At 34.2% G+C, this 144,179-nt stretch overlaps 9 protein-coding genes, 1 long non-coding RNA gene and 5 pseudogenes across 24 annotated transcripts; 7 read left to right on the top strand and 8 right to left on the bottom strand.

Annotated features, from left to right (window-relative positions):
• The first annotated feature begins 11,437 nt into the window (after nt 1-11,437).
• On the top strand, nt 11,438-17,413 carry LOC116146620 (probable disease resistance protein At1g15890). Its single transcript, XM_031432030.1, is given in 9 exon segments — nt 11,438-13,087; nt 13,361-14,854; nt 15,183-15,248; nt 15,451-15,540; nt 15,804-15,875; nt 16,008-16,066; nt 16,068-16,290; nt 16,912-16,987; nt 17,118-17,413. Coding segments are annotated over 9 exon segments (3,876 nt in total). The 3' UTR covers nt 17,264-17,413.
• Nucleotides 17,414-18,847: 1,434 nt separating this feature from the next.
• LOC116146619 lies at nt 18,848-20,177 on the top strand (annotated as a pseudogene).
• Nucleotides 20,178-21,628: 1,451 nt separating this feature from the next.
• Nucleotides 21,629-23,194, top strand: LOC116146634. 2 transcript variants are annotated; one of them, XR_004130535.1, is made up of 3 exons: nt 21,629-21,955; nt 22,408-22,476; nt 22,937-23,194. It is a non-coding gene; the product is annotated as an uncharacterized LOC116146634 (long non-coding RNA). The 2 variants fall into 2 exon arrangements; XR_004130534.1 differs by having other exon boundaries at nt 22,934-23,194.
• A 152-nt stretch (nt 23,195-23,346) lies between these two features.
• LOC116146618 (ferrochelatase-2, chloroplastic-like) lies at nt 23,347-25,058 on the top strand (the record flags this gene model as incomplete). The annotated part of the gene is given in 5 exon segments (XM_031432029.1): nt 23,347-23,481; nt 23,631-23,681; nt 23,683-23,784; nt 23,991-24,091; nt 24,188-25,058. Coding segments are annotated over 5 exon segments (705 nt in total), but the record flags the coding sequence as incomplete, so codon positions are not given.
• Nucleotides 25,059-38,203: 13,145 nt separating this feature from the next.
• LOC116146635 lies at nt 38,204-54,920 on the top strand. 13 transcript variants are annotated; one of them, XM_031432048.1, is made up of 9 exons: nt 40,274-40,809; nt 42,390-42,616; nt 42,739-43,891; nt 44,261-44,373; nt 48,728-48,770; nt 51,541-51,717; nt 53,360-53,523; nt 54,170-54,422; nt 54,581-54,920. In XM_031432048.1, exons 6-9 carry the CDS (start codon nt 51,543-51,545, stop codon nt 54,781-54,783), a joined length of 795 nt encoding a protein of 264 aa, XP_031287908.1. In that variant the 5' UTR covers nt 40,274-40,809; nt 42,390-42,616; nt 42,739-43,891; nt 44,261-44,373; nt 48,728-48,770; nt 51,541-51,542; the 3' UTR covers nt 54,784-54,920. The 13 variants fall into 13 exon arrangements, with proteins under 13 accessions (XP_031287901.1, XP_031287910.1, XP_031287900.1 ...); XM_031432049.1 differs by having other exon boundaries at nt 42,390-42,985; nt 43,107-43,891; XM_031432047.1 differs by having other exon boundaries at nt 42,390-43,157; nt 43,324-43,891.
• Nucleotides 40,361-43,517, top strand: LOC116146617. Its single transcript, XM_031432028.1, has 3 exons — nt 40,361-40,427; nt 42,739-42,825; nt 43,084-43,517. The coding sequence occupies exons 1-3, from the start codon at nt 40,361-40,363 to the stop codon at nt 43,515-43,517; spliced, it is 588 nt and encodes a 195-aa protein (XP_031287888.1).
• On the bottom strand, nt 49,088-51,196 carry LOC116146616 (annotated as a pseudogene).
• A 10,294-nt stretch (nt 54,921-65,214) lies between the features above and the next one.
• Nucleotides 65,215-66,612, bottom strand: LOC116146615 (aspartic proteinase nepenthesin-1-like). The gene has a single exon (XM_031432027.1). It carries the CDS (start codon nt 66,610-66,612, stop codon nt 65,215-65,217), a length of 1,398 nt encoding a protein of 465 aa, XP_031287887.1.
• A 3,001-nt stretch (nt 66,613-69,613) lies between these two features.
• LOC116146627 lies at nt 69,614-71,124 on the bottom strand (annotated as a pseudogene).
• Nucleotides 71,125-74,101: 2,977 nt separating this feature from the next.
• LOC116146633 (pentatricopeptide repeat-containing protein At4g14170-like) lies at nt 74,102-77,272 on the bottom strand. The gene has a single exon (XM_031432038.1). It carries the CDS (start codon nt 77,062-77,064, stop codon nt 74,596-74,598), a length of 2,469 nt encoding a protein of 822 aa, XP_031287898.1. The 5' UTR covers nt 77,065-77,272; the 3' UTR covers nt 74,102-74,595.
• Nucleotides 77,273-79,272: 2,000 nt separating this feature from the next.
• Nucleotides 79,273-82,935, bottom strand: LOC116146602 (pentatricopeptide repeat-containing protein At5g27110-like). The gene is made up of 2 exons (XM_031432018.1): nt 82,624-82,935; nt 79,273-82,520 (listed from the first exon to the last, which is right to left on the bottom strand). The coding sequence occupies exon 2, from the start codon at nt 82,198-82,200 to the stop codon at nt 79,741-79,743; it is 2,460 nt and encodes an 819-aa protein (XP_031287878.1). The 5' UTR covers nt 82,201-82,520; nt 82,624-82,935; the 3' UTR covers nt 79,273-79,740.
• A 631-nt stretch (nt 82,936-83,566) lies between these two features.
• LOC116146603 (ribosomal RNA small subunit methyltransferase H-like) lies at nt 83,567-87,303 on the bottom strand. Of its 2 annotated transcripts, none has more exons than XM_031432019.1 (8): nt 87,271-87,303; nt 86,942-87,076; nt 86,727-86,828; nt 85,897-86,233; nt 85,567-85,803; nt 85,288-85,356; nt 84,366-84,558; nt 83,567-84,134 (listed from the first exon to the last, which is right to left on the bottom strand). In XM_031432019.1, the coding sequence occupies exons 2-8, from the start codon at nt 87,052-87,054 to the stop codon at nt 83,710-83,712; spliced, it is 1,476 nt and encodes a 491-aa protein (XP_031287879.1). In that variant the 5' UTR covers nt 87,055-87,076; nt 87,271-87,303; the 3' UTR covers nt 83,567-83,709. The 2 variants fall into 2 exon arrangements, with proteins under 2 accessions (XP_031287879.1, XP_031287880.1); XM_031432020.1 differs by having other exon boundaries at nt 85,897-86,230.
• Nucleotides 87,304-92,949: 5,646 nt separating this feature from the next.
• LOC116146614 lies at nt 92,950-95,953 on the bottom strand (annotated as a pseudogene).
• A 1,409-nt stretch (nt 95,954-97,362) lies between these two features.
• On the bottom strand, nt 97,363-99,745 carry LOC116146630 (60S ribosomal protein L13-1). The gene is made up of 5 exons (XM_031432035.1): nt 99,659-99,745; nt 99,433-99,559; nt 99,204-99,337; nt 97,904-98,062; nt 97,363-97,817 (listed from the first exon to the last, which is right to left on the bottom strand). Exons 2-5 carry the CDS (start codon nt 99,539-99,541, stop codon nt 97,596-97,598), a joined length of 624 nt encoding a protein of 207 aa, XP_031287895.1. The 5' UTR covers nt 99,542-99,559; nt 99,659-99,745; the 3' UTR covers nt 97,363-97,595.
• An 11,024-nt stretch (nt 99,746-110,769) lies between these two features.
• LOC116146613 lies at nt 110,770-122,621 on the top strand (annotated as a pseudogene).
• Nucleotides 122,622-144,179: the final 21,558 nt, after the last annotated feature.

Below are 144,179 nucleotides of genomic sequence, written 5' to 3'. Positions count from 1 at the left end.
ATGAAGGGATGATGGTGACCGGAGCAAGGGGAAGCCGAAACATCGCCGGAAATGAAGATGAAAGGTCGCCGGAGCTTGATCGGAGAAGGTGAAGAGTTTTGGTGGGCGGCAGCCACGTTTCTGTAAACTTGAACTGGAGTTTTATACAAAATTTGGCAAATTCCCATTTGGTCCCTGCATGATTGAAACATGACAAAATCAGCCCCTTAAAACATGACATTTTACCCCCAAAACAGCATAAATGAGACAAAATCACCCTTAATCCATAAACCACAACCTTATATCAACTTATATATTTTCCAAAATCATTCCAAACACGTTAAATTCATAAGAAAAATATTAGGAAGCGATTTTCGTGAATAAATTCATAAATTCTTTAATTGTCTCAATATACTTCAATTTAATCACAAATGGGGTATTTTTATCACCAAAATAGAGTCACTTTCATGACTCTAACAAAACTCCATTTTAATCAATTCAGCATTAGTTTTTGGACACTGGGCTTTACTCAACATGAAGTGGCTGGCTAAAGGCATAGAGACCAACTTTGACCCAGTAATCCCAAATTTATCAACCAATTTCTTCAAATATGAATGCTGATGTATTTTTAATGCAAAGTTCCTTCTATTTCTATTTATAACCATATCCAAAATTTTCTTAGCAGCCCCTAAGTCTTTCATGCTAAATTCAGAACTAAGTTTACCCTTTAGTTCAAGTATTTTATCCTTAGACTTACTTATTAATAACATATCATCTACATAGAGCAGAAAATAAATGGGCATGTTATCACTCAAAGAGAAATAAAATCAGCTATCATAATTGCTTCTAGTAAACCCTATGCTTACAACAAATGAGTCAAATCTCTTGTACCATTGCCTAGGGGACTGTTTAAAGCCATACAAGGACTTGTGTAGGTGGCATACATGGTTAGACATTCTGGGATTCACAAAACTAGAAGGCTGACTCATTAATATCTCTTCCTCTAGATTTCCATGTAAGAAGGCTATGGTTACATCTAGTTGCTCCAGTTCTAAATTGTGGTGAGCAACTATAGAGAGCATCATCCTAATGTTCTTATACTTTACTACTAGGGAAAAGACTTCATTGAAGTCTATACCCTCATTTTGGGTGTAACCTTTGGCTACTAATCTAGCTTTATACCTAGGGGGGTCCTTGTAAGAGATGCCATCCTTTATTTTAAACAACCACTTGCATTGAATTATCCTTTTATTTTCAGGTTTAGGAACAAGGGACCAAGTCCCATTTACCTCCAATGAATGCATTTCCTCCTTCATTCCTGCCCACCATTTGCCTTTATCCTTTTAATTTGCAGCTTCTTCAAAGGATTCAGGTTCTATCCTTTGCACTTTAGTACCTGCAAGTGAGGCAGTGTAAATTAAATCAGCATAAGAATACCTTAATGGGGGTCTTACCTCTCTCCTAACTCTGTCTCTTGCAAGTTGATATTGTTGCAAGTCTTGCTGTGCCTCTGAGGGCTTTTTTGGTTCAGCAACTTCTTCTTGGACATGACCATTTAGACCTGTTTCAGCTTCAATTTCAGCTTTAGTTTCTAGCTGGGGTGATTCAGGAGGTTGGACAGTAGGCTCCACCTCAATTTGGGTAATTTCAGTTGAGGTTATGGGAGTATTAGAGGTGTTTGGGACTGCTTCACCATGATTGGTGCTATTACAAGGGAATACAACTTCATTGAACACTACATCCCTACTGACTATGATTTTGATCCCTGGAGATTCTTTATCCCACAATCTATAGCCCTTTGTTCCCTCTTGATACCCTAGGAAGACACACTTGGTAGATGTAGGTTCTAATTTTCCTCCTACAGTGTGTGCATAGGCTGCACACCCAAAAATCCTCAAATGACTCAGATCAAGCCTCCTACCCGACCATTTTTCTTCTGGACAGTATAGATCTATAGTTGTGGAAGGGCTCCTATTCACTAAATAGGCTACTGTGGTTAGTGCTGCCCCCTAGAAAGTATTAGGCAGGCCAGAGGTAAAGAGGAGACACCTAGCCTTCTCCAATAAAGTCTTGTTCATCCTTTCAGCAACCCTATTTTGCTGAGGGGTTTTTCTAACAGTCCTATGCCTTAGGATAACATTCTCTCTACAAAAATTATCAAATTCAATATTGCAGAATTCTAGACCATTGTCTGTCCTCAATGCTTTGACTCTATGATCAACCTGATTCTCTACTAGAAGTTTCCACTCTTTGAACTTAACTAGGGCCTGGTCTTTAGACTTAAGAAGAAAAACCCAGACTTTTCTACTATAATCATCAACAATAGAGAGGAAATAACTATTTCCTCCATGGGACCTAACTTTTTCAGGTCCCCATAAGTCTGAATGAAGGTACTCTAAGCACTTAGTAGCAAGGTGAGTTCCCCTTTTGAAACTCAACTTGAGTTGTTTTCCCAACACACAATTTTCACAAAAGTCTAAAGTAGAAATAGTATCCTTACCAAACATCCCTTGGCTATTGAGGACATTCATCCCTCTTTGGCTCATGTGGCCCAATCTTAGGTGTCATTTTTCTGTTACAGAAATATTAGTAGAGACAAGAGCAGAATTATGCAGTTTAGAGTTATAACTACCATAGAGAATGTACAAGCCATTTTTCTTTTCTCCTTTAAGGACAAGATTCTCATTTTTGTACACAAAAAACATCCATTTTCAGCTCTATAACTACAACCAGATTCATCTAGAGTCCCTAAAGATATTAAGTTTCTTTTTAGTTCAAGGATAAATCTAACTTTAGTCAATTTAACCAGTATCCCACCAGTTAGCCTTAGTGTGATATTCCCTATTCCCTTAACCCCACATGCATTATTATTACCCATAAAAACAGTTTCATGCTCATACGGTTCAAAATCCTCGAACCAATTTTTGTTTGGGCTCATGTGAAAGGAACAACCAGAGTCCAAAACCCATTCATGCACACAATCAGTTTTTGACAGAGTAAGGACTTCAGACTCTTCTATGTGGGATGTGGGTTTTAGTAGAAGCTATATTACTCCCAGTATTTCCCTGTTTCTATTTTTTAATCCACTCAAAGCAATTCTTCTTTAGGTGACCTGTTTTATTGCAATAAAAGCATTTTCTGTTTTCTCCTTTAGGCCTATTGTTTCCTTTACCCTTTTTCTTGTTCCTAGGACCATTGTTATACTGGTTTCCTTTACTAGATTGACTAGTTTCACCTTTACTCTTTACAAACAAATTGCTTCCATTCCTTCTTTGGGTTTTTAGTTCAAGTTCCCTAACTTTTAAGCCGGCTACAATTAAGTCTAGACTCGGTACAGTCCCTGAGTATTGCAGTGCATTCTTTACAACCAAATAATCACCAGTTAAAGAATTCAGTAAAATCATAGCAAGTCTGGTATCTCCTAGTTCCTGATCAGTCCCCTTAAGAATTAAGGTCATTTTTAGAAACTCATCTAGGTTGTCTTCTATAGACTTAGAACCATCCATCTTATAAGAAAACAATGTGCCCTTTAAAAATGAAAGATTAGGTGCAGATTGTAAAGCGTAAAGTGTTTCGAGTTTACCCCAGAAGTCCAAAAGAGTCTCTAGGTCATCTACCTTCCACAGGACATTGTCCGCCAAGTTCATGATGATTAGGTTGTATGCGTCTTCATCAATTTCTGCCTTTTTCTTCAACTTATCCTCAGGCCACTTCTCAAGATTCTTCTCTAGAGCCAGAGCCAGAGCCACCTTGTTATGGGAGAGCAGTGCCTTCATCTTTTTCTTCCAACTACTGAAGTCGATTTTCCCATCATATTGGGTAATCTCCATTCTAGTAGTTGTAGCATTGTGTATGAATTAAAGAAACTTCAAGATTCACTCTGATTTAAACCCTAAAGGTTCAATTCTGATTTCTGACTTAATATCCCCAACGAAACCCTAGACTTCCAAGAACAGATCAAATCAACGAATTTCACCTTCGATTTTATGATTTGGGAATCCTAGAGTGCTAAAGAGATGCCTAGACACAAAAGCCCCAATATTGTTCACAAACCCTAGGTTTCCTTAAACTTTCAATTGAACAAATTTGTCACTCAGAAATCAAACAAGATCCTATCTCCAATGCTCTGATACCACTGTTATGATGAATCTTCCTAATCCTTTAACACACAATCAAGAATAAAACAACCACATCAATACACACACAGAGATTTACCATGGTTCACCTATCCAAGATTGGGTAGGTTACATCCACGTTGAGCTCCGGAATTAGAGGAGCTCGCTGCACTAATCAATTACAATCAAGAGTTTATACCACATATCAAAGATCAACCACTCAAGAATACAACTCAACCTTTCCCGTAATCCTACCTAGAGAACACAATCAGATTCCCTAAGAACTTGAGAGTAAAACCCCTCTCACTTGAATGAAAAACAAACATTCACTCACCAAGATTACACAGATTGAATGTAAAAAGAGAAAAACCTTAAGCAATTGTTCTATCAACCACACAAAGAAGAAGTTGTAACTTTTTCCCAATATTTGTTCCTTTATATAGTGTTGAACAAGTGTTAATTTTCAGCCATTAGATCTGAAGTTAATCAACAGCCAGGATTCATTTCAGCAGCTACCAAAACGACGTCACACCACTTATGGCCAAAACAGCACCGTTTCATGTCTTCAACTCAAAAATAACTATATTCAATCTTAACATATTTTAATAGGTAAATTGATTAATTATTTAATTTTATGGAGGCTTAGGCTTAGCTAACCCTATTAATTAATTAATTTTTCATAAAAAAATAATATAACTATATTCATTCTTAACATAGTTTACTAGGTAGATTGATTAATTATTCAATTATATACAAGCTTAGGCTTAGTTAGCCTTGTTAATTAATTGATTTTTTATAGAATTAATATAACTATATTCAATCCTAACTTAATTTACTAGATAAATAAATTAATTAATTCATAAAGCACTATCTCCACTACAACTAGTAAAATTAGTCTATTTGTGAAAGGGACAAATCTCATTATCCTAAGTTCTCAACATTGATTAAGTTTAACATCATAATTAATTGATCAATTAATTAATTAAAAGGGTAATTGAATTTGTGTAATTTGTAAGTCGTTAACGTTAAATAATTGTGTAAATTATAATCTAATCTAATTTATTTTTGGGGCATGTATTATTATTTTCACAAAATAATAATACATATATTTAATTATTAGACTTCTTTGTTTAAATTATTTTTTCTATAAATTTAATACAGCTATTAGAAAGTATTATAAAAGTAAATATCATAAATTTAGATATATTACTTAAAACCATGATTTTTAAATCATGAGACCCTAACTTTATATACAAAACATAAAATTCTTAATAAAAGAACAATATGTGGGGCGGGGCATGGTTGCATGGAGTGGATCCCCACGAGGGCAGGATTGACAGGGTGGGTCGGGGGAAACACCCATCCCTACCAACACTTCTAATTTATATTTCTATGGTGGATCTTGGAAGGGATTTTTTTATCTTTCTTCAAGCATTTTTTATTTATTTATTAAGATTTCTTATTGAATGTTATTTGATTTTAAAAATTAAAATTTTAAAAATTCAATAAGAATATAAAAATAAGATCCTAGCCCAATGCACATTTGCCATTAATATTATAATTATATTTGTAACAACATATAATTGTATCGAAAATCAGTTCCTGAATCTAAGATGCAATCATTTGAATTAATTTTTTTGAAAAAAAAAATGTAATTTTATAGAAAGCTAGTATTAATTAATATTTTATAACTTAATTCAATACAACCCGTAAATCATTATAAATTTTTTTTTACAAAAAAAAAACTTAACTTTTTTTTAATGAATATATAAATATATCTTTTGTGAAAATAATATTTTAATGTTGTTAATAATTTTATTTTAGGTTTTGAGTATAAGGATAAAGATTTGGAAAAAAAGAAAAATATGAAAAGAAGAATGGGGGGATAAGTATTTATGGGTTGGTTTTTTCTGTTTATAAATTTTGTGAATTAGTTTTCTTTTGGAAAACATTAAAAGTTAAAACTAATTGAAACATGCAAAAAGATTTGGTCGGAAATGGCCAGATCTACAACCAAAATTGGTCGTTGACAGCCATAATCTAACCATTTGGCCGGTAACGGCCACAATATATCTAGCCGTTTCTAACCGAATCTAGCCAGTCGTGTGCCTTTTCGACGTTGGAGACTGACAATGGTGGCCAAATTCGGCCATCGACCTTGGGTAATTTTTTTAAATTTCAAGGATATTTATGTCCTAAAACTTTTGTATATCAGGATAAAATAGTCCATTAGTATTTTTGTAAATTGTTTTTAAAACAAGGGATTATTATAAGGGGTAAAATTTTAACAAAGTTAAGATTACCTAGTAATCTTAAAATACCTAAGAAAATTGAGGTATTTAGATTATCTCCTATATTACCAACAATTACTATTGGTTTTGAAAGATTACTGGAATCTTATATGTCTTGATAATCAAACGTGGTAATCAAGTAATATAAGATGACATTATCTTAATAATCCCCCATTACACCCAACCAAAGACACCCTAACTATACATGAGAAAATATGCATATCTTACAATTAATTGTATTTTTTAGTTCTTGATTAATTTTTCCTATGCATGACAACAAACAACCACCTAAAATCCATTAATATAATGGTACAGAAAAATAATAAAATTGGATTTTTTTTTTTTTTTCAGAAATGGACAAGATTAAGAAATCGATATGTTAAATTGGATTGCATCATTATAGTTGTTAATCTTTTCTAGATATGAATCTAACCATTAATATAATATTGGCAATTTTCAATTAAGCATTAATATAATGTTGGAGAATTAGTTTACTTTCTAGTAAATTGATAACCTTAAAAAGTTAAATTTTCAATTATTATTGATAACTGAAGTTTGTTTATGCTATCTAGATGAAGGCTGCTGACATCGAGAAATTATAATGAGCAAAGCGCAAAAGGGAGTTGTGTTGAATTTCTTCATTTCTTAGCTATGCAAGAGCTTGGAATGTTTATTGTTATGCTCCACCAGTCAAGACTCACCAGACTTCTCCACCAATTAGGATTCACCAAGCACTTGAAGACAAAACTATATTAGCTGACTTATCCTCAAACCGACTCAGAAGGATATTTTGCGCATACAACTGCTGTAATTTCATTAAATTTAAGGATACAGATGAAAGCTCTCAGCGAATTAGAATGACGGAAGATCTTCACCAAATCGGGATAACTTGTAAAAGCACTCATTACAATAAGCTGTGTACTGTTGTGGCTTATGATTTGCCACGGTGGAAGTCAACACTTATTATGAAGAGTCAAAGGAGCAATGTGGTGTCATTTTGTCCTAGACTAAGTTGTATATTGTGTCCTTCAATCCTTGACTCTTGCTAAGTCTCTCATCTCTCTCTTCTCCTCTCAAAAAGCATGGCTAAAGAATATTTTGGATTGTTGCCCATCTCACAGTTATGAGAGATCAAAGACAGGTGGAGGCTGATTCAGAGAAGGATGTTTGTGTATTTAAGTGTGATTGCTGTAGAAGAGGAGTCAAATATAAATTGCGAAACTTAGGGTTTTCAATTTTGGTGTGTTCCTTTCTTTGTATTCTCCTTTGTTCTTTGTTCATCCATTATACTTTTCTGGTAATTAATTAATGGAAATACCCTACTGTGAGCCTTGGAGAGTGAATGTAGACTGCAAAGCCAAACCATTATAATCTACCATGTTTTGTGTTCTTCTTTGCTTGCTTATCTCTTTACTTTTGATTAATCAATTCAACTATTGATTGTGTTATTAGGGCTGGCAATGTTAATTAGTAAACCCTAGAATCCTAACAAGCTAAAAAAAGTATAAATAGACAGCTCTACACCTCAAAACGGGGATTATTCACACACTTATTTTACAGCAAAAACAATAAAAACACACTACTAGAAAGAGACTGATTTGTCATTCTCTTAGAACATTTCAAGTATTGTAACCTTGAGAGATCACTCTCTTTGTATTCTTCAGCAATGATCACAGAGAAAAATATAAATACAATCACAGTGGACGTAGGACTTGTTCATAGCACTTGAACCACTCTAACAATCTCTCTTGTCAACTTGTTATTTGCGTACTAACAAACAAATATCATTACTACACCATAAACACTCCCCATAATCACCTCATGTGTAATCTCTTAGCACTTTGCACTTTGCACGTGCATAGTCGTTGGTGTCAAATTCACACATCAACATTTATATAAGAACTCAATTCAATTGTAGTCGTATAAAGAGTTCGAGTGTTGTAAATATTTGTATATACAAATTTTTCTTTCTTCAATGATTTGATGCATGATCATTTTATTAGGATCCTTACCATAATCACAACATAGTTTGTTTAGATTTATATCAAGAAATTGTAAAGGAAAATTTTGGGGAAACATAGAGCATGGAATTGTAGCACAAAGAGATCAAATGCATTTTTCATAAAAGCAGACACTGAAGAGGTTTGAGATATCATTTCTAATTTATATCCTCTGTTGAATTTTGATTCATTAAAATTTTCCAAGAAGTAGCCTGAATATATATATACTAACTATATACTTTTTGCTAAAATATCGAATTATTTAAATTTCTTATTGAAAATTTAATTATTATTTATCATCAAGTTCATAAACTGGTAGCAAACTCAGGGACACTTAGCAACTGAGACACATGTTATACGCTCATGTAATTAGGGTATGAAATTCCCTAGTCTTGCTGATCTAGATTTAAGGCCTATTTAATTTGTGATACTGATACAACTCTTTGGGTTTTAACAACCTCCTCGCCCATGACTTCAGGCCAATGATCAGTTCCTTTTTTTTTTTTTTTTTTTGCAATTCATATTGTCTCTTGAATTTTGATTAATTAAAATTTTCCAAGAAATATCCTGAATATATACACCAACATTGATTATATGTATCATCACTATCACAAACAAGTTGATATTTTGGTTTGCAAGGTGGCAGGCCGATGGACAGTTAGCAGAAAGACACATGTTGTAGGCGCATTTTGTTAAGAAAAACATTTTTGGTTGAGAATTTTCAGCAATGATTTACTATTGAATATATATGACCTTTTTATTTACGTATTTAGCTCCAGAATATACCCATATTGGACTCATAACAGAGAAAGCTGATGTATTTGCATATTGTCTCCCAACAGCATTGTTGTTTTCTAAAATAAGAGTTTGAAAACTTGAAAATATTTATTGGAAGAAATTTGCATGCAAAATTGTGATGGAATCTCAGTTTCTGTAATTTATAAAAGGATCTTTTTATCATGATCCTTCACTATGTTCACAAAATAAATTTTGAAAATTTTGTAGAACGTCCTCCTCTACTCTTAGTGAATTGGTTAAATCTAATTAAAGATACATATTATATAACAAAACAAATATCAACACTTTTGATAATTCAATTAAAGATGAGGTAAAAATATCAACGCCATTTAACTTTACAAACTCAATGGACTCATTTTAAACACAAAAAAATGAATTATACAATTTCTAGGGGCATTTTCGACCAATAAAACTGGCTCTTATTCTTGTGGCCAACTAGACACCATGGTATACAATAAAAATTAACTCACAACTCAATTTTATAAACTTTCTGTTATAACCTTAACGTAACAGCTCATGATTAGACAAGTATGATTTATATCGAACATACGAGACCTATTTGTGAATTGATTAATTACAAACTACGACGTCGAGATTGTAAAAAAAATTTGTGAGATTAAGTTGTAAATATAATATTATTCTGGATAGTATCTCTACTTTTTTCGAGTTTGTATTGTTGTTTTCCCATGCATGAATGAAGATGGAAACGGATAGACATCACAAACTCAATGAAGATACTTTCTTTTTAACACCGGCTTACTTTTTCATCTCACCCAACCCTCTACCACTACAGTCCAAAATCAAAGATCCAACCGTTCCATGTACGCAACATGGATGGAATGATTTAACCATGTAGCAAAGGTTGAGTGGCTACACGTCACATTGCAGCGTCCCACATCATCCTGATTGGTCCACGACTCAAAGCAAAGTGACACACATTAATGACTAAACATATTACTAAATGAATAGAAATCGAATCTCCATGTCCTGAAAGACACATTAGACACTTGGCGAACCAAGCCCTAACACGCGAAGAAGAAGAATCTTTTTAAGGTACAATTCAGATGATTGACGTGTAATTCACCTTTCATTTAAAAAAATAATTATCGCATTATGCTTTTGATAAAGTTATAAATCATGCACCCATCTCTTCTTCTTTTTCTTTTACTGGTAGACAACTTTTAGAGATTCCTTACAGATAAATTTGAAGAATATGGGTATATTTAATTACCTAAATCTTGTCATTAATAATGCAATAAAAATTAAGGGAAACAAAATTAGTTAATAATATTACAATCGCGATAGAATGATGCATAATTTTTAAACCACATCTAAATTTATTCATTCAAATTTGTTGATAAAATCCGATGTGATATTATGTGATTCAAAGAATGAAAGTTAAAAACGAGTTATAATAATTGATATGATAATTATATAAAAAATCACACACACACACACACATATATATATATATATATATATATATAAAAGGTAAAGGAATCAGATGCCATAAGGAGTGAAAGAGAGATCGAGTCTTAGATCCCAGGATTCGAAGTAGATCTTTTCGAACTCAACAGCAACTGAGCTGAAGCAAGATAGCTATCATTTCAACTAAATATGCAATTGAAAGTAAAGAGTTCATTAGAAACATTCTATCATGTAGGCGAAAGAAGGAGATAGAATCAAAGATGAAACTACCACTAATGAGGGTACGAAGGAATATATATATAGGGAATCAGATGCCATAAGAAGTGAAAGAGAGATCGAGTCATAGATCCCTGGATTCGGAGTAGCTCTTTTCGAACTCAAAAGCAACTGAGCTGAAGCAAGATTAGCTATCATTTCAACTAGAGATGCCATTGAGAGTAAAGAGTTCATTAGAAACATTCTATCACATAGACGAAAGAAGGAGATAGAATCAAAGATGGAACTACCACTAATGAGGGTGCGAACGAATATATATATATATATATATATATATATATATATATCTCTGTGTGTGTGTGTGTGTGTATGAGCTGTATAGATATATGAATTGATTTATTCCTTTATTGATTATCCCTTATTTTATTTTGTGAAACTGTAGATTAATTATCAAAAGTAAAGAATACAATTCACTTAAGACGACTTATAAATTGAGTCGTTCATGCATACTCTTGTTACATACAATTCACTTCTCCTTCCTACATTCTATCCATCATTAATCACCCTCAAATCAATTTCTCAACAATCAGAAACACCCAAAATCAGTAACATGGAAATTTTTACTTCAACTATTGGTTCGATTACCGAGAACATTTCCAACTGCCTGTTTGATGTAGCAGGCCGTCAAATTGGGTACCTACTTAACTACAACGACAACATTGAAGCATTAAGAAAGGACGCTCAGAGACTCGAGGCTACCAGAGGCAGCATACAACTGAAAATTGATGCTGCTAAAAGAAACAGAGAAATTATCTTACCTCATGTCCAAAATTGGATAGCAGAAGTTGATGATGTCTCCGCAGAAGTTGACAAGTTTTTGGAAGATGAAGTCAAAGCGAACAAAAGGTGCTTCAAAGGGTGGTGCATCGACCTCAGATCGCGTTATCGGTTCAGCAAGGCGGCAAAGCAGAAGATAGCGGTGATCACTCAGCTCCAAGAAGATGGAAAATTCCAAAACCCGTCTGAGCCTGCTCCTCCTCCTCCTCCGGGCATTATCTATCCGGCTGTGGGATTTTCTAGAATTTTCGATTCCGGAGAATCAATCAAGAATGAAGTTATGGAGGCCCTGAAAGATGATCAGGTTAGCATAATCGGAATATGTGGGATGGCGGGTGTGGGTAAGACAACACTAGTGAAAAAAATTGGCAAACAAGCCAAAGAAGAAAAATTGTATGATTCGGTTGTAAAGGTGGTTGTGTCCCAAACCCCGAGTATCGTGAATATTCAAATAGAAATTGCTTGCATGTTAGGATTGAGGTCATTATCTGATTATCCTGAATCAACAAGAGCAAATTTGCTATGGGGAAGAATTAAACAGGATAAGCAAATCCTCATAATATTGGATGACGTGTGGGCAAGAATTCAATTGGAGGAGATCGGTATTCCTTTCGGGAAAGACCATGGAGGCTGTAAGATTGTGCTTACCTGTCGAAGCAAAAATGTGTGCGATCAAATGGACTGTAACAGGACATTTGTTGTTGGAACTTTGTCGAAACAAGAGTCTTGGGAACTATTCAAGGAGCTTGTTGGAATGGATGTTGAAAATTCTACATTATGCTCAATGGCAAGAGAGATAGCAACTGAATGTGATGGCCTGCCGATTGCAATTGTTACCATAGCAAGAGCATTGAAGAACAAAGACAAGCATGTGTGGATCGATGTGGCACGACAACTCAAAACGTCTATCCCAACAGACATCCCAGGGTTGCAGGGAAGTGTGATTTCATCTTTGGAGTTGAGTATCAAATATCTAGAGAGTGAAGATGCAAAATCATTGTTCTTCTTCTGTAGCTTATTTCCAGAGGATTTCAAAATCTCAGTTACAGTTTTAGTAAGATATGGAGCTGGTTTGAGGTGGTTCAAAAATGTTGAGACAATGGAGGATGTTAGACACAGAGTACACGCTATTGTAAGTTTCCTTATCTCTTCTTTTCTCTTGATTCATGAAGAAGATGATTTTGATGGTGAGAAGTATGTTAAAATGCATGATGTTGTACTTAATGTTGCACGTATAATAGCACCTAAGTACAACCGAATATTCTTGGTGAAAGATGACGTTCGTTTGGAAGAGTGGCCAAAAAGAGATACATTGAAAAGTCTCACATGTATCTCATTGATTTCAAATAATATTAAAGCTGCACCTAATGGAATGGAATGCCCAAAGTTGCAGTCTTTGCTATTGCAAATGAATCCCAAATTGGTTCTCCCTAACAATTTCTTTCAAGGCATGAAAGATCTTAGAGTTCTAGACTTGAGTGAAACTCAACTATTGCCACTGCCCTAGTCACTTTCTTTGCTTGCAAATCTTAGAACATTATATCTTAATCGTTGCAAGTTGGGTAACTTATCTATCATTGGGCATCTAAGAAGCCTAGAAATTCTTAGTCTTCGTGATTCTAATATTACGGAGATACCCATCTCTTTTAGCCAATTAATTCATCTGAGGCTATTAGATTTGAACAAATGTCGATAGCTAACACAAATAGCACATGGCGTCATATCCGCTCTTTGTAAGTTAGAGGAGTTGTACATTTTAGAAAGTTTTAGTCTTTGGGATCTTGATGGAGATGGGAGGGATGGGAGAAGCAATGCCAAGCTTGCTGAATTACAATACTTGTCTAGACTAACTAGCTTGCAAATTCTTATCCCAAACCAGGATCTTTTGCCTGATAATGACATGCTGTTCAAAAAGTTATCAAACTTTACAATAATAATAGGTGCTCCAGAAATTAGCGACACAGAGTGGTTTTTGCATATTACAAGAAACTATTCACGGAAATTGATGATCTCATCTAATGAGGTTATGATTTCACGATTGCTTGATTGTCTTAAGAATTTGATAACTAAAAAAACAGAGTGTCTATATATCAACGGTTTACAAAACTTCTTTCTTGATCTTTTAGATAGAGGTCTCAATGAGTTGAAATGGTTAAAAATAGCTGATCAGACAGTATCATATCTCCTAAATACATTGGAAGGGGAATCAAACTTGACATTCCAAAACTTGGAGGAACTACTAATTTGGGACCATCCCAACTTGGTAGAAATATGTCATGGTGAACCCCCACTCCAGTCCTTCGAGAAGCTCAATTCTTTAAGTGTGGGTAAGTGCAATAGGTTGTCAAACATATTTCCCAGTTATTTGTTACATAGGTTTCAAAATCTAGAATCCGTTGAAGTATCTGAATGTGAATCGGTGGTATATATATTCGATTGTGAAGAGCTTAAGGTTGCAAATGGAGAAACAAAGCTACTCTCGTCATTAAAGGATCTGGAATTGAAAGTTTTGCCAGAGATGACGCATATATGGAAGGGTGACACTCGATACATAAACCTCTGCAACTTGAAGAGAATAAGTCTGCAAATATGCCCAAACTTAATTGAACTTTTTTCACCAGCTTCATTACATAGCCTTATTTGTTTGGAAGAAATAACGACATGGTCTTGTGACAATTTAGAGGAGATCTTCATCTTCAGGACGAAAGAAGAAGAGGAATATGAGGAAAATGGTATAGTACCATGGAGGAAAGATCACACCACAACCTCTCAAAGTTTGGGAAACTTGACTTCAATATGTATAGAGGATTGCTCTAAATTGAAAAACCTCTTCGCCCCATCCATAGTCAAGAACCTGGTGAAGCTTAGAAGACTTGAAATAGATAGATGCTCAACACTACATGAAATAATCACAAATGAGGAAGCATCAGCAGTACAAAGGATTGTGTTTCCTAATTTGTCCTCCTTGAGGCTTGTAAGTCTAGATAACATTGCTTGTTTTAGCTCGGGCTCATATTCCATTGAATTCCCAGCTTTGGAGTCACTTTGGTTTTGGGGATGTCCAAATATGAAGATCTTTGGTTATGGAGAGCAACTAACACCAAAGCTCAACAAAGTTTGGACAAATTATATTGATGGACGATGGATGGGTGACCTTAACTCTACAGTGCAACAATTGTTCATAGAAGAGGTATGTGAATTGATTAATTGTTCATAGTTAACAATTGAAAGTATTTTTACTATTTTGATAAAAAAATAAAATGAAACTTTAAATGCAAAATATTATTTTTCTTTTATCTGTGGATGATTGATGAATAATTTGGAAAACAGAGCATTAAATGGTTCTGAAAACATAAATCTAAATTGCCACTCAAAACTTCAAATTGTGTTTTAATCATTGAAAATGATTTGGTATCATAGTGCATAAGTTATGTTCAATTGCACAAATACTTAATAAGTTAAATCATGTTTAGTTGCTCAGATACATAAATTATCTAAAAATTTGATTTTTTTTGCAGGAGGAAACAAGGCAACTGGAGGAAAGATGGCAACAGTTACTCAACAATCTAAATGGTATTAATCATGTTTCACTAATTCAATAACTTTTCTAAGTAAAATGATTTTTCAAGTATAATATAAATATTAAGCATTCTCATTGGAATTTGAAATCTGTTCTTTTATTTTATGGGTAAGAAAGTCTACTACTTAATCTTTCTTATGAATAGTTTAATTGAGTATCACCATTTGTGTTTTCATTGCATTCAGTTTTCTGTTTTGCTTTTGCAGCTTTTTTCACTGGTAGATCATGATGATCTGGTTCTGAAAAATGAAGCAACAAAAATGATATTGCTGTTAACAAGAGGACAAAGCTTTCAAGTAAAATTGTTTTTTTTTTTTTTTCTTTTTTTTCTTTTTTTAAATAAAAGCAACTAAAAGGAGATTTTTGGCAAAGCACATACTGAGTGATTTTTGATAAAACTCTTTAACTGCATTTCTAACAAAATAAGTGCAACAATTGTTTTTTCTAACAAAATACGATGGATGGGCGGTTTTAACTCCAAAGTGCAACAAGTCTTACTATGACACACTAATATATAATATTTTATTTTATTTATTTATTTTTATGTTTTTTTTTGCAGGAAGAGGTTGCTGGTGATTATCTAGAGGAGGCAGAGGTTGCTGATGAGTTTGATAGTGACTTTGATGAAGAGGTGAGTGTGTTCTGTTTTATTGAGACATTCATCTGTTTTTCGGTGTTGTGCTTTTCGCAGATTTTGTATTTTTTGTCCTACACTATTAGAGTATCTTTATTATCTGATTTGACTCACACTTGTTGGTGTTAGGAACCTGAGCCAGATGAAGGAGGAGAAAATGATGCAGAAGAGAGGTATAGCCCCTCTTTGCAGCAGTAAATGATCTAAAATTCATTTTTTTTAACCATTTTCAAATGTTGAGTTTTCTCCTGAGGAATCAAAAATACCTTAACAGTCTACCACCCCTGAAAATCAAGACGTCCCTGATGATGCAGAAGGTGAGAGAGCTGTCAGAAAATCTACAAGAACTGCTGTGATCGTTAGGCAAGCTGAGAGAGATCCAATACGTGCAGATTTGCAAGCAACAATGAAGGTCAGTTTGGGGTGTTGAGGCTTATTGCTTTTAGATGGTATAAATTCACTTGCTTTAACACATTGCTGTTGGAAATGTTCTGGGAAAATTAAGTTGGCTTATTGTAGGATCATATATTTCGATTAGGCATGGGCTGTAAACCAAGGGAATTGCTACCCTGAAGGCCCCAAATCCTGGAATATTTCCTAGGTGTCTAGATGATTTCTTTTTCTTTTTCGTTGATACCAAAAAATTCTTTGAATTTTCCTAGTTGTTCAGTAAGTTCTACACTAGGGGTTACTCGTGTAACCTAAAATCTTGATAGCCAAGTAACTTGTTTATTGTCCCAAAAGGTTGCCCCATGAACCCTTGACCTCTTGGTTGAAACTAAGGGCTTATGCCACTCAGTTCAATCCATGGGGTTAGGTTTCTAGTTGCTTACATTAAGGTATCTTGTATAGTTACATTATTGGGCCCTTGATTTCTTTAGTGTTTCTACGATTATGGTTCTAGTGCCACGTTTGTCTATCTACAATACCAGGAAGAGACTCTCTGTACACAATGTTGTCACAGTGTGCAATTTGTGATCCTATAAGTTGAGATGAATGTTTATCCAGTCTTTTATATCTTTTCTATCTTTAGCCAATAAAAAGGAAAAAGGAAGGAGAGGAGAAGAGGATGGCCCAAGAAGAGATGCTTCTGGAAGCAGCTCAGACAGGTTAGGCTATAGCATTACATGGTATATAATATCATCTCATGAATTTCTGCAAAGTTATTAATATACATGAAGTTATGGACGATTTCCTTATATGAGCTCAACTTTAATGGTGTGAACTGTAATTTTATAGAGATTATGAACTTGAGGAACTTAGAACGTGTTTTAGCGAGGGAGGAAGAGGATAAGAAAAGAGCAATAGTGCACAAAGCTGTCCATAGTGACCCACAGATGCGGTATTTGTCAAAGGATGGGCAGCATTCTCCGATTTGTTATTGATCTGAGTTCTTCACTTGAAAAGTGATCTCCAACTATAGATTGTACACCGTTGTCAGTATTGAAAGCGTTTTATACTTATTTATAAATTTCTCGCACAGGTTATTCATATCTGGAATTCAGTAAAGGCGCATCCTTTCAGTCACACATCTGTTCCTTGTAAGTTCATCGTATCTAAAGTGGTTGCAAGCTAAATTTTGGTAAAAATGTGGTGTGGCATCCACTGAAAATGTTAACTGTCCGTGATCCAATTTTCTTCTAGTATGCTTTTTTCAATTATTCAATTATGTGGCCTTCTGAAGTTGCTATAAATATACAGACCCCGCATGAATTAATGTTTCCCTCCAAAGGGTTGCAGCTTCCTAGGATGCGCTGTAGGATATAATCATTGCAGATTTTAAGTGGATAGAAAATGCAATAGCATGTAAAGTGCCAATTTATTATTTTAAAAGAAACATGTGTAAAATCTGATTTTATAATATTCACCTATTTTTCAGGATCTCTTTGTGTACACTGAATTACTTTACCAAAAATAAAATTAAAATTCCATTCTTTGCTACATTATTTTTATTCATGGAAACCAAATGCATAGATTTCTGAAGTTACCGTTAATGTTCCATGATCAACACATAGTTTGCAAAAGAAGAGCTTGGAATGGCTGACCTGAATTTTTATTCTTTTATTTTCCAATTTGGTTTTGTGAAATGTATTTGCCATAATTTGTATTTTGTAGGCCTGATGTTCTTTGGTGCAGTGATGATTTGCTTGATTGCTTAGTAAGTGATGCTCTGATTTTGTTCTTTGATATCTCTTTCGATCCAGGAAGGTGTCTGTGCAGTGACCAGATTGCCTGCCAAGTGAGTTATTATGGCATTTGTCTAAAACCTTGCTGGCAACTTAGAAATGCATGTTTTGGAATTAACTCATGTTTTAAGCAGTTCCGGTTTGTGGTGTACAGTTTTTTGTTTGATTCTCGGCTTATGGAATTCTTATTGTAGTTATCTATGTGATGTTACATGTAATGAAAGCTGTGCCAGTATGCCTGCTGTTAGAGGTAAAATTCACAAGTTATGATTGTATGATGTAATACTTGAGTGGTAATTGGAGAGACTAAAATAATGATTTTGCAGGTGACTAATTTGTCGATGATGAAATTGAAGAGGATGAGCTGTTTTGGAATCAGGATGCTCTTAAGGGGTAGTAGCTTATGCATTATTAAACTATTCTCATTCGAATTTGAAATTCTTTTAATTTTGGATAAGAATCTTTCTACGAGTAGTTTAATTGAGTATCACCATTTGTATTTTCTTTGCATTCAGTTTTCTGTTGTGCTTTTGCAACTTTTTTCATTGGTAGGTCATGATGATTGGTTCTGAAAATTAAGCAACAAAATTGACTTTGTTGTTAACAAGTGGGTTGCTTATAAGAACTGGTTGGAGTGTGTTTGGGAATGCTTCTCGAAGAAGCTTCACGTTGAATTTTTTTTTTTTTTTTCGATAAAAGCAGCTAAAAAGAGATTTTTGGCAAAACACTTACCAAGAGATTTTTGATAAAATTCTTTAACTGCATTTCTAACAAATACTATGGATGGGTGACCTTAACTCCACAGTGCAACAATTGTTCATGAATAGGTGTGTGAATTTTGATTAATTGTGCAAAACATTATTTTTTTTCTTTTATCAGTGTATGATTGATGCATAATTTGGAAAATTTCGGGAAAACGAGCATTGGTCAGAGTTTGTTTTTAGACTATATAAATCAGAATTGCGTTTCAAAACTTGAAATTTTGTATATCTAAACCATTTTTGAGTGAGAAAATATGTCAGGGAAGATGCATATCTATCAAGGATGCTGGTTCCAATACGGTCCTGGTATCAACGAGAGTTACATTAAGTTATGGCTGACTTGATTCAGAAAGAGTTGGAGAAATTCTCAAACCCTGAGGAGGTGCATTTATTAGAGTCTCTTCTTGTATGGTTTTTGAAGCAAAATCAGGTATATATTAAAATTACTTGCGGGTTATGGTCATTTACGAGATAACTCTACAACTTGTCTTGACTTCTATATGTGGAAACTAGGTAATGATTTCTCAGGGCCAGCATACAGTCAGTTATGTTGAGAATGCCGTGATCCATACAACGATCAGATGGAGGAGTGCATCTACCTAATCATGCAGAGCTTGAAGAACAGAGAGTTGGCAAGGATCATACTCTGGCATACCAGGTTCGACTGTGAAACAATTTCATAAATTTTAGCTTCCATCTTTCTTGTCTTCTTAATTTGAGGACTGTTGGAGCTGCTTCTCCAACTTCTCCATCACCGTTTTTGTTTCCCCCTTATCATTAGGTTGGGCACTATAATGGTTGGTTGTAAATTGTTGGAATTTTCATTTCTTTCCTTCTTTCTTTTGTAGAGTCGAGTTGGGCGGTACAATGGCTGAAGCCCTACACTGATGAGTTGTTGAGCTAGGCCAGGAGGTGTTAAGAGTCTCCTGGTGATTCCCGTCAGGTACAGACCAGTTACTAAAATAGCAATTTGTGTGATGATAGAGACTAAATTGTAATCTACAGGTAATTAATTGTAGTCTTTATGCTGCAGCTTTTTGAGTGAACATAGAAACTCTTGAAGAGATTGACATGGAGTACAGGGAGTTGGCTCTTGAATCGGCATTCAAAATTGGAGACGTATACCTGCCCTGAACTGAACCTCTTCCTTCATCAAGATTCGGCAGATGCAGTATAGAAGCCTTACCTGCAGCAACGCCATATCTTCCTCAAGGAAGATCTCTGATGAAGACGACAATGACTTCATAGATATGCTATCAAAATGTTCTCGGTTCTCTTTAGCATTCGTTTTGCTGTTGTCACCAAAAATGATTATTGCATTCAAGAATAATCCTTCAAAGGCGGTAGAGTAAAACATCTAATGGAGCTGTTTCAAATATTGAACACATGTATTCCAGCATAACAAGGACAGTGAGACATGGTGGTATTATGCTAGAAAATGACATATCTCGAGACCGGCATAAGAGGAGCTATGTCAGTGAAGCCTCAAGATGTGAACATATAGGAACTAAATTTGTGCCGGTTATAATGTTGGTGGATTAGTCCAAAGTGTATATGAGGAAGATTGAAGTTCAGTATTGAAGCTTGAAGATCTGAACAGAGTTATGGGTTATTGTCTATGAAGTTCTGCTGTGTTGTTGTATGTTGTTACTGCTGCTGCTTATTCAAGGAGCTGTTGCACTAGTCTAAGGATTGCTTGATCTTGTGATTTGCTGATACTGGGTTCGTCAGCATTTCAGTAGATGTTAGCATTTTGTGTACAGTCAATTGTATCAGCAAATCTTTTCTTGATAAAATTTTATTTGTTTATATTCTCCTATGCGCATACCTTGATTAAATTAACAGATGGGACCACTCGGGGAAGCAAAGAAGAAGGATTACCTGAAAATACTTCAACTGAGACTTGGTTGTGCAGTACTTATTGGTATGAATTATGTTCACCAATATTTATCCAAATTTTCTATGATTAAAATGAAAATATATTATTGCCAATTGGAGTTTATTGATATTGTGGTGTAGAGGAAGGAGAAAGTATAACGAGCAAAGCGCAAAAGGAGATGATGTTTAATTAATTTCTTCACGTCTAAGTTATGCAAGAGCTTGGGGATGTCTATATAACAACTCATTTCAATTGTAGATAAATGAAGGAAGTTTGATTGTTGTAAATAGTTATACTCTTTGAACAATATTTGGATGTAAAAAAAAAATACTTTTTCCTTCTTTAGTTGTTTGATTGATGATCGTTTTATTTGGATCCCTTACCATGATCACAACATATACAGTGTGTTTAGATTCATGTCAGAAAATTGTAACAGAAAATTCAGGGGAAATACAAAGCACGGAATGGTTGAACAAAGAGATCAAATCCATTGTTCGGAAAAGTAGACAAGCTGAAGAGGAAATGAGATTTTCTGAAAGGTATATACATACCAACTTTATACTTTTTGGTCTAATACTAGATTATTTATTTCTCATCAATATCACATTGATTAATCTGATTAATTTTGCGGGTTGAAGAGCGAATAACTCATTTCTAAATATCTGATTAGTTTTGCAGGCAGGATGGCAAGGAATAAATGGAGAGGTTTAAGGTATTAATCATGTTTTAATAATTCATTCTCACCCTGATTTAACTAAAACATTCTTCTTCAATTTTTTGTGCTTATAATTAAAATACATATTTTAGTTAACAAAACATAGGGGTAAAATTGATGGTAACGACAAACTTATGGGGACAGATATATCTTTAAAACCTAAAGGGTGAATACGAAAGTAGTTAGATTCCGGGGTCTTTAATATTTTCCCGAACAAACCTCTTGCAAAATCTCCACTGTTTCTCAGTAACCAAACAGCTTCTCTTTTCCCTCTCGCTCTCCTTTCTCGATCTTTCTTCTTCCTCATTTGATCTACGATTCGTTAGTTTCCGCCGTAATTCGTTGAAGATTCGACTAGAACACCTATAAATTTTCATCTGCAAGCGACAATCGAGGCGCTTAATATTTATTTCCCGAAAGAACTGAAAAAGAATTTCTGTAGAAGCCGCAGCGGAGGCAATGGAAGAAACCTCTAACAAAGAAGATGCTCCTGTCGCTTTTCTCGACCGCGCCTCTCGAGCAACAAGAGGAAAAAGGTTAGTTTCTTGTAATTTCTTCTTCGTTGTTTATGTTATGGTAATGCGAAACGACGACGCTGTAACGGTAGTGTTACCGGAATCCGAGGGTTGGAAATTTTGTTTTTTAAAAGATAAGTTACTGTACTGGAATGAGACAGTTTGGGACGGTGGCTTGTTGGACTTGTAATGAAAGTATTACTATGTGATAAGAAATAAAATCTGATAATCTAAATGAAAGTACAGTTTTATTTCTTTGAACAAATAGTTTTATATCACTTTTAATTTGTAACATTTACGCGTAGTTTAAACATTTAACAAAGTCAATCATGTCTCGGATTGTGTAATGTATGTGATGTTACATGTGATGAAAGCTGTGCCAGTACTATGTAGTGGTAAAATTCACAAGTTATGATTGTATTGATGTAATAGTTGAGTGGGAATTGGAGAGACTAAAATGAATTATTTTGCAGGATGACTAAGTTGCACGATGATGAAATTGAAGAGGATGAGCTGTTATGGAATCAGGATGCTCTTAAGAGGTAGTATATTATGCATTATTCAAAGTATTCTCATTCGAATTTGAAATCTGTTCTTTTATTTTGTGGATAAAAAAGTCACCACTTAATCTTTCTTATGAATAGTTTAATTGAGTGTCACCATTTGTATTTTCCTTGCATTTATTTTTCTGTTGTGCTTTTGCAACTTTTTTCATTGGTAGATCATGATGATATGGTTCTGAAAATTAAGCAACAAAAATGATATTGCTGTTAACAAGTGGATTGCTTATATTGAATGTGGTTGGAGTGTGTTTGGGAGTGCTTCTCTAGAAGAAGCTTTCAAGTAAAATTGTTTTTGGATAAAATTCTTTAATTGTTTTGGGATTTCTTCTTCTTCTTTTTCTAAATTTTTTATTAGAAAATCTGTGCTCTGTTTTTCTTTTTTTGTCCCTCAATTTTTTCTGCAATATTGTGTACTTGTATTTTGAAAAACTTGTAGCAGGCACATGCACTTAAAATGGTTCTGGAAGCAAAGAACTTACCTGTCAATGTCTATGTTGGAATGAGGTACTGGTACCCGTTCACAGAAGAGGCAGTGCAGCAGGTAGGTTTTAAACTTTTCACTTTAGTAACATGGGGTACTTTTTGCCTCACGTTGAACTGCCATGGGATCTATGAGCTCTTTTCCTTTTCTTTTGTTAAATGTGGACTTATTGACACAATAAGAGAGACAGAATTACAAGGCTCGTTGTGTTGCCGCTTTATCCACAGTTCTCTATCTCTACAACCAGGTCAAGCATCCGTGTTCTCGAGAGAATATTTAGGTGCTGCTTTTTTTTCAGTATATTCCCTAATTTCTTGCCCGTAGTAAATCAATTTTGTATATCATAAACCATTTTTGAGTGAGAATAATATGTCAGGGAAGCTGCATATCTATCAAGGATGCCTGTTTCTATCATACGGTCCTGGTATCAACGAGAAGGTTATATTAAGTCTATGGCTGACTTGATTCAGAAAGAGTTGGAGAAATTCTCAAACCCTGAGGAGGTGCATTTAATTAGAGTCTCTTCTTCTATATGGTTCTTTTGAAGCATAAAATCAGGATATATATTAAAATTTGACTTGCCTGGGTTATGGTCATTTGACGAGATTAGCTCTCTACAACTTGTCTTTGACTTCTATATGTGGAACTACAGGTAATGATATTCTTCAGTGCCCACGGGGTACCAGTCAGTTATGTTGAGAATGAGGGGTGATCCATACAAAGATCAGATGGAGGAGTGCATCTACCTAATCATGCAGAACTTGAAGAACAGAGGAGTTGGCAATGATCATACTCTGGCATACCAGGTTCGACTGTGAAACCCGATTTCATAAATTTTAGCTTCCATCTTTCTTGTCTTCCCTTAATTATGAGGACTGTCTGGAGCTGCTGTCTACCAACTTTCTCCATCACCGATTTTTGTTTCCCCCTTATCATTAGGTTGGGCACTATAATGTTTTGGTTGGTTAAACTGTTAGAATTTTCATTTCTTTCCCCTTCTTTTCTTTTGTAGAGCCGAGTTGGACCGGTACAGTGGCTGAAGCCCTACACTGATGAAGTTCTTGTTGAGCTAGGCCAGAGAGGTGTTAAGAGTCTCCTGGTGATTCCCGTCAGGTACTTGACCAGTTACTAATATAGCAAATTTGTGTGTATATGAGCACTAAATATGTAATCTACAGAGTTAAATTAATTGTAGTCTTTACGCTGCAGCTTTGTGAGTGAACACATAGAAACTCTTGAAGAGATTGACATGGAGTACAGGGAGTTGGCTCTTGAATCTGGCATTCAAAATTGGAGACGTGTACCTGCCCTGAACTGAACCTCTTCCTTCATCACGGATCTGGCAGATGCAGTACTAGAAGCCTTACCTGCAGCAACTGCCATATCTTCCTCAAGGAAGATCTCCGATGAAGACGACAATGACTTAATGAGAAATGATATCAAAATGTTCTTCGGTTCTATCTTAGCATTCGTTTTGCTGTTGTCACCAAAAATGATTCTTGCATTCAAGAATAATCTCCTTTAAAGGCGATTAAGAGTAAAACATGTAATGGAGCTGTTTCAAATATTGAACACATGTATGCCAGGATAATGAGGATATGTGAAACTAGTGGTATTATGCTAGCATAATAAGGACGTATCTCAGGACTTGCATAACGAAGAGCTATGTCGATGAAGCCTCAAGATGCTGAACATATAGGAACTACAAATTTCTTGCCGGATATAATATTGGTGGATTAGTCCAAAGTGTATATTGAGGAGATTGAAGTTGAGTATTGAAGCTTGAAGATCTGAAGAGAGTTATTTGGTTTATTGTCTATTGAAGTTCCGCTGCTGCTGAATTGCTGGTGCTGAAACTGTAAGCACAGTTTAGCTTGAGGGGGGCTGTTAAGGAATGTTGCATTCAGCATCTGTTTTATGTTTGCAACTCAAAACGCTGCCGCTTTACTGTTGAAGATGCTGCTTGAATCAAGTCAAAAACGACATCATTTTGATTTCTTTGAGTTTGTCATAAAAACAGTTATTGTTCATTGACTGTGGTTGATTGATTCTGTTGACGTTAATAAAAATTCTTGCTCAATTCTTCTCTCAAAACTCTCTCAATCCCTAAAGTTCACAATATATATTTAAACACCTAAAAAAGTTGTAAGAGTGAATATTTGAAATCACAAACGAAAATGAATTAAACTTTTGAGAGGGAACTCAGAGACTAAGTATATACCTAAAATAATAGTTCACTGAAAAGGTATTTTGAAAATCAATTTGATACTCAAAGTTTGAAAACCATGTACTGTATTATGCCCGAGCCACCTGGATTGAAAACAAAAAAATTGGAGAACTTAAAAACTAACAATATGGTTGCACATTCATGGTAAATTATTAAGACAATAGAAGGTGTGGAATTGTATTTACATATGTTGATGCATGATGTATTTACCTATGGTGGCAGTACTGAACCATTGCTTTACAACAAGAGAACCACGAGGAAGAAGAGAAAAGAGTCGTTATTTTGTGTTATATCTATTTTTTAGTGCTCTTCGACAAGTTCACATCATTAATATTAGACAATTTGTGGCATATGATAGTCCAAGCAGATGGTTTAAGAGTGATGACACGTAATAATCAATGTTGGCATATATATTCAGGATATTTCTTGGAAAAATTAAATGGATCAAAATTCAAGAGACAATACTTTATTGAAGAAACTACTTGTTTGAAGAAATTTGCTCATGTAGAACTGTGATGAATCTCAGTTTCTGTAATTGATATAATGATCTTTTTATCAGGATCCTTCACCATGTTCACAAAATGGGACGCCTTTTTATCAGGATCTTTCTTCAGTTGTTTGATTCATGATAGTTTTATTAGGATCCTTACCATAATCACAACATAAATAGTTTGGTTAGATTCATGTCAGAAAATTGTAATGGAAGATTCATGGGAAAACATAGCATGTAATGGTAGAACAAAGAGATCGAATGCAATATTCGGAAAAAGCAAACAGGCTGAAGGGGAAATGAGATTTTCTTAGAAAGGAATATATACTAACTTTACACTTGTTGGTGCAATATTGGATTATTTAAGATTTCTCATTGCAAATTTTATTATTTATGTCTCATCAATATCAGAAACCGGTGGGAAATTTCAGTCCAACTTGGTGGCAGGCCGCCGTAAGTTAACATAGGAACTCGACACAGTTATTGGCAAATTTGGGTATCGAAATCCCCTCAGACTAATGCCTTTCAATTTGAGATACTTACACAATTATTTGTTTGTTGAACATAAGATATTAAATTGAATATTAAGAAAAAAAATATTTGGTTGATACTTTTCAAATTATACTACTCTTTGGGCACAAGTTAGGTAAAAAATTTAATTCATAAACTACCTATTTAATTTATTTGAATATGGATAGTGCAGGGGCGACCATTACTATAAAATAAAAATGATGAATGAAATGGACTCCAGATTGGATCAATTTTATTACATTCAGAAGGAAGTTGAATGCTTGATGTATGAAGGCAGCTTATGCATTTCTCCTATCCCAGAACAAAGACCTACCATGTCTAAGGTTATTTCCTAATTAGCCCTAAATACTTTTATTTCAATTATTTAAAATATTATTATATATAATTTTCCTGTTTTATTTTGAATGAGTACTTTTGTTGCTCAGGTACCTCAAATATTGGAAGCAGATATAGTCGGTGATCATTATTTTGAGTGTTTGATCCAAAATCCATTACTCTGGTTCAATAAACCTTCTGTTTCTTATTCTATAGATTGCAAGTTCTATTGACCAGAAATTGATATTGCAAAATGACCGAACCACAAATCAATTCCTTTGTCAACATTGTTTTATCCATGTTAGCATTGTGGATTATGGCGACTGTTAAGCTCCATTCATAAAGCTGGTAAATTAAAAAAGCAAAGTTTTCCAACCGTTAATAGAGATTTTTCCATTGGTAACAAAGTAATACTCTTATTAAATCTCTTTTCTCAAAATTTTCAAACTTACAGATTTTGAATTAACCCCTCCAACCTTGTTTTGAATAAGATAATAATAAATGTTGAGATCTTGTCTTACACAATTTTATGAAACCTAAAGCTCTAAAATTAGCTACTGAAATGTCTACCCCATGAATATGCTATTTTCTTTATTATCAATTCTTACAACTAATAAATAGTAGAATTTTTCTGTTAGCTGGTACTGACATATACCATTAAGTACTTGTCTCTAGTTTGCTCACCTGTAATAAAAACATATATAGGAAACAACATGAAGAAAATAAAACATAGCAGTACTCTTCTCGTCTACAATTAATTTTTCACCAATCTAAGTTAAGGTTATCATGGAAACATGAGGAGAAGACTATAATACTTTTTTCGGTGGGTTGAATAATAGCTAAACCATCTTTAACTTGAGGCTTATAAAAAACTTGGTTCATATTTATACACAGTTTTATGTTTCTCATGAATGATATTTATTATCTATGTGATAGTTTTATAGATGTGATGCAATTTTTTTTCTTGATAATTAATAACTAATTACATAATACACATAAGTGATAGCGTTAACTTGAATGATATTTATTATCTATGTGATAATATGTTTAACTTGAAAAAATAAAATAGCATGCCATATTGTTCAAGAACATTGAGAAGGAATAATAATGTAAAAATGTGTTTTCAGTAAACAAAATTGTTCGTAGTGTTAGAAAGCTGCAGATATATATAAGAACTTTCTAGGTCCAGGACTACAGCTATTGGTTTACAATTAAAATTTGCATATGCAAATATTAATAACTTCATATTTTCATATAACTTGTTGCAGTAATATGGGTGAAGAGTCTAAGATTTTAGTGAGTTAGTAATCATAATTTATATACAAATAAGATTTTTCGTTAGTATTGGAAACGGGCTTCTGTCTATCAGGGCTTCATCCAACCTAAAAACACGAATTCATCAGCCATAACAATGGTGTATATCAATGCATGTTTTACCCTTACATGTGTTGACCATTTTCATCTATAACTTGATTTGATGCATTTTTTTCCACCTAAAACTGAAAATCGGTCACGTACCAAAATTTCTTTTTGGAATCTAAAACTCAAAAAGTGTTTTAAGTTTCCTCCAATAACTCACAACAATCTTTAAATGATATCAATAACATCAATGCTTTAAAAATTATACTCTTTCGTTCTAGTATTTGGCATTGGGGATGGTATTAGAACAAATAAATACATGCATAACATGATCTTAGAATGAGATTATATTTTACATGTCATCCTCCCCTTGTGACTCTTAAATTCCATTCAGAAAATTGACATTTTCTGTTTCTAACTACTATTACAGTAACTGAACAAAGTTTTTCAGCCATTTGATGAAGATTTTTCTGTTTAAATCATCCCCAATCTAGGTAGCATGAGGTAAATAATACGCTTATTAAATTTTTTCTGTTTTACATAAAAATTTTCGACTTCAAAATTGTTTAGAATTCAAAGGAATTTTACTAGGGATGGCAATGTGGGTAAAATTATTTTGCATTCCATGAATCTGTTGTTTTATACTCTTTTTTATTATTATTATTATTAATTACCTTGGAATTGTATCATCATTATTTTGTTGTGTTTATAATTTTTTTTTTTTTTTTTTATAATTCTTAAACTTATATTATACAACGAGGTTATTGTTAGTCTCATACCGATTAAACATGTTTAAGCCTACTGATTTATAAGAGGGTTTATCTTCTTATTAAAAAATGTCTTATTAAGTGAGGAGTCAAACTCACCTCAAGTTATCTCATGATATCTGAGCTAAGCCCAATTGAGTTGAGTGTTTAATTAACATGTGAGGGGTTAGAGCCATCAATAGGCATGACCTAACATATAGGCTTATTTAAGCCCATCCCCTCCAATTCAAAAAGACCTTATTAGATGAAGAGTCAGAGCCACCTCAAGTTCTATCAGTTATTTATAAAGTTTCAAATATAATACTAAATATATATACATTTAAGTGAAATTTTGATGAAGTATTTTTACTATGAAAATTAATTAATATTTTTATTTTTATTTAATAAACAAAACATATTTATTTTCGATTTTTGCTTCAGGCCCCAAATATACTTGAGACAGCCCCGCATGATTGGATCATAATTGTTACCGTTGGATTTGTTAAACATATTAATTATGGCATATAAGGCTTAGTTATTTATTTTCCTTTAACCACAAATAGGACTAAAGTGAAAATGAATCAAACTTAGAAAATAAATTATGGTTGGATTGTGTTTCAAATTAATTTTTATGGGATGTGTTTGGAGATATAAAAAATTGTGAATTTAGGTAAGCACTAGATATGTTTTATCGGCAGTCGTTCATGAATTAAATTCAAAGTCATGAGCAATATATCTTCCAAATAGAATAAAGATTTCGAGAATTCATGAGAAAAATATTGAATACAAGACAATACGATTTTGAAATAAAGAAATACAAAATAATTTTGAAAACCATGAAATTTACAGTATAATAAATCTATTTATAACTATTCATTAAAGAAGGAAAATCAATAATATTGAATTTTCTCAATTAAACAATAATTTTCTCTAAAAATAATAAGTAAATAATTTTACAATCTAAATTCCTAAATTGAACTCTTAGTAAAAATACGAAATAAACTTAAAATTTAAAATAAAAAAAGGATTTTTTATAAGTGGTTTCATAATAGCAATGTTGACTTGTAACCATTCAAATATAATAAGGTGGTTGATGATGTAAAGTTTTAATTTTGTGTATTATGGTTTGAAAATGAAAGAGATGAGGAAGAGGGTGTAGATGAATGAAAATTGAAATATATGTGGTTGTTTTGTGAATACTTTAATTTGGGATTATAAAGAATTTGTCAATTTGCTTCTAATATAGATTTTAACACGGTTTTAAAACCCGGCCCGACCACTTCAACTGGTTGAACTGGTAATCAAGCCGAGTCAATTTGACTAAAAAACCGGAATTTGCAATTGACCCAGTTTGAACTGCGATTGAACCGATTTTTTGCTACAAACCGTCGGTCCAACCAGTACGATCAAACGGTTGAATCGCTTTTTCATTATTTTATTATTTTTTCTATGTCATATTAATGTCAGAATGATGTCATCACATTGATGTCAGCGTGATGATATTATGGTTCGATCTAGCAATTGTACCGATTCGACCAGCCAATCTGGTGACCCAGTGACCTGAAGAGGTCGTCCCCTAGGTCTGGTTTTAAAACCTTGGATTTTAAAGAGTAAAAAGATATTTAAATAGTCAAAGCTAGTCATGAGTAGGGCTGCAAATGAACTAAACAATTCGAGAACAACTCGATGTTCGTTCGATAACTGTTCGACACTGTTCGCGAATAGTTCGATGTTCGTTCGATAATATGTTCGATCGAGTTCGAACATGAGTTATTCGTTTGATTATGTTCGTGAATATTATACGTTCGACTGATCCATCCATTCGCGAACAATCTGTTCGATTGTTCGTTCGTTTATGTTCGAAAAACATGATATGCATTATTATAATTTATATTTTTTTTCCTTTTTATATTATATTTGGTTTAGTTTGGATGAATTTTTTTAATGGTAATCAATAATAAAATATTATGATATTTTTATTTTTCTTATATATATAATATGTTTGGATTTTTTTTTTCAAATGTCATCAATAATTAAATATATAAGTATATAGCATTTTAATTAAAAAGTAATAAATTAGTTTGATACATAGCATGACAAATTTAATAACATAATAGATTATATAATCAAGTGATATATAATATAGTAAATCTAATAACATAATTGCTTCATATTTTTCCAAATGTAATCAATAATTAAATATTATAAGATAGCATTTCAATTAATAAATAATAAATATAATATGGTAAATTGATGAATATAACATATTGTATAATCAAGTAATGTATATAATCAAGTGATGTATAGCACTATAGCATAACAAATTTAATAATATAATAGTTTAGTTAAATATAGTATGGTAAATTAATGAACATAACATATTGTATAATTAAGTGATATATAGCATGATAAATTTAATAATATAATAGCTTAATCAAATATAATATGACAAATTTATGAACATAAAATATTGTATAATCAAATGATATATAGCATGATAAATTTAATAACATAATAGTTTAATTAAACCTAAATTAATCACACATTTGTATTGATCATATATTACAATAAACCCTCGTACCACTATGAATTTATAGATGTTGATACAATACATATATGTAGACAGTTATTCGAACGAGTTGGTGTATATTTTTTATTCGAATGAGTTATTTGAACAGGTATTTATAAGTTATCGAACGAGTTATTCGAACAGGTATTTACGAGTTAGTCAAACGAACAGGAACTGACCTTTTGTTAATTGAATGAATACGAATAGTCATCCTGTATTCATTTGAGTTTGAATACGAAATCAAACAATTGAACATGCTTATCAAATAAGTTTTGAATAAGACTATTCGTATGTGTTCGATTCAATTGCAAGCCTAGTCATAAGGGGGAATTCTTGTAGATGAAGACTAATGATGGGTGAAATGTGACCTTTTTCTTAAACCAGGGGTTTGATGATCAAACTTTGATCGATTTCGTCCTTTACTTAATAATATTTTTATATTTTGATGTCCCATCAGTAAACATAACGTTTTGATGTTTTCAAATATATCTTCTTGACTTCGCCAATTGAGTAGGGTCAGGTTTTGTTTGTGGGTTGTGAGTAAAGGTTGGTGCAACGTGTTAAATACGAAACAAAAGAATCAATGTCAAGCTTTTCTTGTAGGGGCCTCACTCGTCATTGAGCGTCACCGGTGGGTTAGATTAATATTAGCCCTTTGCTGTCATGCTAATGCTTTAATGTGGTAGATCAGGTGGTCCTGGTGGAAAGTTTTAGGTAGGTGGGGACCGGTTCAGTAAACAATATAAAAGAATGGAACTGCTTTAGAAGAGGGCCCTACGAGATAACTTTGCGTTTATTCTTTTAACGTTTCCACTTTGTCGTTATCTTTAATTTCTCATTTTTCTCGCATTTTATAAGGAGAAATTGCTATTAATTGTTGTTTTTTTTTAATATTTATAATATTTTAAATAGCTTACATACCAAGTCTAAGGGATGAAAATTTTAATGAATCTCCTTACATTCAAAATTTTGTAATGATGACCACCGCTAGAAGGTCAACCGGTCAATAAAGATTTTTAGGCATATTATTCAAAAAAACTTTCAGTTTAATTCACTTGGATTGCTAATAGAAGTGGATATTAAAGGAATTAGCTCGATTACTAATTTTAAATTCTAAAAGATTAGTTGAGATACGCATAAATTGGTTCGATTACTCCTAATTATCAAAAAAAAAAAAATTGTAATAATAATATTGGGTTTCTTTGTAATATTACTTTTTTTAGGTAACATTTTTTATTTTTTTTTATTTTTTACATTGTGTATTATAAAGCCGATAACCAATATATACTATGGGTCATAATTGTTATACCACACCCTCCATTGGTATATCATTAATGATTAGATTATTTTGTGTCTTACATTATAATATAAGATATATTTTTGCGATCTATAACATTATTAAAAAGAAAATAGTTTCCTTCCTTCACAAATTTTTGTACCTAAAAGATGAAAAATTTCCTTGAAATGAGAATGCATGTTTGGCTTATTATTTCTGCCCATATTCTCAATCCTATTCTCCAAATAATGTTTGGCACATTATTCTAGAAATATTACCCTATTTTTTAATTACTTTTAGACCCCATAAGGTTATTAATTTCATTAAATACCCCCTGAAAAAAAGTTTAAAAATTAGCAAAAACACTGCCGCGACCCATACTTGTCAGATTCCGGCAACCACAGTCGGTGATAGCCGGAATCTATACAACGGCCTACCTGCCGACTAGAAATGGACGGACGTTCACCGATCTGGCATTTTCTGACCAGATCCACCACGGATCTGGCCGAAAAAGGCCAGATCTGACCGTCGTTGACAGAAAACGACAGCCATATCTCTGGCTGGCGGCCAAAGATGGACTTCTTTTGACGTTTTTCGACCGTCGACGATAATATTTAGTCGTAGATCTGGCCTTTTCCGGCCAGATCTGTGGTGGATCTGATCTGAAAAGGCCATAGCGACGCGTTACAACACAGATCCGACCGCTCTGTGTCGTAACAAAATCTTTCGGCCAGATTCTAGCGGTGGTGACCAGAATCTGGCACTGCAGGTGATGGGGGTGTTTTTGTCATTTTATATATTAGGGTGTTTAATTAAATTAACAAACCTATTGGCTTTTTCATAAATTTTTAAATTTTACCTCGTAATACTCCCCTATCCAATTACCCAATATTATTCCCAAAATCCTATCCAAAATAATAAACCAAACGTACCTGGATATTGGTATTTATTACATGTAACAGTATTATTATTATTTTTTCCATTAATCAACATGCTTTTTACACAAAGTTAAAATAAACGTGATTATATACTTGATTTCCTTGAAATCTAATAATCACGCATTTTCATGTTACCTTGCTTTTATTTATATATTCTTACGAGGAAATGCTACAACTTAGGTGTATATTTGTTGGAGTTTATAAATTTCATAGAACTAAACAAGTATTCTTTTTAATAGGTTATTTTATTAATTTATCATAATTTTGGATGACTCCTAATCCAGATTTAATTATTAAAAATAATTATTTTATTATTTTTGGTTAAATAATATCATAAAAATATAACTAATCTATTAGCTGAAATATTCATTTAATAAGTATTTAAATAATTAATTGTAAAAAAATGCTTCTGTTTTACAAGCTCTTATATTAAACTACATTTTAGGTAGGAAAAAAAAAAAAAAAAGATGAATTGTTAATAGTTCTTGTTATTTGTTTGTGGCTATGTTTGTAATTTTCTTTTCAATAATAAACTAAAGTATTTGGTAAATATATGATAGTGGTAATTTCGTAATAATCGGAGTAGTCTCCAGTATATGTTATATATGAAATAACATCAATAACATCACATCAGATGAAGTGACAACTTCTCGCAGTGGTCCTAAGTATATTAGTAAATATATTTGCTTAATATTCGTAGTGGACTCAAATTATGTATGAAAATAAAATAAAGTCAATAACATCATATCATTTTTTTTTTTTTTTTTTTTTTGATCCGGAGTTTTCGGGCCAAACATCATATGGGGTGACAATTTCTCACAGTGGTCCCAAGTATATATTATAGAATAAAAAATGTTGTAGTGGTCCAAAATTCTATATGAAATAACATTAATTACACCATATCAGTCGTATTCACCAAGACAAACGGTGATCCATTACCGTTTTCAAACTTTTTAGGTAGTAAATTGTGTGGAACTTAGGTCATGTGACCATTTCATATTGAGCTAACAACTATTCTTATCCGAGGTTTAACAAAATTTCAAGTTCATACTCTAGTTGTATTTATTCCAAATTTTCACCCTTAAATTAACATTGTTAGTTAATTTTAACTTCTGATTTGTGCTATTACCATATTGTTCTTAATTTTTTATGGGGTCCCCGACCCCGACCCCGACCCTGGCCCCAACCCGCTCTCCGCCCATCTCTAACTAATTAACTAAAAGTATTGTTACTATGAAAATTAATTAATAATTTTAATTTTATTTAATAAACCAAACATGTTTATTTTCCATTTTTGCTTTAGACCCCAAATATACTTTAGACACAGCCCTGCATGATTGGATCATAATTGTTATGGTTGGATTTGTTAAACATATTAATTATGGCATATAAGCCCCCTTTTTTTTTATTTTTTTTTATTTTTTTTTCTTTAACAACAAATAGGACTATAGTGAAAATGAATCAAACTTGAAAATTAATTATGGCTGGATTGTGTTTCAAATTAACTTTTATGGGATGTGTTTGGAGATATTAAGAAATTGTGAATTTAGGTAAGCACTACATATGTTTTATCGACAGTCATTCATGAATGAAATTCAAAGTTGTTGTAGGGTAAATTCGGAAAGGATAATTCTCAATTAGAAAATGATAATTTCAACTTTAGCAAGGAGATATCATGCGATATGGACTCCAGAATCAAAGCCGAAGATCAAGTTGTTTTCCTGTTTAGAGAATTCAATGTTTATTTCTAATTAGAACTTGTAACAAGTGCTATGTAAACCCAACTCTAAAATGTTTCAAAAGGGGACGGCTATATATATATATATATATATATATATATAAGGATGGTTAAGTTGAGAAAAGAGAGAACTTGAGACAACTCTTTATAACTCAAATCGAAAGTACAAGTGAATGTAGGTTTTGCATTATAAGCAGCCAAACTACTTTGAAAATCTCATTTTATTCTTTGTATTTTGTGCTTAATTGTTGTTTATATGTAATCGTTTTGTTCAATCACTGATCCATTAGGATTACGCAAATATTTGATGTTATTCTAACGTTGTCTGTCATGTACCTCTCGTTGTTGCGATTTATTGCATCAACGAAAGTCATGAGCAATATATCTTACAAATATAATTAAGATTTCTTGAATTCATGAGAAAATATTGAATACAAGACAAAACAATTTTGAAATAAACAAATACAAAATAATTTTGAAAACCATGAAATCTGTAGTATAATAAATCTATTTATTAAAGAAGGTAAATCAATAATATTGAATATTCTGAATTAAACAATAACTTCCTCTACAAATCCTGAAGCAAATAATTTTAAAATATAAATTCCAAAATTGAACTCTTAGTAAATATATGAAATAAACTTAAAATTTAAAATAAAAAAGGATTTTTTTTATAAGTGGTTTTATAATAATAATGTTGACTTGTAACCATTCAAATATAATAAGGTGGTTGATGATGTAAAGTTTTAATTTTGTGTACTATGATGTGAAAATGAAAGAGATGAGGAGGAGGGTGTAGATGAATGAAAATTGAAATATACGTGGTTCTTGGTGAATATTGTTAATTTGATCATAAAGAATTTGTCAATTTGTTTCGAATATAGATTTCAATGGGTTAAAGGATTTTTAAATAGTCAAAGCTGGTCAGTAGGGGAATTCTTTCCGGATGAAGACTAATGATGGGTGAAATGATGACATTTTTATTAAACTAGGGGTTTGATGAACTTTGATCTAGATTTCCGCCTTTACTTAAATTTTTTTTTCATATTTTGATGTCCCATCAGTAAACATAACGTTTTGACGTTTTCAAAAATAATTTCTTGACCTCGCAAATTTAGTAGGGTCAGGTTTTGCTTGTGAGCAAAGCAACGTATTAAATACGAAACGAAAGAATCAATGTCAAGCTTTTCTTTTAGAGGCCTCACTCGTCAATGAGCGTCACCGTAGGGCAGATTAGTATTAGCCCTGTGCTGTCATGTTAATCCCTTAATGGTGGTAGACCTAGTGGTCCTGGTAGAAAGTTTTAGGTAGGTGGGGACCGGTTCTTTAAACAAGATAAAACAATGAAATTGCTTTAGGAGAGGGTCCTACAAGTAACTTTGCATTTATTCTTTTCACGTTTCCGCTTCTTCGTTATCTTTAATTTCTCATTTTTCTCGCATTTTATAAAGAGAAATTGCTATTAATTATTGTTTTTATTAGCCTAAAATGAAAATTTTGATGAATCTCCTACGTTCAAAATTTTGTAATAATAACTATCATGGCTAATCTATCAGTTAATTAAAACTCTTGAATATATTATTTAAAAGATCATGATTCAATCCATCAGGATTGTTAATAAGAGTGGTTATTGAGGTGATTTACTCGGTTGTCAACTTCAAAACTCTAAAAGATTAATTAAAATATGTATAAGTTGGTCCAAACACTCAGATCACAAAAAAGAAAGAAAGAAAAAAAAAAAGATTTGTAATAATAATGCTGGCTGCAATATTACTTTTTTTTTAGGTAACATTTTTTTTTTTAACCCATGTGCATTATAAAGCCAATAACCTATATATACTATAGGTCATAATTGTTATACTACACCCTCTATTGGTATATCATTAATAATTAGATTATTTTGTGTCTTACATTATAATATACTTGTATGTGAATTTTGAGATATATTTTGCGATTTATAACATTATTAAAAAGAATATAGTTTCCTTCCTTCACAAATTTTGGTACCTATAAGATAAAAAATTTCCCTTAAATGAGAATTTTGGGTATAATATTTATTACATGTAACATTATTATTATTATTTTTCCATTAATCAACATGCTTTTTATACAAAGTTAAAATGAACGTGATTATATACTTGATTTCCTTGAAATCTAATAATGACATAATTTCATGCTACCTTGCTTTTATTTATATATTCTTACGAGGAAATGCTACAACTTAGGTGTATATTTGTTGGAGTTTATAAATTTCATAGAACTAAACAAGTATTCTTTTTAATAGGTTATTTTATTAATTTATTATAATTGTGGATGACTCCTAATCTAGATTTAATTATTAAAAATAATTATTTAATTATTTTTGGTTAAATAATATCATAAAAATATAACTAATCTATTATCAGAAATATTCATTTAATAAGTATTTAAATAATTAACTGTAAAAAAATGCTTATGTTTTACAAGCTCTTACATTAAACTACATTTTAGGTAAAAAAAAAAGATTGTTAATAGTTCTTGTTATTTGTTTGTGGCTATGTTTGTAATTTTCTTTTAAATAATAAACTAAAGTAATTTGTTAAATATATGATAGTGGTAACTTCGTAATATTCGGAGTGGTCTCAAGTATATGTTATATATGAAATAACATCAATAACACCATATCAGATGAAGACAACTTCTGACGGTGGTCCCAGTACATATTATATAATAGTAAACTAAAATATTTGCTCAATATTCGTAGTGGGCCCAAATTATGTATGAAAATAAAATAACGTCAATAACATCACGTCGGTTGGAGTGACAATTTCTCCTGGTGGTCCCAAGGAGTATTATATACTCCCTCTCTTTCAAAATAAAAATCATTTCGAAGGTAATAACTTTTTTTCAAAATAAATGACCGTCTCTTCATTTCAATGTTGACCCACATCTTCATTCTCCATCATGTCCCTCGTGTCCTCTTTCGACCTTTTTCTTTCCCCATCTTCTCATTTTACCTTTTTTTCTACCCTTCCCCACCCTGCTCTCTATTTATCTCTTTCCCTCGTCTTCTCTCTTTCACAATTTCTCGTATCTTTATTTTAATATTTCACACACGCGTGGGAAAAACGAAATTTTCCTACCTGCAATATGTGGAAAAAATCAATTCTCTGCATAGGATTTCACGCTAACATGGCTTTTGGAGATGCTGTCCTGTATTCATAGTTGTCGGACCATTCTTTTGTTGACGCAAGCGATTTGAAGATAATAGTCAAGGAAACTCGTCATAAGTTTCTCTCCTATTACGTCGCTGTCGGACAAGTTCGCAAGTTCGCATACCTCTAAACTGCCAATGTAAATGTTCTGGGCTGTAGTGCTCCGGTCCGGCTCCACAAGTATCTCTAGTTAAACGAATCGTATTATCTCTCATAAATTCAGTTACTATTATTTTCTTTACTTATTTTATCTTTGTTTTTCAAGTTTCTCTGTTCTTAATTCTGTTCCTTTTTTTTTTTTAAATCTATTTTAGGGGTATCTTTCACTTGAGCCATGAAAATTCGCGTGTTTGAGTTGATAATGCCGAAATCAGCTGCGCATCCTCCCGATCTATCTTCCGCTACTCAGTTTGAGGCTATGCGCTGGATGGATCTCAATCTTAACGGTGGTAACAGTATCCTTTGGGATCTTCGTCAATGATCCATCTATCTGGGGTCTTTCTTCGGACATTCCACCAACACGTTCTTCCCAGGTAGGTGATTGCAGAAAGTGCTTTTTTTTTTTTTTAAAAATTTTTAAATTTAAAATTTAGGAAATACTGCACAAACCATAGTTCCTTTATCAATTAATGGGTTTAAATTAATTTCCGAAAACTTTATACACCACCACCAGTTTGAAATTGAAGGAGTCAAAAACTACAAACCCAACCCCCCAAAAAAAAAAAAAAAAAAAAGGCTTTATCAAATTAGATCTAAAATTTAAATATGGCATTTAAAGTAATATCTAACGATATCTTTTAAAGTTAGAAAGATATGAAAAATAGATAAAGCAGTTTTATAATTTTTTTTTTAAATTGTTTAGAAAATCATTTTTGGATAGAAGATAAATCAATTGCATTTTCTTAAATTTCTTGTATTTTTTGTTATGAAATAAAAAGTTGTATCTAAAATTTTATAAAGAAAATATAAAAAAATTAGAAAAAAGCCGGGACTGCTTACTCAAATTCTCTCTCAAATTAGTCAATAGGATGATTCATTTGGGGTTGGTTGTTTTTACCATTTTTCACTTAAATCTATGTAGTTTAAGTCTTTGATTGTTAGTTTTTATTTTATTTATACAAATTATCACTTATTTTTAATGAATCACTTGATAATATTTTTTTGAAAAATAGTTTTCAGAAAAACATGTCGAATCCTTTTTATTGAAAGGAGTTTTTTGACAACAAAATATAACAAAAATAAAGGCTAAGATTGTTTTGCTTTTGGGAATATTATTGGTATTCTCAAAAAAGTTAAACAATACATTATTATTAAAATATTATTTTATATTTATATTTTTTAATTTAATTAAATTTTTTAATTTTATTTTTAAATTATAAAAATGCCCGATTATCCTCACACGGTGGTGGTTGACTATCGGTGAACTATTTTTAAATTTTATATAGTAATATCTGTCTAATTTAATTTTTTTAAATATTATTTTAAAAATTATCAAAATAATTATCAACCCAAAGTTTCAATTGATCATCGTAATGAGATTGATGTTTAAAAAAAAAAACATGTTTTGTCAGTGACTAAAGCGAAGAAAACAAGCTCGAAATGTGTACCCTAAAGATACAGGGAAAAAAGCTGGTCCAGGCAAAGACAAGACACCTGTGACTAAATGACCATCTTACGCGGGAATCGTAAAATATATCCCAAGTGCATTGAACTTCACGCAAAATTAGGGGAGAATGAATTTCCCAAGGGTAGGCTTAACTGAAGGACAGAATAGTCAATTCAACTTTTTAAAATTTTTTATTAAAATCCCCTAATTAACTTTTTATCTCCTTCTCTCTCTCCCCCTCCCTTCTCCAAGACCTTATCTGGCCGGGTCGCCTCTTGCCCAACACAGACTAAAATCATTTTCTCTCCTATGCTGGCAGGCTCCAACTGATCATCTCGGTGCTCTCTTCTTTTCAAGTCTACTGGGCTTCGTTGTTTGTCCTTCCCAGTTGAAATGGTGACTAATGCTATGGAGAAATTGATGCGTTCCTTTCTGTGGTCAGGGAGTGAGCTGATAAAAGGTAAGGTGAGAGTTGCTTGGAAGGATGTGTGTTAGCCCAAGAATGAGGGGGGACTGGGTATTCGGCCTCTGAGAAGGAGAAATTATTCCCTGATGGCTTATCATCTCAGGAGCATTTTGTTGAGGAGAGAGTCTATGTGGGTTAAGTGGGTTCATACATATAGGCTGCGGGGAAAAAAATTTGGACTGTTCGAGTTGCTTGGGATGCCAGCTGGGGCTGGGCTTAAATTCTCAGTACGAGGGAAGAATTTAGAAAGCACATAAGGGTTAATGCGGGTGCAAAATACATCCTTGTGGTACGACAATTGGCACCCGATGGGCCCTTGGAAATGATCAGTCCTTACAGAATTTTCTTTAACTCGGGTCTAACTCCAGAAGCCAAGGTGAGTGATATTATAAGGAACCAACAATGGACCTGGCCGAATGTGATTAGGTATAATTTCCCTTTGGTAACCAGCCACAGTCTTCCAATTCCAATGTCACAGGAGAGGATGTTATTTTTTGGCAGGATAGGGAAGGAAAAAGAACAAAATTTTATACCAAACAGGTCTGGAAAGATTTAAACCAAGCAACTTTATCCCCCTGGAGCACCTTGATATAGAATGGCACCTGCATTCCTTGCCATTCTTTTATTGCTTGGCTTACTATAAAATGTAAACTCTGTAGATGCAAAAAATCTACCGTCATGAAAATAGGGTGTGATCCCGTGAGGTTGAGGTCACTGACAATCCATTAGACCTACACACATGAAAGGGCAAGTGTGAAGCTTTCGGAAAACACCAAGGTGGTGTTTGCCGTAGGCACTCCGACGCTCAAGTCAGCAAGGCTGAAAGAGATTTAATAAGAATTAAGGAGAAGAAGAATTACCAAGGTCTTGTCGGAGGCTAGGACTACGGCGGAGGCGTCGGGTTCTTGGGAGCAAGAACTTAGGAGCAAATAGATGGTTTTGAGTGGTGTAGATTGACTGTGAGAGATTGCATGCTTAATGAGAGGGCAAACCTTTGTTTTTATAGTGAACCTAAGGGGTTGGAATCCTAGTAGGGCATTGAGTCCTCTTTTGGGAGATAATCCCTATCATAAAAGAGATATGATTTCTTAACCTTATCAGATTAAGTTTAATAGTTTAAATAAGAGTTGGAATCTTAGTAGGACACTAAGTCCTATTTTGGGAGATAATCTCTATCATGAAAGAGATATGATTTCTTAACCTTATCAGATTAAGTTTAATAGTTTAAATAAGAGTTGGAATCTTAGTAGGACACTAAGTCCTATTTTGGGAGATAATCCCTATCATGAAAGAGATATGATTTCTTGACCTTATCAAATCAAGTTTAATAGTTTGAGTGAGATTTGAAATCTTAGTAAAAGAGGAAATAGAATGAGATTCTGATTTCCTATTTATACTCTGTTGCAGGCTAATGGGCTGAAACCCAGTTTAGCTTAACTTATAGGATAGCCCAACTCATAGAGTGGGTAAGTCGCAAGGTGATTTTAAGCATAGGTCCAATCGAGATTGGGTTGAGGCCTTGGGCCGTGATATGTTTATTTCGTTATTGGGCCTCGTCAAACCCAAGACGATTTTTGGCCTTAACAAACTCCTAACACAAGATAGAATGAGAGCCTGGGTTCATTCGGATTAGTTAATTGAATAATATTTACTAACAACTCTCTCTAACAAACTTTCTTTCATAACCTTGACGTGACAGCTCATAATTGGTTAATTCACAACGGGTTCTGCATGAGTTTCACTAAGATATATACTTGTGAATTGTGATGTGTATATATTGTTAGAATATTTTAACTTATTAGCTTTATAAATTTTTATAGTAATTTTGATTTCACTTATCTTAATAATTATTATTGTATACATAGATTATTGTTATCGTTTGGTTTTATTGAGTACATAGCTTATTTTGTTGCATTTTTCTCTATCAAGTAATAATATAATTCTGTTTTGAAATAGGATGGAGAGATATTTCAATAAAAGTCAACAAAGATCTCAACACTTGAACAAGAGGAAAATATTTCTGATTCAAGTAAAAATGTGGATGCTGATTTGTGAGATCTTCCTGCGGATCTAGGCTTAAGACCTCGAATTTCAGATTATAATCCTAATATTGAAGATCAAATTCAAAGAATATATTTGAAAAGGGGTCTTTGTCAACCTAAGGGCCATGAGTTTCCTTCTAGGTATTTTGGTGGATTTTCAAGACGTTTTGTTGTTTCTTGGTTTAGTGAATTTGATCAATGGTTGGAATATAGTGCAGTAAAAGATGCTACGTTCTGTCTTTATTGTTATCTTTTTATGCCAGATGGTGATAAAGGGGGTGGTGATCGCTTTGTTGGTCAAGGGTTTTCAAATTGGAAAAAGAAAGAAAAATTGAATATTCACATTGGAGGTTCTAATAGTACTCATAACTAAGCTCGAAGAATGTGTGAAACATTATTGAATCAAGATCAACATATTCAGAAATTTTTTTATCGACATTCTTTTCAAGCACGAGCAGAGTATCGAACTCGTTTAAATGCTACAGTTGACTATCTTCGTTTTCTTTTAAGGTGAGGACTAACATTTTGTGGTTATGATGAATCCTATCATTCAAGCAACTGAGGGGATTTTCTCGAGTTTCTACAATTTCTTGCTAATCATAATTAAGATTACAATGCTGTTGCTTTCAAGAATGCTCCTGATAATCTCAAATTGACATCACCCGAGATTCAAAAAGACATTGTAAGTGCTGCTTTAAATGAAATCGTAAATGCTATCATTAGAGATTTTATAGATTCATTATTCGCTACAATGATTGATGAATCTCGTGATTTTTCTAGGAAGGAACAAATGATTATTGTCTTACATTATGTTAACAAGAATGAACTTGTTGTGGAGCGTTTTTTAGGTGTTGAACAAGTTACTAGTACCACAACTCTCTCACTCGAGGCAACATTTGATAATTTCTTATCAAGGCATGGGTTGAGTTTTTCTAGATTGCGAGGACAAGGTTATGGTGAAGTTAGTAATATGCAAGGAGAATTTAATAGTTTGAAGACACTAGTTTTGAAAGAGAATAGATGTGCTTATTATATTCATTGATTTACCCATCAGCTTCAATTGACTCTTGTGGCTTTGGCAAAGAACCATGATGATGTTAATGATTTTATTAATATCGTGACGATTGTGGTTAATATCGTCGGTGCTTATTATATTCATTGTTTTGCCCATCGACTCTAATTGGCTCTTATGGCTTTGGCAAAGAACCATGATGATGTTAATGATTTTTTTTAATATCGTGACGATTGTGGTTAATATCGTCGGTGCTTCGTTAAAGCATTGTGATTTTCTTGGAGATAAGCAAGCTTGTAAAGTTATTGAAGCTCTTTCTAGTGGTGAACTTTCAAATGGAAAAGGCCTCAATCAAGAGACTAATCTACAACGTGCCAGTGATACGCGTTGGGGCTTGCATTATGGTACGGTAATTAGCATAACCTTGATGTTTTCATCTATTGTCGATGTTCTTGAAATTATGGCAAAAGATGGGTTACACTCTGAGCAAAGATTTCATGCAAAAAACATATTTAAATTGATGCAATCATTTAACTTTGTGTTTAGTCTATTTTTTATGAAAGATATACTTGGCTTTACAAATGAATTTTCTGAAGCACTACAAAGAAAATATTAAGATATTATAAATGTTATGAATTTGGTTGAAACATGTAAGCAAACTTTACAATTGATGAGGGATAATGGATGTGAGACTTTATTAAGCAAAGTTTGTTCTTTTTGTATCAATCATGACATTGATGTTTCTAATATGGATGATAAGTTTTTTATTCAAGGGTGATCACAACGTAAGGCTCAAGGTATCGCAAACGTGCATCATTACCGCATTGAATTATTTTATAATGTCCTAAATATGCAGCTTCAAGAGTTGAATAATCGTTTCAATGAGGTAAACATTAAATTGCTTATTTGTTGGTATGTTATGTCCAAATGAATCGTTTGTTGCTTTTGATAAACAGAAATTGATACGCCTTGTCGAACTTTATCTAGATGATTTTTCTGACTTAGAACTCATGACACTTGATTCTTAACTTGATGTTTATGTTTTTTATATGTACTCTAATGTCAAATTTATGGGATTGAAAGGAATTAGAGACCTGACAAAAATGATGGTTGAAATTAAGAAGGATATAGTTATTTCATTAGTTTATTTGTTAATAAAATTAGCATTGATTCTACCCGTTACCATTGCTAATATAGAAGATGAGTTCTTGGAACCACATTGTTTAACCTATTTTTATTTTTGTTATATAAAAGTGTTTGATTCAAATGGATGGAGTTGGCTAATGACAATTTTGTGTTGTTTCTCTTATGGAAAAGATGGGTTCTTCATTATTGGCACTACATTGTTTTACTCATTTTTATATTTGTTATAAAAAAGTGTTTGATTCAAATGGGAGGTAATTTTAATTGTTTTACAAGTGTTATAAAAAAGTGGATTTAATTGTACAAGTGTTTGGTTATTTGAATAGATTTTTTACACATATCAATTCAATTTTAGGCAATGTATATAATGTAAGATATATTTAAAAAAAAAATTATTGAATTAAGATTTATTTCAATTCAATTTTTATTATTTTAATTTAATTTTTATTAAAATACTTACAAATTAGAAAGAGAAAGATATATACTTGTGAATTGTGATGTGTATGTATTGATAGAATATTTTAACTTATTAGCTTTATAAATTTTTATAATAATTGTGATTTCACTTATCTTAGTAATTACTATTGTATACATAGATTATTGTTATCGTTTGGTTTTATTGAGTACATAGCTTATTTTGTTACATTTTTCTCTATCAGATAATAATATAATACTTTTTTTAAATAGGATGAAGAGATATTTCAAAAGAAAGTTAACAATGATCTCAACATTTGAACAAGAGAAAAATATTGCTGATTCAAGTAAAAATGTGGATGTTGATTTGCGAGATCTTCTTACGGATCTAGCCTTAAGATCTCGAATTTCAAATTATGATCCTCATATTCAAAATCAAATTCAAAGAATATATTATTTCTTTAGTTGTTTTTATCTTTGTTTTTCTATTTTCTCTGTTCTTAATTCTGTTCGTTTTTAAAAAATATATTTTAGGGGTATCTTTCACTTGAGCCATGAAAATTCGCGTGTTTGAGTTGATAATGCCGAAATCAGCTGCGCATCCTCCCGATCTATCTTCCGCTACTCAGTTTGAGGCTATGCGCTGGATGGATCTCAATCTTAACGGTGGTAACAGTATCCTTTGGGATCTTCTTCATGAATCCATCTATCTGGGGTCTTCTTCGGACATTCCACCACCACGTTCTTCCCAGGTAGGTGATTGCGAAAGTGCTTTTTTTTTTTTTTTAAAATTTTTAAATTTAAAATTTAGGAAATACTGCACAAACCATAGTTCCTTTATCATTAATGGGTTTAAATTAATTTCCGAAAACTTATAACACCACCCCAGTTGAAATTAGGATTCTAAAACCTTAAAACCCAACCAAAAAAAAAAAAAAAAAAAAATGGCTTAATTCAAATTAGATCTAAAATTTAAATATGGCATTTAAAGTAATATCTAACGATTTTCTTTAAAGTTAGAAAGATATGAAAAATATGATAAAGCAGCTTTATAATTTTTTTTAAAAAATTGTTTAGAAAATCATTTTTGGATAGAAGATAAATCAATTGCATTTTCTTAAATTTTCTTGTTTTTTTTTTGTTTATGAAATAAAAAATTGTATCTAAAATTTTATAAAGAAAATATATAAAAGTTAGAGAAAAGCCGGGACTGTTTACTCAAATTTCTCTCTCAAATAGGATTAATTCATTTAGGGGTTGTTTGTTTTTATCATTTTTCACTTAAATCTATATAGTTTAAGTCTTTGATTGTTATTTTTTATTTATACAAATTATCACTTATTTTTATATAGAATCACTTGATAATTTATTTTTTTGAAAAATAGTTTTCAGAAAAACATGTCGAATCCATTTTTATTGAAAGGAGTTTTTTGACAACAAAATATAACAAAAATAAAGTTTCAATTGATCATCGTAATGAGAATTGATGTAGATTAAATCCTTTTTTGATGTTTTGTTTTCTAAAAGAAAATACTACATGTTTTGTTAGTTGACTAAAGCGAAGGAAACAAACTCGAAACGTGTCCCACTCAAACAAAAGATACAGGGAAAAGAGCTTGTCCAGGGAAGACAAGACACCTGTGACTCTCTTCACACGGAACTTATTAAAACATATCCGAAGTGCATTGAACTGCACGCAAAAATAAGGGAGAATGAATTTAGGGTATGCTTAATGAAGGGCAGAATAGTCAATTCAACTTTTGAAATTTTTTTTATTAAAAACCCCTAATTAACTTTTTTTCTCCTGCTCTCTCTCCCCCTCCCTCCTCCAAGACCTTATCTGGCCGGGCCGCCTCTTGCCCAACACAGACTAAAATCATTGTCTCTCCTATGCTGGCAGGCTCCAACTGGTCATCTCGGTGCTCTCTTCTTTTCAAGTCTACTGGGCTTCGGTGTTTATCCTTCCCAGTTCAAATGGTGACTAATGCTATGGAGAAATTGATGCGTTCCTTTCTGTGGTCAGGGAGTGAGCTGATAAAAGGTAAGGTGAGAGTTGCTCGGAAGGATGTGTGTAAGCCCAAGAATGAGGGGGGACTGGGTATTCGGCCTCTGAGGAGGAGAAATTATCCCCTAATGGCTTATCATCTCAGAAGCATTGTGTTGAGGAGAGGGTCTATGTGGGTTAAGCGGGTCCATACGTATAGGCTGCGGGGAAAAAAATTGGACTGTTCGAGTTGCTTGGGATGCCAGCTAGGGCTGGGGTAAAATTCTCAGGACGAGGGCAGAATTTAGAAAGCACATAAGGGTTAATCCGGGTGCAAAGTACATCTTTGTGGTATGACAATTGGCACCTGATGGGCCGCAGAATTTTCTTTAACTCGGGTCTAACTCCAACAGCCAAGGTGAGTGATATTATAAGGAACCAACAATGGACCTGGCCCACTTCTGCCCCGCCACGGCCCGTCTGTCATAGTCAACTGGGCTGCTGTGAAATTTTGAGGAAAGAAAATGTGGGCTGCTGTGAAATTTCTAGGATTGGAGCAATGTTCTTAGCAAGCAGGTTTTGTGTTCGGACAAACAGATTTTTATTCAGTTGGTTATCTGGGTTCTTTACTGGTTTTGCTTATTGTATTATTTGGGCGAGCATATGGCTTTTGCGTCCTACATTTTCTGGTTAAGTTTTTGCACATGGCTAGGCCTGGTCATCTTTAACTCTTGATGGGTACTGCATCTCTTGGGCCGTCTGTTAGGGTGGTAGCCATGAAGTAAAAAGTAATTGAGTGGAATGGGTTCTATCTGCTTTTTAGGAACAGGCCGACTACATGGATGGGCCTGAATATGGGGCACCTCAATGGGTGGGCTGAAGTTCGAATGGGTTTTAACCGGGACTTGTTTGCTGGCAAAGAAATCTTGGTTTCAGGGTTTGCGCGTGGGCTTGTTTGCTGTCAAAGAAGGTTTAGCTCCTCACGGATCTTCAGTCTGTTTTTTGTGTAGATTTTTTCATGCTTGTGATCCTTGTTTGCTGGGGCCTGTTTTTTTGTGTTCATGGCCCAAGCTTGTATAATTTTGTATATCCTCCCAAGGCTTTTTGTTTTGCTATCTCCTTGGGCCTGTCTTAGCGTGTCGGAAGCCTTCCCCTATTTTTTGTTTTTATTATTTGCAATACAATTAGGCTCCTACGTGGCGGGTTTGGTTGGGAAGTGAAATTTAAGGGGGGTTTGTAGGCTTGATTAGGTTGATCTACTCAACATTGGCTTTAAGGAGTGAGTGCACTTCTCTCTGTTTGATTTGGTGTAGTATTTTCATAATTCATCTCTTAATTGTAGTGGAGAGTTTATAAGGTTAGTTTTTCATCAGAGATTTTTGTGGCTTGTTCTATTTTTGATTTTAGGGGAACTCGTTTCATTTTTTCATTTTGTTATCATTTTCATCGTTTCCGATGTACTTTTTTCGTTTCTTCAATTCAATTGGGGTATATTTGGAGGTGGGTTTCTCTGTATTGTGATTAATTATTCTTTCTCTGTTGATTTGGTTTAGGCTTTTTATTTTCTCTTCATTATTTGTTTGCGCCAGGGTAGAGTTTTAGTTTAATAGGATGTGGGTCTTCTCTCTGTTTGATTTGCTTAATATTTTTATAATTCATCTTTTAATCTTATGCTCCTTTTCTTTTTTTAAAATTTCAGGGAAGTGGAACGTGATTGCTGTGCTTAGCGGAGAGGTTATAAGGTTAGTTTTTCATCTTCTTGTTCTATTTTGATTTCTTCAGTTTGTTATTATTTTCATTGTTTTGGATGCACTTCTTACCAACGAAGGCTTTTTAACGGTTTGAGAAACTGTGCTCCTTTGAAATTGAAGTTTCAAAAAGTCTTTGATGTAAATTATTTTTTTTGGTGGCCCAAATTTCATTGCAAAGTTAATCATTCAAATTGCCATCAAATACAAAGTTAGATAGCAGTAGTCGATATCAAACTGATGGCCAGCTACTATGAGATGTGTGTTCAATGAACACTTGGTTGAAAATGCACATAGTTTTTAAAATGCTTTCATTGCTGTGCTTTGTTATCCATGGCTGCAACAGCAGACTTGTTGTACTCTTCCAATTCCTTATTGTATGCTTCCATTGTTTCAGCAGCCTTAGCATTCTACACTTGTTTCTCCTCTTCATTGAGTTCATTCCATTTCACTGCAATCAGTGCATTAATGTTAAGAGTTGTTAGTCCTTGGCTGCTACTGCAGCAAAGCTTGCCTTGATTCTTTGCTGAACAAAAGGAATGGGGAAGCAGGCTTCTTAGGCTTGTTAGGATCAGTGTTCTGCTTCTTGATTATGTTTTCAGTCTTTTCTTTCTTCTTAAGCAGTTCTATGGCTTACTGTTTATGCAGTTTCATCAGCTCCTCCTCTTCCTTTTCGAGATTGTTAGCTTCCTGATCCTTCATTTGTTTGTAGGCCTCCATTTCTAGAGCATTTTTCTCTCTGTTCTTCTTTGCCATCTCTTCATAAGGCCCTCTTTCTTTTTTTGTCACGTTCTTCCACTCTTCACCAGTTATCTCAGCCACCTCCAAAACATTCTTGTTCTCTGCTAGAAGAGCTGCTGACATAGACCTCTTGACGTAGCCGACAAGTTGTAGGGCAGTTAGATCTCAACAATTAGGGCTAGAATAGGGTGCTTGTGGTTGGAACAACAAGAATAATTAGGTTTAATGAAAACCTTTGAATTAAAATTCTGAACTAAAGAAAAGATACAATACGCAAACTGACTATTACTGTCCTATTCATACTAGTTAGGAAAAATCCTAATTCTAGACTGAAAACTATTCCTAATAAATATTTTATTAAATAGGAATCCTAAATAAAGAAGGAAAACTGAGAAAAAACTGAAATCTTAATTTAACTTCCTAATTTAATTTAACTTGGACACATAAAAATTGGCTTTGAAACCACTTGACGTAGCGGAAGAGTTGTAGGGTGGTTAGATCTCAACAATTAGGGCTAGAATAGGGTGATTGTGGTTGGAACAATAGAAAATAATTAGGTTTAAGGAAAACCTTAGAATTAAAACAAAAGATACAATACGCAAACTGACTATTGTTGTCCTATTTATGCTAGTTAGGACAAATCCTAATCCTAGACTGAAAACTATTCCTAACAAATATTTTATTTAATACGAATCCTAAATAAAGAAGAAAAAGGAGGAGGGGGAAGAAGAACCTGAAAGCCTAATTTTACTTAATTTAACTTGGATGCTCCTGCATCAGCTGCCCTTCTTTCATTTGTGAAGAGGAAAAATGCAGTTATAGGACGCTTTGGTTTCAATGGATCCTTCTTTTTCTTTGTCTTCTTGTTCTACTTTTCTGCTTCCTTTTTGAACAGAAGATATTGATCAAGCAGCTCCGTAGCTGTTTTCTGTTTCTGGTCCTCCTCCAGGAGTTTCATTCCTTCACTTTCACGCTTCTCCTTGGCCATTACCTGCAAATAGGCTTCCTTCTCAGCCTGATATTTCTCCTCATAAGGTTTCTTCTCTCCTGCACTAATATTTTTCCATCTTGCACCCAAAATGTTTGAGATCTCTTTGAATTCTGCCTTTGGGTTCTCTTCTTCACCTCATTCCATTAATCTTTGCACCAGAGAATTTAAGGTCGAGATGGTCTTTCCTTTTCAGGGCATCGCTTCTTCTTCTTCTCCTTCTTGTCTTGTTCCTTGTTTACCATAGGAAAAATCATGTTGGGCTTGAACTCCTTCATTTTCTGCAATTTCTTCAACTCCATCTGAAGCTTCTCCTGCCCTTTATCCTTCACATCAAGCTCCTCCTCCTTCGTCTTCAGCATTTCATTATTCTCCTTCAACAATTCCTCAGTCTTCTCCTTTTCTATTTTCATCTTCTCAAGCATTTCTTGCAAGTATATCTCAAAGAATCTTGATTTTTTGTTGTCTTCTTTGCTCATTCCTTGGGTGCTGCTTTCTTGGGCTTAGAGCGATGCTGAGAAAGGCTCTTATGTTTCTCCTTTGAAAGGTCAGCGTCTGCTGGAGGAACCATCATGGGAGATTGAGAGAGGGCTTGTGCAATGATGTTGGCATCATTTGTGGATGAATTTTTCTGTTTCAAAGCTCTTCTACTGTTGTTTCTTGGTTTCTTAGGGACGTTGTTGGTGGCCATGGCTTCATAGATGCAAAAAAAGAGAACAAAAGAGAAGCTTAAAACAATTTGAACAGGTTTTTTTGATGTAAATTAGGTGGCGATAACTGTTCTTGATTTGAAATATTCCTATTTTTTGTTCTGTTAGTGTATACTAAGTGATGCAATCATGTTAAATCAATTGTTATATCAATTATGATTTGGAGTTTCTAATTCAAGTGCATTGTTACTCTTTGCATACCTTGAAAGAAAAGCGTGAAAACATTCAATGATTACAACTGACAATCACTCTGCCTAAATTGGATGCAAAAACCCTGCTTAGTTATTAACTTGGCCATCATCTACTGCATGTTCTTTGGCTAAAGTTATGGCTGGAAGGAAGACAAGGAAGACTGAAGTTCTATTGGTAATGACATTGGCACTATCTCTATGTGCTGTTTTTGCTGATGCCACAACAAATTTTGCTGGGAATGTTGGCTTGACTCCGTATTACCGTCGGGAATGGACTGGCAACCACAATTTCCATGTCAATAACTCTCAAGGCTAGTTCTTCTCTCTTTTTCCTTTTCTTGTTATCTTCATTGATAGGCTATGGTGACAAGAAACTATATTATTATTTTCTTTTTACGACTCACAACCACCTACAGTACCAGATTCACCACAGGCATTGAGGCTGAAACCAGAACTAAACTCATCCTGATGGGTATTAATGTGCAGTTCAAAGAGTTCTTTAATTTGACTTATGTTTTATTATAAAAAGGGGATTACACTTTTGTTTCTGTACCCTTCAAACCCTTCTCAGAATTTACCTTGCATCTTTTGATTTAGCAGCATTCATGATTCTAGGAAAAGTAGTTTTATATACTATGGTAAATGAGCTGCAAATCTTTTGCATCTGTTTTCTTGACTTATTTTTGTTAGGATTCTACCTCCTTGGAAACTGATTGTCCCTTTTGATAGCTGTCTTAACTAAATCCCACAAATCTTGCAACAGGAAAATAATATTGCAACTTCACATGAATACTTGTGGCCATAGATAATGAAAGAAAAAGAAGGCTGGTTTTTTTAAGTTGGAGTGGGCTTTTGTCGAAGCTTTGATACCACAAATTGGTACTGTGCAATCAAAGAGTAACATTTTCTGTTTTGATAACTTTTCATTATAAGAAGGGGGTTATACTTATGTTACCTGAGAGGTTATCTGTATGTGGTTACAACTGGAAGGACTGGCTTTATTTATTCAAGAATTTGGAGTGTTTAAGAGACTGACATTTAATGTCATGTAGAAATCCTAAGCATATAAGTATTAATTCAAATGTAGAAATTTTAAAGATAAGTTTCAATTCATAGCATAATATGTTAAACGGTCTTGAATTATGAAGTGTCCTCTGGATAATGTTGTGGAGAAATTCACATTTTTGAAACTAATTCTTAGTAGGAACCTTATGTAAGACCTGAGTCTCTGAGCCATCAACCCATGGTTATTTGCTCTTTCTTCCCCTTTTGTCCTGGACAATTATTTAGTTGTGTTAATTTTATCTCTTTGCTAACAATTGATGGAAAATGGTTGGCTGTGATAGTATATCAATAGAAATTTGTGTATCAATATTATTGAATGGGTACAACTAATAGGAACATAGGAGCTCTAAAGTTTCTCCTACTGATATAACAAAGAGCTTATAATCTACTATATCGATGAATGAACTTGTAATTCCCTCTAGAAACAAGAAGTCGCTTATTAATTCCTCTATAGTGATTAAGGAATTTGTTATTTCTTTCCAAATGAACTCTAGAATTAAGAACTCTATTATGTCTTAGAATAAGAGCTTTAGTATGTGAACTTTATCTGTTTTAATAACATATAAATGCCCATTTGTAGAATTTGCATTGTGGTTGTACCTTTTAATGCATCATTTGCTTGCTGACTTAGTTGGATTTCACTGGCTCTGGAGCATGTTCTTGGCGACATTATGTGAGCTGATATGCACATATATATATTCGCTGTTATTCAGCTGTTAACTTCTTGTTCATTGCTATTTTAATTTCACTATGTATGGGCAGCATCTCCTTTAGAGAATGCTGCTAGAGCACCTCCTGTTTAGTTTTTCAAGACTGATTTGGGCAAATTGGCATTCATGAATTTCCTTACTAAAACCAAATCAGCGAATATAACAATGGTTTACACAGTGATCAAGCTGAGTCAACCAGGAACACGATTCTTCATCTCCGGTGGACCTGCGGACTGCAAAATGAAGCTCTACATCGATGTGCCCTCTCGGACTAGGCTCACTACCGTCAAGAACAACAGCTGTTGCTCGCAGCAAGAACTTTTGTTTCCTCCAGTGGTGAAGGTAATTTCTCATTGTGGTGCTTAGTTTAGCTTGTGGATGATTCTTTGAACTGCATCTTGAGTTGACTAACTTGATGTGTGCTTGTTGCTGGGAAAGTGAGAAGAAAATGACTTGTTTTTGGTAGATTAATGGATGGTTTGTTATTGGTTTTCATTTTTTTTGAGGTTGCTCTTTGGTGGTGTTAAAAGTAAAAAATTATCAATTAATTATAACAATTAACTTCCGAGAGCTCCTTGACCTCTGTGAGTGTGTTTTAGATCAAGGACCGCATGGTTCATTGCTTGGATTACTGGTGGAGCTGGTTTATTGCTGCCACTTCAGTTTCCTTCACAATTCCGTGCTTGATTAATTATTGTCAGAAGTTCTTTCTAACAAGTTTGTGTTGTTTAGTTGCATAATCGTGTACAAGTAATATTTAGAACAGCCCAAATTTCTTCGTCTTTCCCTCTTAAGTCTTCGATTTTTTGGGGGTGATTTCTTGATAATATGTCTTACTGTTCGTGTACAAGTAATATTTAGAACAGCCCAAATTTCTTCGTCTTTCCCTCTTAAGTCTTCGATTTTTTGGGGGTGATTCTTGATAATATGTCTTACAGTACTACTACTGTTTTTTATAGTTAATGTTTGTTTGGTTCATTTCTTGCAGCAAATGGGTGCTAAATTTATGTTTCTCCTAAGCTTCACATATGCTGCACCAACAACTCATCACGTTGGTTACACTTCAGGTTGGCATCGAGCTTACTACGCTATGTTTCTCTTAATCCAGCACTTAAGCTTCGCAAATGCTGCGCCAAGAACTCCAAAAATTCATTATGTTGGCGACTCTTTGGGTTGGGATCTTGGTTTGAATGTTCAACAATGGGCTGATTCCAATACATTTTCCGTCGGAGATACTTTAGGTAATTAATCTTCATCTTCTTTCTATTTTGTAAACTGTTCCACTGTTATTTTTTGGTATGTGATTTGACGGTTGTAAGGTGTCACATTAATTTGCCCCACAAAGTTTTTGTATACTTTATGATAACGATTTGAATTACTGGTATGATTCTTGGGCTAGTATTCCAATACACCGTAGAGCATGACGTGCTAGAAGTGGGGCAATTGGGTTACATCAACTGTGATGCAACGAACGCAATCCAAGGACACAACAATGGTTTCACCCGGATCAAATTGACTCAGCCAGGCCCACGATTCTTCATCTGCAGTCAACTTAGTTACTGCAATAATGGCCTCAGGATGGAGGTAGACGTTCGCCCCTAAGGGGGCGTTTGGTTTAGGGAATATTGTATTATTGGAATGTTATATTAATGAAAAAATAGATAACCTTGAAGATTATTGAAAATCTTATTAAAAATATGTTTGGTTGAATAGAATTAAATTGATGGATATGTTATATTGATATGCTTGGTTGGGTGGAATAAATTTGTAGGCATGTTATTACTAAATTGTCTTTATAATTTAATATTATTATATTATTATTTAACCCCAACATTTCAGATTTAGTTAAAACACCTCAACATCCAGAAAAGTTTAAAAGTTAACAAAAGCACTTCAACCATTGTCATAGGGCTGTTGGCTCTGTTTTAAAAATCGGATTGGACTAGTTGGTCCAACCGGTTGGACCGGGACTCGGGGCTTTCTTTGGGTTGGGTCACTCTTTTTAACTGTTTGAAGTTTAAAATATAACAAACATACCCTTGATTATTACCATCAGTCCCTGAAGGTTTCAAATCTAGTAAACACACAATCTGGTCAAATGCAAATCGACAATGATCTCCCCTTTTTGGGTGACCTTCCACCTTCCCTTATTGTCGGAAACCACCTTCTGAGTTCTGACTTTCTCCGACGCCGTCACACTTCATCTCCAGCCGTCACGTGACGTTTCGTCGTCCACCTTCGCCACGTGATTTTTCTTCCATTTCCCGGCGTCGATCAGCCTTCTTCGGCATCGACAGGCTTCCTCAGCCACTGATCTACCTTCTCCCAAGCTCTCTTGTCGTCGTTCACTAAGATCCAGTCATCTCACCAAAAAAAGCCACCGCGACCAGTGATTTCCACCATCGATCTGCCATTTTCCGGCGATGCCTCTACTTGCTAGCTGTCGATTCGCCCTCCCTATCATCCGATCTACCCTCCCTGGTGTGTCACCGCTGCTCTCCCAATCGATCGTCGATTTGCATTTGGCCAGGGTTGTGTTTGCTAGATTTCAAACCTATAGGGTTTGATGGTATTTATCAGGGGTGTTTTTGTTAGATTTTAAACTTGTCAAACCATTGGTTCAACCGGTTGGGCTGTCGGTTGAACCGATGGTTTGACAGGTTTTAAATCTAACAAAAACACCCCTGATAAATACGGTTGGACCGGTTGAACCGTGACCTGGCCATCAGAGCGGGTTGCCCTCCGGTCCGGTTTTTAAAACAATGGCTGTTGTTTGTTAGCCACCATTGTCGGTAGTCACTTGAACGACATACAGTTGATTGTGAGTAGATCTGTGGTATTTTCACGGCCACAAATTTGGTAGTGAAAAGGTGACCATTTTACAGTTAAAGATCTAGCCTTTTGACGTTAGATCTGTGGTCATTTTCGGCGCACGATTGATAAGATCCAGTCAATCGTGTATTGTTTTGGTAACTATCGATGGTGACCAGTGATGGTGGTAGGTAGTCGGTAGGCCTTTTGGGTGGTTGTGGTGGTAATTTGATTGAAGTGCAAAAATAATTTTGTCTTAAAAATCTAAAATATAAGGCTAAAATTGTCTATAAGTTTATTATAAATTGTTTAGATAACAAGGGTATTATAGTCCTAAAATTTTATTAATAAAGGGTAAAATTATAATAAAATTAAGATTATCAAGTAATTTTAAAATACCTAATAAAAGTAATTAGATTACTTTTTATATAATTAATAATAAAATTATAAAATCTTATATTATTTAAAGGGATAAAGATAATATTATAATATCTTCCAATGGGCTTCCTTAATTTGCTAACTTGGGTGCAATACGTGCCTCCACTTTTTGCGTTTCAATTGAATGCACTTTATCTTGTCTTCCAACAGTTAGATGACTGGTGCCATCAAATTTGAAAAGTCTGTACTAACTTTTTATTTTATTTTTCTCCCCTTATATTATATAAGTTTTGTAAACCAAAATTTACATATAGTAATGTCCACCTTTTACCAAAAACAAGTCATTTATAGGCTAGGGACATGGTAATAGCAGTCTCTGTTTACTCATGCTTGCTGCTTAAGACTCTCTTTTCCCTCTCCCCCAATTGAATGAATGGCGGGATTGACTCTCTAAAGAGAAGGTCATCTTCCACGTTTATACCATTTTTGGGCTTCCATTTCACCGGCGAGGAACTGAGACTTCTAGTAGTAATGAACTCAACTCATGGCCTCTGGTTTACTGGTTTCACTCTTTGCATCAGACCGTACTTTCCTCGCTTGGTACTTGCTAGCATAGCACTTTGCTCCCAACCAAATCTCCATGTGATCCCTACCCTCATCCATCAATAGCTGAAGGGTGGTAGTCTTAGGCGAAGACTTTTTTAAAGAATCCCTCCCTTCAGCGAAGGGCTAGACACTTCTATAGTGGGATCTCTTGGACCTATGAAACTCGTGAAATGGGTGAACCCCTTGCCCTTTCCCTGGCTCTGCCTTACATTTAGCTACTTTTATAATGTAAACGGTCCAATAACCGCTTATGAACTTATTTTAGATACGGGTGTGCAAAAAAATCTGATATCCAATCCAAAAAAACTGGATATTCGAAAATCCAGATCTGATTGCATTTTTGGAAAATCTGAATTTCCGAACCGATATATTGGATAAGTTATGCTAAACAATCGGATATCCGAATTCGATCTGGATTTTACTTAAACACACCTTTTTAATTTCCCCATTTGTTTAGCGGTTAACACATACCACTACAATGATACAATCTGTCAATCTCACTCTCTCAACAGTCGAGACCATCACCATTTTCACTTACCCCCTCAGCTCTTTCACTCCTTTTACAGTCAACCAGCAGCAGTGACTTAGGCCCTAATAACAAAATCCCTCAAATTTAAAAGGTAAATTTTGAGAAATCCTATTACCGTAATCCCTGAATGCGAAGAACTGGGTAATGTTTCATTTAATTTCATAGAGAGAGAAGAAATCCCAAGCTAGTGCAAACGTACTCCTCAACACTAACTTCTTCTTCTTCTCTCAAGTTTTTGACAGACATTTTTTTTTTTTTTTTTGTTACAATAATCTGTAAAGAAAGGTACAAGACTGTTATCATCATCATCATCAAATTCCACCAAAATCTTTCTGTTGGTGGTTTTTCTTTCTTTCAGCTCAATACATTTGGATCTGACCTTTTTTTGTTGCTAGTTTTGTTTTTAGATTATTATATTTTTTTATTATTATGATGGGTTTTTGTAAGGCTACACCTTTGCGTTTTAATGGCTAATGTTTTGTATAGTTTTTCTTTCTTTTCTACTACAATTTTTAGAGATTACATTGCTTTAGCTTGATTTTCTATAGTAATGGAATTTTCAAGAAAAGAAACGAGCAGGACACTTTTTTTTTTTTTTTTTTTCCAGTTCTGTTTCTGATATTGCTCTGTTTTTCCGGTTTTCTGTAAAACTGTTGATTTCAAATTATACTCTTTGTTAGGTGGGTTTTTAACTGAAGAGTGGAGGAATTATTTAATTTTAAAAAAATTTGTTAAATTCGGATCAATTTGGATATCCGGATGTTCCGATCCGAAAACCAAATATCTTAAAATCCAAATTGGATTCAGATCAGGTTTTATCTTGACCGAATACTTGGATCGAATAAAAAAAGTCCTCAACCGGATTTTTGTTTTGCACAACCCTAATTTTAGGATCTAATAAAAGTAAAATTTTAAAATCCCCCTCTTATAGTTAATATCAATCGAACCCAGGTATAAGTCCGGGTTTCCAGCTTGGGTAACCCGACTCGAGTTTAAAACCTGGTTTTATCTTGGAGCCGGTTTGGATTTAAAAACAGTGTAGAGTGATTAGTTTATCCTGAAATTAGCTCTCTCTTCCGAAATTAAAAAATTAAAACTACTTTTTAAATTTTTTATCCCTTTTCTTTCATCCTCTTCCGACCTGAGGCTCCATCTCATGGGCTAGCAACCGCAATTCCAAGTCATCGCCAAATCGTACTCCCTAACAAGCTTTTGGTTATTGAGACTTTTTTTTTTTTTTTTTTCTGAATTAACCCTCAACAAGTTCAGGTTTATGATATTTTTTTTTTTTTGAACACAAAATTGAGTGAGTAGAGATCCTAACCTACCACAACAATCAAATAGCACTTCCCATTTATAGAGATGACTTTGCGTCAGTTTGGGAGAATTTTTTGTGGTTGAGTGATGAATACTGATGATGGTTGGCTGCGGAAGTTTTTGGTGGTGCTCAGGAGATTTCAAGGCCTTCAGTTTACCATGGATGATGGCACGTTGCTTACCGGGATATTGGTCTTGTTTTTTTTGTTTTTGTTTTAATATGTGATTTCTTATAGTTTTGTATGATGGGACAAGAGTTGGAAGGTGTTACAGTGAGGGTGGATTGGGATTGGGAGGATTGTTTGGGTGGCGTTTGTTGTCGGATTTTTTTTCCCGGCGGTGGAGTGTTGCAGGTTGGGTTCTGAAACAATAGGGTTGGTTATTACAAACTTACAATTAACCCCTCAAAATATGCATTTTCCCCCCTCTTTTTTACTTTGCTTGATTGAGAAATAAAATCAAGCAATTTAAAAAGCTATCACGCATAACCATAAGTTTCAATGCTTAGTAAATCACAAAATTAAAAAATCAAATAATAAACGTGTATGTGATCTCATTTGAGTGAAAAAAAAAAAAAGAAAAAAAACAAAAAAAAAAAAGTTTTTTGTTTACATTTTGGGAAAAAAAAAAAAAAGAAAAAAAGAAAAAGAAAGGAGTTTATGATACTGTTATAATATGATTAATTATATTAAACAAATGGATTGATAATTAATAAGAAGAGTTTTCATTTTTATAAACACAAATATTAATAATTAATGATTAGTAGATTTAAAGTATAAATATAAAACGGTCATTTTGAAAATATATGGGGTTTATTTAGACATTAAATATATTTCAAAATTTAATTAGGTAAATTTAGAAGAGGCATTTAGTAGGATAAATAGTGGGGTGCAAATAAAACCACTCTTTAAGAACTAGGCCTCATGAGAATTTTATATAATATTTTTATAAGAAAATTAATGATTTTTTATCAAGTTAAAATTTGTTTAATTACATTATTATTAGTTTAATTAACATTTAAAAGTGAAATTTATCTTCAATTACTTCTTTTTCGGTGGCCTATTCTATTTGAAATTAAAGTTTTCAAAAATACCAACAAAATATTATCATTATCTTTAACCATTGATGAATATATAGTTATTTTCTAGGAAAAAAAATAAAATAGAACTTCTAAAATCTTGTAGTGGCCGAATTTCCCTTAGGGCTAAATGCGGATACCAAGTAAAAAATCCACAGGGATATGTTCTTAAAGAAGTAGAATCCGAGTTAAAAGACTAATCAAGGAAGAAATATTCTGACTTATAAAAGGGAAGTGTTCTCCTAAAACCCTAACTCTTTCCATTTCTCTATATAAAAGCCAAAGACATGGGATGATTACATTATTTAGTCATGGAAAAACATTTAATTTGAGCATTCTAGATTAATCCTGAACGTAGAATTCCTTAATTTTGCAGGGCGTAGAGTGTGAGGAGGAAATGTTCTTAATCACCAAGGTCTATGTGTTGGGATTGTGCCTTGAATCCCATATTGCTTGGGAATGGGAGTTGCAAGGGGATCCCTTTAAAGTATCTCAAAAAGTGTAAAATAGACACCAAAAAAATAGTCATTGTGGACTGTTATTAAGGGTGTAATTGAGCTTTTTGAGATAATGTAAGGAGTTTGCAATTTTTCTCTTCTAAAAATTGTATAGTTGTAAGCTTTTGCTTAGTGGATTGTTTGAGTGGATAGTGGACATAGGCTAAATTGATTGGACCGAACCACTTTAAAATTCTTGTGTTTGGTCTACTTTATTTTTAGTTGCTTGCTTTAATTTGTGTTTGAGTTGTGGCAATCTTTTTCAACAAGTGGTATCAGAGCCCATAGTTCGTGATCTAGGAGAAGGCAAGCAACTAGAAGGCAAGCTGGAGAGGAGGTTGGATTTAAGAGTAGATCGAAAACTGCCAAACATCTCAAATTTTCTAGAGGTATGTTTAAGTTTGAGGTTTCTTTATTTGATGACAAAATTAATTTTATGTTATGGCAAAGTACGATACAAGACCTTTTGGAACAACAAGGTCTTGATCAGACATTAGAAGAGAGTAAGCCAGAGAAGATGACTGATAGAGAATGGAATAGAATTCAAAGGAGAGCTATCAGTACAATCAGATTGACTTTAGCTCCAGAGATAAAGTACAGCGTGCTGACTGAGTCTACACCAAAAGGTTTGTGGAAGAAATTGGAGGGTATTTACGCATCAAATTCGTTGACTAACAGACTGTGTTTGAAGATGGATCTGTACTCTCTGAAGATGGATGAAGGTACGAGTCTCCATGATTATTTAAATGAATTTAATAGGCTAGTATCTCAATTATTGGCTATTTCTGATGAGTTCAAGGATGAAAAAAGGCATTGATATTGTTGTCATCTTTGCCTAAATATTATAGACCTTAGTTCAAACTTGTTGGTAGGTAGATTTACCTTAAAATTAGATGACAGACTGCCTTGTTGCATGAGAATGAAAGGTTTATGGGACAAAGAACTTATCACTTAAAGGAGATTACTAGTTGCAGAAGGCCTAGTTAGTAAATACGGGTACGGCAAAAAAAGGGTACGGGAATTTACGGGTATAATCGGCAAATGGTGGAAAATACGTTTATAAAAAAATTGGCATAAAATTCGGATACGGGAAAATAGGTACGGGTATACGGGTTTAATACGGTGATGTAATAATACGTTTTGAAAATACGGCAATATCAATCTTAGTTTTAACACTTTTATGGACTACCTGGTTAAAATCAATATAACATTTCAAATGCAAAGTATTCAATTAACCAATAACACAAATGCACAATATATATCCTACTGATTGACGTTTTATTAAAGGATTTTTTTCCTTTTTAGGCAACTCTCTAATTTCACAGTGAAATAAGAAGAAAATGTTACTAGAATCAGTATTGAGTATAATATTGTTCTATTGGGTATCCAATTATGTGAACAATGTGTCAAATATGGATTAAAGAGATTGATAGAGAACAGTGTGCAACAAATATCATAGAGGCATACATTACCAAACATATATTATTCTATTCTTTTATAGTATAGGGTTTTTATGGTAACAGGGCAAGTACATGTCAATACATAAAGTGAACTGAATTGGCACAAATGCATAGATGTACACTCCACTAATATCAACAACATTGAGTTATCAAAGGTTGAGGTTAATGGGATTTGAACTTGTGAATTGTTGTCTGTGCTTAATTAATTATTTTGGTTAATTAGTTCCAGGTGGTTCAGCAACTAAGATAGTGGAGAAAACAACTCATTCAAGAATGGATTGTCACCTAAAGAAGGTGAAAACTAAAAAGTAAGTTTTCATGTTTGAAATGCCATTTTCTTAATTTAGTTTGTTTTTCTTGGCTCTTATTGGTGAATTGATTACACATAATAAAAGGTGTGATTTCAGGTGAAACAAACACATAAAGCAATTGAAAAGAGATCAAATTGCAGATATGTAGTGGTGAATGAGAAAAATACTGTGAGTATAATTTGGGGAATTGCTGGTGATTATTAAAGGGTTATGTTAACTGCATTTAATTTATTTTTTTTGTTGTATCAGTTGATTAATGATCTGAACTTTGCAGCCTATCATTAGAGGTAATCAAGGCAAAACCAGAGCACCCGAGTAAGATAAAAATGGCAAGAGCAAAAAAAGAAAACCGAACTGAGGAAAGCTGAAAACGTGAAGAACTGAGGAAGAAAAGCTGAAGAAGAACGAACTGAGGAAGAAGAAGAACCGAACTGAGGAAGAAGAACTGAAGAAGGAGAGATCTGTTTTAATTTTAGTAAAACCCACTAAAACGACGTCGTTTTGGGGGTGAGATTTTGTTTTTGTTTTTCAATAATTGCGAATAGTTCGCGAATTATTCGGGAATTATACGGGAAGCCTTATTATACGCGAATTATACGACATATTTTACAAATACATGTACGTGCATTTTATACGCGAATTGTATGGTGTCCGTACAATTCGATATAATACGCGTTTTTACTAACAGGGTAGAAGGTTATAATCGAGGGAGGACTCAAGAGAGAGGTGATAAATCAAAAGTCAGAGTATAGTAATGAGTGTTATATTGTTGAGAGACGGGACAATCCAACTAGGGATGATGACGGGTAACGGGTAGAACCGGAACCTGCGGGTAGAATCGGAAAGCGAAACCGGAATCGAAAACGGCATTGTGCGGGTAGGTGCCAGTTCCATTTTATTGGAACCGACACTGTGCGGTTCTGGTTTTAGTGTGTGAGGAATGGGAACCAGAACCAGAACTTGAAAAAAGAACCTGAAACGGGTACCCAGTTTGGAACTTGCTTAGAACCCATAGTAGGTATCCGATTGGAACCGACTTTTGAAACCTGTTTGGAATTATTTTGGAAACTGTTTGGAACTAGCTCCAATGAAATATTTGTGAATAATGGGGGGTTTCATTATTTTACCTAAAAAATTTGAAATAGAAAAAGTTAAATTTGAATAACCTAATTAATAAAATATACAACGATACTTATTACATATAAACTACACCATATAAAAATTTTAATATATTATATAATTATATAAAGTTTTGATTATTAAGTGTATAATTAGAATTAGGATCCAATTAAAAGTGTTTTAATGTTATTAAAAGAATCATTTTTGAATAAAATAGTATATTTCATTTAATCATAATATTTAGTTATTACTTCAATTATCAAGTTTAGTATACCATAATAAATTAGCAAATAGTATAATAGTTGTTATTTTTTTTAAAATCTAGGTAACTGAATATATTATTAATACAATTTTTTTCTATATATTTATAATTTAAAAAAAAAATCTGACCTTCAAAGGGGCTAGATGCGCCCTGCTTGTAGGGTATTTAGTAGGGAAGTTAGACAATGAGGGTCCCACTGGAGATTAGTCGAGAAGTTAGACAATGATGTGTACAAAGTTGATTCCTAAGTTTTCCCATGTAATATTATAAACAATTTTCACACAATAAAATTTCCAGTGAGGTTTCCAGGATAAATTAAATAGATATCGATTAAGAATATTACATACAAAGTTAAGAATCTGAAGCATGTCTGGAATGCATAAATATATAATATATATATATATTATATATATTATATATATATATTACTATATATATATATTTTGACATTTACAAACATTGTAAACGAGCTAATACAATAACATAAACTTTTAATTGGAACAATTTATTACATTGTCTTCAAACTATTTACTCAGAATGAGAAACACTGCATCACACCAGGAATATCCTGAAGCACCATAAAAATTTCAATCGAGTCCAATGATCTAAGGGGGCATTTGGTTGGAGGTAATGGAAGATTATTAGGGTTATGTCATCTTATATTTACTTGATTACTATGTTTGATTGTTAAATAATATAAGATACCGATAATCTTGTATTACCAATAGTTGTTACTGTTGATAATATTGAAGGTAATCTGATTACTTTCATTTTCTTAGATATTGTAAGATTACCTTAATAATCTTATTTTTATTATAATTCTATCTCTTATTAATAAAAATTTTGGATAATAATATCCCTGTTTTATAATAAATTTACATTAATAACCATTTCAATTTAACCCTTGTTTAATTAAGTTTTTGGACAATAATGCCCTTATATTTAAAACAAATTATAGACCACCACCGTCACCCAGCCACCACTAATGACAGTGGGCCAACCACCACGGACTGCCGCTGGAGTCCCTAAAAATGATCAAGATTCCCTGGGAGGCTCCGGGAGGCTTCGATATGGCCGTTTTCGACCATATTGATGGATGAAAATGGCCATAGCAGGCCAGATCTGGGCGAGATCTAGCCGTTAACGGTCATATCTTACCTAGATCTGGCCGATAATGGCTAGGGACTTGGCCGTTAACGGCCAGATTTGGCCTGATATGGCTGTTTTCGGCCATCAATATGGCTAGAAATGGCCATATCAGAGCCTCGTAGTCATGGTGAGCTACTCATGACAACTTTCGGAGACTTTCGACAATGGTTTGCAATGGTGGCAGGCGGCAGCAAAGGGTGGGGGTGATTTTGCCATAAATTAAAGTTTTATATAAGCGGGGATGCTTTAGCTAAATCTGAAATATTGGGGGTTAAAAGAATTATTCAAAAATTAATAATAAAAATAATATTATATTAATATTTAAAATGAGGGTAATTTAATAACTTAAATAACATACCCAACAATTTATTCCCCCTAACCAAACATATCAATATAACATATCCACCAACTAACCAAATATATTTTTCTAAAGATTTCGAATAATTTTTAAGGTAATATAAGATTATAGTAATCTAACATTCCCAATAATTCAACATTTCCTATACCAAACGTACCCTAAAAAGTATCTTGATCACAGCGCTCTGGGTAAAACTGGATTGCACCGAGGTTTCCATTATGAATAACGCGCTTATTTTGCTGATGAACTGCTCCCAGAATATTGTCTTTATAACCCTTCGGACTTGCAGTCAATCCCACACAGAAAAAACCTGCAGAACTAAAATTCACGATGACATGTTCGCCGGCGACTATCCAGTCTCCCCCTACGAAATGGTAAGTCATCGTCGGATATTGCTTAAAATCTGCTGTTTGGTTGTAACAAAGGTCGAAACCAAGTCCGGTTCCATTCACTTGCACGAGACCGAATGAATCAAAGTAAGCCTGGAATTCTAGCAACACATAATGTAAAACATTGGGATGGCGATCAGTAGAATCCGCGACAAGCTGAGTAATTGGAGTCCCTGGATCGATGAAGATCCCGGAATTGTTCGGAAGGAAGATTTCTGGAGGAAATCCTATCCTGCTTTCTCCAACACTTATATCATTCAAAGTCAAGTAATAATTATAATTCTCTTCCATGATATAGTATCGGACTGTTGAAATTGGTCGATTTGGTATATGAACATCCTTGCCAAACCTCAGAATACTCGGATGCTGCAGCATTGGAGAGAAAGGAACAATGCAATAAGAGAAAACATTCTGCATCACATTCGACAACTGGCCGAACAGCGATTCTGGAGATAAGCTTAATCCCATAACACCAGAAATGATTCCATCTCTTTCGAACTGCGGGAAATTTTGGTTATCATTGGAGCAGCCGAACACCACGCCGGGGACGGTTAAATTGCCGCCTTTATTATCAGTTTGGAAGGTAAATGATTCCCGCGATAAGATACCGTTTGTAGAGCCACCTTCATCGTAGTGAGCTTTGTAGACACATTCATCATTTACACATTCGAAACCGGAGCTTTTTGAACAATATGGATCTTCACAAGAAACCTTGCTGTAAGATTTGGAAGCTTGAGAATTGTACATGGGAAGTTGTTGATGGTAACAATTTTTGCAGGGCTGACACTGCATCCAAATTAAGCTACTGGTAGTGTCTATAACTAGATACACTGTCACATTCGCTGGTTCTGATCCGATCGAAAACTCGCCAATGTAGTAGAACGTATCACGATACAGAGGGGTTACAAATTTTCTGTCGTTGAACGATGAAGAATTGGCTGTATTTGAATGCAATCGTCCTTGTGTACCTCTACCATTAAAGTAATTAATAAATCTCTCTCTTTCGAGCTCCGTGAGGTTTCCAGGATTTAGAGGGGAGCCCGGATAGTCCCTTGGGATGAGCCTGAGGCGGAATCCTGAAGGATTCGGAGCAGCGAAACTGAGTTCAGGAAGAATAAATAGTGAAAGAAACACAGTCGCTGCTCTGAGGTATCCGATTCCTGCCATTTTAATGAAAAAAAGGAACTAAAGTCTCAGAAGCATTTGTTGTACCTCCATTTTTATTATGGTTTTGAGAGTTTTTTGGTGCTGAAGATAGTAAAAAGAAATCAGTTATTAATCAATGTCTCTCTTTTAATTAGGACATTGGTATTTATCTATACACATATTAATTAAGAAAAAAGAACAAATTATTAACTACCTAGAATTTTCTATTAATAAATATATGCATATTAATTAAGAAATTTATATATACAAAAATTTAATTCAACAATTTCTAAATGACATTTTCATCTTCACTTTTTTTTTTTTTTTTTTTTGGTGACAATTATAACATAATAAAATCCATAAATTTTAGATGATTTTCTTGACAATATATTTTCATATTCGACTTTTTTTTAATACTTTTCAAGTTTTCTTCCATATCTTGATTTCCATATATAAAAATTGTTTATTATTAAAAAAAAACAAAAAAGGCCATAATTTCTCAATATGTGATTATGAACTTGTTTTTTTTTTTTTTTTTTTTTTCTTTTTTTAAATATGAAAGAGTTTATATTTAATCAAAGGATTATATTATGCTACTAAAATAATATTATCACGATATTATAGATAACCCTTTATCAAATTTATGATAATTTTTAATATATATATTGTATAATTAAATACTCAACATTAACCAATTATAAATATAAATACGATTAAAAATTAAGTTTAAAAAAAAAAAAATCAATGATGATCCAACGATGATAAGAGATGTTGAATTGGCATTAAATACACTTACCTTTAACTACTCTCTTATCACCGTTGGATTAACGATAATGAACGGCTTTCATGAAGTATCCAAAATTAAGTTAAAAAAAAATTTTTTTTCATTATATATATATTTTTTTTTTATTTTTTTTTTTTTTTTTTTACTTAAAATGGTGATTTAACTTTTCATCCTTTGATTTGAAACAATCTCATGATTGGTGAATAAGAAGTTATAACTTATAAGTAGTTATTTTACTTGTCACGTCGTTATTATGATTTTATAAATGGTTATGAATAAGTGTCTCAAATTAAGTTAAAATATATGACAATTATATCCTCACTGGGCTAAAATCACTTCATATATTCAAGGGGGAGTCCATAAATTTATCTCTTTAATTAATTTTCCTCGTCTAGAAAGGGTGAGAAAGCCAGCGGCGGTTAAACATGATGCACCTACTATGGAGACAACAAGGGCAAATGCATAGACAAGATTTGGAAACTTGAAATAGTATTGGATCTTCTTCAAACCTTTGTCGATAAAAGGAGCCAACGCCGCTCCTGACACTCGAAAAGGCCTGCTGATGTTGTTCCCAGTCAACATCAAGATAACAATGTGAGGATTTTTCAGAGAGAATGCTAGGAAAAGATCAGAAACGGAGTGACTATGCATATCATCTTATGTTGGAAAAAGAAAAAACCAAAACGAAGTTGACCATGATCAAAGAATATTTATGATTGAGTGGATTTGAGAAACCCTGTGTGTCACTGCTGTTAAAACGTAATTTAGCTAATTGCTAACAAAGTGAAACTTTAAATATATAGAGATGTTTCTTCTGTTGAGGATAAGTGAGCCAGCATGTATGACTTTGAAAAACTAGAGCTTTCAAGCGACAAATATCGAAAGTGAAGCATTTCGTATCTTACCCCCTAAAAGTGCTTCTAGGACAGTGGCAGGGTTCTTGCCGGTACTGCTCTCATAGCCGAGGAATGCCAGGAGAAAGAAACTGATATATGTAACACCATCAAACAACTCAGAAGCTAGCACTGCAGCAAGCCCAAGCTTTGCAAGCTTTGAATTGATTTCAGCTCAATTAGCCTGATGAAAACATAAAGAAAGATTCAAATACTATATAGGTTCTCTACAACAAAACTTAATTTCACCAAAGTTTGGCCATTCCCTTTTTTACCATTTTGGAGACAATTCCCAAAATCTCTGGGAATCTGCCATATTTTTCAACCAGTATTAAATGCTTTCAAAGTCTCAAATACTCACAAAAAATATCCCAATTGAAATATCATAATCATAAAATAAATAAAAAATGCAATTTTAAAAAATTATTTGACACAATAGAAACTTAAATGAATCAATCTGAATTTTTTTTCTTGGTGTGTCAAGAAAATTCCTTGCAGGTTTGGAGGTACTTGAAGGTGGTGGTAGAGCCAAAAAGGAGTATTTATCTATCAAGTACTGTACCTACTAAGCCAAACTGCAAAGTTCGATGCAGTTCATCTCCTCTTGGTCTTCTAAAACTAAAATTTCTGTTATTCATTTTTCTGGTTCACTATTGATGCTGCCAAGAGTTATTACTAAGTAACTTTTCATTTTCTTTTCTCCACCCTTGAGATTACAGACTTGAATAACATATCAAAGTCAATTGAATAGCACTTCTTATCCTTTACTGCCTCATCTCCCAAATGACGTTTTAAAGAGTGAATAAGGAACATCAGCAAAAAACCATAAAACTCAGATTCTTCTTTACAATTTAAAAGGATTCTGCATGCCGATGACCGATAGTGTAGTTCTCCATTACCTCTCCAACTACAAATGCTTGTACCTGGTCCCGCTTTGAACCCAACTGTAACCAGGATTTTCTTTGCCCCTCTCACTTCATCAATTCCCTAATCCTTTGCCTCATCCCATTTCCCGCTTCAGCATACATGTTTGAAAGAAGAATATAATACCCACAATGCTCAGTGTTCAACTTAAACAGATGCTCGGCTGCCCAGACCCCAACTCTATATTACCATGGATTCGGCATGCCCCAAGCAAAGCACCCCAAACATTGGCATCCGGTATGATGGGTAAATTTTTTATAAGTTCCCTGCATCTTCCATAAGCCAGCTCGTCCAAGAGATCAACCATACAAGCATAGTGCATTGTGTGGCTTAATATTCTGAGCTGCATTTCCTCAAAGTATTTCCTCCCCCTCTCAACAAACCTCCATGGCTACAGCCGCAACAACTGCAAATATAGAAACTAATCATATCTCACTCCATCTTCCCTCATGTTTTCGAAGAGATTGATAGCAATGTCCAACTCACCAGCATTCCATAACCCAAATCATAGTATTCCAAGAGGCTGCATCCTTATTTGGAATCCGCTCAAGATCTTATCAGCTATATCAATTCGACCACATCTGGAATAAAAGCCCAAAAGTGAATTAGCAACAAAAAGTGTGCGTGAAAAAGGTTTCTCATTACAACTCCATGGATCTCTTTCCCTTGCTTGATTGCAGCTAGATTTGCACAAGCTGATATAGCACCCACAAAGGAAACCACATCATGCATCATACCGATGAGACCCATTTCTGAGAATAAACTCAAAGATTTGAGCATCACTAGTTTCAGCATAGCTTGCTATTAATATATTATAAGATATTTCATCCCGAAGATATGTCAAAAACACTTTGAGCCAGATCTAGGCAGCCACTTTTGCATACATATCTGTCAGAGATTGGTGACAAACAGATCAAAGTTGAACCCCTACGGATGGTAACTGCATGGATCTCTTTTCCTGGACGAAGGAAACCAACTCGTGCACAAGCTGGCAGAACATTTGTCAAAGTGACAGAGTTAGGAATCTTGTTATGGACTGGCATTGCCCTTACTAGCTCTAGAGCTGCTAACTGAAGCCCTTGAGTAAAATTAGCAATCATGGCATTCCAAGTAACAACATTCTTTACAGGCATATAGTGAAACACCAGGACGCTTCAGATGGATGGCCTGATTTTGCGTACATGTCAATCAATGAGTTGCAACAAATACATCAGAGTCAATGCCCATTCTTAAACTGAACCCGTGGATTTCCTTTCCTGAACTGAATAATTAATTCAACCAACACAGTAAAATACTAGATATGGCAATAGGGTTTGGTGTCAGCCCTGTACAAATCATCAGCCTAAACATATTTAAAGCATCCTTGTTACACCCTGTATGAGCAAGACTAGCGATAATGGCATTCCAAGAAACTTCATTCTCTCTGCCATTCATCAAAAACTTTCTTTGAAGCCATCAATTTCCACATTTCCCATACACATCAACCAGTGCATTATTATAGTCACCTGAACTCTAACCCAATTTTTACAGCATAACAATGAATCTGCTTTACCATCCTCATTTGCAAGGCTCCCCAAACTGGCAAAATACTAACAACACTAACTGATTTGGTTTAAACACAGACCTTAAAATCTATCGCAATATAAATCAAGCGCCTCCACGGGACACCCATTACCGAAAATACCCCTATAATTGTATTCCAGGATACAATATCTCTCTCACGCATTTCATCAAACACACTCTTAACATTTTCCAAAAGCCCACATTACCATAAAACAACAATAGGTATTACCACAAAGACATCCGTTTCAAAACCAAGTTTGAATAGACGCCCATGCATCTCCATACCCTTTTGAAGTTCCAAATATCGGCACACGTCTTTAGAACAAAAGGAAAGGTATGATCATCAAGCGAAACTCCGGTCCTAACCATTCATTGTAGGTAACAAAACCATCATGAACACGGGCAACGATAGAGCCCGAATGAAAGTGTTCCCCAGGAATGCATGTGGGCAATAAGTAAAGTTGTTCAAAGAGAAGGAAACAGGCATTGGGTTCTTGAAATGCGGCATAGCGGAGGATCAAAGAGGCACAAAGAGAACACTTCTAGGAAGAAAACCATTGAGGAGTGCAAAGGCATGGGTTTGTTTAATTTGGTGGTAAGACTTGGAGTTTGAGGCAATTGTGAGGAGATTAACATGTGTGTGGTTGGTTGGTGAATGATAGGTACATTGACGTCTTTTCGACAGCATGTTATTGCATACAATTCTTGAGGCTACTGATGTATATGCACATGAAGAGTTTTAGTGCATTGTTCGTAACAACATCGAAAGATAGCAAAGGCCTTTTGGAGTTTGAATATCGCTAGTATTTTTCTTTGTTATAGGATTAGAATATATAATTTCCTATTCAGACATAAGGCTCGGCTGAGTTGAGTTAAGGGGTCAAAAATTTAAGTCACAAAGTCAAAAGTTTCCTCTTTTTTCCTTTTCTTTCCCTAATTTTCTCATCACCAAACGCGTTCTTTTCTTTTCTTAAGCTACATACAAGAAGAAGCACAAGAATTGATGATTGAGCTTATAGTTCAGAATGAAAAGCCTCACCTTGCATTTATCAGCCATAGGTCCAAAACACAGAAGCTGCAAATAAATAATTTGAAATATTCTATGTGCACCCTGAAAAGTGCTGGTCATCTGATGTTTTCTCCACATTAAAAGCTCCTTGGTTGATGGAACGCTTGAGGGAAAGGTTTGATTTTGAGTGAAGAGATTGAAGCAAGCGTAGTTGAAATCCTTTATCGCTACTGTTGTGAGAGTGGTGGTATGGAAGAAGGATGAACAGTTGGTTTTGATGTTGACGGAGTTTGAATTGGAAAGAAGAGTTGCGTTGAGGGGCTTGCAAGTTTTAAGGTAGCTCGTGCTCAACGTCTTAGTTTGGACATCTAGACGGTGCTTACTGGATAAAATTTGGGTGTTAAAGTGAGAGCTTTGATCTGTCAGGGTGTTAGTGAGAATAACCCAATCCAGTGTTTATTTATTTATTTATTTATTTTCAAATTTATCCAACATAACAGATGAATAATTTTAATTGACAAAAATATCCTGCCTAACATGTGACAAAATACTTTGGGGGCTTTGATTCAGATGTTAATTACTGGGAATATTGATTACAAAAGATAGATTACCTTGAAAGATTACTGGGAATCTTAAGAAATGTTATAGTAAACCAACAAAGAGGTATGTTTAACTTATTGATGTACGTAATGAATTCTTATTGATTAATTATATTATACTAAAAGCATAAAAAAATTCTTGTGAATTAGATGATGCTTCATGACTACTAAATAATGTTCAACGACAGGCTATGACAGGTGAAAAAGATTCAAGTAATTGTTGTTATTGAATTTCTTATATTTCAAAAATGTTTGGTTGTGATTGTTTGAGTATTTAGAATAGTATTTTTTTAAAGTTGAGTTAAGTTGATTTGGATGTTTTTACGAGAATAAGATTTGAATTTGAAAATGTGTTTAATAAGGCTTCTATGTTTTATTTTGGGAAACTATTAAAGTTAAACAGTAAAATACCATTATTCTCAAAATATTATTCGATATTTTTTATTTTTTTGAACCTTTTAAATTTGTTAATTTAATTAAATACCTTCAAATATTTTTTTAGAAATGCAAAAACACTTTGACCACTCTCTAGCGGGGTGGGTCACTATCGTATTTAATGGATGGGTTGAGAGTGTTTGTTAACTTTAATATTTTATTATAGGGGTGTTTAGTAAAAACAAACATAAGGATATTTTGTTAATTTCCAAATCTTACATCGTAACACCCGCCCAATTTAACTTTTTTCAAAATATTATTTTAAAAACTATCAGAATAATGAACCAAATGGACCCTAAATTTTGGAAAACATTTTCTGATTAATTTTTTAACCCCTTATATTTGTTAATTTAGTTAAACACCTCTACAATAGAAAGTTTATAAATTACAACACTCCCACCACCCATATTGTCAGCAACCAGCCACCACCGTCGAAGGTGGTCGAAATGTGTTGGAATGACACACACCGATTGGATGTGGTCGATTATGCACCGATCTAGCCAAAAATTTGGTCGTTGACAACCAAATCTGGCCACATCTAGCCGTTTGACAATGGTCATATTTGGCCGTCTTTGACGACTAGATGTGGCCAGATCTTTGGCCACAGATTTGGCATTTTTCTAGCCAGATTCATGCCAAAAAGGCCTACGAATGATGTTCCCGGTCCACATCAAGATAATAAACTAAAGATTTTTCAAGGACAATGTTAGCAAAAGATCAGAAACCGAGTGACGAACTGACAATGCATATCATCTAAGTTGGAAAAGGAAAAACCCAACGAAGCAGACCATGATCAAGAATATTTATGATGGCGGATTTGAGAAACCCTGTGTCTCACTGCTGTTAAAACGTAATTTAGCTAATTGCTAAATGTATAAAGATGTTTTCTTCCGTTTGACACTCAATTAAACCATCATTATGACTTTGAAAAAATATATAAAAGTAGAGCTTTCAAGCGACAAATATCAAAAGAGAAGCATTTTGTAATCTAAAAGTGCTTGTAGATTAGTGGCAGGGTTCTTGCCAGTACTCTTCTCATAGCCGAGGAATGCCAAGACAAAGAAACTGGTTATGCAAAACTATCAAACAACCCATAAGCTATATAGGTTCTCTACAACATGTAGCCAAGGAAACAAAACTTAATTTCACTGTAAGTTCCCATGCAAAAACATTGTCAAAGTTTGGCCATTCCCTTTTTTTAAATTTTTTCGGATACTATCCCCAAATCTTTGGGAATCTGCCATATTTTTCAACCAGTATCAAATGCTTTCAAATTCTCAAATACTCACAAAGAAGATCCCAATTGAACTTTCATATTCATAACAAAAATTTAAAAAAAAAAAATTGCAATTTTAAACAATTATTTGAAAAAGAAGAAACTTAAATGAATCAATCAGAATTTTGTTTGTTTTATTAGTGTGCACAAGAAAATTCCTCGCAGGCTTGGAGAGTACTGTACTGAAAATGATGGTAAGGAAGCCAAAAAAGGAGTATTTATCTAGCAAGTACAGTACCTACTAAGCCAAAGTTCGATGCAATTCATCTCCTCTTGGTCTTCTACAGACATGAAATATCTGTTATTCACTTTTCTGGTTCACTATTGACGCTGCCAACACTAATACTAAGTAAACTTTTTCTTTTCTCCACCTCCTTCCGATTACAGGCTTGAATAACATATCAAAGTCAATTGAATAGCACTTCTTATTCCTTTACTGCCTCATCTCCCAAATGACGTCTCAGAAAGTGCATAAGGGACATCAGCAAAAAAATAAAATAAATAAAACTCAGCTTTCTTCTTTAACAGATTTTACAGGATTCTGCATGCCAATGACCGATAGTGTAGTTCTCCATTACCTCTCCAACTACAAATGCTTGTACCTGGTCCCTGCTTTGATCCCAACTGTAACCAGGATTTTTCTTTGCCCCTCTCGACTTCATCAATTCCCTAATCCTGTTTGCCTCATCCCATTTCCCAGCTTCAGCATACATGTTTGAAAGAGGAATATAATGCCAACAATGTTCAGGTTTCAACTTAATCAGATGCTCGGCTGCCCAAGACCCCAACTTTGTGTTACCATGGATTCGGCATGCCCCAAGCAAAGCACCCCAAACACTGGCATCCGGTATGATGGGTAAATTTTTTATAAGTTCCACTGCATCTTCCATAAGGCCAACTCGTCCAAGGAGATCAACCATACAAGCATAGTGCATTTGCGTCGGCTTAATATTCTGAGCTTGCATTTCCTCAAAGTATTTTCTCCCCTTCTCAACAAATCCTCCATGGCTACAGACCGACAAAACTGCAATATATGAAACTGAATCATATTCCACTCCATCTTCCCTCATATTTTCGAAGAGACCGATAGCAATATCCAACTCACCAAGCATTCCATAACCCAAAATCATAGTATTCCAAGAGGCTGCATTCTTATTTGGAATCCGCTCAAAGATCTTATTAGCTATATCAATTCGACCACATCTGGAATAGAAGTCCAAAAGTGAATTAGCAACAAAGAGGTGTGCGTGAAAAAAGTTTCTCATAACAACTCCATGGATCTCTTTCCCTTGCTTGATTGCAGCTAGATTTGCACAAGCTGATATAGCACCCACAAAGGAAACCACATCATGCATCATACCGATGAGACCCATTTCTGAGAATAAACTCAAAGATTTTGAGCAATCACTAGTTTCAGCATAGCTTGCTATTAATATATTATAAGATATTTCATCCCGAAGGGATATGTCAAAAACACTTTGAGCCAGATCTAGGCAGCCACATTTTGCATACATATCTGTCAGAGCATTGGTGACAAACAGATCAAAGTTGAACCCCATACGGATGGTAACTGCATGGATCTCTTTTCCTGGACGAAGGAAACCAACTCGTGCACAAGCTGCCAGAACATTTGTCAAAGTGACAGAGTTAGGAATCTTGTTATGGACTGGCATTGCCCTTACTAGTTCTAGAGCTGCTAACTGAAGCCCATTTTGAGTAAAATTAGCAATCATGGCATTCCAAGTAACAACATTCTTTACAGGCATATAGTGAAACACACAGGACGCTTCAGATGGATGGCCTGATTTTGCGTACATGTCAATCAATGAGTTAGCAACAAATACATCAGAGTCAATGCCCATTCTTAAACTGAACCCGTGGATTTCCTTTCCTGAACTGAATAATTCTAATTCAACCAACACAGGTAAAATACTAGATATGGCAATAGAGTTTGGTGTCAGCCCTGTACAAATCATCAGCCTAAACATATTTAAAGCATCCTTGTTACACCCTGTATGAGCAAGACTAGAGATAATGGCATTCCAAGAAACTTCATTCCTCTCTGCCATTTCATCAAAAACTTTCCTTGAAGCCATCACATTTCCACATTTCCCATACACATCAACCAGTGCATTACTTATAGTCACCTGAACATCTAACCCAATTTTTACAGCATAACAATGAATCTTCTTTACCATGGCCTCATTTGCAAGGCTCCCACAAACTGGCAAAATACTAACAACACTAACTGAATTTGGTTTAAACCCAGACCTTAAAATCATATCACAATATAAATCAAGCGCCTCCATGTGGCACCCATTACCGGAAAATACCCCTATAATTGTATTCCAGGATACAATATCTCTCTCATGCATTTCATCAAACACACTCTTAACATTTTCCAAAAGCCCACAATTACCATAAAACAGCAATAGGGTATTACCCACAAAGACATCCGTTTCAAAACCAAGTTTGAATAGACGCCCATGCATCTCCATACCCTTTTGAAGTTCCAAATTATCGGCACACGTCTTTAGAACAAAAGGAAAGGTATGATCATCAAGCGAAACTCCGGTCCTAACCATTCGATTGTAGGTAACAAAACCATCATGAACACGGGCAACCGATAGAGCCCGAATGAAAGTGTTCCACAGGAATGCAGTGTGGCAATAAGTAATAGTTTGTTCAAAGAGAAGGAAACAGGCATTGGGTTCTTTAAAGCCGGCATAGCGAAGGATCAAAGTGGCACAAAGAGAAACACTTCCAGGAAGAAAACCATTGAGGCGTGCAAAGGCATGGGTTTGTTTAGTTTGGAGTAGAGACTTGGAGTTTGAGGCAATTGTGAGGAGATTTACATGTGTGGGGTTGGTTGGTGAGTGATAGGTACATTGACTTCTTTTCAACGGCAAGTGGTATTCGCATACAGTTCTTGAGGCTACTCGACGTGTATGCACATGAAGAGTTTTAAGTGCATTGTTCACTAACAACATCGAAAGATGGCAAAGGCCTTTTGGAGTTTGAATACCACCAGTAGTTTTTCTTTGTTATAGGATTAGACTATATAATTTCCTATTCAGATGTAAGGCTCAGCTGAGTTGAGTAAAGGGGTCTTAAAATTTAAGTCACAATGTCAAAAGTTCCCCTTTTTTTCCTTTCTTTCTTTAATTTTCTCATCAACCAAACGGGTTCCTTTCTTTTCTTTAAAAAACTACATATAAAGAAAGAAAGGACAAGAATTGACGATTGAGCGTATGGTTCAGAATGGAAAGCCCTCACCTTGCATTAGCCCATAGCCTTTACTCTCCTCAAACTCCACACACCAAAAAAAAAAAAAAAAAAAATGCAAATTTATCAGCCATAAGTGCCAAACACAGAAGCTGCAAATTAATAAACAGAAATATTCTTATGTGCACCTGAAAGTGCTGGTCATCCGTGATGTTTTCTCCAGCACTAAAAGCTCCTTAGTTGATGGAACGATTGAGGGAAAGGTTTGATTTTGAGTGAAGAGATCGAAGCAAGTGTAGTTGAAATCTTTTATTGTTAATGTTGTGAGAGTGGTTGGTATGAAAGAAGGATGAAAAGTTGGTGTTGATGTTGAATTGTTGATGGAGTTTGAGTTGGAAAAGAAGAATTGTGTTGAGGGGATTGCAAATTTTTAAGGTAGTGCTCTGTTCAACATCTTAGTTTGGATCAAGACGTGTGCTTCCTGGATAGATTTTGGGTGTTAAAGGGAATGCTCTGTTCTGTCAGGGGCGTTAGTTAAAATAACCACAATCCAAGGGTTTTATTAATTTTGATTTTCTTTCAAAGTTACCCAAACATAGAACATAAGTTGAATAATTTGAATTGACAAAAATATCCTGCTTTATCTTAAACTTTCCTAACATGTGACAGAAACTTAAGACCGTACGTCCATCCACACTATCACTAATTTGTTCTAACCATTTAGACTATCCACGGATAAGTCTATTATCAAATAAAGTGTATTTTGCAAGTTTCATGTCAACAGTTTACAAGTTTCACGTTAAAAATTTACCAGTTTCACGTTAAAAGTTTACAAATTTTACGTTAAAATGTTGATATAATATTGTAATAAGGCAAAACTTATTTGTCCAGAATATCCTGTAAAACCTTATACCTTGTAAAAATAAGTTTCAATAGTTACTTTCAACTAAAGGGATATTTTTAAAATATAAAACTTTACATGTTTTAAAATATAAAATGATTTGTTATATTGAATGATACTTTCTTTAAAATTCCATGTTTACTTTAAATAACTTGTTAGATGTAAATATTTCAATAAATAAGAAGGTATTAAAAAAATATCCTTTATCCCGCCCAATGGTACTCATGTTATTTGACCAAGGTATAAGGCTAAGGTTCAAGTCATGGGGGAGGCGTTCGCAAGATGGAAAAAAGACTACAAAGCGAAACAAAGTCATGAGGGTCTGAAAGAGGCATGGCCAGAAGGACCCATAACGGACAATACCTTGGACGTGTCTGACGAGTGGGAAAAGCTCTTGAACCCGAAGGTGGCAAGATAGAGGATAGCCCCCGGTCGTGACACGCTCGACCGCCCAAAGGTAGTTTGTAAATGAAAGTTTTCCTTATATGTTCCAGAGCACAACTAGAAAATATTAGAATCAAATGACACAATTACTAACATATAAGCATTTTCAAGCACAAAAAAGGCCAAAAAAGGAGTGATCATTTCTTCATTTTCTGCACTTTGATTAAGGTATTTTTCAAAGTGGCAGTCCAGAAATTTATCTCTTGAATTCATTTTCCCCATCTAGAAAGGGTGAGCAAGCCAGCAGGGTTAAACACGATGCACCTACTATGGAGACAAGAAGGAGCAAATGCATTGACAAGATTTGGTAACTTGAAATAGTTTTGGATCTTCTTCAACCCTTGGTAAATAAAAGGAGCCAACGCCGCTGCTCCAGCCACTCGAAAAGGCCTGGTGATATTGTTCCCAGTCCACATCAAAGATAATAAACTGAGGATTTTTCAAGGACAATGTCAGCAAAAACATTGTCAAAGTATGGCCATTCCCTATTTTTAAATTTTTTCGGAGACTATTCCCAAAATCTTTGGGAATCTGCCATATTTTTCAACCAGTTTAAATGCTTTCAAATTCTTAAATACTCACAAAGAAGACGCCAATTGAACTTTCATAATCATAACCAAAAAAAAAAAAAAAATTGCAATTTAAAACAATTATTTGACACACAAGAAATCTAAATGAATCAATCTGAATTTTGTTTGTTTTATAAGTGTGCACAAGAAAATTCCTGGCAGGCTTGGAGAGTACTCTATTGAAGATGATGGTAAGGAAGCCAAAAAAGGAGTATTTATCTATCAAGTACTGTACATACTAAGCCAAACTGCCAAAGTTTGATGCAATTCATCTCCTCTTGGTCTTCTACAGACATAAAATTTCTGTTATTCACTTTCACTTTTCTGGTTCACTATTGATGCTGCCAACACTTAATACTAAGCAAGCTTCTCCACCTCCTGGAGATTAAAGACTTGAATATCATATCAAAGTCAATTGAATAGAACTTTTTATTCCTTTACTGCCTCATCTCCCAAATGACGTTTCAGAGAGTGCATAAGGGACATCAGCAAAAAACAATAAAACTCAGCTTTCTTCTTTAACAAATTTAACAGGATTCTGCATGCTGATGACCGACAGTGCAGTTCTCCATTACCTCTCCAACTACAAATGCTTGTACCTGGTCCCTGCTTTGATCCCAACTGTAACCAGGATTTTTCTTTTCCCCGATCAACTTCATCAATTCCCTAATCTTGTTTGCCTTATCCCATTTCCCAGCTTCTGCATACATGTTTGAAAGAGGAGTATTATACCAACAATGTTCAGGTTTCAACTTAATCAGATGCTCGGCTGCCCAAGATCCCAACTTTGTGTTACCATGGATTCGGCATGCCCCAAGCAAAGCACACCAAACATTGGCATCTGGTATGATGGGTAAATTTTTTACAAGTTCCACTGCATCTTCCATAAGGCCAGCTCGTCCAAGGAGATCAACCATACAAGCATAGTGCATTTGCGTCGGCTTAATATTCTGAGCTTGCATTTCCTCAAAGTATTTCCTCCCCTTCTCAACAAATCCTTCATGGCTACAGGCCAACAAAACTGCAATATATGAAACTGAATCATATTCCACTCCATCTTCCCTCATATTTTCGAAGAGATTGATAGCAATATCCAACTCACCAATCATTCCATAACCCAAAATCATAGTATTCCAAGAGGCTGCATTCTTATTTGGAATCCGCTCAAAGATCTTATTAGCTATATCAATTCGACCACATCTGGAATAGAAGCCCAAAAGTGAATTAGCAACAAAGAGGTGTGCGTGAAAAAAGTTTCTCATAACAACTCCATGGATCTCTTTCCCTTGCTTGATTGCAGCTAGATTTGCACAAGCTGATATAGCACCCACAAAGGAAACCACATCATGCATCATACCGATGAGACCCATTTCTGAGAATAAACTCAAAGATTTTGAGCAATCACTAGTTTCAGCATAGCTTGCTATTAATATATTATAAGATAATTCATCCCTAAGGGATATATCAAAAACACGTTGAGCCAGATCTAGGCAGCCACATTTTGCATACATATCTGTCAGAGCATTGGTGACAAACAGATCAAAGTTGAACCCCTTACGGATGGTAACTGCATGGATTTCTTTTCCTTGATGAAGGAAACCACCTCGTGCACAAGTTGGGATAACACTTGTCAAAGTGACTGAGTCAGGAATCTTGTTATGGACTACCATTTCTCTTACTAGTTCCAGAGCTGCTAACTGAAGCCCATTCTGAGTAAGATTAGTAATCATGGCATTCCAAGTAACAACATCCTTTACAGGCATATAGTGAAATACATAGGAAGCTTCAGATGGATGGCCTGATTTTGCATACATGTTAATCAATGAGTTGGCAACAAACACATCAGATTCTATGCCCATTCTTAAACTGAACCCGTGGATTTCCTTTCCTAAACTGAATAACTCTAATTCAACCAACACATGTAAAATACTAGATATGGCAATAGAGTTTGGCGTCAACCTTGCACAAATCATCAGCCTAAACATATTTAAAGCATCCTTGTTACACCCTGTATGAGAAAGACTAGTGATAATGGCATTCCAAGAAATTTGATCCCTTTCTGCCATTTCATCAAAAACTTTCCTTGAAGCCATCACATTTCCACATTTCCCATACACATCAATCAGTGAATTACTTATAGTAATCCGAACATCTAACCCATTCTTCACAGCATAACAATGAATCTGCTTTGCCATGACCTCATTTGCAAGGCCCCCACAAACTCGCAATATACTGACAACACTAACTGCATTTGGTTTAAACCCAGACCATAAAATCATACCACGATATAAATCAAGGGCCTCCACATAACACCCATTACCCGAAAATACCCTTATAATTGTATTCCAACATACAATATCTCTCTCACGCATTTCATAAAACACACTCTTAACATTTTCCAAAAGCCCACAATTACCATAAAACAACAATAGGATATTACCCAAAAAGACATTCGTTTCAAAACCAAGTTTGAACAGACGCCCATGAATCTCCATACCCTTTTGAAGTTCCAAATTATCGGCACACACCTTTAGAACAAAAGGGAAGGTATGATCATCAAGCGAAACTCCAGTCCTAACCATTTGATTGTAGGTAACAAAACCATCATGAACACAGGCAACCGATAGAGCCCGAATGAAAGTGTTCCACAGGAATGCAGTGTGGCAATAATTAATAGTTTGTTCAAAGAGAAGGAAACAGGCATTGGGTTCTTTAAAGCCGGCATAGCGAAGGATCAAAGTTGCACAAAGAGAAACACTTCCAGGAAGAAAACCATTGAGGCGTGCAAAGGCATGGGTTTGTTTAGTTTGGAGTAGAGACTTGGAGTTTGAGGCAATTGTGAGGAGATTTACATGTGTGGGGTTGGTTGGTGAGTGATAGGTACATTGACTTCTTTTCAACGGCAAGTGGTATTCGCATACAGTTCTTGAGGCTACTCGACGTGTATGCACATGAAGAGTTTTAAGTGCATTGTTCACTAACAACATCGAAAGATGGCAAAGGCCTTTTGGAGTTTGAATACCACCAGTAGTTTTTCTTTGTTATAGGATTAGACTATATAATTTCCTATTCAGATGTAAGGCTCAGCTGAGTTGAGTAAAGGGGTCTTAAAATTTAAGTCACAATGTCAAAAGTTCCCCTTTTTTTCCTTTCTTTCTTTAATTTTCTCATCAACCAAACGGGTTCCTTTCTTTTCTTTAAAAAACTACATATAAAGAAAGAAAGGACAAGAATTGACGATTGAGCTTATAGTTCAGAATGAAAAGCTCTCACCTTCCATTATCCCAAACCCTTTACTCTCCTCAAACTACACACACCAAACAAAAAAAAAAAAAAAATGCAAATTTATCAGCCATAAGTTCCAAACACAGAAGCTGCAAATTAATAAACAGAAATATTCTTATGTGCACCTGAAAGTGCTGGTCATCCGTGATGTTTTCTCCAGCACTAAAAGCTCCTTAGTTGATGGAACGATTGAGGGAAAGGTTTGATTTTGAGTGAAGAGATCGAAGCAAGTGTAGTTGAAATCTTTTATTGTTAATGTTGTGAGAGTGGTTGGTATGAAAGAAGGATGAAAAGTTGGTGTTGATGTTGAATTGTTGATGGAGTTTGAGTTGGAAAAGAAGAATTGTGTTGAGGGGATTGCAAATTTTTAAGGTAGTGCTCTGTTCAACATCTTAGTTTGGATCAAGACGTGTGCTTCCTGGATAGATTTTGGGTGTTAAAGGGAATGCTCTGTTCTGTCAGGGGTGTTAGTAAGATAACTACAATCCCAGGGTTTTATTAATTTTGAATTTCTTTCAAAGTTTCCCAATTCCAAACGTAGAATATAAGTTGAATAATTTGAGTTGACAAAAATATCCTGCTGTATCTTAAACTTTCCTAACATGTGACAAAATACTTTCGTGTTATAATTGAATAGAACGGTTTTCTTGTTAATTTGTATAAAGTTTTTGATAATATTTGTAAGAATCTTAAAAATCATGAATTTAAAAAAAACCCCTTCAAAATTGAGCTTTGATATGTTAAACACCCTTAAGTCCACTATTTTTCTTTTTTTAATTACTTGGTATCCACAAATAGATTTTTTTTTTTTTTTTTAAGAAAAACAATAATAATTTAAACCATAACTATGTACAATTTTATTTTCAGTTGTTTAATTATTTTATTAAATTTTTTTTATGGGTTAACATCCATTTTTACCCCAGCTTAGAGGAACTTCACAAACCCAAAGAGGGTCCAGGTCCAGCTCCTCAGCAAAATGGGGAAATGAATTCAACCTCTCGCTGTCTTTTTCTCATAGTTTCTCCAATGTATTGTCAAAAAAAAAAATGTTTATAGTTTGGTAAAACAAAAGGATTCCAAAAGATTATGGTAAAAGCATGTAACCTACAATGAAGATTCAAGAATGATGAATTGATGAGGGTGGAACAACATACATATAGCTTAATACAGATTACATATTGGTTTTCCCGCGACGAATTGGTCATGTATTTTCAAGCCTTTTGAATCACCCTGAGCTTAGCACTCCTGCTGCGGCGATTCAATCTTTCCTCTTCTTCAGATGGTGTTATAGGTCTCTTTGTGAGAATTGTTCCATTCCAACCTTGTATCATTTGTTTAATCCACATCTCATTTACATCACTATCATTTCTGATCTGTTTCAGATCTCTTCTTCTTCTCTCGTCTCCATTCCCCTCTTCATCATCTTCTTTATTGCAGTCAATGATGTTGAGAAAAGTTTGTTTCACAATTCTGTCCTCCAAACTGTGGAAGGAAATGACAGCAAGCCTACCCCCAGGAGCAAGACAATCAAAAGAAGCATAGAGGGAATTTTCCAGTGTCTTTAGTTCATCGTTCACGGCAATTCTTAGAGCTTGAAACACCCGTGTTGCTGTCTTTATCCAACCTTGTCTACCTCCTATAGTAATTCTAATTCCATAAATACTTATTTACTCGGAAAAAGTACATAGCACATCAAGTTTGTATAATCTTTATTGCCTAGTTTGTTGCCATAGAGCATAGAGCACACAATTTAAACCTTCTTCGAAGAGAGAACGATAAAAGTGCAGATGTATAAAAGGCATGTTTGTTTTGCAGAAGGTATGCTAAAGTGTAAGGAACTATAATAGATGAATGGAGCATAACTTACCTCTAGTCCGTGGAGTCACATTCCGGATAAGATCTACCAGTTCACTGGTGGAATGCAATCCACCATGAAGACGAGCTTGAACAATCCTTTTTTGAAGCAAACGCCAGTTGCTTTCTTCCCCATATTCTCGCAGGACTCGACCCACTTCGGTGTCTAGCCATGAATTTAATATGTCCTCTGCTTTCAGACTTGCCTGAAATAAGCCTGTTTCAATCAGTTTAGTGAAACAGAAGAAGATTCTAAAGTAAGCAATCACACTAATCACCCAGCAAAAGATCACATGAGAAAGGATAACTAAACATGCAAACTAGCAGAGAAAGAAGGATGGCACCAGAACCACTGAATTGAACTAATTAAAACTTACTCTTATATCCTTTAAAAGCTAGCTGAACATTAACGTAAAGAAGTTGCTAGAATGAGGGTATCAATCAATTTAACATCTGTGACTCCACGACATTCCCTCATATGGCATTACTTGTATTAGTCATATTTTTTTAATGAGATACTAACCTCATCAGTTCACACAAGCTAGAGAATTTGAAGGGTCACATACACTGTATAATATGATTAAAGAATGTACCAGCCGCTCACATGATCTACAAGATTGACATCTAATAAAAGTTCACTCATCAAGAAGACTGTATAATAAAACATCCGGGCATAGGAGAGAAACAGAAAGCCGAAGATTCGTAAGAGAGTGAGTTCTCGTGAAGGATAACCTAAGCCTCTACCTTACTGTATTTGAATATGTGATTAAATATGATAGGTGAAGCAAAAGCCAGTTCCTGAGTAGCAAAGCTGCTCTGTTCCTAATAGGATGTCACTAGAAATCCAAAGTAATGTATTGTGCTTCAGAGATGGAAAATGTGAATTAGATTTTGTTGTGGACTCATCTTTTGTATATGTGAAATAAAACTCTCACCTGAGGATCCATTCTCATGTCTAGAGGCCCATTACCAAGCATGCTAAAACCTCTTTTGGGATTGTTCACCTAGGCATAAAGAGCATTAGTCACAGGAAATAGGAGTCAGATGTATGAATAATGAGAGCCTAGGCAAAGTATCAACAATCAAATTATTGGGTATAAGTAGAAATCATCATAACATCAAAAACATAGATTTCAGGACAGCATGAAATTTTTAATGACATAAGAAAGAGTTATATATGACTGAGAAACAACAACAATTTCATTGAAGCAAACCTGCATAGAGGACATTCCCAAGTCCATTAATATGCCATCCACTCCCGAGTTTGCTTGATTCTCATCAACCTTGCTAAGCACAGATTTGATATGTCTAAAATTTTTCAGAAAGATATGTGCTTTCAAATCAGAATGAGCATCCAAGAGGGAATCGATGTGAGTTCGAGCCTTTTCATGCGCCAAAGGATCGACATCCATTCCAATATAAAGTTTCAACTCTGGATGGGCCCTGATTATCTGTTGCAGAGTTGTAAATATCAAAATTAAGAAAAGGATTTGGACTAGAGATAAAAAATAAACAAGCAGTGACAAACAAAGCCAAATACTTACTGCAGAGGAATGACCAGCAGCTCCAAGTGTACAGTCAATGAAAGAGCTGATTCTCCTTGATGACGAGAAAACCTCCAACACTTCACCTAACATCACTGGAACATGCGATGCATCTGATTCCTGTATAATCGAATCATACTCATACTCCTTATTAGATCGAGTTCTCCTCTTTTCCTTCACCAGCCCCACCTTTGCACTTGATCCAATTGTTCCGTTTGCCATTTCCTTACTCCTCTCCTTCCTCTTCTTCTTATCATTAGTGGCATGAGATGTGGTAAAAGCAGCAAACCCATGAAGAGGCCCTCCAACACCAGCCAGTTTAAATTTAAAGTTGCTGCTTTAAACCCATGCAAATAACTTTAAATTTTACTAAAATGATTAAATTATTTTCCTAGCATGGCAGCTTAATTGTTCAAAACCGATAATAACAACCAAGAGATTTTTTTTTCTTTCTAAATTATACATTTAAACCAAACCCCTTCCATCCTACTGTGTACTAATTGTTCAAAACCGATAATAACAACCAAGAGATTTGATCAGAAGACCTCTTATATAAGCACAAGGGATCCAACCAAGAGTTATGATTACCAGCCAGAAAAAGTCTTGCACAGGACAGACTTAACATATTATCCATACGCGTATCCAATAAAATCTCACCATCTATACATTTATTGTAAAATTAATCAATCATGATAAAAGGTTAGACGAATAAAATAAGAATTTTAGTTTATTAGGTGATGAGATGTTATCAAACAGGCATTCGAAATGTACAACAATGTTGCGCTGGTGCCACCAAGACTCTCTGTACAAAACAAAGTAAAAGAAAGAACCTGTATTTGCTGGGCTGCAAGGCACTAGTGTTCAACATTGCTTGAATTCCCGGTGGCTTACTCAACAGCCTTCCATGGAATTTAACCACTTGAACTCTCTTCCTGAAACAAACCCAGTACATCTTATCATGAAAAGAAACAGAAATCAAAGACATGACTAACTTTCATATTCAAGACGACCCACGACAACGACCTACAAATCGAAAGAGTGAAACCTGGAACTATTAGCGAAGTTGGAGCAAATAAAAGACGGCGACAAAGCGTAAGCTGCTCCTCTTGCGGTTGCTCCCAACTTGGTACTACTTGCCACTATTTTCATCGCTCTCATAATGGATTCTTGATGGGGTCAACTTCATTGAGGCATTGAAGCAAACATAATGGAGTCAATTCAAAATTTGATGAAATAAAATATAAAGAAATGAATTTAAAATTTTGAATGGCTGAGTAAAGATGATGAATGAAAATTTAATCAGTTTGAATCAACAAAACTTAAAAAAAATAAAATAAAATAAAATAAGGGAAATTGAGAAGAAAACTCATTTACCAAGGTTGTTTTGAAGGTAGACCGTCAGCAGTTNGTTCCAAACACAGAAGCTGCAAATTAATAAACAGAAATATTCTTATGTGCACCTGAAAGTGCTGGTCATCCGTGATGTTTTCTCCAGCACTAAAAGCTCCTTAGTTGATGGAACGATTGAGGGAAAGGTTTGATTTTGAGTGAAGAGATCGAAGCAAGTGTAGTCGAAATCTTTTATTGTTAATGTTGTGAGTGTGATTGGTACGAAAGAAGGATGAAGAGTTGGTGTTGATGTTGAATTGTTGATGGAGTTTGAGTTGGAAAAGAAGAATTGTGTTGACTGTTGAGGGGATTGCAAATTTGGATTTAGACGTGTGCTTCCTGGATAGATTTTGGGTGTTAAAGGGAATGCTCTGTTCTGTCAGGGGTGTTAGAGAAATCACCACAATCCGAGGGGTTTATTAATTTTGATTTTCTTTCAAAGTTACCCAAACATAGAACATAAGTTGAATAATTTGAATTGACAAAAATATCCTGCTTTATCTTAAACTTGCCTAACATGTGACAAAATACTTTCGTGCATCATAAATAATATTTCACTTGAATTGATATAATGAAACGTATTCTAATTATATCGTACTAAAAGACATAAAAAACTTTCTCGCGTATTAGATGGTGCTCCATGACGTACTAAATAATGTTTGACGACTTACTATGATAGGTAAAAAAGATGAAGTAATTGTTATTACTGAATGGAACGGTTTTTTTGGTTAATTTGTATATATTTTTTGATAATATTTGTAAGAATCTTAAAAATCACGAATTTCAGAAAAACCCCTTCAAAATTGAGCATTGTTAAACACTCCTTTCTTAAGTCCACTATTTTTCCTTTTTTAATTACATGGTATCCACAAATAGATTTTTATTTTCAGTTGTTTAATTATTTTATTAAATTTTTTTAATGGGTTAACAGCCATTTTACCCCAGCTTAGGGGCACTTCACAAACCCAAAGAGGGTCATGAATTCAACCTCTCCCTGTCTTTTTCTCATAGCTTCTTCAGTGTATTGTCCAAAAAAAAAAAAAAAATGTTTATATTTTTAGCACCAGTTTGGTTGCTAAAAACAAAAGGATTCCAAAAGATTATGGTAAAAGCATGTAACCTACAATGAATATCCAAGAATGATGAATTGGTGAGGGTGAAACAACATATATATAGCTTAATACAGATTACATATTTTTAAATTTTTAAAACATTGTCAAAGTATGGCCATTCCCTATTTTAATTTTTTTCGGAGACTATTCCCAAAATCTTTGGGAATCTGCCATATTTTTCAACCAGTTTAAATGCTTTCAAATTCTTAATACTCACAAAGAAACCCCAATTAACTTTCATAATCATACCAAAAAAAAAAAAAAAAAAAAATTGCAATTTAAAACATTATTTGACACAAAGAAATCTAAATGAATCAATCTGAATTTTGTTTGTTTATTGGGTGCACGAAATTCCTGGCAGGCTTGAGAGTACTCTTGAAGTGAGGTAGGAAGCCAAAAAAGGAGTATTTATCTATCAAGTACTGTACTACTAAGCCACAGTTTGATGCAATTCATCTCCTCTTGGTCTTCTACAGACAAAAAATTTCTGTTTTCACTTTCACTTTTCTGGTTCACTATTGATGCTGCCAACACTTAATACTAAGCAAGCTTCTCCACCTCCTGGAGATTAAGACTGAATATCAATTCAAAGTCAATTGAATAGAATTTTTATTCCTTTACTGCCTCATCTCCCAAATAACGTTTCAGAGTGCATAAGGGACACAGCAAAAACAATAAAACTCAGCTTTCTTCTTTACAAATTTAACAGGATTCTGCATGCTGATGACCGAAGTGTAGTTCTCCATTACCTCTCCACCTACAAATGCTTTACCTGTCCCTGTTTGATCCCACTGTAACCAGATTTTTCTTTTCCCCGATCAACTCTCATCAATTCCCTAATCTTGTTTGCCTTATCCCATTTCCCAGCTCTGCATACAGTGTGAAAGAGGAGTATTAACCAATTTCAGTTTCAACTTAATCAGATGCTCGGCTGCCCAAGATCCCACTTTGTGTTACCATGGATTCGGCATGCCCCAAGCAAGCACACCAAACTGGGCATCTGGTATGATGGGTAAATTTTTTAAAGTTCCACTGCATCTTCCATAAGGCCAGCTCGTCCAAGGAGATCAACCATACAAGCATAGTGCATTTGCGTCGGCTTAATATCTGAGCTTGCATTTCCTCAATATTTTCCTCCCCTTCTCAACAATCCTTCATGGCTACAGCCAACAAAACGCAATATATGAAACTGAATCATATTCCACTCCATCTTCCCTCATATTTTCGAAGAGATTGATAGCAATATCCAACTCCCCAATCATTCCATAACCCAAAATCATAGTATTCCAAGAGGCTGCATTCTTATTTGGAATCCGCTCAAAGATCTTATTAGCATATCAATTCGACCACTCTGGAATGAAGTCCAAAAGAATTGCAACAAAGAGGTTTGCGTGAAAAAGTTCCATAACAACTCCATGGATCTTTCCCTTGCTTGCTTGCACTAGATTTGCACAAGCTGATATAGCACCCACAAAGGAAACCACATCTGCATCATACCATGAGACCCATTTCTGAGAATAAACTCAAAGATTTTGAGCAATCACTAGTTTTCAGCATAGCTTGCTATTAATATATATAAGATATTCATCCCTAAGGGATATTCAAAACACGTTGAGCCAGATCAGGCAGCCACATTTTGCATACATATCTGTCAGAGCATTGGTGACAAACAGATCAAAGTTGAACCCCTTACGGATGGTAACTGCATGGATTTCTTTTCCTGGACGAAGGAAACCACCTCGTGCACAAGTTGGAGAACACTTATCAAGTGACAGAGTCAGGAATCTTGTTATGGACTACCATTTCTCTTACTAGTTCCAGAGCTGCTAACTGAAGCCCATTCGGAGTAAGATTGTAATCATGCATTCCAAGTAACAACATCCTTTACAGGCATATAGTGAAACACATAGGAAGCTTCAGATGGATGCCTGATTTTGCATACATGTTAATCAATGAGTTGGCAACAAACACATCAATTCAATGCCCATTCTTAAACTGAACCCGTGGATTTCCTTTCCTAACTGAATACTCTAATTCAACCAACACATGTAAATACTAGATATGGCAATAGAGTTTGGCGTCAACCTTGCACAAATCACTCAACTAATTTAGCATCCTTGTTACACCCTGTATGAGAAGACTAGTGATTGGCATTCACCAAGAAATTTGATCCCGTCTGCCATTTCATCAAAAACTTTCCTTGAAGCATCCACTTTCCACATTTCCCATACACATCAATCAGTGAATTACTTATAGTAACCCGAACATCTAACCCATTCTTCACAGCATAACAATGTCTGCTTTGCCATGACCTCATTTGCAAGGCCCCACAAACTCGCAATATCTGACAACACTACTGCATTTGGTTAACCCAGACCATAAAATCATACCACGATATAAATCAAGGGCCTCCACATAACACCTTACTACCCGAAAATACCCTTATAATTGTATTCCAACTAACAATATCTCTCTCACCATTCATAAAACACACTCTTAACATTTTCCAAAAGCCCCAATTACCATAAACAACAATAGGATTTACCCAAAAAGACATTCGTTTCAAAACCAAGTTTGAACAGACGCCCATGATCTCCATACCCTTTTAAGTTCCAATATCGGCACACACCTTTAGAAAAAAAGGGAAGTGTAGATCATCAAGCGAAACTCCAGTCCTAACCATTTGATTGTAGTACAAAAACCATCATGACCACAGGCAACCGTAGAGCCCGAATGAAATGTCCACAGGAATGCAGTGTGGCAATAATTAATAGTTTGTTCAAAGAAGGAAACGGCATGGGTTCTTTAAAGCCGGCATAGCGAAGGATCAAAGTGGCACAAAGAGAAACACTTCCAGGAAAAAACCATTGAGGCGTGCAAAGGCATGGGTTTGTTTAGTTTGGAGTAGACTTGGAGTTTGAGGCAATTGTGAGGAGATTTACATTTGTGGGTTGGTTGGTGAGTGATAGGTACATTGACTTCTTTTCAACGGCAAGTGGTATTCGCATACAGTTCTTGAGGCTACCGACGTGTTGCACATGAAGAGTTTTAAGTGCATTGTTCACACAAAACATCGAAAGATGGCAAAGGCCTTTTGGAGTTTGAATACCACCAGTAGTTTTTCTTTGTTATAGGATTAGACTATATAATTTCCTATTCAGATGTAAGGCTCAGTGAGTTGAGTAAAGGGGTCTTAAAATTTAAGTCACAATGTCAAAAGTTCCCTTTTTTTTCTTTCTTTCTTTAATTTCTCATCAACCAAACGGGTTCCTTTCTTTTCTTTAAAAACTACATATAAAGAAAGAAAGGACAAGAATTGACGATTGAGCTTATAGTTCAGAATGAAAGCTCCACCTTCCATTATCCCAACCCTTTACTCTCCTCAAACTACACACACCAAACAAAAAAAAAAAAAAAATGCAAATTTATCACATAAGTCCAAACACAAAGCTGCAAATTAATAAACAAATATTCTATGTGCACCTGAAAGTGCTGTCATCCGTGATGTTTTCTCCAGCACTAAAAGCTCCTTAGTTGGAACGATTGAGGGAAAGGTTTGATTTTGAGTGAAGAGATCGAACCAGTGTAGTTGAAATCTTTTATTGTTAATGTTGTGAGAGTGGTTGGTATGAAAAGGATGAAAAGTTGGTGTTGATTTTTGAATTGTTGATGGAGTTTGAGTTGGAAAGAAGAATTGTGTTGAGGGATTGCAAATTTTTAAGGTAGTGCTCTGTTCACATCTTAGTTTGGATCAAACGTGTGCTTCCTGATAGATTTGTGTGGTTAAAGGGAATGCTCGTTTCTGTCAGGGGTGTTAGTAAATAACTACAATCCCAGGGTTTTATTAATTTGAATTTCTTTCAAAGTTTCCCAATTCCAATAGAATATAGTTGAATAATTTGAGTTGACAAAAATATCCTGCTGTATCTTAAACTTTCCTAACATGTGACAAAATACTTTCGTGTTATAATTGAATAGAACGGTTTTCTTGTTAATTTGTAAAGTTTTTGATAATATTTGTAAGAACTTAAAAATCATGAATTTAAAAAAAACCCCTTCAAAATGAGCTTTGATATGTTAAACCCCTTAAGTCCACTATTTTTCTTTTTTTAATTACTTGGTATCCACAATATATTTTTTTTTTTTTTTTTTAAGAAAACAATAATAATTTAACCATAACTATGTACAATTTATTTTCAGTTGTTTAATTATTTTATTAAATTTTTTTATGGGTTACATCCATTTTTCCCCCAGCTAGAGGAACTTCACAAACCCAAAGAGGGTCCAGGTCCAGCTCCTCGCAAAATGGGGAATGAATCCAACCTCTCGCTGTCTTTTTCTCATAGTTTCTCCAATGTATTCAAAAAAAAATGTTATAGTTTTTGTAAAACAAAAGGATTCCAAAAGATTATGGTAAAACATGTAACCTACAATGAAGATTCAAGAAAGTGAATTGATGAGGGTGGAACAACATACATATAGCTTAATACAGATTACATATTGGTTTTCCCGCGAAATGTCATGATTTTCAAGCCTTTTGAATCACCCTGAGCTAGCACTCCTGCTGCGGCGATTCATCTTTCCTCTTTTCAGATGGTGTTATAGGTCTCTTTGTGAGAATTGTTCCATTCCAACCTTGTATCATTTGTTTAATCCACATCTCATTTACATCACTATCATTTCTGATCTGTTTCAGATCTCTTCTTCTCTCTCGTCTCCATTCCCTCTTCATCATCTTCTTTATGCAGTCAATGATGTTGAGAAAAGTTTGTTTCACAATTCTGTCCTCCAAACTGGAAGAAATGACAGCAGCCTACCCCAGGAGCAAGACAATCAAAAGAAGCATAGAGGGAATTTTCCAGTGTCTTTAGTTCATCGTTCACGGCAATTCTTAGAGTTGAAACACCCTGTTGCTGCTTATCCACACCTTGTCTACCTCCTATAGTATTCTAATTCCATAAATACTATTTACTCGGAAAAGTACATAGCACATCAAGTTTTGATAATCTTTATTGCCTAGTTTGTTGCCATAGAGCCCACAATTTAAACCTTCTTCGAAGAGAGAACGTAAAGTGCAGATGATAAAAGGCATGTTTGTTTTGCAGAAGTAGCTAAAGTGTAGGAACTATATAGATGAATGGAGCATAACTTACCTCTAGTCCGTGGAGTCACTTCCGGATAAGATCTACCAGTTCACTGGTGGAATGCAATCCACCTGAAGACAGCTTGACAATCCTTTTTTGAAGCAAACGCCAGTTGCTTTCTTCCCATATTCTCGCAGGACTCGACCCACTTCGGGGTCTAGCCATGAATTTAATATGTCCTCTGCTTTCAGACTTGCCTGAAATAAGCCTGTTTCAATCAGTTTAGTAAACAAGAAGATTCTAAAGTAAGCAATCACACTAATCACCCAGCAAAAGATCACATGAGAAGGATAACTAAACATGCAAACTAGCAAGAAAGAAGGATGACACCAGAACCACTGAATTGAATATAAAACTTACTACTCTTATATCCTTTAAAAGCTAGCTGAACATTAACGTAAAGAAGTTGCTAGAATGAGGGTATCAATCAATTTAACATCTGTGACTCCACGACATTCCCTCATATGGCATTACTTGTATTAGTCATATTTTTTTAATGAGATACTAACCTCATCAGTTCACACAAGCGAGAATTTGAAGGGTCACATACACTGAAATATGATTAAAGAATGTACCAGCCGCTCCATGATCTACAAGATTGACATCTAATAAAAGTTCACTCAAGAAGACTGTATAATAAAACTCCGGGCATAGGAGAGAAACAGAAAGCCGAAGATTCGTAGAGAGTGAGTTCTCGTGAAGGTAACCTAAGCCTCTACCTTACTGTATGAATATGTGATTAAATATGATAGGTGAAGCAAAGCCAGTTCCTGAGTGCAAAGCTGTTCTGTTCCTAATAGGATGTCACTAGAAATCCAAAGTAATGTATTGTGCTTCAGAGATGGAAAATGTGAATTAGATTTTGTTGTGACTCATCTTTTGTATATGTGAAATAAAACTCTCACCTGAGAGTCCTTCTCATGTCTAAGGCCCATTACCAAGCAGCTAAAACCTCTTTTGGGATTGTTCACTAGGCATAAAGAGCATTAGTCACAGAGAATAGGAGTCAGATGTATGAATAATGAGAGCCTAGGCAAATATCAACAATCAAATATTGGTTATAAGTAGAAATCATCATAACATCAAAAACATGATTTCAGGACAGCATGAATTTTTAAGACATAAGAAAGAGTTATATTACTGAGAAACAACAACAATTCATTGAAGCAAACCTGCATAGAGGACATCCCAGTCCATTAATGCCATCCACTCCGAGTTTGCTTGATTCTCAACCTTGCTAGCACAGATTTATATGTCTAAATTTTTCAGAAAGATATGTGCTTTCAAATCAGAATGAGCATCCAAGAGGGAATCGATGTGAGTTCGAGCCTTTTCATGCGCCAAAGGATCGACATCCATTCCAATATAAAGTTTCAACTCTGGATGGGCCCTGATTATCTGTTGCGAGTTGTAAATATCAAAATTAAGAAAAGGATTTGGACTAGAGATAAAAAATAAACAAGCAGTGACAAACAAGCCAATACTTACTGCAGAGGATGACCAGCCCTCCAAGTGTACAGTCAATGAAAGAGCTGATTCTCCTTGATGACGAAAAACCTCCAACACTTCACCTAACATCACTGGAACATGCGATGCATCTGATTCCTTTATATCGAATCATACTCAACTCCTTATTAGATCGAGTTCTCCTCTTTTCCTTCACCAGCCCCACCTTTGCACTTTATCCAATGTTTGTTTGCCATTTCCTTACTCCTCTCCTTCCTCTTCTTCTTATCATTAGTGGCATGAGATGTGGTAAAAGCGCAAACCCATGAAGAGGCCCTCCAACACCAGCCGTTTAAATTTAAATTGCTGCTTTAAACCCATGCAATACTTTAAATTTTACTAAAATGATTAAATTATTTTCCTAGCATGGCAGCTTAATTGTTCAAACCGATAATAACAACCAAGAGATTTTTTTTTTTTCTCTAAATTATACATTTAACCAACCCCTTCCATCCTACTGTGTACTAATTTTTCAAAACCGATATAACAACCAAGAGATTTGATCAGAGACCTCTTATATAACACAGGGATCCAACCAGAGTTATGATTACCAGCCAGAAAAAGTCTTGCACAGGACAGACTTAACATATTATCCATACGCGTATCCATAAAATCTCACCATCTATACATTTTTGTAAAATTAATCAATCATGATAAAAGGTTAGACGAAAAAATAAGAATTTAGTTTATTAGGTGATGAGATGTTATCAAACAGGCATTCGAAATGTACAACAATGTTGCGCTGGTGCCACCAAGACTCTCTGTACAAAACAAAGTAAAAAAGAACCTGTATTTGCTGGGCTGCAAGGCACTAGTGTTCAACATTGCTTGAATTCCCGGTGGCTTACCAACAGCCTCCATGGAATTAACCACTTGAACTCTCTTCCTGAAACAAACCCAGTACATCTTATCATGAAAGAAGAAATCAAAGACATGACTAACTTTCATATCAGACGCCCCACGACAACACCTACATCGAAAGAGTGAAACCTGGAACTATTAGCGAAGTTGGAGCAAATAAAAGACGGCGACAAGCGTAAGCTGCTCCTCTTGCGGTTGCTCCCAACTGTGTACACTTGCCACTATTTTCATCGTCTCATAATGATTCTTGATGGGGTCAACTTCATTGAGGCATTGAACAAACATAATGGAGTCAATTCAAAATTTGATGAAATAAAATATAAGAAATGAATTTAAAATTTTGAGGCTGAGTAAGATGATGAATGAAAATTTAATCAGTTTGAATCAACAAAACTTAAAAATAAAATAAAATAAATAGGGAAATTGAGAAGAAAACTCATTACCAAGGTTGTTTTGAAGGTAGACCGTCAGCAGTTTTTGTGTATTGTTTTTTGGGTTTTTTAAAGTGAGGTAATGTCGAAGTTTTTCCTATATACAGTTCTTTTTTTTATTTTTTTGGTATCCAAGTGTTTAAGCTCTTATGTAACTTCTACTAATCTTGGAAGAGATAGTATAACAACTCACCTATGACTCTCGCTTATCACAGATGTTCAGACGAAAAATCGATTTAGACCGATTCTATTTACACTATCACTAATTTATCTTAACCATCCGGGATTACTCACAATATCTATTATACAAATATTGTATAAAGTGTATTTTACAAGTTTCATATTAACAGCTTACAAGGTTCACAATAAGAATTTACGAGTTTCACGTTAAGGGTTTACAAATTTTACGTTAATATGTTGATATCATATTGTATTATGGCAGAACCTATCTGTCGAGAATACCCTGTAAAGCCTTATACCTTGTAAAAATAAGTTTCAATAGTTACTTTCAACTGAAAGGGATATTTTTAAAACATAAAACTTATACAAGTTTTAAAATATAAAATGATACTTTCTTTAAAATGCCCTGTTTACTTTAAAAGTTTAAATAACTTGTTAGATGTAAACATTTTAATAAATAAGGGGGGACTAAAAAAATATCCTTATGGAGTTAGAAATCATTAGAGGTCATTTAAAAATAAACTCATTTCTATTTCTTATTTTGAGTTGATAAAGTCATAATAATAAATGTATGAATTCCAATCAACTATTGTCCCCAATTAGCTTATAACACTGAAAATTAAGAAAAAGAACACGACGTTTGCATTTGAAATTTATTGTCAAAACAAGTTTGTACTTTCTAACCATCCAAGGATAAGAATTGGAAAGTTTATCCCATCATTAATATCAAAGCCTTGAAGAATTAGTTAAGAAGTGTTCAAGTTGACCCAAACACCCCATTACCCAAAATAAAATAAAAAATGCTTGGGATATTATACTTCTAAGTGGTCATAATAAAAAGGCTTAAGAGTGCCAGAATTTTACCTCTTTAAATAAAATACTCAAAACCAAGACAGGCAAAGGTTCACACAAATGATATAGCCAAGAAATCTTAAACCTCATAAACTGAACACATGTCATCAAAACTAAAACTACAAGTCTCAAATAACTATAACAAACAGAATCAAAATCTAAGTGCAAAAAGCAGTCCCACATTAGACTTCAAAATGCTGCTGCCTATAAAAGTCGGACCTTGTTTACTTCTTCTCTTCCTTTTCAGCCTCTGCAGCCTTCTTCAGCCTTGCCCCGACATGGCGTGTGTTCATTCGCTCCACGCGTAGCTTGTTGTATGCCTTGAAGGACTTCATCTCTTGAGTAACCTTCACAAGCTCCACTGTGGGCTTCTCAAGGGTGATCGGCATGTAGGGTCCTTGTACTTGGGTTGCTGTTGCCAGTTCCTCTGGAGCGGAATCACCGGCCTACATCAAGAAAAAAGAAAAGAATTTGAGCATAAGAAATGGTAGCAATAAAATGCAATTGACAAACATCTGTCTTTTCCAATTACCTTGACCTTGCGAGCACGTCTTGGGAAGACAACCAATTTGGCCTTGTATGTCTTCAGCCTCTGAACATTAGCTTGAAGGCTCTCCAGAGATCGGTTCTTACGACGATGATCAACTGATATACCGATGGTTGGAGCAAGCTTCTTGGGAATTCCTGCAGCCTAATTAAGACAGATACAGTGTTACGTCTAGATATGAAAAGAAACTCATGAATGTTACATCCGCATATGGAAAGAAACTCAAGAACATCAACAGATATTAGAAGACCAAACTAGAAACTCAAGAAAATCAACAAATATTGGAAGACCAAAAAAAAGAAAAACAGACCAAAAAACCAAACTCTTATTAAAAATATAATATGCAGCACTCACAATGTAAACATAACTCTACATTCCTGATGGCAACATCAACCCAATTCTAATTTCCCTTAGTCTGACAGGAACTAAAATGAAATACGTAAAATGGGCTATTCCATACCACATTATCAGACCAGCAAAATGGAGACTTCAGTAGTGTAATCTAAAATGTAGTAGAAATAACATTTTTACATTGCGGTATCGTTTCATCTTATTTACAAAGTACATTTATTAATTTCCATTCTTCAGTAGGGTATCAAAACAATGGGATAGAAATGTCACTAAACGAATTGTCTCACTCATATCTAGTAATCAAAATTAAACAATATACCTTTAAGACTACTATTACCTTCAAATCTAAGAGCACTTTTGATTTAGATTATTCAAGTTTCTCAATCCTATTCAATTCAATTATCCAACATTTGTTTCAGACACTCCCAATGAGTAAGAAATTCACACACCTCAAGACAAAGAAGTATATAGTATATAAACACTGAACTACAGGATCCAGAAACAAGATACCAAGTACTTGTTCAAACTAGAAACTTTCAATGAGTTCATAAGATTTATGAAGAGTGACCATCCATAAAAAAAATAACTTTTTCTAACTTAAAATTTATAATTTAACCCCCTTCCTTCAGAGCATGAGCAGAACTCAATCTAAAGATCCACCATTCAAAGCCAAACTAAACTAGCTATTACCCACCATAGATATATCAAACAAACAAACAAACATTTATATAGGACAATTCAAAATGACTTTGTATGCATTAAACACTCAAAAATATTTATTTAACACCTACAAATACTCAAAATTAATCTCTAAATCATAATACATTAGTAACACCTATTAACTCCGGAATAAACACAAGTAACAAGCTCATGTATCACGATACAGAGGCGATATAGACACAAATAAAAAGCTAGCATCAACCAAAGAACTCACTTTAAGTTCTTCAAGCGAGAAGCCTCTCCCAGCCCTGAGCTTCATATTGTACTTCAAAGTCTGCCCATGAACGATGGGGCGAAGAGGGCCCGCCGTCGGACGAGGGAAGATCTTCACGGCCTTCTTTTGACGAGCTATTCAACACCAAAAAACAAATTCGAACCCACAACACAAATCAATCAAAACAACCATTTAAAAATCCTAAATTAAAAATTAAAAAGATACCCACCAACGCGGCGCCTGGTCTTTCTCGCGGGCTGGTTGAACCAAGTCTTTACATAGTTTTGCCAGTGCTTTTTGAAGTGCCCATTTGGCACAACGTTGTTATGCTTCACCATTTCTCACTTACCGTCTTGCTGAAAATGTTTAAACCAAAAGAAAAAAAAAAGTTTAAATTTTAAATTGAGAGTGAAAGTTAAATTGTGGGTTTGCTTGAAAGAGAGAAATGGACTTACGAGACTGCAGCTGATGTGAGAAGAAACGGAGAGCACAAGGGCTTTGGCAGGAGGTGATGCGTGGCTTATATATGAGAGAGTTTTAACTGGAGAGAGTTGAGAAAAACCCTAGCTTTGGCTTGGGTTTTTATGGGCTAAAATTAATGGGCCCAATTGGGGTTGACAAAGAACTTAAAAAACCCATATTACAACATAGGCCCAAAACTCTATATATGTGTGTGTGTGTATATATATATATTTTTTAAATGATGATATAAATTTTCATATACCACTGTATCACATTTCAATCCGTTGGATTATGATTTGTAAATGCTATTAATTAGTTTAAAATTAAATGGATATAAGCTGATCCTATAAAATAAAAGGATAAAGACAAAAAAAATTATTGTGCTCTAATAATATGAAAAATACATTAACATAATGTTTGACATACTTGCTCATTGAATAATTTTTGCATTGTGACATTAATGTTACCCATCCAATCTACTTCACATTCTTTACCCAAAGGGAGAACCACATTTTCCCACCCAAGGTTTGGTGAAATGACACTTTTCCATCTGTCAAGTTTCAAAATGACACTTTCCACCCTTTATAGGGTTTTGTTAGTGTTTTTTTGTTAATATTTGATTGAAAAGACAAAAATACCCTTAAATAGTTTATTATAAAATAAAATTTAGTTAAGTCAAAATTTTTACTTAATTATTTATTAGTTTAAGTGTAAAGATATTTTTTTTTCCTTTGTTTGTTTAATTAATTAGGAATATTGATTTTCTGTGTTAATCAGTAAAAATGAAAAACATTATATTATGAAAAATATTATAAATTTAGTAGATTATTGAATAACAACGATAAGATATTGATGACATTATAAATAAATATTAAGGTCATTTAACTTTAAACAATTTCATAGCATTACTTTTAACTTTTTAGGTGGGGTTAACTATTTTTTTTTTTTTTAAATATTTGACTTTTTGGCTAATTAAAAAATAATAAAAATTTTATAAAGTAAAATATTTAAAAGTATTTTCGTCTTTTCAATAAAATATTAACAGAGAACGTAACAAAATTTAACAAAGTGTGGGAAAGTGTCATGTTGAAACTTGAAAGGTGGGAAAGAGTTGTTTCGCCAAACCATAGAAAAATGTTGTTCTCTCTTACCCAAATTATCAAAGTGTCAACATTTTTGTTTAACCTAGGTGTCTTTTTTTTTTTTTGGTAACCGAAGGTCTTCATTTCTGAACATTCATATAGAAATACTTTCTCCAAAGTTGGGTATTCAACAGCATACAAACCTTAAGTTAAAACAAGTGAGGCGTAAATCTTTAAGTTCCATTTCATGCAAACTAGGGTACATGATCTTCTCTATTGATACTCTTTCCTAGTTTGTGACAATCTCTTGTAAAGTGTTGCAATACACTAATCCAAATGCTTTGAGCTTTAACAAGGTTTTGGTTGTGGATGTGGTGAATAAGTTTTTCAATTTATAACAATAACGTAATCTTAAAATAGTCAAGTTTCCCAGACTTGGAGAAGTTGAGAAGTGATCTTTTCTCCATACAACTATATGCTTTTCCTGATCATCTTCTTCTTTCTTCTCGAAGATCTCCAAATTGTTGCACAGAGTAATCCTCATTTCTTCCAAGCTAAAAATGCTTCATACTAGAGCAACTGAAAACAGTTTTACTAACTTTGGGCAATATTTCACTTATATTCTCGTTAGATTAGAAAGACTTACTTATTGATTATCACCTTTTCATATATGCATCGTCTCACTTTAACTGAACAAATCTAGATACTTCCATAACGAGAGTGTCTTTGTTTCTTCAATTTGCAACCTAAAGTTGTTCACAATCAAATATATATACCATTGATTCATATAAAGCTACTTCAAAAATTTTGATACTCTGTAACAACTGATAGACACTCTATTTAAAAATTAAATTAATTTTTTTTTTTTTTATGACACCCTATAAACTCCTTAAATGCCCTTCATTTCGTTTTTATTTTATTTTAAAAGAGTAAATTAAATTATTTTCTTTAGTAATATTGTATATGCAAATAAACAATTCTATTAAAACATAAAACCATATTCGGCATTTGTAAACATGAAATTTCTATTGTCAACTAATTTTTCATTAATGATATAACTTGAATTTAAAAAAAAAAAAAATTAACAAGCAATTAAAAACTTAAAATTTTGTATTAATTGTAACTTGATGGATCCCATTAAACTATATTTTTGTTTTAAGTATGATTTGAATAACATAAAAAAATAAGGGTTTATGGGAAAATAGTTGGGTGCCAAATTACCAATAGATCCACTTTGTTTTATTATTTCAAAATTGGGCTTTTGTTTTGGAATGGGTTTAAAGATAGAGTCCACCCATTACTTTTGGCTTGTCTTCAAGCACCATTGTAACTACGGAAAGTAATTCAAATTAGAGTCCCGACCAGTTTCCTTTTAAACCTCAACAATACTTTTTTTAAAACTATATTTTAATTTGTATTTACCAAAAAGGCATTAAGTCTCTTAAAAAAATATTTAAAAACTTTTTATTTCTTAAAACCCTAAACACTTTATATGTTTGGAATTTTGTTTTTAAGGTTAAAAGTATTTTGAAGTGTAGTGATGATATACTATTTCAATCAACGAAAGATAATAACATGAAAAAGTAAGTTTTTTTTTTTTTCCAGATTTTTCTTTTGGTTGATCTTTTGTTATTTATTTTCTTAATGAAAAAATAAAATATAATTATGATAAAGCGTAATATCCAATAAGGTTTTAAAGAAGAAATATGCCGCTGTTGAATCAATGCATTGGGATTTAACTTGAGACAAAAGCGTCCAAAATTTAATCCAAGGGAAAAAAAAAATAGATGGTGGGATTATTAAAACTATTTAGCGAGAAAATACAAAAGAGAACGGTAATCATGCAATGAAATATAAAGTATTTGTAAATTATATTTTAAAATGATTTTAATTATTATTAGGACTTAAAAAGAGATTAATTATAATTTCTTTTTTATATATCATTCCAGACCATTCATTGTAATTTTATATCATTCTAACAGAAAAAGAGTGTTAGTTAATAAAATTTCGAAAAAAGATGTGCTTGGATACAAATATTGTGTAATCATGTTTAAATTTTATATTCTTTTGTAGATATGCTTAGAGCCAGCTCAATGATAGTCTAGGCCTGAGGAAATTTATTTAGGTCATCACTAGGGGTGAAAATCAGCTCGAGTTCGGTTCGAATTCAACTTGACATTAGTTGAGTCGAGTTCGAGTTCAAGTAGCTCAAATAATCCCATGAGTCGAGTTTGATTACTGTATAAAAAGCTCGAAAAGCTTGATTAAGCTTGATTAAAAGTCGATTAATCAAGCTTGAATTCGAACTCGAATTCGACTTTTGAATACCAAGTTTGAGTTCGAACTCAATTCATCAAATCCAACCAGGCTCAAACTCGAACTCAAACTTAGTATTGTAGCAATCGAGTCAAGTTCGAATACCTAGATACTCGACTCACTTGATTGCACCCCTAGTCATCACTTAATAAAAATTTAATCCGAATTTTATATTCATATTAATATGCAACTTTAACTTTAAAAAAAAAAAAAAATGTAATAAAGAATTAATTGTAACTATCCTTAAATAAGATGTGCAATATTAATTATTTCATTTTGTTATGCTCACAATATTTAATTTAGATTTTCACTCTGCTCTACTTTTCTTTTTGAATAGTCCTATTACAGCATTGAAAAGAAAGAAAAGAAAAAATTATGAAGCAAAAATGATTTGAGGAAAACTAAACAGAATTTGGCTTAAACAAAAATTGGTCTGAAATATAGTTATTAATGTGATCTTAAACGCATAAAGCAATTGTCTTAAGTCGGGAATGGTATCTAATAACTTGGAAATTTGAAATTTTTTCGTGACTATAATAACTTGAAAATTTTTTATTTATTCTCATCAAACCACACACAGAAAAAAAGAAAAAAAAAACAGCAAATTTATGTGCTACTAACAAACTAAAATGTAGGAAACTTTCTTTGGAGAAATGGAAGGGCGAAGACTCTAAAACAAACAACCAAAATTGTGACAACCAATGAAAAATATAAGAAAAAGAAAATATTTATAGCTTGTTGTTTGAAAAACGAATCTGGAAATTATTTGTCGAACCCATCTTCTTCAAAACATCTACGTTTCTTGCTGTGAGTAGTAGTTTACATCCCCCAAGATCGGCCTCCTTCAATTGTAGACTTAACGACTCTGCAATTGTTTTTTGAATCTCTTTTATATTGGTAGTTTCTGTTTTTTGAAAAATAGACGAGGAAGATAATAACAAGATCAATTGAAAAATTAAGTAAAGTTGGAAAGGAGAGGGATGAAGAGAAGGCAATATGAATCAGAGCAACAGTCAAACAAGAGAAAGAAAAGCATAAAATTAAGTTCTTATTAACAAGAAAGAGTATATGGAAAAGCAAAAGAAAAACGTTTTAATACGAACAAGAAAGGTCGTATGAAATTCATCTTGATTTGATTCCATCTACACCTTTCTTCAATCTATTAAAGGCTGTCTGGTTCCCTCATTTCATCTATGTCTTAGAATCTCTTAAGAGGCGTTTAGCTGGGGGTTATCCCCTATTATTGAGGTAATATCATCTTATATTACTTACATTATCACGTTTGGTTGTCAAATAATAAAAGATTCTAGTAATCTTCCAAAATAAATAGTAATCACTATTGATTATATATGTGGTAATCTGAATACCATTATTTTCTTAGGTATTATGAGATGACTTAGTAATCTTATTTTTGTTACAATTTTACCCTGTAATTGATAAAAAATTTAGGACAATGATGCCCTTATTTTGAAATTGATTTACATGAATATACCATTATAATTTTACCCCTAATTAATTAAGTTTTTAGGTAGTAATACCCTTGTATTTAAAACAAATTGCAGGTCACCCAAGACCACTACTTCCCGTTGGGCACCATTGTCGGCCGTCGGCAGCCACCAATAGCTGACATCACTAGAACAACACACAACCGGTTAGATCTGGTCGGTCATGTGCTAATCTAGTTGTTTCTAGCCAAATTGGTGGTTAGAAATTGCCAAATCGACACACAATTGGCCACATCCGACTGGTTGTGTGCCATTCTAGCCACTTCTGTTCACTGTCGATCGACAGTGGCTTGGGGTGGGTGGGAGTGATTTTGTTAGAAATTAAACTTTAATGTGGTTGGGTTGTTTAAGCAAAATCTCAAATTTAGGGGGGTTAAAAAATGATTCAAAAAATAATAATATATTAATATTTAAAAAAAGGAGAACAATTTAGAAATCTATATAATATACCCACCAATTTATTCCTCCCAAGCAAACATGTCAGTATAACATACCCACCAATTTATTCAACATAACCAAGCATATTTCCCTAAACATTCCCAGTAATATTCAAGGTAATATATATTTCCATCAATATAACATTTCTAGTAACCCTAAACCAAACACACACAATAAGAATTGAATGCGAAAAAGTTTGCATGGTCTATCGTGCTAAACAATAATGAGCAACGAAGTTATAATTAATTCGAAGATCAAATTTAAATCACAACTAAATATGACTATTTTTTTATTCAAATTTTAGTGCAGCTTGCTCTTTGTTTCAACTAAATTATATTTTATCCTATGCTTGAAAAGGAGAGAGAGAGAGAGAGAGACTGATTTCATATAGCCTAGGCATGAAGATGTTTGAGAAATAGGAATATCTACAATTGAAAATAATGACTATTTTGAATCATCTCTCTATGGAATTTATAAATATGTTACATTGATATTAAAATTTATTATTAATTAATATTATTGTTAGAATACTAAAGAGAAAGACAAAAAATGAATTTGTATATTCAAGTGTGTGTTTTCCAATATACAAGAGCTCTCTATTTATACATTTCAATACATGCTAGAATCATGTTAATGCATCATGTTAATGGTTGAAATCAAGGTTTGCTTTATTCAAGCAATGGCTAAAATCAAGCTTTGCTTGATTTTGGCTAACACCCCCTCCCCCTTCTCTCTCTCTCTCTCTCTCTCTCTCTCTCTCTTTCTCTCTCTCAAGCTCAAGGTGCTAATGTAGATTTCAACTTGAGATTGGAAACTAGCTCCATGTCTTGGGTGATGAGCTTTTGTGAAGACATGACAATTTGATCGATGGAGCGAACAAATAACAAGTCAACATGCCTTGTGCAATGTGGTGGTGAATGAAGTGACAATTAATCTCAATGAGTTTAGTATGTTCATGGAAGATGTCATTATGGGTAATATGTGTGGCACGCTGATTGTCATAATGGATAGGAATGAAAGAGGAATGAGCAACACTTATATCTTCTAGGAGTCATCAAAGCCAGCGTAGTTCATCAATGGTATCAGCTAAGGCATGATATTCGACTTTTGTGCTAGATTGAGATGTAAATGATTGTTTCTTACTTTCCTAGGAGATGAGTGAGTCACCAAGGAAGAAACAATACCCAATGGTGAAGCGTTTATCAATAGGATCCCTTGTCTAGTCAACATTAGAATAAACATGCAACTGTAGTAAGGAGTGAGCAGAAAAAAGAGACTTATAAAGAGGGTGCCTTTGATGTATTATAGAATCTGCATGCAAAATTCGTAGGACAACAATATAATGGGTGGAGTGTGGAGTAGACATGAATTGGCTAACAATACAAACAACATAAGTGATGCCAGGCCAAGTGACTATGAGATTAACCAAACTGCTCACTAACTGTTTGTATTGGGTTGCGTCTAAAAGGGATGTGCCATCCATGGGAGTAAGGCAAGCATTTGTCTCTAGTGGAGTAGAAGCGACCTTTGCATTAGTAATTCCAACATGAGAGAGCAAGTCAAATGCATATTTGCTTGGGAAAGAGAATAACCATTAGGAGTGGAAGAGACTTTGAGTCCCAAAAAGTAAGTAGGGGAACCAAGATCTTTCATCTCAAAGTGTTGGCTAAGAGAGCTTTTAAACTTGGTGATGCTTGATAGGTTGTCGCCATTGATAATCATAACACCTACATAAAGTAAAAGAAGAATAGGACCTTGGTTTGTCTTGCGAATAAATAAGGTAGAATTGACAGATTCTAGCAGAGAGTTATAATGGTGACAACAAAATGGTGACCAAGGCTTGATGGAAGATAAATAAGGTGTTGGGGAAGACAAATCGATGACTAAGGTGTAACCTACGCACCCATTGTGTTCCATGTATGATTATAGATATTTATGTATTGATATGACTTTTGCATGCTTTCTCCTTTTTATGTATGGATGAATGAAAACTTATGATGTTTGGTTGTGGGAGTGCCTTTTTGTAGTATGTTTTATTTTGGGATGTGTTGGATTGGTAATTTGTATTAGAATTCATATTGGTTGTGGGTTGATTAATTATGTATCACACATGTGCATAATATATGTTGAATGGAGTTGTGGTGGGATATTGCTTGTATTGTGGTTGTTTGAATTGAGTTGGTGAAGAGAAATCTAGTCAATTGGTGGGACTGGTTTGTTTGATTGATAAATGGAAGTTTTCTGGTTTTGAAAGAATTCTAATTGTGAGGTTTGACAGAGGTTTCCGTTGGATGATGCATGGAATTGTGGCCGGAAATTTTTATTTTTATGGGTTGGTCTTTGGCTTGTCAATGTGTTAGAAATTGTTGAGTGGATTGGAGCTTTATGAAATGCATTTGGATTATCTAGAATGCTTGTGGTGTTATTAGAAGTTGGGTATGTTGTTTGGAAATGTGTCAAGGGCTAAAAAGAGGAATTTTTGTGGTTGCAGGGTTGTATGCCGTGACATACATTTTTCCATGTTGCGACATAGAGCTATCTAGAATTTGGACTACATTGTAAGTTTTAAGAGTTATTTTGGGGGTGTAAGTGCAATTATTTAATCCTTTGGGACAAAAAGTATGTGTTAGGGGCCTAGTTAGTAAAAACGCGTTTTATACACGAATTATACGAACAACCGTATAATTCGTGTATAAAACAGGCGTATACGTATTTTGTAAAATCTTCCGTATAATTCGCGTATAATAAGGTTTCCCGTATAATTCTCATATAATTCGCGAATTTTTGAAAAACAAAAACATAATCTTACACCCCCAAAACGACGTCGTTTTGGTGGGTTTATACAAAAAATTAAAACAAATCTGGTTCAGCCGTTCTTCTTCAGTTCTTCGGCAGTCAACAGCAGTTCTTCTTCCTCAGTTCGGTTCTTCTTCTTCCTCAGTTCTTCTTCAGCTTTTCTTCCTCAGTTCTTCACGTTTTCAGCTTTCTTCATCTCTTGTTCTCTTCTTCCAGGCTTTAACTTCAAGTTCGGGACTTCAAGGTACACACTTTACACTTGTTCTCTTCTCTTTGAATGTTATTGGTTGATTGCTTGTGTTTGTGTTGGTGTGGCTTGTGAGTAGTAATAGTAGACTAGTAGTAGGAGGGGCTGGTGGATTAATGGATTTGTTTGAAACATATTTGATGAAACGCTTGTGATAGACCGAGAGTTATATTTGTATTTGTTACTGTGGTTGGTCGTGAGGACTCTGGGCTTGATTGGTTGTCTGGTTGCACGAATAGCTTGAGGGGATTGTGATGGATAATGGCTTCTTTAGAGGGCGTGAAGATGTAGCTAAATGGGTTGCTGGAGTGATTTGGTCTATTTGCTTTTTTGGCTTCTGCCGGATCTTAGTTGGGAAGGGAATGAACTTTATTTGGATTTATTGTTCCCGCCAAATTCTTTGGAAAATGCCCAGAAAATTCAACAGCTTTTGTCTGACTCAGTTTTAACTTTTAACACGAGCAATTGAGGAAAGTAACTTCTTTTGTTTCATCTTGATTTAACGGTTGTTTGGACATTTGTTAGAATATCTTAGTTGACAAAGTTTTATTAGTTTATGAATGAAAAACGTTTTTTGAATTCTTTGTCTTGTACAGTTCTACTGTCATTTTAATGTAAGATATATGGAAATATTATCTTGTACTGACTTTTGTATTGTTCTCACCGAAAAAAAAGGAAATATTTGATTAAAAAAGCCTTTTGATTTAGATGTCAAAGATGAATCCTTTATATTATACCTACAGAGAACATTCTTTTGATGCTTCCTACTTTTGTTTGATCCATGAACTAATTTTCCCTTCATTTCTAGGTAGATATATTGTAAAGGTTATTGGCTAAGTAAACCATTAAAGACAAATAATTACAGTGTTTTTGTAATTGATACAATTAGCTTATTTATTGCACATTGTGCACTTATAAAGTCCAATTATTATGTTGGGTATGTATCAACTGTGTTCAGTTGTGGTGTTGTGAATGCTTTTCTTTTTTTTTTCGGGTTTTAGTTTGCTGAAGTTGAGGAGACCGAATAGAAGATATATGGACTAATAAATAAGCACTCTTTGAATTCTAACCCCATTACGTTTCAGCATAAAAGATGTTAACTAAACATCATATGGTACTTTTGGTGTAAGTAGTTGATTGCCTCTCTCTCTTCAAATAGTTTTATTTGTTCTAATTGGCCATTTGTATAATTTTAGTGAGTGTTTGCTGAAAGCTGGACAAACTGTTCATCAATATGGCTAATGTTTTTCAAGGGGTATAGAAATAAAAAAGTGAAATGCATGCATGAAAAAAAAAAAAATTAGATTAATTAGTGCCTTAATGTTGGACCGTGTTCAAATATTTAATATAATAGAAAAAAAATCTATATGGGTAGAAAGAAACTGCCCTTATATGTAGCTACAAATATTAATAAAATAGAATAATAATGAAGTAATTGTTATAATTGGCATATTATATTCAAACTGGGATTGGCCATCTTGAAAGAAGGAATCTGGAGTTCTAATAAACCAAGGGATGAGTAGAGGAGGACTATATGCTTAACTTTTTCCATAATTTTGTTATTTTCCACATAATTATATGCTTCATGCTTAGGAAAGAAAAAAGATTATATGTTAACTTTTTTCTTTTGTATTTGATGATGTTCTCTTTTATGTTCTTGTAAATACACTCAAATCAATATGGTACAAAAAAATAAAATTTGGGAGCATGTTGAGGAGCTCCAAGGGAATATATGGAAATGTAAATTTTGTCAAAAAGTATTTAGTGGTGGGGCTATAGAATAAGCACACTTGTTGGAATTACTGGCATGATTTGAGATTGTAGTAAAGTCAATCATGAGACACACATGTGCATTCTTAGCTATGTTTGGAAGTGGAAGTAACAAAAATTAAAAAGTTCAGCGGTTCTTTACTACTTTTAAACTCTAATGATCATGAGGAACAATTCACCATTTTCACCACTTTCTATAGGAGCCAAAGACGTCAAAGTCAGCACATCTTTACTAGAAATGAATAAGAAAAAAGACAGAGTTTGTTGATAAAATGCTTGCTAAGTGTTTTGTGGTGAACAATATTGCTTTATGTTGTTTAAACTGTTGCTTTTGGAGAATTTGTTAAGGCGTGGCTGAATATGGTGTAGCACACAAGCTTCCATTTTATTCAACTCTTCGAACTAGATTAATTCCAGAATCTAGAAAAGGTGCTGATGAGTATGTTGCTATGGTGAAGCATTCTTGGGATACATCTGGATCTGGTCGTACTATAATATCTGATATATGGATTGATATAAGCATCGGTCTTTCATTAATCTTGTGGCATATTCACCTGGCGGTGAGTGTTTATAAAATCATTGGATGTTTCTCGAGAAAGAAAAACTGGGATTTATCTGAAAGAAATTGTTGTTTCTATGATTGAATCAATTGGACAAGAACATTGTTGTGCAATTCATAACTGATAATGGTACGCAATTTCACATCTACTGGTGACATATTCATTGGTTGTATCCTCGAATGTATAAGACAGGTGTGCTGCTCATGGAATTCAGCTTCTTTTGAAAGACATATATGAAGAAGTTAATTGGGTAAAAGTTACCACAGATGAAGCAAAATAATAGTTTGTGTTCATGACATGGTACACAACTCTTCATGCAGCAATGAAAGAGTTCACCAAAGATAGACAATTGAGACAACCTTATGCCCAAGATTTGCTTTAAATTTTTTAATGCTTCAATCTGTGTTGGATTTGGAGAATGAACTTCGACTCTTTGTTGCTTCATCTGAATGGAGGGTTTTGATTATTGTAGACCAAATCAGGTAAAAGGTCACTGAAATTGTTCAAAGGTGATTTTTGGGCTTAGGAAGGAGGTTTATAAAACTATTGAGCCATTGGTTCGAGTTCTTCGTTTGGTTGATGGTGATGGATCTACTGCTGGTTACTTATATGAAGCAATGAAGGGCAAAGTTGCAATCAAAGAAAGATGTAATAGTGAGGCAAGCAAGTATAGGAGAATTGGGAATTGTTTGAGAATCGTCGGGTCAACAACATCATTCATCCTATACATGCTACACTGCATTTCTCAATCCAGTTTACTTTTCTCACAAAATTTTAGAGAGGATAGGGAGATTAAAGATGACATCAATTTCATTCATGAAAACCTTTCTATAGAAGAAAAGCATCCATTTGTGAGAGAGTTCTTTGTATCGTAGTAGGCCAGCTACCTTATTTACTGCAACGCAAAAACGATGTTAAAAACAAGTCGTCCTCATAAGTGTTTTAAAAATTTCATATCTTTTCTTTACATTGCTTCTCTCTTTATATTCAAGAAAGTTTTTTATGTCATTTGCAGGAATACGGTGGAGATTACAAGGGGATGATCTTCCTGTGCTCAAGAAGTATGCCATTCGAATTCTGAGTCAACCTTGTGCGCTTCATCATGTGAGAGAAATTGGAGTGCCTTTGAACTGGCTCAAAAAAAAAAAAAAAAAAAAAGAATAGGTTGTCACATGAAATGCTAGACACACTTGTGTATTGAGGATGAACACGATGATGATGGATAATTCTCTTCCACGATGACTCGTGACTTGGAACCTATAATCTTAGAAATTAGGAGAGCTTCCAGACTATGATATGAAGAAATTCACAAGGATGAAGATGCTAATTCCACACCAACAGTTGAGGTTTACGTGGATGACTTAATGGATAATGATGACACTGCTTGGTTGGAAGATGCTCTTTTTTGAGTTGTTATTGACTTATTGTTGTTTATGTACTTTGTGAGTTTTTTACAAACTATAATTTGAATCTTTGTTGTATTATTGTGTATTTATTTGTTTGGAGCTCTTATTCGACTTTGAATTTTGATTTTTTATGACTTATATGTTTTAATTTGACACTATAGTTGAATCTTGGCTAATATTGTGTTTGAGTCTGGAGACTATAATTTGAATATCAGTTATATATTGTGTTTTGTGTTATTGGTTAATTGACTTTGCATTTGACCAGGTATTTGATGATGTTCTCTTTTATGTTTTGTAAATACAGTCAAATTGAATACTTTTGTATTTGAAATGTTATATTTTATGTTGATTTTAACTAGTAGTCCAAAAAGTGTTAAAACTAAGATTGTATTGCCGTATTTTTCAAAACGTATTATTAACAATGCACCATATTAAACTGTATATACCTGTACCATATTTTTCCCGTATCCGAATTTTATGACCGAATTTTTATAAATGTACTTTTCACCGTTTACCTTATTATACCTGTATAATTCCCGTACCTTTTTTTGCCTGTAACCCGTATTTACTAATTAGGGTTAGGGGGTACTAAATAATAGCGTATAAGTTGGGTGGGGGCAAATTGATATTTTCCAGTCGCTCAACTTAAACTTAGATGTAGTCAATTGGAATAAGGGAGAAGAAAGAAGAAAGAAAAGAGGAAAATGGTATATTTGACTCAAAATTTGTTAGGAAAATGAATTTTGGTGTGCATTATCCATGGGTAAGCCTTTAATTAGGTAAATTTTCTTCTATTTTCCTTATTTTCCTAACTTAGGGATTAAAACCAAATTTCTTCAAGAATTGGTTCAAGTAAGAGAAGGAGAACCAAGTTTCTTGAGGGCTTTCGTTATTTGAGACAGCTTCAGGTGTGTGGGTGAAATAATCTAAAACCCCAGCTTTCATTTTAACAAAAGTTATCTCTAAAGGCTTATTTATACATGTTTATTGTTTTAAATTGCTTAAGTTGTTCGATTTCTTTGTAGAAATGAACTTTATTGCAATATTATTGTTGGAAATTGTTGATTGACATGAGAAAGATGAAATTTTGATGCCTTTGGGCAATGTTTTGAAAAGAAAAGAAAAAGAGTTAAGATTGTTAGATTTGAGAACACATTTGAGAACTTGCATTTATATATTTACATTATATGAGATGTTATGAAATTATTATATGCTTATGAGAAATATGTTTTGAGAATAAGTATGAGATGATATTGGCTTTTAAACCACCCTATGCAGTACCCATCCCCCCTATATTATGTTATGACTCTACGCGTGCATAAGATTTGATTATGCCAGCCTAAGTGGGTCAAAGGCCTGAGCGGTGTATGATCCCATCTGGCAGGATGTGATTGATTATTTGCCAGACCAAGTGGGTAGAAAGCCCCTGCGATGCAGGATTTTGACAGGTAGGATTTGGTTGTGCCGAACTTGAGTGTGCAAATTCCGCCAGGTTTGAAGGCTTGAGTGATGTTTGATTCCACCTAACATGATGGATTTAGTGTTCCAACCCAGGATGTTAGATCTTGCCGGGTTAGATGGATTTACTCCTGGGTACTAGTTGTGGAGAGGGTGCACATGAGATTGAGTGATGGTTTATGTTATATGATTTGTTTATAGAAGTGAGATTTCATAAGCTTGAATGTTTCATTGCATACTAATATGTTTTCTCACATTCCCCGCTCAAATTATTTTTAGCCCACCCTTTTTTCTTCAAATGTTTTTCTCAGCACCACCACCACCACCACCCCCCGCACTAGGTCAAGAAGATTACTGTGCAGAAGAGTGAAGTCCACTTGAGGTTAGGCCATACAACTCCATTTTATCAAGTGTGTAACCGATGTGTTTCACTTTTATGCCATAAAGGCTTACGTTTGGCTCTATCATTCGTCATTTCATGTTTTCTTTTGGATTGTAGAAGAATATAAAACCTAATACCATAAGTTCTTCTTATTTTGTAAAAGACTTATTTTGTGTATGTTTATGATGATGAAAAGAGGAAACGTTTATGATGTTATTTCAAAAATATAGATTTTATGGTTTTACAGATTCTAACATGGCGCGTCTCATCACCTAAGTCTCGTAGGTGCGCCCAGAGCCCATGGGATAGGGAGGGTTAGGATGAGTCATGTCAACTTGGTATGCGAGCTTAGGTTTCAGGTTTTAAAAGGGTATTTTCATGGTACATGCATACATGATTTTCATATGATAAAAGAATTTGTTTGCATGCATAAAGTGTTGTTTTTTTGAGGAAAAATTTGTTGTATTTTGTAGATTTCAACATGAATCGACGTGGCCTACCCCACAACAGACATGTGGGGGACCTTTTAGCTCCTCAAGTTAGAAGGAGGGAGAGTGAACCTAGGGTTGAGGTCGTGGCAGAATTGGTTGCTCACATGTTAGAATCCCATGTGCCCCATGTAGAGCCAGATGTAGAGCTAGAGGTAGAGCTAGATGCAAAACCCTAAGACAATAGGGTTGATCTAGAGTAGACAATGGATAGATTGGCTCAGTTAGTCACCCAAGCTGTCCAAGATAGGATGACGGGGTGTCAGGGGGTAGAAGCACTATTGAAAGAGCAAGGATGTTAGGGGCAATCAACTTTAATGGGACTAGGGATCTTGTAGTTATGGAGTCATAGATGAAACAAATTGAGCGGGTATTTGGTATCATGGGATGCACCAAGGCTCAGAAACTTAGGTTTGCTACCTTCCTACTAGAGGGTAAAACTTATCATTGGTTGGAGTCGGTCTAGCATAAGTACAAAAACTAGGCAGTTATTACTTAGGCCATTTTTCGCTAGGAAGTCTTTGATCACTACTACCCTCGGGTTTACCGAGACGTTAAGAGAAGTGAGTTCATTACAGATTCTAACATGGCGCGACTATAAGAGTTGAGAGTAGCCTAGGAGAGTTTGATAGGAGAGAGCCTTGAAAGCTGAAACGCAATAATAGAGTGGTCAATTGGTGGCCCTAGTAATAGGACACAGAAAAGAAAGGGTAGTTTTTCTGGGACTTCAAGTGGTTCAAGTCTTGGCCAGAGGTAGAGTCAAAGCCAATAGTCATTGCGTAGCAATAATTGGAATAAAAAGTCTATTGAGGGTAGACAACAAAGTGGGGGCCAAAGATCATAGTGTAATATGTGTGGTAAGTTTCATTTTGGACAGTGCTAGAAGAAAGGCCCAAGGTGTTATCATTGAGGGCAATAGGTCATTTCAAGAGAGATTGTCCAATTCTAGCTCCGGGTTGCAATGCTCTTATACCTTAGTTGATTTTTGCTAAGTTATTTTGAAAAAATGTGAAGAAAATGCCTTAACTTGCATTAAGGGTAAAATGGTTTTTTCACTCAAAATTAGTTGAAATTGTGGGGAATGAAAAGAGATAGAATTTCATGAGAGATGCAATAAAAATGAGAGCATTATGGTAATTGACTAAAGGACATAGATGAATTTTAGAGAAAGTGCAAGGTAAAATGGGAACACAGCTTATATTAATTGAATAACGCTTATTTGAAGAAACTCTAACACATATTCAGCCCTTGTTCACGCACTCTACCCCATTTTTCTCTCAATTTTCTTCACTAAACTTCAAAGGAAAATCATAGGATTTGGTTTAGATTTTTGGAGATTTTCAATCTTCAAGCATCTAAGGTAAAATTTTAGCAAAAGGAGTGGGATTAAACTTTAAAGTTTTAAATTCTTATGGTTTTTATATGATTTAGGTCTAAGAGGAAAAGATTTAGAGCAAAAGGGAAGTAATTCACACATTCAAGGTAAGTAAACCTAATTTGGCAAAACTTGTGTTGAATGAATTTTTGTATGTTTATATTTGATGGTATGAGAGAATTATGGGCTGTTTTTTATGTTTATTGATGTATTAATTCTAGCCATGAGAAGTAGTGTATGGTTATGTGATGATTTGGTAAAGTTGTGGAAGATTTTGTGTTGAAATTTTTGAAGTGTAGAGAATTGTGAAAATGACAAGTTTGATGCATACTAGTGAGTTTTTGGCTCACAATTTGGTTGAATTAAAGAGTTGTGGAAGTGTAGCCAACAAGGTAGTTGCATGTGCATATGAAGTGTTTGATGAAAATCCAAAGAGAAATTGCATGCATAAGTTGGCTAAACCCTAATGAGGAAAGGGTTAGAGAAAGGCAAGACTTGAAGTTTGAATTATATATTGATCTTTTTACTGTTTCACAGGGGAGAAGGTTAAGAAAGGTAGGGAGTGAGTGGAGGTAAATAGGTATGGAAAAGCCTTAAAGTAGGCATGTTATCAAGGTTACCCTGTCAAATCTGTGACTTTCTGAGTGATTTTAGGCATCTTACCTATCGAAACTAGGTTGAGTCTAAACATAAAATTGTAGCCCTTTCTCTAAGCTTTAAACTGAGATCAAGATCATAGCAATCCGATGTGTATAACTCGAGATATGCCTTCTTGAATATGACGTGTGCAGAATGACTATCTCAAAAGTGCTTCCACTTATAGTTTATTTGTAGTTTAATATCTATGATGATTCTAGTATGAAAATGATGCTTAAAGGGTTGTGAAGCATGTTGAATGAGTGGTCTTTGTGGTTATTTAATGATTGTATGGACATATTATATTTGATGTAATGAATGACCGTGGAGGTATGTGTAATATGTATTATACCACTAAGTATGAGCTTGTGTATGTATAAACAAGCCTAAGGATGATATGTTTTTATGAATTTGTTATGCATCCATGAAATGGTCATGATGAAAGATATGTTCATATATGGAAGTGTGTATTTTTAAAAAATGCAGTGTAGAATTTCATAGTTTGGAAATCATGTTGAAATGTGCATAGTATCTTTCTATTCTCTTTATATTATGCTATGATATAAGGTTTTTGTGATGGGAAACTCGTGAGTGATAGAGATGCCCACATAAATGCGCCACGAGCGAGCAACATAGTAGAGAGATACAGTATTTGTACAGTCCGGTGAGTAGTGTATGTGGATGAGGACTGTACCCAGTGAGTAGAACCTACATGCACGCCGCCACGAGCGAGTAGCCACAGCAGAGAGATACAGTGCTTGTATAGTCGGAAGTGCATGTAAGTGATGATGTACCCACTCACATGGACAGGGTTCCAAATCCATGCATCAACCTAGTCCGCGGCAAACTAGAAAGAAGAAATAAAAGAAAGAGAAACAGAAAAGAAGAGAAGGGATACAACATAAGAGAAACATAAATAGAAAAGAATGAAGATATAATCAAAGAATAAAGTGAGAAAAGAAAAAAAATCAGAACATAAGTAACGGAGGAAACACAATAGTGCAATTTGGTTTACTTACTGAGAAATTAGTGCTCACTCCGTTAATTTACTGTTTTGCAGGTACTAGATGGTTTGCGATTGGTGGGATGTCAAGAAGTGGCGGAGTTTGGTGGCATCATTCAAGATACCTTATGTTTACTAAAGTGTATCAATGTTATGTGTATATATTTATATGAATTAAAAATTAGAATTTTCGGATTATATATATATATATATATATATTAATATATATATATATATAATATATATATATATATATATATATTTTCACCATTTTTAGCATTTGATTTGATACATCTAATAGTTGGTGATGGCAAGTTATGAGTAATTATTTCATATACACTATCTCACTTTTCAAACCGTTGGATTATGATTTGTGAAAGCTATTAATTAGTTTCATATTAAGTAATAAGGTTTTAAATGGATATAAACTGACCTTATAAAATGAAAGGACAAAGAAAAAAAATTTTCTTGTACTCTAAAAATATGAAAAATACATTAGCATAATGTTTGACATACTTTGTTCATCGAAGAATTGTTGCATGTGGCATTAATGTTACCCATCCAATCTACTTCACATTCTTTACCCAAATTATCGACTATCAACATTTTGTTCAACTTAGGTGTGACTTGGTTTCCATAACCAAAGATCTTCATATGTGAACATCCATATACAAGCAGTTTCTCCAAAGTCTGAGGATTCAATAAGCATACAAACTTGAGCTAAAACAAGTGAGGCCATGTAAATCTCTAAGTTCCATTTCATGCAAACTAAGGAAGAAGATCTTCTCTTGTAAAGTGTACTTGCAATACACTAATCCATGTACTTTGAGCTTTAATAGGCTTTTGGCAGTGGATGTGGTAAATAGGTTTTTCAATTTGTAACAATAACGTAGTCTTAAAATAGCCAAGTTTCCTAGACTTGAAGAAGTTAAGAGACTATCTTTTCTCTATATAACTGTACGCCTTTCTGATCATCTTCTTCTTTCTTCTCGAAGATCTTCTCCAAATTGTCGCACAAAGTAATCTTCATTTCTTCCAAGCTAAAAATGATTCGCACTAGAGCAGTTGACAACACTTTTATTAACTTCGGGTAGTATTTCACTTCTACTCTCATTAGATTAGAAAGGCTTACCAATTGATTATCACCCTTCCACATATGCGTCATCTCTCGCTAACTGAACAAATCTAGATACTTACCGATTTATTTGATTTTCTTTAGCTTGTATTTTAGGATTTTCTACATTAGCTTTCTATCTTTATGCATTATGTTTTGGTATTCTTTTATAATATTGTTAACCTTGTAATAGAGATTTCCTGGAGAGGTCAGGCTCATAATTTCCCCATTAGCTAGGTGTTATATTTTCTCCCTCTCCTTTTTAATAAATTTCTCTAGTCCTATTGACGTGCCCATTTATGACACAAGAGAGGTTGAAACATCCATCTCTTTCTCCACTCGGCTCTACTCGGCCATCCAAGCGGGAACAATGATGAATGGAATACAATAGTCAAAACATCGAATCACCACTCGGCTCAGCTCGACTCGGTCCCTCCATGACAAGGTCTTTGCTGTAACGAGCAAACTTCACTATAGATGTCTTCAATGGTATTTGCTCTCCACTCAAACTTAGGGAACATTGCCGAACTGACTCATCATCATATTAAGAAAATCACCATCGAATACAATTAGTCCACTTGGCTCAGCCCTACCAAGCGAATCTTTGTGAATAGATTCCTCGAACATCCTCCATGATATCATCACTCATTCACCTTCGGCTCCACTCCTACTGCCAAACGAGTGGGAATAAGTCACGAATAAAATACATCAAGTGCTATTCATCAACACCTCCGTTCGGCTCGGCTTATCAAGGGTAATCATATTATTAAATCCTCATGTGGCCCGCCTCACCTTCGTTCAGGGATGTCTCCATTCGGCCTCCTCACCTTCATTTAGCCTCAGCTTCATTCGGTGTTATGTTTTCATTAGGCCTTGTCTCCATTCGGCCTTAGCTTCATTCGACCTTATGTTTTCATTTGGCCTTGTCTCTATTTGGCCTCATCACCTCCATTTGTCCTCATGTGATCACTCGACCTTAGCTCCATTCAGCCTTATGTTTTCATTTGGCCTCATATGCTCTTTCAGCCAAATTTCCTACTCGACCAATACTTTCCACGCGACAATGTGAGCCAACACGGATGGGCTCACAAATGTGTCACTCCTTATAGATTGCCCTGTGGTTTCCTCATGCTCGTCTTGGCTTAGCCTACTTTATTCGGTCTAGGATCAATGTAAACCTCAAACACCTTGAGCCACTCAAGGATCCAATTGACTTCACTCGGTCATTACTTTGCATTAGGCTATACGTACCAAGCCAAACGGCTAGTGCCCTAGTGGTAAAAGCATATGCTTCGAGTGAAATCCTCCCCGAGAGGACAATGACTCATTCGTATTATGCCTATGATAGACTATAAATACTCTTTAAGCTAAGTACCCCTTAACTTAGAGAGTGGGAGACAAACTGTATGGGCAAAAAATCGTACTAGATCTCGTCAGGTTCGATAACGAAACAAATGATCCATGACTTAGTGCCTTAGCCCAATTCTGGTTAGGCCTATGCTTAAATCGATCTCGTGGATTGATCATCCAATGGGATGACCCAATTTGTAAGAAGGAACTTTCTATGGGCCAACCCATTCTATGAGCTAGACCATACCATGAGTCAACCCTTTCCACGAGTCAGGCCTCTCTACGAGTAGGCCCACCTTACGAACTAGGCCAACTTACTTTTTGGGTCACTCCATGAGTTGGGTCTTTCTATAAGATTAAGCTAAATCAGGCTCTAGCCCATTAGCCTACATTCATCCCAAAATAGGAATCAAAATCCTATTTAATTTCCAATTCAGTCAAGATCCCAAATCTAACTTGAATTGGTAGAGTCTTAACCTAATGAAGGCAAGTAACAAGACTTCATTCTTAATTTAAACTCCTCTACCAAGTAGGGCTCAAAGTTCTACTAGGAATGTCCTATATAAACAAAGGTCAAGCCTTTCATTATTCATGGAGAAATCACCCATAGCTTTAGCTCCCAAATTCTTGCTCCTAAGAATCACCGTTTTCCTCGCCATAAAGCTTAGTTCCAACTAACTTTACCACTTTCAGCCACCACAAAGCTATGCTCTGACCACATTGTGTTAGTCTAGCCCTAGCCACATTACGGTAAATCCTTTCCCACACTCAGCTCTCACTAAATACCTTAAACCATGTTGATTTGAGCGTCGGAGTGCTTGCGGCAGACACCAAATCGGTGTCCCCCGAGTCTTCACATTCATTTACTCTCTATGTGCAGATCTATTTGATTGTCATTGGCTCCCTTCTCACAAGATCCGACCCTTTCATATCAACCATAGATTTTATTGTCTACATGCAACACATTTCTTCAACCATTATTGATCTCAAGTTCCTTGATGCTAAATAAATCATGTTAAGTTCTTTTTCCAGGAGAATAATTAATATTTCTATGTCGAGATTCCAACACTAGAATCTTTTCAAGATATATTTTAACACGTTGATGTTTATATGCTGTTAAGATTTATCTTTCATTCTTCTCTATTATTTCTTGTTAAGAATTAATTATTCATTCATTAATTGACCATTCCTGTTGAGAAACTGAAAAACAGTAGCTAACTAAACTTATAATAGTCATGATTTTGAATGAAAAAGTGTTTGTTCAAGTAGTTAATATTGTTATTAAAAAACTAACCATCGATGTCAACTCATTAATCCTCTCATAGGTGACATTAGGTCATCAACTTTCATTCGCTATTCTTTCGTCTTGATTTAAAAAAATGAAACAAAGTCAAACTAAAAATAGAAAACAATGTAAGGATTATGCTACAACATAATACAATTTCAAATATTAGCTAAATATTTTGTTAGAGATTAATGGCATGAGCTTCTTCATTGAACTATAAAATGGTCATAGAGAAATAACATTTCATTATATAATAACATTTTCCTGTTCATCAATAAGTGTGAGTAGAATAAAAGACAAGAAAAAGATATGATGGAAAACATGGTGAAATTCATTGTGGCAAACTTTGTTTGGTATTGCTTGTGTCAACAAGTAGAGGTCAGTCAATTTTGATGTGCAAAAGAAGGTGCAAAGATTGGAGCTGATATCAACCAGGTAATTACATGTCTGATGCAATCCAAAATATGTATGGATAATGATATCAATCTTATTTAAATGGTGTTTGCATTGTCCTAGGCTTAACCAGATCATGGAACAAAGCATGTGCGTCAACTTTCCAAGCAAAGTGTCTTATTCCAAAGGGGATATTTTATTAAGTCCTGTGACTTTTGAAGGTCCATGCAAAGCTGCTATTGAGGTTGAAGTCAAGGCACCCTTAGGCCTTAACTGATAGCAAATGACAAAGGATGGAAGTTGGTTACTTTCCAACGGATAGAACACTCACATTGTCAGGTGGTGGAACTTTGATGGCCAAGGAGCCTCTGCTTGGGTACTTGTGGCAAAAACTTTTGCAAACACTTCCATTGTAAGTTTAAACTCAATCATACTAGCCTGCATAACTAATTAAGTAATTAAGAAGCTAGTATGATATATATGACACTACAAAAATTGTGTTTCATTATGTAACAGAATATAAGGTTCGACTTCATCACCCATGGTTTGTCCACAATATAAGATCCTTGAACAGCAAACAATTTCATATTAATGTCCTAGGTTGCAACAACTTAACTTTTCAACGCTTTTACATTATTGCCCCTGCTGATAGCCACAACACTGACGGAATCCATATTGGGAGATCTAGTGGAATCAACATAATAGATTCATTCATCAAAACAGGTGATGATGTGTCTCCATTGGTGATGGTAGCAAAATATATCAATCACTAATGTTAGATGCGGACCTGGTCATGGTATCAGTATAGGAAGCTAGGAAAGTTTGAGAAAGAAGACCAGTGTTTGGAGTCACTGTCAAGAATTGCACTTTAACTAATACGAGAACGGTGTTAGAATAAAAACTTGGCCAGCTTCTACTGTTAACTCTGCATCTATGATTCATTTTGAAGACATTAACATGATTAATGTCAGCAATCCTATCCTCATAGATCAAGTATACGTGCCATGGAATCAATGCAATACAAAGGACTAGCACATACAGTATAAAGTTACATGTCAAACTTTTTTTATTGGAATGATCATGATATTAATAATCATGTCATTTCTTGAGTATCTTCCTTTTGTTCAGGTTCATCACGTGTTAAGCTTAGCAACATTAGCTTCAAGAAAATTCGGGGCACTTCTGCTACCTATGCTATGAAACTTGCCTGTAGTAGTGGTACACCATGTGAAGGTGTGGAGGTTGCTGATATTCAACTTAAATACATTGGAAAAGGACCAGCAAAATCTGAATGCAGTAACATCAGAACCAAGAGTTCTGGTGGAATGGACCCGCCTGCATGCAGGGGTTGAGGGAGCTGATAGCACTGCTTAATTTCGTTCCAAATATTTATGGATCATATTATTCCACACAGCATAAACTCTTTTCATGATGTATTTCATGACTCGACGAAATGATGTATTTAATCATTTACTTATTAGTTTAAATTAATTTCATTATGTTCATTACAAATAAATATGGTAGCGCCATAATTATTGTCTTCTTAACCTTATACGTTGTGGTGGATTTACAGATTTGGCAATAAATGGTTAGAAAGTTAATTGCTTTTGGAAATCTATCTAGGCTCTTCAGTCATTTGACTGAACAAATTGCAACTAACAATTAGAAAATTTTTTTTCATTAATTCTAAAACATTCGGTTTTCATAGTATTTTCCATCTTATTGAACACCAATCTACTGGTTTCTTGTTAAATTAAGAGAATTGTGTAAACAAACCAAAACGAATTAAATTAAATTAAATTTTAATCATGTTTATATGAAAAAAAAAAAAAAGACATGTCATAACCACTTTATGAGTGCAGATAGTCCCTCCCTAATATAAAATCTCAAAATAAACCTCTCCTAAAAATGAAATTTTTTGTGTAACATCCTAAATTTAGCTGTATACAACTTGCATTTTGCATCTGAATATTGAGGACCCCTTGAATTTTATTCCTTTTTGCAGGAAATGAAAAAGGAAAATAAAGATGGGAGTATGTATGAATCATGTTTTACCAATTTTGGTAACGCTTAATTAATGTTATTTTTATCATAACTATTGACAATGGAACTTATTAATGCTTAATAATGGTGAAGCTTTAGATGTGAAGCCCTTCTCAAATAGGAGAATTCTTTTTTCTTCTTTTTTTCTTGTAACTATTTTAAAACCAAATCTTGCGCATCAAATGTTTGCAATCAAATGGATTGTGAAAAGATATTTGCAGTTGGCACTTCATTAAAACAAGAGTCGTGGATTCTTTTCAAGGAGCTTGCTGGCCCATATGCTGAAAATTCTGATAGAAGTCCAATTGCAAGAGAGGTAGTTGCTAAATGTGATGGTCTTCCAATTGCCATTGTGACTTTAGAAAGAACATTGAAGAATCAGAACAAGCGTGTGTGGAGTGATACAGCAGGGCAACTTCAAAAGTCCTCCTAAACAACATACTAGGAATGCAGGCAAATATATTTTCATATCTGGAGCTAAGCTACAATTATCTAGAAAGTGAAGAGGCAAAATCAGTCATCTTATTTTGTAGTTTATTTCCAGAAGATTCAGATTTCCCATTGAAGTTTAAGGTGGGTCAAAAATGTTGATACAATGGATGATGCTAGAGATAGAGCACATGCTATTGTAAGTGCCCTCACTTCCTCTTTTCTCTTGACTGATGACATGGATATATATGATGAGTATGTTAAAATGCATGATGTTATAAGTGATTTTGCACTAATAATAGCACCTAAATATAATCACATAGTCTTGGTGAATGATGGAATAACAGGAGAATGGCCCAATAGAAACACATTTGAAGATCTCACTTGCATCTTATTAATCTCAACGAATATTAGGGAGCTACCTGTTGTGTTGGAGTGCCCTAAGCTACATGCTTTTCTATTACAGTATAATTTATTAATATTTGTCCTCAACAATAATATCTTTAAAGGAATGAAAGATCTAAGAATTCTTGACTTAAGCAGTAGCAGCATAGAGAAACTGACTGAATCTATTTCAATGTTTGTAAATCTTCGAACATTGTATCTTCATAGTTGTCCTGATTTAACTGGCTCATCTTAAATCGGAATGTTAAGTAACTTAGAGACTATTAGCCTTGCCGGTTCTAATATTAAAGAGATCCCCATATCGTTTGGCCAATTAAGTCATCTAAGGTTGTTAGATTTAAATGGGTGTACTGAGCTAAGGCTAATATCACAGGGTGTTATACCTTGTCTAACACAAGTTAAAGGAGTTTTACATGATACTAAATATGTTATTTAGTATCATATTTAGTAAATAACATATTGCTTATTGATCATGCAGAAAGGAATTTGATGACTACTGCATTGCTTATTGATTTACAAGATTTGTCTCACCTGAGTAGCTTTCAGATCTGTATTTGAAACTCCTGTAGCTTGTCTCATGACTTGTTCCGAAACTTAACCAATTTTACCATTGAAATAGTGTAAGAAGTTTGCATTGGAATATAGAAAGGTGCTCCAGAAACATGATGCTCTCACACATGTGCAGTACTTCAAACACGTACATGAAATCAGTGGTTTAGAGAACATTGTACCTGACTTANTTTCTTTCTCTAAAATTGCAGGCCCGATTCCAGGCATGATTATTGTTGTTTATGTTGCTCTTTTTGCTTTATCAGGTTTTTTCAGTTTTTCATATCCCCATATCCCCCCTTGTCAAAATGGAAGCTAAGCCTTTAATGAAAAATTATGGGTTTTTTGTTGAAGTTAAATCAAATAAGCCTTTGATCTGTAAAGTTAAGTTTGTGAAACTCGTTAAACTATTGATGCAAATCATTTAATAAAATATTCCTCCTAAGATATATAGAAGGTTTTAATGGAAACTATTTTTACATAGCCAAATTAATTTGCATTAATCATGAAATTATTGAAATAATACTTTTTGATGTGCAATGAAACAGAATCGTGTATTTGAAATCTTTGATGCTTGGAAAAAGGGTGATATTATAAGAGTTGCCATTCTCACAAAAAGATGTTTGAGGTTAAATGGGAAGAAAAGACCAACAGTGAGAGAAGTAGCAAGTCAATGATCTGGGAATGGATTAAACCATGAACTGGACCTTCAACCATGCAACAAAATCATTAAGTGGGATTAAACCAAATCATTTGAAATTCGTTAATCGATGAATTGATAGTGCCAGCTTTCAATAAATGTCAACCCCCTTGTTTGTGGTGTTCTAGTTCAAAATTTCATCTTATAAACACACACACACACACACACACACACACACATATATATATATATATAGACCCATCACAAGATTCACATTTCAATAATTTACAACAATCTGAAAACCCATCACAAGATTCACATTTCAATAATTTACAACAATCTGAAAAAATATAAATTCAATATGTATTGCTTATAAGGCTCTGTACAAACGTTAACATCTCCTCCAATGTCTGACCTGTTCTCGAAGTTCAACCATCCTATACAAATCGCGAAAAGAGAGGCAAGAACAAGAGGAAAGATGAGAAGAACAATGCCTGTAATAGGCAAGCGATCATGGTGAAAACCGAAGTAATCTTTTAAGAAAGGTTGATATGCTTTTTAATTCTCCATAAACGCTAATTTTCTTGTTGATATCTCAATATTGTCATGTGATCAAACTGTTTAGCGTCCAAGAAGTAGGAATCAGATAATACAACCAAACCCACCATTTTGGAATTTGCTGCAAAGAGAATAAACATTTTAATGTATAAATTTGGAATGGATATGGTTCATGTACTTTTCTTGGTAGATTTTAGTAGCTTACCGGTTCAGGAATAAGGAATCCAGGAAACAGATTGAATAAGGTGTAGAAAAAAGAGGATAGAATAGAAGCAACCATGCGAGTCGGCTTCAATGCCACAAGTAGCATTGCAAGATAAACAGAACACCCAGAAGACCTTATACGCCGACCAATAAAATCCAATCATCGGATAGGTGATGATCACGTATATAATTGCTTGAAGACATAAATAAGGAAGCTTAACAGTCACCTGAAAAATCAAGTATACATAATAAGATAATATAATCAAAGTAATGTGATCAATTTTACTAGAGTTTTTGCATATGGAAAATAAACTAAGCAGAGTTCATAATGTTGAGCTCAACTTTTAAGAAGTTTCAAGATTATTGTACCTGTGCAAATGAAAAAGCCCAGGGAGAGTACATTCCTGCAAATTTTTTCTCGGTACATAACATTGCGCTCTGTTGCAATATGGGGTATAGCGGTTGAGCAGTTATTGATGCCCATGAATATCACCGAAACATAAAATACACCATATATATTGCAGGGTATTTTTGCCAGATTAAAATGAAAATGAAGAAATCAAAGTAAGATACTTGCAAACTATAGGCGACGGCAATACTGAATTATGTTTTAATAGGCATAGTCAGCGCATATAAAGACAGAAAAATGGAACCAGAAAACTTCTTGTGATTATTAATTTAATTCAAGACAAATTTTTAGGCCAATTCATCAAACCAGTTGCTCGGTGCTCTGCCTCAATCACAAATTTATATATAATAAAATTGGTGATAAATGTTTATCATAATTAACAAACAAACTTACATACCCTTTCCGTGGTCCCAAATCAGTACACCAAAAAGCAAAGATGCTATAACTGCCGGGAATAAGTTGTATGAAGGACTTCTCCAATAAGACAAGTTCTGTTTCCATAGACAATAAGGGTATTGCACTCAACCACTTTGTGTGAAGCGGGTTGGAAAATGCAAATCATTTGAACCAGGAGGTGGAGTACTCAACCCCCTCACAAGAGCTTTCGTGTGCCTACAAACAGTGAAATTAATATTCAAACAACTAAATCAATAGCCGATTTTTATATATACAGGATCCTTTCCCCACTCTCTACAAGAAAGATAGACTCAACCAATAGTTCAAGTATTTATGTGACATTGAGTGAGCATGAAAATAAAATCACAGAACAGCCTTCACTTATTATTAAATTTGAGGAAGTGACGCGGTATTAAACTTAGCACATAACCACATTCTAAAATTTATTCATCAAAACAGAAGCTCTGTATTGAACTTACTCATATAAAGCAGAATCCGTGTATATTTGGGAAAATTCTACACCAAGTTAAACTTCTGAAGATGGAGATGAGAGCTCTAATATCCATGTCGCCAGATTATAGTTATCTCTAATCTTCAGCACCCGACGAATTGCCTGTCAGTTAAAGTTGTTCAGTCAAAGATTTATGAAAGACTAGCCACCAGAATTGGGTAGGTGGAAAAGCATATTATGAATACTACTCTTTCCAAATGAATACTACAGTTACAATTTCACAGACAAATTCTAATTTTACATTTCTAAAATAACTTAGAAATTTGTTTTACCTCATCAAATGCTTCAAATATGTCAATGCTTGGTTGGTGAGTAGTCAAACAATTGTCCTTCCTGTCTCAACCACATTTTAGACAGCTTGCATGACAATTTTTCCCGTTTGTGCATCTAAACCACTTGTAGGTTCATCCATAAAGATTATAGATGGATTGGCAACAAGTTTACGTTGCTCAACAGATAGACCACTAACTCCTGGTATGCCAACCAAGGCATCCTTAATATTATCAAGCTCTATGATCTCAAGGACTTGATTCACAAATTCCCGTTAAAACATGTCAGCAACTTAATTATATGTTACCTCAGACCAATTAACACAGACAACATTAATAGAGTCTTCTTACTGTCTTAGTTTTTGTGTTAATCTCAGGAGACAAATGTAGCCAAGCAGAAAAAATCAAAGATTCTTCTACAGTGAGTTGAGGAGAATGTACGTTGGTTTGCTCACAATAACCTGAAACTCTTGCAAATGTTTCTTGACCCTTAGGATACCCACTAATTTTTATTTCCCCGTCGATATAGCCAGCAGTTTTTTTCTCTTGCCAGAACCTCTAGAAGAGTGGATTTTCGAGCTCCACTAACACCCATTAATGTGGTGAGAACACCAGGCCTTTAAATATCATGCAATGCAAATAATTCTGAATGCAGTTTGAACTTCAAACACCTATGAGAATATACAGTAAAATTGAGCATTGACTAAATAAGGTTTGTTCAAAATAATCCATGTAGGACCAAGGTGATAAGGTTCAAAAATCTCTTCAACTACAAACTTCAATTAGAGACTGATGGAACGCAAGAAACATGAAAAAGTAGCAACCAGAACCCCAAATGCTTATACTAAGATGACTAAGAGACAAGCATATAATTGATTTACATATTTCTTAAGAATCACACACTTGCAGCATATTCAAGCACGCCATTGGTCCGTTTTAACATTCTCACAATCATGTGTACCCTGAAGTTATGATTTTCTCAATTCTACCCTTGATAATTTTATCTATTTTACTCCATTAATTTTTAAACGATTTTTTACCCAAAGCTCCTTATAGCCACTGTTGGGATGTATGACCAAAATGAAGAAACCAGCAACACAAAATTACTTGTTGGCAATAATCCAAAATTTATAATCATGCATTGCTCCCTTTAACATCTTCACCCACACTACACTCAGTAGTCAATTCACAAACTTGCAATTTCTTAATAACCAAAAACTCTGCTTTGCTAGTCATGTTCAGCCTCACCCAGTCATAAATTCATGTAGTAGTCAATTCCAATAGTAAATGAGATCCTTAAACTTTAATGTTACATACCCTAACAAGTTAACGGGTTTCCACAACACATCAAAGCACCAAACCATGCTGAACCCAAACCAACAAAAAAACTTTAAACAGTTGTATGTTGTATAAGAATATAAGATCACCATCAAACATGCATTTCCATTTCTAGCCTTTTAAACCAGAAATTCTAATTTTACATTTCTAAAGTGACTTAGAAATTTGTTTTACCTCATCAAATGCTTCAAATATGTCAATGCTTGGTTGGTGATCAGTGCAAACAATTGTCCTTCCTGTCTCAACCACATTTTAGACAGCTTGCAAGACAATTGTTCCCGTTCGTGCATCTAACCCTCTTGTAGATTCATCCATAAAGATTATAGATGGATTGGCAACAAGTTCGACAACTATGGTGAGCCGCTTACGTTGCTCAACAGATAGACCAGTAACTCCTAGTATGCCAACCAAGGCATCCTTAATAGAGTGTTCTTACTGTCTTAGTTTTTGTGTTAATCTTAGGAGACAAACGTAGCCAGAGTTTTTCTTCTTGCCAGAACATCTAGAAGAGTGGATTTTCGAGCTCCACTAACACCCATTAATGCTGTGAGAACACCAGGCCTTAATGCACCGGTAACATCAGAAAATATAGTTGGAGTTTCTTCTTCTCCTAGAACCAAATTGAAGTAAAGTTAAGTTAAAGACAAAAAAATGCAGAAATGAGCGTGTGAGATCTTATGCCTTTAAAAATCATGCAATGCAAATAATTCTGAATGCAGATTGGATAATGAGGAGTACCCCGGATGTCAACATAGTACTTCACATCCTGAAATGCCATTGATAGGGGTTCAATAGGTAAGACCATTCCGCTTGTTAATTAAGATAAGACAGTACAGAAAATACTATCAAACATTAAGGTGAAACAAATACAACTGAAACAAAAATGGACAACAATCAGAACTGGAAGTAAGAAATTAAATTCACCTTTCATAGGAGAATTCTTAGACTTTTCTTCCACAAGTTTATCATCATTAGAATCTTGACTTCCTTGAATTTTGGCCAACTTTTCTAACGAAATCATCGCACGAGATGATCCAGGAGCTGCATCTGTATTTAGCTGGGTGAACAAACCAGAGTAGCATTTATTCTTCTTAAGTTAATATATGATAACCAGATGAACTTACGCTTTAAGAAACTTAAGGCCAAGATGAACCCAATGTCGAAAGTAAAGTGAAGCCAAACAAGGTGCCCAGTGCTATCCAGAAATAATATTCACCAAAGTTTAATCCACGGCTTTCGAAGTAGGTAGTAAAAATGTATTTTGAAACTTTTTGTGTGGGAAAGTGTCATTAGGTCAAATCTTGGGTGGGAAAAAGTCGAAAACTCTTAGAAATAATTTTATAAAACAGTGTAGTTTTAGAAATTTCTTAGAAAAATATAGATGAAGTTTGTTATATCCTAGTAGTGATGTGAGGTGTCTTAAGGATGTGAGGTGTCTTAAGTGTGTGCTTGCCACTAGTTTCAACAATAATGCTCAGCCTATACACAAACTAACTTTAAAAAACAGTAATATTTAAAGTAATTAATTGAATACATACCTATTTTTGTTTTTTGCATGCTTCTTGTATGGTTTTATTAAGATCATTCCCCTCATTCTCTACTTCTCTTTTTTTCTCCCATTGGTATTTAGATTTATTCCAGCTCTCATAATTGACTTTGTGTAACTTAGGAGTGCTTAAGATTCTAGAGAAAGTTTTCATATTGGGGCATTCTCCTATATTTAACTCTTCCAAAGATGGGAAATTAAAAGAGCAACTCCCAGAGTAGAAGCATATGAGACTTTTTAACCCTCTAAGTGACAACTTCTTCAAATTGTCAAAAACAATTTCAGTACACGTTATTGCATCTCCCTCATTTTCTACAATTTCTATCAGCATTTCACATTTCTCAACGCTCATTTCTTTCAACTGTACCAAACTTTTAGCTATTGAAGGGGTTATTAACTTCATCAACCCATTGCAATAGTTAACTCTTAGAACTTTAAGATTCTGGAAAGAAGTTGAGGATGATACTAGACTCATCAATCTAACACAAGATGTTACATCTAGAACTTCAAGATCTGGAAGATTAGGAAAGAATAACTCTTTGTATTGATTATTATATAATTTGAGCTCTTTCAGATTTTCTAATCTTTGAAGAAGTTCAAATGAAATATCTATTGACACGTCTTTCCAAATCTTAAGAACTTTAGATTGACTTTGCCATTCAATCACTCTGTTCTCACCTCGTAGTTCCATTTTCTCCAAATTAGAGTTGATCTGCATATCCATCAAAACAAAATCAAATTAGGTAGATTTTTATAATCTTCAAACAAAAGTTAATTGTAGCCTTAGAAGCCATAGGGTAGATATATACATGAAAATAGATACAAAATCAAACTATCACAAGAAGATAAGTGAAAACTCTGTTTTTCATTGATTAGTTTTAGACAAATATACACGAGTGCAAGCTTTACATAAAAGAAAGATACAAGGTATTTTAGAAAGAAAACAAAACATATGTCATGACTTGAGCAAATCATTGGGGGATTGATTCATGTGATGATATCTGAAATTGTTATTATTGACAATGTTTTCAATAATAAAATAATATATTATGTTAGATAGATTTCTGGTAAAAATGAATTTATATTGATGATTAGTAGAATTACAGTATATTGGATGATCTAATTTTTTAAACCTACTACTTTAATTAGTTTAATTCACTAAATTCCCATAACAAAACTGTTCAAATCCAAATCATGTTAAAATAATTTTGAATTTATGATCCCATTTTAGTAGGCTTTCAAGTTGCAAACTTGTTGAAAATAATTTTCTCAATAATAAAATGAACCACCTGATAGACAAATTTCTAGTAAAAATAAAATTTCATTATTGATTTCTAGAATTATATTGGATAATTTCTAGAATTATATTAGATGATCTAATTTTTTTTTGTTTTTTTGTTTTTTTTGTCAAATCTAGTACTTGAATGAATCTAACTAAGATCCTAAAGTAAAATTGTTCAAATCAAATAACCATTAATTTTTTAAAATTTCCATTCCAAGGAAAAATAGAGATTTTAAGAATTCCATAATTGAAGTTTTGAATAAATGTAATATATATGAAGAAAGTTAATTTTCTTTTTCAATAAACGATGAAATAAGAGATTCGTACCATATCGTTCAAGAAGGTAGATTTTGGATATGAAATATTAAGTTCACCTTCCTCACTATTTCCTTGGAAACTCATATGCTTTGAACAGAATTTGTCACAATTTATCACCACCAACTCTTTCAACTTTGGCCATTCAGAAGTATGTCTTTCACAGTAGAAAGCTGTGAGTTTTGGTAGATTTTGAAGCTTCAATAAGGTAACACTCGGAAAGACAAAATTGACAACTACATTTGCTCCTTCTTCTTTTGCAACAATCTCTTCTAAAAGTTCACAATTTTCTATGCTTATTTCTCTCAACTGCACCAAGCTTCTAGCTGCTGAAGGTGTTATTAACTTTATCAAACCATTACAACTCTCAACTCTCAGAACTTTAAGATTCCAGAAAGAAGCTGACGATGGCACTGCACTCATTAATTTGCTACACCACATTACAACTAGAACTTCAAGATTTGGAAGATTTGGAAAGAATAGCTCCTTGTATTTAACATTATGTAGTTGGAGCTCTTTTAGATTTTCAAATCTTTGAAGGAGCCCAAGTGGAATAGTTGCTAACTTATCATATTCAATATTAATAACTTTAGATTGACTCTGCCATTTAATCCGTCTGTTCTCATCTTCTAATACCATTTTCTCCAAATCAGAGTTGATCTGCATATCCGTCAAAACAAAATCAAATTAGCCAGACTTTTATAACCTTAAAACAAAAGTTAATTGTTGGCTCAGAGTTCATAGGCTTGATATATACAAGATCAAACTCTCACAAGAAGATAAGTGAAAGCTTTGTTTTTCATTAATCAGTTTTTGACAAATAGATATATGAGTGCAAGGTTTACATAAAAGGAAGATACAAGGTAATCTAGAAAGAAAACAAAACATATGTTGTGACTTGAGCAAAATCATTGGAGGATTGATTGAGAAATTAACACATGATTCATGTGCTAATATTCTGAAATAGTTATTCTTCACCATGTTTTCAATAATAAGATAATGTACTTTAATTGACTAAATTCCCATAACAAAACTGTCCAAATCCAATTGACCATTTTTTTTTTTTTTTTCTAAATTATCATTCCAAGGGAAAATAGAGATGTTAGAACTCCATAATTAAAGTTATGAATTTTTGTAATATATATGACAAAAGTTGATTTTCTTTTTCAATAAACAGTGAAATAAGAGATTAGTACCTTGTCATCCAAGAAGATAGATTTTGGATCTGAAATATGAAGTTCACCCTTCTCACTATTTTCTTGGAAGTTCATATGTTTTGAAGTGAATTTGTTACAAATTTTCACCCGCAATTCTTTCAACTTTGGCCATTCAGAAGTATGTCTTTCAGGGCAAAAAGCAGTAAGTTCTGGCAACTCTTTAAGCCTTAAAAAGATTACATTAGGAAAGACAAAACTGACAACTGCATTCGCTCCTTCTTCTTTAGCAACAATCTCCTTTAAAACCTTACATTTCTCTATATCAAGGTATTGGAGGTGTTGGAGCCTCTTGGCTATGGAAAATGGAATTGCATATTCTATATTTCTACATCTCTGCAAGCTTAATTGCGTCAAATTTTGATAAGAGGAAGACATGAATGGTGGAAGTTGGTTGTCCCAAATCTTTCCAGAACAAATATCTATGAGTGCCAAGGCCATCAAATTGGAGAATATAAGCTGCAATCAAAAGTTAATTGTTGTTTCAATATTTACACCTATGAGAATATTTAAAAAAAAAAAAAAAAAAAAAATTGATTCTTATGGATTTATAGTTGATATGCCAATATTAACAATGAGATTTTTGTCTCTCTAATAATTTTCATCATGAAATCAAGCATGAATTAATTATGAAATCAATTTTAAATCACTGGGAAAAAGAAAAAAAAAAAACACAAACAGAGAAGAATAAGTAAATCAATGCCAGAACTATGTGCTAACAAATGAGAATAAGTATAAAGGAAAATAAGAATATGTAATAGAGAAGTATAAGATGTTACAGTCAATCAAACCTTTTCATTAAAAAGTGGCGTGATATTGGACTGCGATTCATCAAGCCCATTCTCAACATTTGCAAAGAGTAAGAATTCAACATTCTTGATTCCCTGAAATTCTTCTAACGAGATGTTAGAATTAACTTTAAATTGCAATGTCCTCAAACTCTCATCTTCGTTAATTCTCGCCGGCCAATCTCCTATTGATATATTATACCTTCTAAGCTCTTTGGAAAAGAAGCCTTGAGGCAACATCTTGCTATCTTTAATGTCTAATTCTAATCTAGTCAATTTAGATAAGCCTTTCAACTCTTCAAGTACTTCAACCTTCCACTGAATAGGGCATAACTGTACAGACAAATCTTCCAGTTGGGATAATTTTGATATCACATTTGGTGCAATAACTTCCAATCTCCCACAATTACTTAAATCTAACAATCTTAACTGAGTCAATTGACTTATTTCTGTAGTCAACTCCTTAATATCAGAATGTTGCAAGCTAAGGACTTTTAGTCTTTTTAGCTTTCCAATGATAGCAAAATCTTCAATTTTGCTATAATCTAAACACAATGTTTGAAGATTTATCAAGTGACCAAGTGATGATGGCAACGACGATAGTTGTATTCTAAATAAATTTAGAACTTTGAGCTTTGGCATTTCCTTGAATAAGTTCTCATGGATTTCGAAAGAATTTTTCATATCCATATAGAAAAATTCAAGGTTTGGAAAATCTAATTCTTCATGTGAAAGCTGACGTATAACATTGTCTCCAGGTAAGCAGATTTTTGTGCATTTTCTAAGCTTGTCTTTATCCTTCCATTCCTTCTCAATGTCATTTCTCCCTGTAAAAACGTGGTGGTCTATATATGCAATCGTTATGGCAACAACACGAATGACATCATGCATAGAAAATTGTTTGTTTTCTAAACCTTCAAGTAACAAACAAGAGTCTTTGAGTTCATAGACCAATTTATCGAGTCTATCTCGTGCCTCTTCTATTGTAAGGTTAGCTCCTTCAAGTACATCCAAACAAACAACATGTTTGAACAAGTCTGAAATGGAAGTATCATTTCCCATTAGACTACAAATCAAACAAGTTTTCCTCAATTCGTCATTTCTTAAATATTTGTAACTCAATGCAATCTTCTGATATTCCTCTTCCAATAATCCTCCGAACTTTGTCGGTGAAGGTGCTCTCAATTCGCGCAAGGCAACTTTCCACTCAGATGGACGACTCTTGTTCCTTAATGCTTTTGCTATAGCACAAATGACAATTGGCAAACCACCACATTCCTTGCATACATCTTGTGGCAAAGAATTCAATTCACGTGTTTGAATTACACTACCTACACAAGAAGCAAGGATTATACTAATTGCATTTCTAGCTATTATATTATTGGACTATTTTATAAATAAAACCATCAACTTTTCTGTTTTTTAAATATCTATGTAATATTCCTCATTGTTATTTTTCTATCCACTATTCATTTCTAAAATCATAGAAATACATTTGTCTTATGAAGAGCTTTAAAACAGTTTTATTAGAAAAGAAAAATAAGCTGATAGGAAATGAGGAAATGTAAAATGAAGCTGCCAAGTCAATTCTCATTATTATGAATTTAGGCTAAAGATAATGAGAGTTACACTAAGCACTATAATTAACTAACAGCATCTAATAAAACAAATTCAAATGTTAAGAATTTGTTTAAAGCATGCATATTATCTTAATGAATATACTTTAAATTTCATCTTAAAAATAAGTGATAATGGCTAACTAACATCAGGGTTTTTTCTGTTGTTTATAATATCACAGGGGGATTTTGTAATATGCTTTAATCTAAGGGGATGACAAAAACCCAAAAATTAAATTAAAATTAAAAAGATCCCATACCCCACCCAGCAGCCCCAACCCCTTGGCAGGCCGCAACCAAATCCCCACCCCAAAGAGTGTGGATGATTTGTATGATTACCTTTTTAATTTTTCTTTCACGTTTTATCCTCAAATTTCTTAAAGAAAAAAATATGTGGTTTTGGTGGGATGATTGGAAATTTGCTGGTGGTGGCGGGTTTGAGAAGTGGCAGCAATGAAGAGGCAGTGGTGATGTTTTGGGTACGGAAGGTTGTTCTGGTAAGGGATGGTAGTGGATTGGGGTTGTTGACAGTGGCGACAAAAGACTTGTTTCGCTATGTGGGTTGTGAAGGCAGTTACAGAGCGGCCTGTGGGCTGTTGGTTGAAGATGGGTTCAAATAAAATTTGACTAGCTTGTAATGAGAAAATAGCCTCAAGTTACAATTGTTTATGTATATGGAAATTAAACATATAAATTTGTTTTTTTCAAAATATTTAATTAGAGAATTAATAAAACTAATGTCAAACGAATTAGACTTTTTGTTTTTAATGTGATGTTATAGAGATCCCCCTAAGCAACCACTACTATTCTACCAATGAGTAATTACATAGGGTTCGTTTGGTTCATTCTTGAGAATATTATTATTAGTATTCCTAACAAAATTAAACAGTAAAAATGACTTATTCTCGAAATCTTCTTCTATATTATTTAATTTCTTTTAAACTCCCTAAATTTGTTAATTTAATTAAATACCCTCAAGTATTTTTTTTTTAGAAATTACAAAAACACTCCGACCACCCTCCGGCGGTGGTGGCCGACTGTCCATATTTAATGGGTGGATTTGAGTGTTTTTGTTAATTTTTAATATTTTATTATAGGAGTGTTTAGTAAATAAACAAACATAAGGGGTATTTTTATTAATTTTCAAATTCTACATCGTAATACCCGCCCAATTTAACTTTTTTCAAAATATTATTCTAAAAATTATCAGAATAATGAACCAAAAGGACCCATAGATTTTGAAAATATTTTAGGTTATCACTGCTTTTAACTATTTTGTGTGTTATCTAATTAAAATAAAAAAAAAAATTTGCTAGAAGGGACAAGATTATTTTATGAGTCATAACAATTACCTGCCATTCTCTTGAATAGGCCCCAAGCTTCTTCTTCATTTAAAATGCCCATCCCGAAATTATTTGTGGAACCCATCTTCTCCAACACATCTATGTTTCTTGTTGTCATCAATATTTTATTTCTTCCACGATCAGCTTCCGAAGGAATTCCAACCGACTTCAAATCTAGTTCTTTCCAAATATTATCTACGATCAAAAGGATATTCTTCTTCTCCATTCTTGAATATAACTTATTTGCTCTTTCACTTTCACCTTCCCTCTCATTTTGGAATTTAAGACCTAACTTTTTTGCAATTGTTGTTTGAATTTTTTTAATCTCAGGATTTTCTGTTACCTGCAAGACAAAAATGAAAAATAAATAAAATTACAGCCAATCAAAAACCACAAAATAAAGAAAATACAATAAAAAATAGAAAAAAATATGGCCAATCTTGAATTGATAACTGTTTTTTTATGGTATTTACCTGTTAAAAGAACAACGTAATAAGAAACGTCCTTAAATAGGAAGCAAATCTTTATAAATTGATCTTATATATATATATATATATATATATGTGTGTGTGTGTGTGTGTGTGTAATTACAAATAAAATAAATTAAATAGGGATATTTTAAATAAAGATGAAGAAATAATGGGTTCGTTTGTTTTATTATTTTGGATAGGATTTTGGGAATAATATTAGGTAATTGAATAGGGGAGTACTACGAGGTAAAATTTAAAAATTTATAAAAAACCTCATAGGTTTTTTAATTTAACTAAACACCCCAATATATAAAAATTTTATAAAATGACAAAAACACCCCCACCACCCGTAGTGCCAGATTCCGGTCACCTCCGTCAGAATCTGGCCGAAAAATTGCGTTACGACACATACCTGTGGGATCTGGCAGGTATGGCATCGATATGGCCTTTTTTGGCTATCCACCATGGATCTGGCAGGAAAAGGCTAGATCTACAGCCAGACGTGGCCGTTGACGGCTGCAAAAGTCCATCTTTGGTCGTCACCGATGGCCAAGATTTGGACGTCGTTGACCGTCAATGACGGTCATTTCTTTGGCCGTCAGATCTTGCCTTTTTAAGCTAGATCTACTATGGATCTGGCTAGAAAAAGCCAGATCGGTGAATTATCGGTCAGTTCCTATCGTGAGGTAGGCCGTTGTGACAAATTTCGGCTGTCACCGATGGTAGTTGCAGGAAACTGGCAAGTATGGGTGCGTGGGGGTGCTTTTGTTAATTTTTAAACTTTTTTCTGAGGGTATTTAATGAAATTGATAAACTTAAAGGGTTTAAAAATAATTAAAAAAAATACTAATATTTCTCAAATAATATGCCAAACAATATTTGGGGAATAGGATTATAAATATGGATAAAAGTATTGAACCAATTGCATCTAATATTTTATTGAACGCTTATTTCTCCTTAAATTAGTTATAAAGGGAAATATACATCTTTATATAGAAGCCTAAAGTCAAACTAATTTCACTTCAAATGATTAATAACAAAGAGAAAATATTACCTCCACAAAAACAATGTCGTCAAAGAGCTTATCCTTTTCGGCTTTCCTGCCGACTTCTTGCACAAGCGTAGTCTTGCCAAGACCTCCCATGCCGTAAACCCCGATCATGTAGATATTCTCATCATTTAATGAATCCCATACTTTCTTCTCAGTGAAGGTTCTTGATTCGAAAGCCAGATAATCTTCATTAGATCTAAGCCATATCTCCTGAGGAATACTACGATGGGAAACTCTGTCGAATTTCTCTTCTTGCAGCAGGAGTTGACTGATATCATCCTGCTTTAATTTGAATGCTTTCTTGCTATGTTTGTAGCGGGTGATCCAATTGGGGCACAATCCCTTGAAACATCGAGGGTGGTTTTCTTCCTCTTGAATCAACTTCTCTGCTTCAGTAATGGTCTTCTCAACATCCGTCTGCCAGTCCTTAACATTCTGCTTGATCCCTTCCACGTTTCTTTCAGCAGCAGTAACCCTAACCTGCACTTCGTCTCTTGTATTCTTCAGCTTCCTAACTTCACCTTGGAGATTGTCAATGTTCTTCTTGTAGCTGTACAGGTACATAAATTGACGCCCAATCGGAGCAGTCAAGCACTTGCCCACGTCGAGAACGGCACTCACCACACCAGCGATAGCCCCAATAAATTCAGCCATTTCAAACTTTTTTTTCCTTCTTCACTTCTTTCTCAGTTTTGAAAAATACAAAAAATAAAACAGGTGCAAACTCAAATAACAGATCTTTTTGTTCTTTTTTCCAAACGAAAATAAGAAAATGGGAAAGGATTTTTTGAGTAAACAAGATATAAGGGAACAGGAGAGGAGTGAAAATGAAGCGATCTGGTTTCAGGGGTGAGAGAGGTTTGTGAATGGAAGTGTTTTTGAGTGATTTATGAAAGATTGAGAGATAGAAGAAAACTGAAGAAGAAGAACATCAATCAATTGATTCAGTAGAAGGTGTTTAATGACTCTGGAGAGGAAAGGATGAAGATATGGCTGTATGAATGATGAGAATGAAACAATAAACGAAGCTTAGGTTTCTTGATGGAGTAGAAAGACAAAGAATATTAAGTTACTTGGAGTGATTGCAGAACATGAAGTTGCTTGGATACCCAAACCAAAACTATACTTTAAAAAAAAAAGCAACAATACCAAAAACAAAGTTAAGAACTAAATATAAAGCATATGATATGCCTAACTATATAAGATTCGATTCTTTATTATTTTACAAGTTCTAAACTCAAATGCCGATTATGTTACGTGATTATTATATATTTTTGAGTTGACGTTTAAAATGTATTTAATAATACTATTAAAAAACTATTGATAAAGCAGGTTTAGGTAAAACAGACTCAAACTTGAATGTTTTTTAACTATCATTCCTTTTATTCTTTTTCTTTTCATCTTTACTCTACTGCGAATAATTGATTAATGGTAGAACCCTACCATGTTAAATTAAAGTATAAAGATAAAAGGAGCAAGCAAATGAAAGAAGAAGAAAGCATTTGCTTTTCAGCCGGAGTGAGGGTGTTTTAAGCAAGCCTTGGGAGTTGGAAACACAAATATTTTATTAAAGTAAGAAAAAAAGTTTGATATAGTAGAGAATATTTGACCATTCACCTGATAACTAAAACCCTTTCATTTCCTTCCTCTATATAAACAAAATAATATTTTTATATTTTTGGATGGAAAGCTTCACAGAATCCTAAATCCATTTTGATAATTCCTATCTTCGCAGATGACATGAAAGCTCTCTTTAGTCATTCTTTGACAAATGATAAATAAACTATATACATGCATATGAGTTAGAATAAATTATGCATAGATAGGGAGGTCCTCAAAGGCTTAATATTTTATTTATACAGAAGGAAGGTAGATTATTGTTTAGGAAAGTGCAGGCATATAGGGTAATTCTAGCCCACCTATATATCTAGATTGTTGGATCACTCCAAAGATTAAGGAGCTAATCGATAATCTTCAGAATGATTAGATAATTTGTTACCCACAATAACAAAATATGTATATATTTTTTTTATTAAAGATGTCATATGAGTTCTATCTAAATATTTTATTCCTAACCTTCCATACTATTATAATTTTTGTTTTATTTTTAAATTAAAACATTAACAGTCTAAATGAAAGAGAAATGCAGCTCTTTGTCATTTCAACTCTGATCTTCCTTCATTGAGATCAAGTGTCATATTGTGCTGAAATTTTGTATGAAAGAATTGGTATTTGAAGTATTATTGTTTTTATTTCCTTTTTCTATTTGACTTAGGGTGACTTAAATCTTAAATCTAAATAAAATTAGAGTTTTACCTCTGTTAAGAACAATATTCCACCTTTCCCTTCCCCAATCCTAAGTCTATCACTAAACATCTCCCCACCGTTATCACCACTATAAACACCTCCTCAATCACCCATAATCACAACCAAACTGAAAGATTTATGAAGCCAAACGACATCGTTCTCATTTAGTTAAGTGAATGAATCCTGAGCGTTGATTCAAGACAGATCCTGCGACTCACAATCGCTGATTGTCAACGATATAAAAGAGGGCAAAAACAGTGAATGTGATTATCGGGTTTTTTAGTATGTTCTTGTTAGGGTTCTATTGAGTGAAAAGAGCAATCGATTTGGGGTTTTAATTGTTGGGGTTATTCTTTGTTGTAATCTGGGCAGGGTTGTTAAAGGGGTTGTGTTTCCTTTGAGGCCAGGTTAGTTCTCTGAAATCTTGCAGGTTACTGGTAGAATTAGAGTGATTAGGTCTGAATTGAGGTATTGCTCTGATTTAGTCGATTGAGTGTGTAATCTTGGTGTAACTATTTGGATATTCCTAGTGCAGTGAGTCTCCATATTTCGGAACTCAACGTGGATGTAATCTATCCATTATTGGATATGTGAACCACGGTAAATCTTGGCTTGTGCGTGTGTGTTTGATTCTTGAATCTTGTTTTGTGTTTTGGTGGATTTGTGTATTGATTAGTTTAGACTCAGGTTACAACAGTGGTATGAGAGCCAAAGTCCTAAGGACGTATCTAGGTTAAGATCGATTAATTCGCGACAAATTGGAAATTTAGGGTTTGTTAGAATTTGGGGGGTTTTCTATTTAAAGGTTTCTAGATCATTAAGACTTCGAATCTTGCTGAGTCTTGGGTCAATTCGTGAGTCTAGGTCACAAACACAAGAAATCGATTAATTCGTGACAAATTGGAAATTTAGGGTTTGTCAGAATTTGGGGGTTTTTCGATTTAGAGTTTTCAAATCATTAGGGCTTCGAATCTTGCTGAGTCTTCAGTGAATTCATGAGTCTGGGTCACAAACACAAGTCAGGGAGTAAAATCTTGAAATTTTGCCTAGGGTTACTGTTACAGTGACAAAATTATAAGTGCTGCTCATATGGAGATCTCCCAATACGATGGGAAGATCGATTTCAATACATGGAAGAAGAAAATGAAGGCCCTCCTTTCCCACAATAAGGTAGGGCTTGCCTTGGAGAAAGACACCACCAAGTGGTATAGGGAGAAACTGAAGAAAAAATCTGAAGTTGATGAAGAGACCTATAATCTAATCATAATGAATATGTCTGATGCTGTCATGCGGAAGGTAGACGGCATGGAAACACTACTCACACTTTGGGGTAAACTCGAATCCCTATATTCGTTACAGTCTGCACCTAATTTAGCCTTTCTTAAAGGTGCTCTGTTTTCATATAAGATGGATGTAACTAAGTCTATAGAAGAAAATCTTAATGAATTTTTAAAGATGACATTAGTGTTGAAAGGTACTGATCAGGAGTTAGGAGATTCTAGTTTAGCAATGATATTGTTGAATTCTTTGTCTGATGAGTATTTAGCAGTGAAAAATGCTTTACATACACTGGGACAATTCCTAGTGTTGACCTGATTATAGCTGGCCTGAAATCCAGAGAATTAGAATTGAGAATCCAAAAGAGAAATAGGAATAACTTGTTTGTCAAAGGTAGAACAGACTCAGTACAATTAGGAAGAGATAATAGTGAAAACTTCCAACAACACATGAATTCTAAAACTAAGAAAAAAGGGAAGAATAATAAGACTAAGGGAGAAACTAGAAAGTGTTTTCACTGTAATAAGCCTGGCTATCTTAAGAAGAACTATTATGACTGGATAAAGAAACAAAAACAACATAGTATCGAGAGTAATTTAGCCAGCACTAGTACTGATATTGAAATTTCAAAAGCTCTCACAGTCTCAAACCAAGCTAGTAGTAAGGATTGGGTTCTAGATTCAGGATGCACTTTTCATATGAGCCTAAACATTAAATGGTTCCAAAACCTTAGGAAAAGAGAATTTGAAACTGTGTTCATGGGTAACAATCACTTTTGTAAGGTCCAAGGTATAGGAAACATAACTATTAGGTTGAACAATGGTAAAACCATAATGTTAACCAGAGTGAGGTACATACCTGATCTTAAACGAAACCTGATTTCGTTAGGAATGTTGGATGAAGCTGGATGTAGTTACAAGGCTGAAAAGGGTCCATAGTAGTTTATAAAAATAATAAAATATTGCTTGAAGGAGTCAAACAAAATGGACTGTATATTCTGTGTGGCCAACATTTTGCATCTACTATTAATTCTACTTTATTATCTACTAACCTCTCTGCTGCAGAGAAATGGCACTTGAGACTTGACCACATAGGCCAGAAAGGTATGACAGTTTTAAGCCAGCAAGGCTACTTTGGTAAGGAATCCATATTTGAGTTGAGTTTCTATGAAACTTGTGTATTGGATAAACAACACAGAATGAGTTGCCAAAAGGGAACTCATCTTGCTGAAAAATGTTCGGATTATTTGCATGCAGGTCTTTGTGGTCTTGAAAGGGTTAGGACACATGGAGGGAATTGTTATTTCCTCTCCATTATAGATGACTATAGTAGGAAGGTATGGGTGTACCTCCTTAAGTCTAAGGATGAAGCCTTAACTAAGTTTAAAGGTTGGAAAAACCTTGTTGAAAACCAAGTTAATAGGAAGGTAAAAGCATAGGACAGACAACGGATTAGAATTCTACAACTTGGAGTTTGATTCTCACTGTGTAGGAGAGGAAATTTTAAGGCATAGGACAGTTAGGGGAACCCTTCAGCAAAATGGGGTTGCTGAAAGAATGAATATAACCCTACTAGAGAGGGTTAAATGCCTTTTATTCACTGTTGGTCAACCAGAAACTTTTTCGGGGGAAGCACTAGGTCTAATAGCCTACCTAATAAACATAAGCCCTTCAAGCTCCATAGACTTTAAGTGCCCTGAAGAGAGGTGGTTTGGGAGGAGACCATCTCTTGAACACCTGAGAGTGTTTGGATGTGCTGCATATGCACACACCCGAGATGGAAAGCTAGAGCTGAGATCCCTTAAGTGCATTTTTTTAGGGTATCAAGAAGGAACCAAGGGCTATAGGCTTTGGGAAAGGGCTGCCCCAGGGGTTAGAGTAATTGTTAGTCGAGATGTGATTTTCAATGAAGCTGTTTTCCCTTGCAAATCTAGTACTAACAATGCAGAT

The sequence above is a fragment of the Pistacia vera genome, unplaced genomic scaffold (genome assembly GCF_008641045.1).
Source record: "Pistacia vera cultivar Batoury unplaced genomic scaffold, PisVer_v2 Contig48, whole genome shotgun sequence".
In the NCBI taxonomy this organism is placed as follows: Eukaryota; Viridiplantae; Streptophyta; class Magnoliopsida; order Sapindales; family Anacardiaceae; genus Pistacia; species Pistacia vera.
This window is presented reverse-complemented; position numbering and strand designations above follow the sequence as displayed.

Bases quoted from the DNA above. Each gene is read 5' to 3' on its own strand.
- LOC116146630 (XM_031432035.1), bottom strand. From the start codon at position 99,541: ATGGTGAAGCATAACAACGTTGTGCCAAATGGGCACTTCAAAAAGCAC. The intron at 99,338-99,432 runs GTGGGTATCTTT...GGTGTTGAATAG, and splicing joins AAAGACCAGGCGCCGCGTTG to CTCGTCAAAAGAAGGCCGTG. The intron at 98,063-99,203 runs GTGAGTTCTTTG...TGTCTTAATTAG, and splicing joins TCTCGCTTGAAGAACTTAAA to GCTGCAGGAATTCCCAAGAA.
- LOC116146615 (XM_031432027.1), bottom strand. From the start codon at position 66,612: ATGGCAGGAATCGGATACCTCAGAGCAGCGACTGTGTTTCTTTCACTA.
- LOC116146602 (XM_031432018.1), bottom strand. From the start codon at position 82,200: ATGTTGTTAGTGAACAATGCACTTAAAACTCTTCATGTGCATACACGT.
- LOC116146617 (XM_031432028.1), top strand. From the start codon at position 40,361: ATGGTGACTAATGCTATGGAGAAATTGATGCGTTCCTTTCTGTGGTCA. The intron at 40,428-42,738 runs GTAAGGTGAGAG...TTTTTATGCCAG, and splicing joins AGGGAGTGAGCTGATAAAAG to ATGGTGATAAAGGGGGTGGT. The intron at 42,826-43,083 runs GTTCTAATAGTA...ATCATAATTAAG, and splicing joins ATTGAATATTCACATTGGAG to ATTACAATGCTGTTGCTTTC.
- LOC116146633 (XM_031432038.1), bottom strand. From the start codon at position 77,064: ATGTTGTTAGTGAACAATGCACTTAAAACTCTTCATGTGCATACACGT.
- LOC116146635 (XM_031432041.1), top strand. From the start codon at position 51,543: ATGGCTGGAAGGAAGACAAGGAAGACTGAAGTTCTATTGGTAATGACA. The intron at 53,524-54,169 runs GTAATTTCTCAT...CATTTCTTGCAG, and splicing joins TGTTTCCTCCAGTGGTGAAG to CAAATGGGTGCTAAATTTAT. The intron at 54,423-54,580 runs GTAATTAATCTT...TTCTTGGGCTAG, and splicing joins TTCCGTCGGAGATACTTTAG to TATTCCAATACACCGTAGAG.
- LOC116146603 (XM_031432019.1), bottom strand. From the start codon at position 87,054: ATGAGAGCGATGAAAATAGTGGCAAGTAGTACCAAGTTGGGAGCAACC. The intron at 86,234-86,726 runs GTTCTTTCTTTT...ATGGGTTTAAAG, and splicing joins TTGCAGCCCAGCAAATACAG to CAGCAACTTTAAATTTAAAC. The intron at 85,357-85,566 runs GTTTGCTTCAAT...CTTTATGCCTAG, and splicing joins TGGGAATGTCCTCTATGCAG to GTGAACAATCCCAAAAGAGG.